Source organism: Dipteris shenzhenensis, chromosome 19, assembly GCF_047967505.1.
Source record: "Dipteris shenzhenensis isolate YYH24624 ecotype China chromosome 19, Dip_SZ_1.0, whole genome shotgun sequence".
NCBI classification, from domain to species: Eukaryota; Viridiplantae; Streptophyta; class Polypodiopsida; order Gleicheniales; family Dipteridaceae; genus Dipteris; species Dipteris shenzhenensis.
The window spans coordinates 24,590,668-24,734,846 of NC_141614.1; the positions used below are offsets into that span (position 1 = coordinate 24,590,668).

Consider the following 144,179-nt stretch of genomic DNA (forward strand, 5'->3'; position numbering starts at 1 on the left):
TCATGTGCCAGATGAGTTGAGGTCCAAGTTGGATCCAAAAGCTGCATCTTTATTGGTTATTCTCTATAGCAGAAAGGGTATAGATGCTATAACCCTTCTACTCGTAAGTTTACAGTGAGTAGAGATGTTGTTTTTGATGAGATGAGCAGCTGGTATAAACTAGTAAATGTGATTGATGATGTAGATGCACAAAATGGTAATGCTGCATAGAATTCACAACAGCAATCACAAAATATTAGTGGACCTGCACTGTCCTCTAGCAGTGGTTCACATACTTCGCCATGGACAGGCAGACTGAGATGAGGAGAATCTCTTTAAAGCAATGCAGATAGTGGTATGCAGGTATCACGAAAAGGAAAAGAGAAGGTAGATCAGCCCATGTTTGATGTGAATGCAGGTCACTCTTATGTGGATGGTGAATCGAGTGGCTCAGAATTGAGCATTGATGATGACTTGGGTATTCCTTCTGTTATTACACCTGGAGTAAGGAAGACCAGGGATGTTTTGAGAGCACCTGGAAGTGAGCCTATTTTGCGCAGGTCTACCAAAGCTAGATATCCTGTGGATAGGCTGAAATATGATGGATTTACAACCATTCACTATGCCTATATGGTCAAAGTGATACATGAACCAGAACCCACTTCTTTTGAGCAAGCCATGGGAAAAGAAAAATAAGAGAAAGCCATGGATGAAGAAATGGATGCCTTGGAAGCAAATGCTACATGGGAATTGGTGCCTTTGCCTAAAGACAAGAATGCAATTGGCTGTAAGTGGGTTTATAAGATGAAGCACAATGCAGATGGTTTTGTGAACAGATACAAGGCAAGATTAGTTGTCAAGGGGTATGCACAGACATATGGCATTGATTATGAAGAAACATTCAGTCCGGTTGCAAGGATGGCAACTGTAAGAGCAGTCATTGCTATGGCTACATCAAAGGGATGGTCTTTACATCAGATGGATGTAAAGAATGCCTTCTTGCATGGTGATTTGCAAGAAGAGGTCTTTATGGAGCAGCCACCGGGTTATGTTCATGCTGTTCATCCTGAGTTTGTTTGCAGGTTGAAGAAAGCCTTGTATGGCTTGAAGCAAGCACCTAGAGCATGGCCTGACAAGATAGGACAGTATCTTGTCACTATTGGCTTTCGGATTTTCAAGGCAGATTTCTCACTTTATGTGAGAAAAACAGAGAAAGGTATTATGTTGCTTGTCATTTATGTTGATGATTTGATCATCACAAGTGATAGTGATGAAGATATCCTTCATGTGAAAATGCTATTGAAGCAAAAGTTTGAGATGAAGAGCTGCGTTATTTCTTGGGCATTGAGATGATTAGATCACCAAGTGGGATACGGCTCTTGCAGAGGCAGTATGGATTGGACATGCTGTCCAAGTATTGGATGACAGGCTATAAGCCTATTATTTCAGTTCCTTTGGAGCAGAATTGGAGCAGAATGTGAAGTTGAGCGCAGATGCAGGTGAGCTTCTGAAAGACCCTACTATGTACAGACGCATAGTAGGAAGTTTGATCTATATGACTATTACCAGGCCAGATTTGAGCTATGCTATTGGATTGGTAAGTCAGTTTATGCAGGCTCCAAGGAAACCGCATTTGGATGCGGCTAGACGCATACTCAAGTATGTGAAGTCCACATTGCAGTATGGACTATTTTATGAGACTGGGGTTCAGGTACAGTTGCATGGATACACTGATGCTGATTGGGCTGGTAGTATTTCTGATAGACGATCTACCAGTGGATATGTGTTCTCTTTTGGGAGTGCTGCAGTCACTTGGAGCAGCAAGAAACAGCCTACAGTTGCCTTGTCGAGCACAGAGGCTGAGTACAGGGGTGCAGTAATGGCTGCATGTGAGGTAGCTTGGTTGCATAAGCTACTTTATGATATGCATCAGTCTACAGATGGGCCAGTTGTCATTTATTGTGACAACATGAGCAGTATACACTTGGCAAATAACCCAGTCTATCATGCTAGAACAAAGCACATTGAGGTGCATTATTACTATGTGCGGGAGAAGGTTTTACTAGGTCTTATTGATCTAGTTTATGTCAGCACAGAGGATCAGGTAGCTGACATATTCACGAAGGCATTGGGCGCAGAGAAGTTGCGTAAGTTCAGAGACCTGCTTGGTGTGCAGGACTTGGGATTGAGCTCGAGGGGAAGTGTTGAGATATCGAGCTCCACTCGTCATATGCCAGGGTGACCGTTGTGCATTTATGTCACAGCTGCAGATGCGGTTGGTACACTGCCCATGAATAATAGCTGGATGACAGCTATCCTTATGTACTCTAGTTTGTGGCTCAGTTAGTATGCCACCGTAGTTAGCTGAGTTTGGTTTGAGACCCACATATAGGGTTCTTCTATTTCTTTATACTAGAGTTCTTTTGGCTTACACAACTAAGAAGAGGAAAATTGTTTTCAGCCTTCACCTTTGTGTGTATTCCCCCATTGTGTATGTGAGAAAGCCGCAAGTGAGACTCCTTCCTTCTCTCCCACTATCTTCACACATTCTTACTCCATCCTTTGAGATGATGTGTCCCAGAAAATGGATCTCTGGCATAAAGAACTCACTCTTTTTAGTGTTGACCAGCAGCTTGTGTCTTCTGAGCTCTGCAAATACAACTGCCAGATGTTGCTTATGCTCCTCTTCATCCTTCGAGTGCACCTTCGAGTGCACAATAATATCATCAAAGAATGTGCCCATAAACTTTCTGTGCTCTCTGAAATCTGGTCCATCATGCGGTTGAGGGTAGCAGGAGCATTAGTCAGACCAAATGGCATGACAAGAAGCTCATAAAGCCCAAAAGTAGTCTTGAAAGCAGTCTTGTGTACATCTTTGGGCCTGATACGTATTTGATGGTAACCACTCTTCAAGTCAACTTCAAGTCAATGCGACTGAAGATGGCTGATCCCTCCAATCGGTCCAAGATATCATCAATGTGTGGGATGGGGAATCGATTCTTGATAGTGATCTTATTCAGAGCCTTGTAGTCAATACACATTCTCCAGGATCCATCCTTCTTCTGCACCAGTAGAATGGGAGAACAATATGGAGAAGAACTTGGCTGAATCAGCCCCTTCTGTAGCAATTCATTCACCTGGCCAAGCTGCATAGGGACTCCTCTAGATGATTTGATGAGGGTCTCAGCAACGGAACCACTGTAACCGGATTTAGACTGACAAACGGCAATAGATCTTACTTTACTTATAGACAACATCAAAATACAGCTATCATATTCCATTGCCATTGCCAAATACAATACTGAAAGCACACAATTCCCCTGCATAGCATCACTGAATCACAGAAACAAGGGAGGCTAGAATGCCCCTACTCAATAAGCATACACAGTGACACCTGTTGGCCCCAACACTTGGCGCCACTTGTGGTATTTCTTTATTTACTGGTTTGTTCAATTACAAGGGACTCCCTTCTTGAACTCACCCACAGGTGCAACCCAATACAATGCCAACCAGTGGTGGCTGTGCAAGTGACCAACACCCAGTGCTATCCACTTAGTTCCCTTCAGTAGCAAAGCATACCACAAACGGAATGATCAACATCATACCAAGCAATGCATCCTCACAAATGAATGCCATCACAGATCTACTGCCCTTTGTCAATCAAAGGCCAACCGGCCTTTGACTGAGGGCAGTAGATCTTACTTTACTTGCTCACAACATCAAAATACAGCCATCATATTCCATTTCCATTGCCAAATACAATACCAAAAGCATACAATTCCACAACAGAGCATCACTGAATCACAGAAACAAGGGAGGCTAGAATGCCCCTACTCAATAAGCATACACAGTGACACCTGTTGGCCCCAACACTCGGCGCCCCTTGTGGTATTTCTTTATTTACTGGTTAGTGCAATTACAAGGGACTCCCTTCCTGAACTCACCCACAGGTGCAACCTAGTACAATGCCAACCAGTGGTGGCTGTGCAAGTGACCAACACCCAGTGCTATCCACTTGGTTTCCTTCAGTAGCAATTCATTCACCTGGCTCATGATCTCCTCCTGTTGTGCCGCACTAACTCGGTATGGTGGCTGATTCGGTGGAGAGTTGCCAGGAATAATGTCAATGGTATGATCTTTTGGCCTTTCAGAAGGTAACTCCTTTGGAAGATGATTTGAAAAGTAATCTTGAAACTGAAATAAAAACTCAGTTTGCTGTTTTTCCAGCTAGGAGAGATTAGATTCATCCTCTACTGGTTCCTTTTCTTTTACAAATATCAAGTACGTTGAAAGATGCTTTTTCATTATGGAGGAAATCACCGAAGAGGATACAACTGGGACTGATTCCCCTTTCATTTTTACATCTATGACTTGGGTTTTATCCCTATATGTCAAAGTAAGATGCTTATCATGCGTATCAATGATAGCATGAACACGATACATCCAAGGCATCCCATCAAAACATCACACTCAAGTAGATGCATCACATACAAATCCTCATAATCCACATAGCCCTGAATGTGAATCCGCAACTTCCCTATGATAGGATTGACAGGGGTATTGAGCTCCGGATTAGCCATATTGGCCTCACAAAGAGGGCCAATCTCCTCTAGTCGAAGACCCAACTGAGCTGCAAGTTTAGGAGTTATGAAATTTGCTTTGGCTCTTGAGTCAAACAAGTACAAGCAATGCTGGTCCTGTATCTTTCCCCATGCTCTGCACATCTTTGTCTTATTCTCATCATGCTCACCCCCAATGATATCAGGGATGTGGCCAGCACTTGGTTTGGGCCTCTTGCCCCTGGGGTCCTCTCTTCTGTCCTAATCAGGTTCGGCCCGTGATATTGCAGCTTCTTTCCTCTTCTTTTGGGGATAGTCTGCTGCCCTGTGACCACTCTCTTTGTAGAGGAACACTTTCCTTCAGCAAACAATTCATTCCTCTGTTCAGAGGTAAATTATGCCACTGTGTCATGACATCCACTTCAAATGTAGTGGTAAGCTATGTGGCTGAGAATACTTGCTTGAAGTCAACCCATGTAGCAGGTGTTTGCCTTTGAAGAAGGAGGTTGGAACACCACTGCATGTGGCTGCCTTCCTGATTTTTGAGGACTCTGTGAAATAGCCTCCAGCATATGCCAAGTCAAACTGCTGCAAAAAGGTGAGAGCCTTCATCCTATCTGCATGTCCATTGAAGGTCTCAAATTTCACTATGGCCCCTTTCTCCTTGTAATCCTTTATCTTAACCGTGGGTTCCAGTTTATCATAACCAGGGGGCTGCAAATAACGAGGCTGCTGTCCTTGGGGTCCTTCTGGAGCTTGTGCAACACTCCCGACAACAAGATTTGCTGGAACAGGTGGTATTGCTTGATTGTGAGACACCATGGGACTGCCTCTTTGCATTCCAGGCTGTATCCCCACATTAGCATACATAGGATTAGGGGCTGGCTGTGTGGTCATGGCCTGGAATACAGATCCTCTACCAAAATGGGATGGCTGAACCACATGCTGTGGTTGGGCTTGCTGCCCTTGCTGCATATTTTGAGCATTACTGCGATGCTCATTCCCATTTGGTCCTTGCCTTTGTGGCACTGCAAGTGGCTGTACCACAGGTGTCTATGGCTCTGGTAGTGGCTGTCCCACATGCATTTGTGGATCTTGTATGGCTGTCCCACTGCTCTCTGCAATAGAGCAGGGTTATGCACAATCTCAGCAAAGCTTTGAGTGAGCTGAGTTAAAACTTTTAACACAGAAGCCATCTGTGTTTGCATGACAGCCATGGCATCTGGCTGTACACTTGCGACTGCACCCAATCCAACATCATACCAAGCAATGCATCCTCACAAATCAATGCCATCACCGAGTCCAAGGCTTGCCGCTGCTCTCCCAGGAAGAGAGTAACACAACCAGTGACCCAATCCTCTCCCAGGCTAATGGCAGGGCAACCAACGTTCCAAAAATCAGCAAAAACAGTAAATGCACACACCAGTGGAGTCAAGTAAGAGTTCAGCCAGCAAATGGAGCCTGTTTCCAGCTTGAAACAGCCCCAGAAGATGGTCGACCAGCAGTCAGCAGATTCTGAGAGGAGGAGGCTGTCCTTGACTTCCTTCCAGCACGAGAATGAATCACAGAAAGAGTCGACCAGCAATCAGCAACCAACCAGCCATGAAGTCGCCCACCCAACTGATGATTTCAGCCAATGGCAACCTTTGATTTCAGTGTGCAAAGCACCAGACAGGAGCCTTAAGTTAGGCGACCAAGATCATGGCTTCAGACAATGAAAATCAGCAATCTGTTGAGGAGAATGTCGAGAAAACCATGAAAAGAGGACCAGAATGAAGTTGCCTAGGCCCAGGGAGCAAGCTCCACAAATCCACACACCCACAAGAAGAGACTGTTTTGTAGGGATGAAGACCCAGAACAACAGGATAGGATAGGATAAGGTTCCATGATCTTCCAAGTGCTTCCAGATGAGACACACGGGTGGCACAAGTCAGCCATACAGCTCAAACACACACAGAGGACACATGGCAAAGTTTGACCCAAGGTGGACCAAGGCATTTAATGGCTCTAGGGGTCACGTTTTAAGACATGACCCTAGTGAATGGAACCTCTACGGGGTCACTTTTTAAGACACGACCCTAGTGACTGGGACCTCTTGGGGGTTACTTTTTAAGACATGACCCTAGCGAATGGAACCAAGTTAATAGCACTAGGAATTGCACTTGTTGCACATTTATTCATAGGTACCCTTTGGACATTAATTAATGCCCCTAGCCCGGCACCCCTAGGTCAAATGGCGGTTAGTTTAATCACGTCCCCATGACACTGTACAATCCTTTACTGTGTGGAGTGACTCTGCTCCCTCAAAAGTGAAATTCATAAACAGACATGCAACCAAAAGTCCCCAACAAATAATCTAGTGATCTAGTAGAAGATTCTTTAGGTTCCCACTCTTCCCCGTAGCATTTTGCATTAACAAAGATATAGTCACTTTTGCCCATCTTTCTAAGGAAGCCCATGTGGGAAGACTTGCAAAGTTGAGCTCAACTTGAGCCACATGGGTGAACTTAATGCCCATGACCTTATTGAGGCTTGATCACAAGTTCCAAAAAAGCACAATTACACTTAAAATCATATTTCATTACCCCTCTCTATTCACAACCCTCATCCCCTGTTTTTGTCTCCCTCCCCCCTCAAACTGAAATTCCTGAAGGGCAGAGGAGGGAGGAATTGCAACAGGCTTTCATTAGCCAGGCGTCCAACTGGGGATATGCTCGTAAGGTGAGGTCCTCCACAGTCTTTTACTGAAACATGGTGACCTTCTCTGTAGTCCTTCTTCACTTAAGTTTGAAGGCTGGTTTAACCCATGTGGTATTCCCTTTGTGTGGGTTTCTTGGGTTCTGCACTTCACAAACGTTAAGTGCTCAGTTCACAGACTTCCAGTGCGCAGCATGTTGTGGGAGCCGTGACCCAAGACGGCCTTTCTGCTACACATGTGACTCTTGCAGGGTATTGTGCAAGTACCTTGCTTGACAGGTCGTATCCTTCTTTATGATGGGTTAGATGTCTCAGTTCAAATCAGGGGCAACCAGTTGACAGCCTTTTGCGCTTGGGCTCATCTTTTGTCAATCTTTACAGTAGTAGTGTGCTGCGCACACGATCCATGCTACTAGACTTGAAAGCTAGTGGTAGCTTCACCATCAATAGTCCAGGTTCCATCATTGTGTACGAGCCATATACTTGAGATACTTTTCATCTGAACTCTGAATAATAGTTTGAGTTTGCATGCCAATAAAGTTGGGGTGGTTGTCCCCCAGTCTCCTGTTTTGTGTTGTAATCGGACATCTAGTATTGCAGTGTGATGCTTTATATATTTTCTATTCAATGGAAGTGAACTTTGCCATCTTGCACTTGAATTCTTTACTTTCTATGTTATTAATGAAATGTTGCCATTGGGCACTCAAAATTGCGGACCATTTCTTTAAGCGAATATTCTGTTCCTGTTTAAGCATTTGGCTATCATGTTTAAAGATGATCTCTTGAACATGACTTCAAATGGTGTGGTTAAGGTGGCGCGCACAGTTTTGTTAGCACTAAAGGGTATGGAGTCGCATGTTTGCTAACTGCCTACTGTTTTACTTTTGATGGTGTTTTTTCGCTTAAGTGCACATACAATAGCACATATCCTGTAGACTTGGGTACAACTGAGTGGAAGCTAGAGACGTTCTGTTTTGGAAGATGTAATCATTGGTACTGCAGTCAAGGCATTCCTGTGTACCATTGAGTCGTCTCATAGTTCAAAATTCTATCTTTTGTCTTCATCTCATTTAATTCTGAGCTTCTTTAATTGTGTGGACCTTCTGTTTTCAGCTCATATAATTGTGAGCAAATAAATATAAAGCAGGGCCAGTCTCTGAAACCGGAAGGTGGAATTCTGGTGGGAACAGTGAGCAGCAGTGGAGAGGACGTCGATGTGCTTAGCTTTTAATTGCTGCTGTTCATTAATCCGTCTTTTCTCTTGATCTCTCAGACCTTATGTTTTCAGCCATGTGGTTACTTTTTAATTGCTGCTGTTCATTAATGAGTTCCTTCACTGAATTTTAAAGATGAGCTCTGGTGGATGAGTTCAAATTCTGTACTTACAGGTGGCACACAAAATGGAAGAGCTGTCTTAGTACTCCTTTCAGTACAGATTTTTGTGTTTGCTACCTACCTCCTGTTTTACTTTTTGCTGGTGTACTTCTGCGTACAGATGGGTCCAGCTGAGTGGAAGTGAGGGAGGTCCTGTTTTGCAAGATGCAAGTTGCTACTGCTGACATTGAGCAGCAATTAAGTGGACAAGGATGCACTTACTCTTTTACTGCTGTTATCGACTAATCCAAAGAAACGCACAGAGGCCAATCCTCTTATAGCATTCGTTGCTCTGACAGTTGAATTGTATGTGTTGTGTCTTCACCTCTTCGTCTTGACGTTTGATCTACTGTCTCGTCTTCATTTCCTTTAAGTCTGAACTCCAGTCAATTGTTTCTAATCACAGGACCCTAAAGCCATGGAACACATTAAACAGAGCTTGAAAGGCTATGACTTTTCCAAATTGAAGGACTTCTATGATAAGGACCCTTTGAACACAAATGTCATCCGTTGCTTGCTTGAGCTTTACACAAACTTTTACATTAAAATTTATTTGCAAATGCTGTACACAGCCATGACCAATGGCGAAGGTGTAACCTACAAGCGTCATTTAGCTTGGAAGCATATGTGGTTTTCTTTACAAGGATCATATTCTTCCTGCATAGCATTGGGAGCTTAGAGCTCCTCACTTGTTTGGCACACAACCAACACAAGCATCTGTCTATGTTGGACCAGAAATTTTTTTGTCATTTGGTCTAGTTTCTCCAACTTCCCTTTGAAGTGCACTGTTCCACAGAAAACACATGTATGTCTTGGGGAGTCCTTAAAAATGGCTTCCATTATGAGTGGTGCAAGTGTGATCTTTCCCTTTTCCTCTTTCTTGACCTGTTATTAGTATGCTCGTGTGCGGTGTTGTCTTGCACATGATTATTGAAATTGTTCATTACCATGGGCAGTAATTCATTTGGTATGTTTCGAATGATGGGGCCTGCTGAACGTACTGTGTACACTTTTTGTTCAATGGCTTTGATTGTGTACGTATTCTGTGGACATTGAGATTGGTACATGGCAGCAATCTCTTTCGTCATGCTCGTGTGACCAAGTCACATAACCACGCTTCATTTTTAGATGTTGGAGTGGTGATATAGTTGGAGGTCCGCTTGACTCATCGAGCCAAAGCACATGTTGGTTTGAACCTACGTTCGCACCAACACATAGCATCTCCCAGGTTTCTGTGCCATTGCATTGGAGACTTCTCTATCATTCTCTATTTCCTCTGTTTCTCTCTTCCTCTCCACTCTTTTCCTCTCTTTCTTTCTCTCTTTCTCTCCTCTTCTTGTTCTCTTCTCTTTCTCTTTTCTCCTTCTTTCTTCCTTCGTCCTTTTCGTTCTCTCTCTCCTTTCTTTCCCTCCTCTCTTCTTTCCTCTATTTCTTTCTTTTGCTCCTCCTTCCTTTTCTTTCTCTTTTCCTCTCTCTTCTCTTTTTCTCTCTTTTCCTCCCTCTTCTCTTTTATCTCTTTCTTTCCTTGTCCTCTCTTTCTATGTTTCCATCTTTTGCTCTCTTTTCCTCCCCCTTCTCTTTTTTGTCTTTCTTTCCATGTCCTCTCTTTCTGCATTTTTTTGTCTTTCTACGTTTCTAGCTTGTCTCTCATTCCATTTTTTCTCTCTTTTCGTTCCTCATTCCAAAATTCCACCATTCCTCTCCAAAGTTTTTATTTATTCATTTTTTTCTTGCGCATGTAAGTAGTCATTGTTTTTTTTGCTTCTTATTCGATTTTGTGTTTGTGTTTGTTTTATTATTAGTGTTTTTGTTTGTGTAATCCGATTAAATAGGACATTTTGTCACGTCACACGATCGGAGAGTAGACTCCCAATGATCATGGGACTCCTCGTAGGAGGAGAGCTCTACCCTCTGAACAACTTTGATTACACTTAGCCAACTCCTCAGGGGACTACCCCTCGGGTTACTCCTTAGGGGACTACCCCTTGAGGGACTCCTTTGCTAGTAGCCCATGGCTTTGTCAGGAGTCCTTGATGAGTTTGTCGTAGCCATGAGTAACACGGAGGTAGAGAGATTTTTTTCTCTTCTATCTTGGAGGACCTCCACTGTTCTCTCCCTTGAACCCCCTTGGGGTAGATCAGGAACATTGATGGCTTTTCCTACTTGAGAGCTGTCCCCTCTTGCCCCTTCTGAGGGATCATCACGTGGGTATCACCATCATAGGTCCAGAAAGCGTAGTCAGGGTCAAGGTTGATGTGGTGGCACAGGATATGTAAACAGGTCTGCACACTCCCAGTGCTCTAGGTCTCCCCCTTTCATGAGACATAGTTTTAATCTGGTCCTTTTTCCTCCCCTCTCACAGGCCGTAGCCCTGCCAGAGCCGCACCACTCGCTTCGCTACCCCTCACTTAAGCACTCACTCCAAACCTTGCTCTACGCTACTCCCACTCCGCACTCTAGCTCTTCTACTCCATCATTAGGAAAAATTTGAGGTCATTTTGGGGACCTTTAAGAAATCCTTGATTTTTAATTTTCTTGGGTTAAAATTAAAAAGTTCTAGAGTGAGATATAAATCGCAAAACAGATAAACTCACATTTTGAAGTTTCCACTCAAGCATTCTTAATATGTTTTAAATGCTATGTCCAAGGACCCAAATGCCTGATAGGAGTGTGCTTAAGAAAGTGATTTGGGTACTTGTCCCCAGTGTGTGTGTGTGTGTGTGTGTGTGTGAGAGAGAGAGAGAGAGAGAGAGAGACTTGTGATGAAAGTGCATATAATCATATTTCAATGGCAAATAGAAAATTCTTTTAAAGTTTACTTTAATAGTTTATAATTATTAAAGTTTAAAGTTTACTTTATATAAGATTGCATAGTGTTTTACATTCCAAATTCCAATTGATGCAACCATAGCCTTCCTTAAATTAGTTATTATGAAATAACCATAGCCTTTTTTAATGCAATTAAATTATTTGTTTTCAATTAACCATATCTTTCCTTAAATTATTTATTATGAAATAATATATTGACACTATTCCAATTGATGATGTTAGGATTGCATGTGATGGATTTTTTGATTGCATAGTGCAAAATAATTATGAACATTGGATGCATTTAAATTAATCACTAAGAAGTTAAATCTATGAATCCCACCACATCATATAGCTTCAATGAACTCAAAACAAAGGCATATATTTTCATAATAAAGACATTGTATGCCTGGTCATGAACGTCATTCAATGTCATGGTCCTGGATATAGCTGTCCTAAGCCCAACACCATGTACAATGCCATTGATAGTTGGGCTTTACAAAGTGGACAAATTGACCTAGTTGGCAAGTAGTCTACTAGACAATAAAGATGAAATTTGTGGCCGCAAGGCAAAGAGTAATAGCCAGTACAATTATCAAACAAGCATTGGCATATTGGGCACAAGAAATTGTCTAGGCTATCAGAGGGAAGGGGTTTCATGGCATATGGTTGTGACGATGGATGGCGACAAATAGCTAACCGCACCTCCACGCTTGCATCTTCAATTAGTGTTGCATGTGCTTCATGGGCCTCTTGCCGCAACTGCGTGTTGAGGTCCTCCAAGCTCTTCAATTGGGCACGTAGAGCAATATTCTCATTCTGCAACTCTGGCCTGGTTTGTGGTCTTTCAGTCTCTAGGCATTGGACTTGCTCAAACCGGGCCACGTTCTCTTCGTGAAGTTGTGCCACCTGTTACTCCAGTGAGCCACGCGCACCCTCCAATGCCGTAGACAATTGGGATTGGGTGATCGTCACTTCTGTATGACCACGCGTACGCTTGTCCTTGTATGAGGAGAAGTCCACCTATATACCCTTAATGAAGTGAACATACAAGAATTTGGCGAAGTACATCGCCACTCCATTATGGTGTGGGGGCTTTCCATATACCTCGATGTAGATTTCCCTGGCATTTTGCCTAATCCGTTTGTCTCGGCAGTTGCTTATCTTCCCACCTCCTGTGTTGGTCTAAATCTTGGGTTTGGGTGCTTCCATCTCCCTCTGTTCTTCTGCATCTCCTCGTTTAACTGCCTGAGCCTGCCTCTTCATCTGCCTCTAAGGACCAAATTGCATGGAGCTCTTGTTTGGAGACTAGCTTGTGTACTTCTCTCCATTGCATGGCTACAAAACCAGGTGTTGATTGCTATTCAGAGACTTATTGGCAATATCTTTAAATAAAAATTAAATTATTAAACAAAAATCTAAGGGCCAGATTGTGCCTGGAGCTCTTGTTTGGAGACCAACTTGTGTACTTCTTTCCATTGCATGGCTGCAAAACCAACGCCCATGGTGTCAATTGCTATTCAGATACTTATTAGCAATATCTTTAAACATACAGACCTCCAAGTTGAGCGTACACAGATGTATGCGCTATAGTCTCTAGAACATGCCCGGGCGCTGCATTGGCAACCTTGCATAGTCGCTTGAATTGTAACCGTTGATGCTCGGCACATCATGCCTCCTCTTTAGCCTCCTCTTGTGTCAATGGACGCTTGCCTGCTCTTTTGGAGACTTCCTCCTCCCTGTACAGAGGAGTATCCTCTCCTTGTGACATTTTTCAAAAGTGTAGTGCGGATACTGTAGTTCAGATAGCTCAGTATAGATAAATGCCCTGAGTGTAGTATGCAAAGTCTGCATGCATCAAAATCAATATTTGTGAGTTCACCTTGTGTGAGATAGGACACAAGACGTACAATATGCTTGATGAAGGATGAAGATGTTACAAATGACATGCAAAATATACATGTTGCAATCTTGAATGAATTCTTTCAAATGTTGCAATGTTTACACGATATAAAAGGCTATACATCCACAACATAAATGACATCTTTTTTCACTTACAAATGCTTTCAACGCCAATAATTTTATTTTTGAACAATAAGTTTATTACAATAAGTTTGACAGACACATGGTGTCCCAAAAATATTACAAGACAAAAAATGTGGCTTATGTTGCAAGCCTAAGGGCAAGAGATATCTCTTCCATAGGCCTCATAGCCAATTCTCCCTCACATTCCACTCTCTTTAACAAATCACTGGTCTATGCAGGCGGATTTCTGTGATCGGCAATGTGACGCATCATTTGTTCATGCGCATGACGTTTAATGGCATTAACAACATGAGAGGGAGGCATTTTTCGATCATTCTCAAGGTAACCGCAGGCAACTTCAAAAAATTGAATCATCTCAACAATGATCCATCCCAATGCATAGGTATTTGCATGGCATGTATATCTGCCTCTTAAGGCTACTTCTTGTAGCTTGGGTGCAAGCCAATTTTTTCGCCCATGCTCTTCCTCTTTCCTGCAAAATCTCTCAGCAAAGTCGGCATGTGTCTCCAAAGACTGCTTCTTCATATGCTTGAATGCCTTTCGACTCTTCGAGAAGTCCATGGCCATCCCCCAATCTATGATGCCTACTCGGCATCTAGACTTTCCAACAAAATCCAATAAGATGTTGCCTGGGTGCAAGTCTGTGTGCATCCACCTTTCTATGTGCAGCCTTGCCAAACCATCCACAAGTGCATGGATGATATGGAGGAGATTCTCATAAAAGACATTGATCCAAGCAATATCTTCCTTCTCCAATGTAGATGGGACTTCCCCACTTGCTGTGGCCATCAGATCCACTCCTCCTCTTAGAATGGTGGAAGTAGAATGTGAACCTGCCCTGGTCCATTGGCATAATCTGAAGAAACTGCAACAAGCTACCACCATTAAAGTAAGGTGTGATGGTCCACGGTGGCTCTTCTTGGGTTGCTGTGATTGCATCAGTTGTTCTCTCCTTGCTTCTCATGTATGCGTCCCAATATTTCCCTTGTACTTCTTTCCGGCATATTCCACGTGATATGGCAACCTTGTAGCTCCTACCAACCGCACTTTAAAAATAGTGCATAGGATCCTGAGCCAATTTTCTCGCCTAGATGGATCTCCCTCTCTATGACATAGGCCAAGAATGACACTCTGTCTATGTTACTAGCCAGGTGTTGTGCCCTTTGAACCTCATCACCTCTCAATGGTTGAGAGGGTGTAGAGGCTGGCTGCTCTTCTCCTACAGCCAAGGACGTAAGCTATTGCAACCTTCTTTTCCCAGGCTCTTAGCCACTATGACACGGCAATCTGACGCAATGACCTTACTCTTGTGCTTGGCCCATACACTCGTCCATTGTGTCAATTTGAAGACATCAAACTCTTGTGCAAGAGTAGGATCTGCATTGCATGATTCGTTGAAGTGGGTCTTTGCATTCCCAATAAAGCTATCAACCCAAAGCATGGCATCTGTCTCCCACTAAACTTGGCTCGCAAGGTCATCCTCACCTTCAGACTACAAACTAGTCTTAGCATCACAAGAATCCTCCTCTTCATAGTGCTAACTCCCTCTAAACTAGATACGGTTGATTCCATCTCATTCTCCTTCATGTTGCACACCCTATTAAAAAAGACATCCCGAATGCTCCTCATCACTCTCTTCGCTTGCCCTTACTTATCTCTTCCCCTACTTTTCGCTTAGTGCCGGAAGTTGAGGCCATGCTTGCTAATAGATCTTGCTGTGTGTGTGCAGAAAGATTTCTCACATGACACTAGCAAATAGCTGCAGTTGCCACACAATAGTGAGCAGGCAAGCATCTAACAATAACCCCACCCTATGCATGCATGAAATGCAAATGCATATGATTTCAATGCACGCATGCAAATGATTTCAATGCACTCATGCAAATGATTTCAATGCAAATTTTTTAATTACATGAAATGCAGTGTGCACGCATGCAAGAAATGATTCTTTCAATGCATGCATACATGAAATGCAAGATAATTTCATAAAAAATTTGCTTTTAATGCATGCATGCAAGATAATTTCATTAAAAAATTCATTTCAATGCATGCATGCAAGAAATGCAAGATAATTTCGTAAAATTTTTGAAAAACTCCCCCCCCTTTTAAGTGGAGGGCCAAGGAAACCTAGTACCAGGTTGTGGTCCCAACTAGCCCCGAGTCCTATTCAGGACGCGAGACCAACACCAGGTCCCTTGGCCAAGAGATGGAGAGAGGAGGAGTTTTACCTCTTCTCAATCCACTGTTAGTGGACAATGACACCGGTGGTTAGCATATATCTTCGGGTAGTAGTACTACCATCGGTAGTTGAAGTACAACCGCTGGTAGAAGTTCTACCACCAGCGGTAAAAGTATGGATATCGCCAATTGTACTAATGCTCGGTTATACTTCAACTACCAGTGGTAATATAAGTACCGGCAATATGGTCATATTTACCACCAGTAATAATGTATCATTTTACTGGCGGTACTATTACCACTACCGTCGGTAGCTAGATATCACCGATAGCTAGATACCGTAGGTAGTATTATTGTTACTGCCGGTATGTATCCGGTTTCCAGGTCAAGGCCACCTAAGAGCACAAAACCATGATTGTAACCGTCAATGTGTGAAATACATCATCACGACACGTAATCACAAGAAAATTCACATGATTATGTGAATATAAAATCCTTGGAATTGACTACGAAAACTATTGAAAATACTTCCATACTTTGATGAAAATATTGGCTGTCCCACTCTTGCGAAAGCTAGGGTCTTGATGAGAAAACATTATCGCATTAGGGGAGATTTGGGGTCTCAAAAGGGCCCCCAATTAGTGTTTCCTAATTTCAAGGGATTAGAGAGCAATTTGAGATGTACCAATGAGAGTGCTCTGAGGTGTGGGGCAATGCCATGTTGAAGTTGACAAAAGCATTTAATTGTGTGGAGACCTCTAACCTAGAGTTTGGACCTATGATCTTCACTCCCAGCCCTCGATCTAATCTTCAATCCAAGGGATACATTCAAATTTGAGCTAAAGCACTCCCAGCCATTAGATTAAGGGGTAGATCTAAGGGATACCATCAAAGGATAAAAGGATGAAATCTCCACCCTTGATCAACACAAAGATCTAATGGACAAGATGAGAGGAAAATGCGCTTCAATATGAGCCATAGATTTGCTAGTAGATCCAAGGGAGGAGATGCGTGTAAATGGCGCTTCAATCCAGGCCCTAGATTTGAAAGTAGATCAAGGGATGAGATGAGGGGAAAAGGTGCTTGAATCTAGACCCTTTATTTCGAAAGTGAGCAATCTAAGCCATCCAAAATGCGCTTCAATCCTAGCCCTACAAAATGTGCTTGAATCTCCACCCTCCATTAGGTCCCTCCATCTCATCCATTGATCTTGGACTTGAATCAAGGGCCCATATTAAAACCCACCTTTCCCCTCTTAATGAGGCCTCCCCAAAGTCAAAATTTGCCTTTTGGAGCCCACCAAAGTGCATCCACCATCCACTAAAGTCATCCTAGGCCTTTGATCTATCCACCATCACCTCCATCCAAAGGCCAAGGTTGCCCAATTTCAAAATAAAGGTATGCATGTCAGTTGGGTCAATGCTACGAGTCCCTTAAAACATGGGTTACCATAGTAGGTTCATTTCCAATTAGCTGAATCCATTTCTTAATCCATTCCTTATGAGGCCCTTTTGAGACCCCAAATCTCGTCTAGTGTCATTGGTTTTCCATTGACATGGGTAAAATTTAGCAAATCAAGTGCATCTATGGGGAACAAATATAAGATCAACAATGTGATTAAGTTGGAAGGCATAGATACATTGTGCTCCCTATGCTTGCATTGTATCGACAACATCGCAGATGACCATAAAAAATGATAGCTGTTGTGCCAACGAGCCCCTCAAAAGGATCAGATGGATCAAATTCCAACAATTTTCAAAACAAGGTCCAGAATGCGATAGCCTTCTGTCTTGGGCGTTATTGTAATTGACGTAGGCATAACTGAGGGAGCGTCTACTGATGAGGTTGAGGCAAATGTAGATGGAGACGACGAGGCTGATTTGCTTAAAGATATCATGCACTATTATGTAGCCTAATTTTCTCCACAGCTCCAATGTAACCCTTACTTTGAAAAACAAAATAGGATCGTGGAGCAAACATTCAAACATGGTATGCAATTGCCTCCCCTGTATGCTCCAAAGACAACGAACAGAGCAGCAACAAACCTACCAGGATAGCGCCATCTGCAGTAGCTCCTGCAAAGTAGAAAACAATTGCTTTAAGAGAGAAGGCAACCAGCTAGGCAGTTCTCCTTTTGCAATGTGGCAAATTCTAGTAGCTGATGTTGCTTTGTGGAGGACGCACCTTCTCGACATGCGTAAACATCCCAAACGTTTGTGAAGGTGATTGTGATAAAACCAAAATTCCAACGCATGCCTGCAAGATATTAAAGAATGCATGCATGCATATTGGAACACATGGCGAAGTGTGGACCATAAAGCAGCGAACACGTGGTGCCAATCGCACTCAAAAATGACCTTTGCACAACCTCATCGGGTTTACTTAGGCCTCCACTTGTGGCAGGCCAAAAACATACCAGAAACAACATAGCCAGCAAAAACACCAACATTCCCAATAGCACAACATTCCACTCCGTCGATCTTCCGTGAGTATAATTTCACATTCTCTTAAAGAACAGTCAGATAGCTTTTTAGATTCCCAACTGATCATACGGATTAGCAATAATTGATTGAGCAATTGATTGAGCAGTAGCCACACGAAGCAAGTTACATTTGTCATATTTCCTCTAGCTCGAAATGCTCCTATGACCAGTTACAAGTTGCCCGACCTCCTCAACAACCTGACACAAGCTCAAACGAGTAATCATCGAAGATCTCACACTCTTGTTAGTCCTATTGCCAAGCAAATCAACACCAATTGTAGATAGCATCGAACGAACCAACTTATTCAACGTCTTCTCAGAAACCTGATTAGTATTGAACCAGACCTACCAAACCCTCTCCCAACACTTGTGCTCCCTCCCACCCTTCTCCCTCTCTGCTTGTGTGAAAGGAAGTTTTTCAAGAAGGTGTGTCTCTTTAAGCAATGTAAGTTCATTTTTTGTGAGATTTCATTTTATGAGTGTTGAAGCATGTTTCTCCTTGTATTGCTAAGGCTATGTGCTAATTTTCATGCTTGATTTTCAGAGGTTAAGGATAAAAAATGAGATTTGGTGAAAAAAAGAAGACTCACCTCTTCTCTTTTTTGTATTTCTCTTTCTCCTCTTTCTCCTTGTTTGTAGGCTTATGCTTTCTCCTTGTTTGTAGGCTTCTCCAAACTCATCCAATCCCTTTGAAAAGTTGCTTCTCCAAACTCCTCCTTCCTCTAACTAGTTATCTGAAAAAATTGTATGTTTTCTCTTTTTTGTAAGGCTAGTCCACGAAACACGGTTCGGGACTTTTTCAGATAAGAAAGTGCTTCCTCTTTTTCCCTTTTGTTATTTTTGTTATTTGCATTGGCCTGTAGCTAACGCCTTAAGCACTAGCTGCAATGATGGGCGTAGGAACCCTCTCTTTCCCTCTCTTCTCTTATTTCCTCTTCTTTCCCTCTTTTCCTCTTTTCCTCCCTGTTTCCCCCCCTCTTTCTCTCATATGCTCATGCATAAGCATAAGAATATGCTTTCTCTCTTTTTCTCTTATGCTCATATGCTCATGCATAAGCATAAGCATATGCTTTCTTTCTTTTTCTCTTATGCTTATGCTCTTTTTCCCTCTTCCTTCTCTTATGCTTATGCTCTTTTCCTCTCTTCTTTTTCCCCTCTTTCGATCTCTTTTTCCCTCTTTCAAACATATGCTTTCTCTCTTTTTCTCTTATGCATATGTTTTTCCTTCTCTTATGCTTATGCCCTTTTCCCCTCTTCTTTTTTCCCTCTTTTAATCTCTTATGCATATGTTTTTTTTTCTCTTATGCTTATGCTTATGCATGAGCATATGTCTCCTTCTCCTTTCCTTCTCTTCTTTTTCCCTCTCTTTTTTTCTTCTTTTCATAAGCATATCTCTATGCATGTACTTATGCTTATGCATGAGCATATGCTCATATGCTTATGCACAAGCACAAGCATATGCTTTCTCTCTTTTTCTCTTATGCTCATATGCTCATGCATAAGCATAAGCATATGCTTTCTTTCTTTTTCTCTTATGCTTATGCTCTTTTTCCCTCTTCCTTCTCTTATGCTTATGCTCTTTTCCTCTCTTCTTTTTCCCCTCTTTCGATCTCTTTTCCCCTCTTCCTTCTCTTTTCCCTCTTATGCTTCTCTTTTCCCCTCTTCCTTCTCTTATGCTTATGCTCTTTTCCCCTCTTCTTTTTCCCCTCTTTCAATCTCTTTTTCCGCTCTTTCCATCTCTTTTCCCCTCTTTCAAACATATACTTTCTCTCTTTTTCTCTTATGCATATGTTTTTTCTTCTCTTATGCTTATGCTTATGCATGAGCATATGTCTCCTTCTCCTTTCCTTCTCTTCTTTTTCCCTCTCTTTTTCTCCTCTTTTCATAAGCATATGTAAATGCCTATGCTTATGCTTATGCATGAGCATATGCTCATATGCTCATGCATAAGCACAAGCTTATGCTTTCTCTCTTTTTCTCTTATGCTCATATGCTCATGCATAAGCATAAGCATATGATTTCTTTCTTTTTCTCTTATGCTTATGCTCTTTTTCCCTCTTCCTTCTCTTATGCTTATGCTCTTTTCCTCTCTTCTTTTTCCCCTCTTTCGATCTCTTTTCCCCTCTTTCAAACATATGCTTTCTCTCTTTTTCTCTTATGCATATGTTTTTTCTTTTCTTATGCTTATGCTCTTTTCCCCTCTTCTTTTTTCCCTCTTTCAATCTCTTATGCATATGTTTTTTCTTCTCTTATGCTTATGCTTATGCATGAGCATATGTCTCCTTCTCCTTCTCCTTCTCCTTCTCCTTTCCTTCTCTTCTTTTTCCCTCTCTTTTTCTCTTCTTTTCATAAGCATATGCCTATGCCTATGCTTATGCTTATAATTTTCACAAGTGATTAATTGCCTGCCCGTAATTTTTTGAGTTTGAATTTCATAATTGTCTTAAGTAATTAATTATATTTCTGCTTCCTACCCGCTCTTGTTTTTTGTTTTTTATTTTTTGTTTTCATGTTGTACGTTTGTCCAATCCCCCCAAATTAGACATGGGATTAGGTTGCACGTCGGACGAGTACAAAAACCCTCGTAGGAGGAGACATCATGATCTCTACTCTCTAGAGGACTTTGATTCCACTCAGGCGACACGTCAGGGGCCTACTCTTGTGACTACCCCTGGCCCGACTCCTCTCGAACGTAGCACTGTGACTACCCCTCGGGGAACTCCTTTGCTAGCAGCCCATGGCTTTGTCGAGAGTCCTGACGAGTTTGTTGCATAGATGACCGATGCGGAGGCAGCGAGATTCTTCTCTCTGCTATCCTAGAGGACCTCAATAAATCCCTCTCCTACACCGATGGCTGGACCTACTGTCCAGCCGTCCCCTCTAGCCCCTTCGAATGAGGGGTCATCACCTGGGCGTGCCCATCGTAAGGGAAGGAAGAGTAGGAAGGGTCACTTATGTTGTGCTGACTCAGGAGATGTAGACGAGTCAGCACACTCACATCCCTACAGGTCTCCACTTGGTCTCGAGACCCAGTACCAGTCAAGTCCCATGCCCTCTCCTACTCCCATTGCTACTCCTCGCTCCGTAAGCGCTCGCAGTAACACCACTCGCTCTCACTCTGCCACTACCATGAGTCCACCTTACCCGATCGAGGACCTGTCCTATGAAATCACGGTTGATGGAGAGATAATAGAAAATAAAAAGGGCTCAGTAGTGATGGCCACCATGAGGCGGTTGATGAGCCACCGCTTCAAGAGTAGCATAGCTACTGATTGGCGGTACCAAGATGAGGGAAAGAAGCAGGCAGTCATTGATGAATTGAAAAGACAATATCCTAACCCTCCAAATTGGGAGTTCAATTAGGATTACATGAAAAAGTGCATGGGGGTCCTCTTGAAGCATCGTAGGTCAACCTTGCGTACTTCCATCGCAAAGGGGAAGGCTAAACTGAGCTAGGCAGACAAAGCTGACTAAAAGTTTTTCAAGAAGCAGTACAGGGACCATCCTGAACTGTTCAAGTTTCAGAGGAGGGCTGCGAGGAGACGGCTGGACTCCATAGGTACTTCACACTTTGGTGCATGCGGACGGTTGGCGTTCGAGGCAACCGTGGTAGGTCTACTTCTTCTTATTTAATGTATTGTTCTATTTGTTTTACTACATATTGCATGCACTTTATCTAACTCTCGTAAATTGGGCCCACAGCAAGTTGCGATGGGTCACCTTTCTACAGACACAGACACGAGACACGCATTTCGCATAGGAACAAAGCCGTGGTTTATTCAGTAGGAGGTGCTAGGAGCGACGGTCGATTGGGCTGAGGTGGCTGCTCGCACGGTATAAGTCTACTCCTACTTGTAATCTCACTTTTTAAACTGTTTTATTCTTTAAGCTCCAATCTAATTTCCAATTAATATGGTTTTACTCTTAGAATCAAAGGTCGAACGTCCCATCAGTGGAGGTGAGCGGTGATGATGAGGGATTAGGATTACACGGCTTCAACGAGGGCTAGGGATTAGGCTAGCGCGACGAGGACAAGGATGACGATTCGGATGAGCAGTAGTAGTAGTAGTATTAGTAGTAGTTTGCATATACTTCACCATGTATATGCTTTTGTATGTTGGCTCGTTTGAGCAATTTTGTATCACCCTTTTCGAAAGGGTAATTTTGTAACAAACCATGTTGTATATCCTCGACATGTATATGCTTCTGTCGCTCGGCTTGTTTGAGAGATTTTGTATCACTCTTTTCACAAAGGAAATTTTTTAACAAAAAACATTCTTTTGTAATTACTATAAAAAAAACATTAGTGGGGCAAAACATGGCTTGCTGTGGCCCTGTTTAGCTCGACTAATATTTTTTTAAAGCTTCTGTTAATCGTCGCTATATAGCGACGTTTACCAGTGTCGCTATATAGCAACGTTTACAAATGTCGCTATATAGTGACGTTTACCAGTGTCGCTATATAGCGACGCATATATAGTGACCGTTCTTCTTTGACACTTATAGCAACGTAAATACCGACCTTTGTGCCCATAAAAAAAAAACTTCTTAGTGTAAAAAAGGTTGGTATTTCCGTCGGAAAAGGGCCTGTGCCTTATAGTGCGGGAGCGAGTGGATAGTTGTCTTCACAACTAACCACATAGAGAAGCTCGACCTAGCATTGCTGAGGTTGGGGAGGATGGACATGCACATCCACGTCACTTGTCCTATTGCAACTATGAGGTGTCCAAGATGATGTCCAGAAAATAGAGAGGAGGAAAGCGACGTCGTCAAATATAAGCCGGTGGGAGGAGAGATTTTTGCCTTTCCTGCAATAGAGATGTGAAAGACGGCGTCACCCAAGGAAAAGGGACTGAAAGAAAGATGAGCGAAGAGCAAATGGAGAAATTTAATAAGTTTTGTATCCTCAATAGCAAGGAGATGCAGAAGTGGATTGAGAGATATGAAGCAGCCAAAGCAGAAAGAATAGTTGCAAGGAAGAGATTCAAAGTAATTTATAGGCGATCGCAACCATATCCACGGGATCTCGCACTCCCCACTCACATGTCACTTGATTGGCTACAACTGGCTCTACGTAAAGCCGAACGCGATGGAGAGACAATTAACGAGCGCAAGCGAAAGTTATCATCTGGATGTATGATGCATGTAAGTTTCTTACCTCTTGACGTAATTAAGTAATTATTTGTGGCAATATATGCTATAAAATAGATGCATCTTCATTGTTTTAATGATGCTCTTTTGCAATACAAAAAGTACAGTGCATTATTGTCATATGGATGACATTTTTGCATGGAATGCATCAATTCAAAGAGAGTCATGTATGATTGTGGAGTCATGGCTAACTTCACACAAGATAGCCGAGCAAGTGCTTCGGATACCAATCTTCTCTCCTCACAGTTGGATTATTGTGGAACCATACGGAACCATACGCGAAATCTATGAAATTGATTTCATACAATTTAGTATTGTCATTCTTGATGTAAAATGGTTTAGAACTATTTACAAAGGTCCCCATGTGACAGTGAGAAAAGACAGTAGCGGTTTCTTTGCAATAGACTCCACCAAACTTTGGACCAATGAAAGTGATACTTTTGTTTTTCCCGAGCATTGTGAGCAGGTGCATACTAATGATTTCATTAATCGAAGATTTCATTTTTAAAGATCCATTGATACATGTACTTAAGCATAATTTCATATATATAATTGATGGGATTTGGCACCCATCTTCAATATAGGTGGTTTTTCATCCGGATCGTTCTGATCCAAGATGGTGGTATGTGATCCAAGTTGCACCATGAAGTAAGCAAATTTTTTAAGATAGAGATGTGGATATGGAGATGCCACTACCAATGCCAGATCCAATTGATCCAGATGGATCTAGCGAAGAAGATGAAGATCACAATATGAGCCAAGAGGAAGGTGTGCATAATGACATCGTACGGGACGAAGGTGGAGATCACGATATTGAGGAAGAAGATGACGATCATCAAGAATCACCACACTTTATTGAAGAAAATGATTAAGTCTTAGGTGAATGTATGATGCTAGAGTACGATGATGATATAGGAGATCAATCGTCATAGAGTTAGAGATAGGCTTGTTTGGCGCGTTAGACTTGAAGCCGTTGATGTAAATGCTCTTTTTCATCTCAAACTTGGACATGAATATATGAGCTTCAAACTTGACGTACATGCTCTTATACTTTTATTCTCTTAGAGGATCAAACATGTATGAAAAGGAAAAAAATTTTGTCATTGGGAAAAACTATCTTTTAAGGTTGGTATAGGAAAAACACTCTCTATAAAACGTCGCTATAGGAAATTGTCTCAGTGTCGCTATATAATGACCATTCACAAGTCTAATAAGTGTCATTGTATGGTGACCATTCACAAGTCTAATAAGTGTCGCTATATAGCAATGCTATTTAAATGTCGCTATATAGTGACACTTGTTTAAAGTCGCAATATAGCGACACTTAACAAATCCCGCTTTGATTATCGACGATGAGCGCCCCGTGCATGCTAAACATCAGTGCTTAAGCATCGAAATAGGGCCCGTGTGTAGTAGTTCCGTAGCAAGACCACAACATCCTATTTGTGAAATTCAGTAGCCCCAAAAGTGTCACCTTACAAGGAGTTTTGAAGTACACGCTCGACCAAACTTCCAGTAGTGGGATTGCGTGAGGTGAAATCTAAGTGGTGGTTCAACCCCCGCACTGTTTATACATGCTATGCACTTTGTTTTGCTCGTATGTTGCCATTTACAATTTCATGATGTTATTTTTTTATGTATGATTCTTGCCTCTGATCGTAGCAGCTGAGCCCCCCAAGTCTAAACATTGCTCAACCAAAGCAGCTTGAGATGTGCATCCACTCCATCACCTTTTTCACAACCTCTTTTCACGTTTGGGTAGCACAAAACCCCTTCTATTCACACTACTCCAAACTCCTCCCTCCTCTCACAATTTGTTATTGCTCATTTTGCAGTACCCTTAGCCTCATGTTGCTCTTATGTGAAAGCTTGGTCGTAGTTTCTCATGCACTCAAGAGACTAATGGGCCGTACCTTTGATCAGGTGGTTGACACAATCACTCTTATAGCACCATGCAACTCTTCTCAGCACCTTTGCAATAGATTCAGTTGCATGATGGTTCTTGATCACATTTCACTCTTCCATTGCATTCTAAGTTGCTTACTTTTGTCTTGACGTCTTGAAAAGAACAGAAAATAACATAGCATCCATTTATTCCAAATGTGCTTAAAGGTTGTCATGCAAAAGGTAATTTGGGTTCGTATTCTAAGTCACATTTTAGGTTCTAAAATTCACAAGGAAATTTGGACCAATCTCTATATAACAAAAAAAAAGGATTTGCTAGATTATTTACTAGAACGAAATACACATATCTAGTAAAAGTCCAAACTAGAGAAAGTAAGAGTGTCTCTATATAGTTTACCTAGAAAATATTTCACTATACTAGGAAAAAACTTTCTCTACATAGGGATTTCTTAAGAGAATGTTGCTATTATATGGATAAAATTTCACTATATGGGGAAAACAATCACTATATAGAGTGTCCTTATGAAAATTCCTATATAGATATAGTTTCACTATATAAAGGTAAAATTTTTGAGAAAATTTTACTATATGGGGAAAACAATCACTATATAGAGAGTCCTTATGAGAATTTTACTATATAGATACAATTTCACTATATACACTATTACACACGGATCCTATTGCGACGTTTATGTACCAACGTTTAGCGTGCTCGGGGCGCTAATCATCGGTATGAAAAGCACGTCCCATAAAGCATCGCTATATAGCGACTTTAGGCAAGCATCGCTATATAGTGACTATTACAAAGGTCGCTATATAGTGACTTTTAAGTGTTGCTATATAGCGACACTGAGATACTATTTTATAGTGATGTTTTCCAGAGAGGTTTTTTACTCATATAGGCCTTAAAATTTAGTTTTTTCCAATGACAAATTTTTTTAAATTTTCATACATGTTTGATCTCATAGAGAATAAAAATATGAGAGCATGTACATCAAGCCTTTGAAGCTCATATATTCATGTCCAAGTTTGAGATGAAAAAAATCAATGAAGAGCATTTACATCAACTGTTTCATCTTGAGCCAAGTCTAAGGCGTCAAACAAGTGTATCTCCAACTCTATACCAAGTTGATCTCCTATATCATCATCGTACTCTAGCATCGTACGTTCACCTAAAAGTACTTCATCATCTTCTTCAATAAAGTGTGGTGATTCTTGATGATCATTGTCTTCTTCCTTAATATCGTGATCTCCATCTTCCTCTCGTGCGATGTCATTTATGGGCATCTTCCTCTTGGCTCATATTGTGATCTTCATCTTCTTCGCTAGATTCATCGGGATCAATTGGATCCGGCATTGGTAGTGGCATCTCCATATCCACATCTCTATCTTAAAAAATTTGCTTACTTTGTGGTGCAACTTGGATCACGTACCACCATCTTGGATTAGAACGATCCGGATGAAAAACCACCTATATTGAAGATGGGTGCCAGATGTTGTCAATTATATATATGAAACTATGCTCAAGTACATGTATCAATGGATCTTTAAAACTGAAAGCTTCGATTAATTAAATTATTAGTATGCACCTCCTGCTCACAGTGCTCGGGAAGAACAAAAGTATCACTTTCATCGGTCCAATGTTTGGTGGAGTCTATTGCAAAGAAACCGCTACTATCTTTTCTCACTGTCACATGGGGACCATTGTAAATAGTTCAAAACCATTTTACATCAAGAATGAAAATACTAGATCGTCTGAAATCAACTTCATAGATTTCGTGTATGGTTCCACAATAATCCAACTGTGAGGAGAGAAGATTGGTATCCGAAGCACTTGCTCGGCTATCTTGTGTGAAGTTAGCCATGACTCCACAATCATACGTGACTCTCTTTGAATCGATGCGTTCCACGTGAAAATGTCGTCCATATGACGATAATGCACTGTACTTTTTGTACTGTAAAAGAGCATCATTAAAACAATGAAGATGCATCAATTTTATAGTGTATATTGCCACAAATAATTACTTAATTACATCAAGAGGTAAGAAACTTACATGCATCATACATCCAAATGATAACTCTCGCTCGCGCTCGTTTATTGTCTCTCCATCGCGTTCGGCTTTACGTAGAGACAGTTGTAGCCAATCAAGTGACATGTGAGTGGGGAGTGCGAGATCCCGTAGATATGGTTGCAATCGCCTGTACATTACTCTGAATCTCGTCCTTGCATTTATTCTTTCTGCTTTGGCCACTTCATATCTCTCAATCCACTTCTGCATCTCAGGGCTATTGAGGATACAAAACTTATTGAATTTCTCCATTTGCTCTTTGCTCATCTTTCTTTCAATCCCTTTTCCTTGGGGAACCTTGCCAACGATGAGATCATCATCCTTGTTATGCCAAGCTTGCGGCATATCGGGATCCGTGGATGCAAGAAACTCCGTGATATATACTAATGACTCTTGCACAAGCCATCCCTCTGCCATGCTTGCTTCTGGTCTTGCTCTTTGTCTTACCAATCCCTTCAAAGTTTTCATAAACCGCTCGAGAAAAAACATCCACCGATTATGAACGGTACCTGCAATAGCCACCTCATCAACTATGTGCACAAGCAAGTGGACTTGAGTTGTCATAATGCTCGAGGGAAAGTGCTTCTCAAGCAAGCATATGGCTTCGATGGATTCCACCCTAGCCTTCTCGATGCTCGATATGGAGATATCTTTTTGAGATATCCACCTATTTCACATGCCCATGTAAGATATTTTCATAATCAGTCTACAGATAATTCAGCTTAAATTGAAGAAAATGCAATCAATGCGATTTGATAGTAAGCATACCTCACAATACCACAGATCTTGAATATAGCATTTCTAACATCTTCTTGTAAGCACCCTTTTATTGTAATTGGGAGGATGAACTATCAAAGCAACAAAGAAGTCATGTCAATAATATAACATAATCATAATTACGCTAACGCATCACGATTATCGGTACACTAATTCTACAGCTTAGAATACCTGTAAGACCTTGTGCCAATCATGGGACTTGAGCCCACTAAGCTTATTGTCCTTTGAAAATGCTCCTTTCAAGCAACGCATGTACCCTGTCGGTGTTTGAAAAGAGGCAATGTTTGCCTTGACCGCTGCCTCCTCCCTTGTAGAGAGGATCCACATTGCTTTCGGGAGGACAACTTTTCCCGAAGCATGCACTTGGGGCCACAAACGAGACATCCTATTCATAGCACACAAGTCTTCTCGCACTCCTCTCGAGTCTTTGGAACCAACCAAGTGTGCCCAAATAGTAGCGCCCACATTCTTGAAGATATGCATGGGATCCAAGAGATGATTGATTTGTAACTGACCCCAATAAGGAAGCTCGTGAAAGATCGATAGCCTCTTCATACCAGGAGGACGTTCCTCTCCATTCGCCCTCCAAGCTTGAATCCAGTCACTTGCCTTTAAATATGATGGTGGTGGATCAAGTTGACCTCCACGTGCGAGATGGTCGAGCGGAAGGTATCGAGCATGACCTTCATAAACATTTGTCCTCATATGTTTGGAGTATCGTGCAAGCGATTTGAAACCCGGTCTACAAACAGGACAAGCATGGTACCCACTTGTAACAAGTCCTGCACGCGTGCATGAATGTGTTAGTATAAGACATGCGTGCGAAAGAGAGTCATAAAAGCATAATCCTATATTATACTTGTAGAGACACAACCACGTACCTGCGCACTCTCCATATCCTGGATAGTCATGCATGGTCCACATCAAGATACCCCTGACCAAAATATCATTGGTATGTCTAGGAGCTCTGGAAATATCAAAGACCCGCACTCCTCTCCATAATATCTGTAACTCCTCTATCAAAGGTGCCATGTACACGTCCATATTTTTTGCCTTGTACTTCCCTGGCACAAGTAGTGCAAGCATGAGGTGTCCCTTTTTTATTGTTAGCCATGGTGAGATATTGTAATTCACCACGACTATGGGCCATGTCGACCAAGATGTCAAGCGTAACCCAAAAGGATTCACGCCGTCCATGGCGAGCCCAAGATGTAAGTTGCGTGGCTCCCTCGCAAAGTTCGACCACTGATTGTCTATGTGCGTCCAAGCTGCACAATCTGCGGGAATCCTCAATGTGTCATAAGTGGAGCGATGAGATGCATGCCATGTCATCAACTCCGCTATGGATTTGCATCGGAACATGTGTTGTATTCTTGCAATGATGGGAAAGTGTCTCAAGACCTTTACCGATATCTGCTCACCTTGCAAGTCATCTCTATATCGTTGTTCCCCACATTTCGGACAACTAGCCAAATCTCCATGCTCACGATGAAAGAGATTACAATCATTATGGCAAGCATGGATGGTATCATAATCCATACCCATCGATGTTAGCATCTTTTTCGCTTCATCTCTTGATGCGGGCATGGTATTTGGTGCAGGCAACATCTTCTGGAGCAACCTATCACAATTCAAACATACATAGGCTTCGAATAATGATGATTCGGTACACTAATCCATACATGATGATTCTCAAAACAAAAAATATCCAAATAATGAGTCAAATTAATGCAAGAGCTAACCTCATTAAGGGCGAGACACTTATATCCGACCACCCATACTTTACTTGTAGATTCAAGATTGAGAGACAAGCACGTAGTTTAGACATCCTAGCACCCTCGTACAATTGTGTTGATCGCAACTCTCGCGTTTTGACCTCAAACTCTGACATCACGTGTACATGGGATGTAGTGCCCCTAAAAATATAATCCATCATGTCGACCATACCCTCGTCATCATCCGGGAGACTATAGTCTTGCTCAAAGTGTGAAGGTATATGCGTACCCTCGTCAGCCTCCTCATCCTATTTTAAGATTTCATGTAAATATAAGATCTTGTCTCAAGGTTTCGTACCACAATGGTATCCAATATTAACCGCGAACTTAAATAGCTTTGACTTACCGATAATCCATCAACACGTGCAACACCAACGGTGGGTAGTGGTTCAAGCTCCTCCCCATACATCCACAAGTGGCGCATGATAATATGATGTTGATGTCGTACTTCTCGCTTGCAATGAGTGCAATGACAATACAACCTCTCCGTAAGCCACTTTGTGCTCCCGGGCATTGGCGCATCATCGAACGAGCTTCCACTCATCCCTTCCATCTGCACTTATAAAATTGCAACATAAGTTGCAAGGAAATATATTAACAGTAATAAAATAGCATCTATGAGCTTCTTTTTTAACTTTAAACAAAAAGTGTCCTGAAGCGTCACTATATAGTGACATTTTGCCCTATTCCGTCGCTATATAGCGACGTTTTGCTCTGTTCCGTCGCTATATAGTGACGCTTTTAAATCTTTTAAATAAAAGCGTCGCTATATAGCGACTGACCAGCATCGCTATATAGCAACGCTATGGGTTAAAACCCAAAACCTCATGACGCGACGCTCTCTTTAGCAATCTCTATTGTGAGAAAAGCAATCTCTCCTCCCACCTATATCCGACAACCTCACTTTCCTCCACTCTCTCTACCCTTCTCCCGCTTTGCTTATGTGAAAAGAAGTTTTTCAAGAAGGTGAGTCTCTTTGAGCAATGTAGGTTCATTTTTTGTGAGATTTCCTTTTGTGAGTGTTGAAGCATGTTTCTCCTTATATTGCTAAGGCTATGTGCTAGTTTTCATGCTTGATTTTCAAGGATTGAAGACAAAAAATGGGATTTTGTGAAAGAAAGAAGACTCACCGATTCTAGTCTTTTTTGTATTTCTCTTCCTGCTCTTTCTCCTTGTCTCCTCAATCCAATCCCTTTGATAAGTTGCTTCTTTAAACTCCTCCTTCCTCTAACTAGTTATTTGAAAAATGGTATGTTTCCTCTCTTTTGTAGGGCCAGTCCACAAAACACTGAGCGGGACTATTCCAGGTAAGAAAGTGCTTCCTCTTTTTTCCTTTTGTTATTTTTGTTATTTGCATTGGCCTGTAGCTAGTGCCTTAAGTGCTAGCTGTAGTGATGGGCATAGGAACCCTCTCTTCCCCTCTCTTCCCTCTTCTTTCCCTCTTTTCTTCTCTTCCTTCTCTTCTTTTTTCCCTCTTTCAATCTCTTTTCCCCTCTTTTAATCTCTTTTTCCCTCCTTTCTTTCTCTTCTTTTTTCCTTCTTTCAATCTCTTTTCCCCTCTTCTTTTTTTCCTCTCTTTCTCTTTTATGCTTAAGCTTTCTCTCACCGTCCCATCACCGGAGGCGAGCGATCACGAGGGCCAGGGATCAGATGCACCTGACGAGGGTCAGGGAGCAGGCGTAGCTCACGAGGACCAAGGATCAGGCCAGCAAGATGAGGACGAGGACGACGACGAAGATTCGAATGAGTAGTAGTAGTAGTAGTAGTAGTAGTAGTAGTAGTTTGCATATACTTCGCCATGTATATCATTTTGTATATCGGCTCGTTTGAGCAATTTTGTATCACCCTTTTCGAAAGGGTAATTTTGTAACAAACAATGTTATATATCTTCGACATGTATATGCTTTTGTCGATCATTTCATTTGAGCGATTTTGTATCACCCTATTCGCAAGGGAAATTTTGTAATAAAAAACTTTTTTTTGTAATTACAAAAAAAAAAAACAGTAGTGGGACAAAACAGGGCTTGCTATGGCCCTGTTTAGCCCCACTAATGCTTTTTTTTTTGTTCTATTAATCGTCGCTATATAGCGATGTTTACCAGTGTCGCTATATAGCGACGATTATTAGTGTCACTATATAGCGACGTTTACCAGCGTCACTATATAGCGACGCTTTATAGCGACCATTCTTTTTCGACGCTTTTAACAACGTTTATCTTATTCCTCATGTGTTCATGTGGACGGTGTTCCGTAGTCATCTTTGTCCAATGGCTTCCCTTGCAATGACCTTATATGTTCCATCCATCCTTGAATAAGGGGAGCGTTGAGTAAATCTTGTGTATGGTAATCTAAGAAGCACTATTTCTGCCCTTAACACATTAGCAAATACATTCAACAACTACCATGGATACCATATTGGCCGTCATATGATAGTTCTTGTATTTGCACAAATGCAATTCTTATAGACACTAGTAAGCTAACAAGAGGAAACTTGGTGCATCATTGACTCATCTAGAAGTTTCTCTAAAATTGTTCTACCTCACAGGCACTGATCCAAGAAACACTCACCATCCATGCAAGTTTATTCAAAAATCTCAAAAGATAGTAGTACAGGAGGATCCTTCATAACTTCTCTTGGAAAGAGTTTATCAATCACCCACTACAAGGCATAGGCATTTTTCGACGAAAATACCGATGTTTTTTACATTAATTTATTTTTATAACACTAAGGCAAAAACAGTGTTTTATGCTTGATCGACAATGCAAAGCATATCCGATGGGCACAATACTTTGCACACACCTTCAACTAGGTGGAATTGACTTACATGCAAAGTGGCACACCCATCCCATAAGTGATTGATCGGATAACATACCTAGCAGCGTGTTTTTTTACGGATGTGCATGACACTAGAGCAAAAATAGTATTTAATGCTCGATTGAACATGCAAAGGATTTTAGATGGGCACAACACTTTTCGTACGCCTCAACCTAGGTGGTATTGAAATGTTCTCAAAGAGGCACACCCATCCGATAAGTACTTGGTCACATAACACATTTAATGGCGTGTTTTTTTGCGGATGTGCATATCACTAGGGAAAAAATGGTGTATAATGCGTGATCGACCATGCAAAGCATATCCGATGGTGACAATAGTTTGCACGCACCTCAACGTAGTTGACACGGACTTGCTTGCAAAGTGGAGTCCCCATCCGATAAGTACTTGTTTGAATAACACACCTAGGACCCTGTTTTTATATGGTTGTGCATGACACTAAGGCAAAAACGGTGTTTTATGCTTGATCGACAATGCAAAGCATATCCGATGGGCACAATACTTTGCATACACCTTCAACTAGGTGGAATTGACTTACATGCAAAGTGGCATTCCCATCGCATAAGTGCTTGATCGGATAACATACCTAGCAACGTGTTTTTTTACGGATGTGCATGACACTAAGCAAAAATGGTATTTAATGCTCGATCGACCATGCAAAGCATATCCGATGGGCACAATACTTTTACTACGCCTTAACCTAGGTGGTATTGAAATGTTCTCAAAGAGGCACAGCCATCCGATAAGTACTTGGTCAGATAACATACCTAAGGGTGTGTTTTTTTGCGGATGTGCATATCACTACGGGAAAAACGTTGTATAATGCGTAATCGACCATGCAGAGCATATCCGATGGTGACAATACTTTGCATGCATCTCAAGGTAGTTTAAACGGACTTGCGTGCAAAGTGGAGCCCCCATCCGATAAGTACTTGTTTGATTAACACACTTAGGACCGTGTTTTTTCATGATTGTGCATTACACTAAGGCAAAAAGGTGTTTTATGCTTGATCGACAATGCAAAGCATATCCGATGGGCACAATACTTGATCGGATAACATACCTAGCAGCGTGTTTTTTTTACGGATGTGCACGACACTAGAGCAAAAATAGTATTTAATGCTCGATCGACCATGCAAAGGATATCCGATGGGCACAACACTTTTCCTACACCGCAAGCTAGGTGGTATTGAAATGTTCTCAAAGAGGCACACCCATCGGATGAGTACTTGGTCAGATAACACACCTAAGGGCGTGTTTTTTTGCGGATGTGCATATCACTAGGGAAAAAATGGTATATAATGCGTGATCGACCATGCAAATCATATCTGATGGTGACAATACTTTGTGCGCACCTCAACGTAGTTGAGACAAAATTGTGTGCAAACTGGAGCCCCCATACGATAAATACTTGTTTGAATAACACACCTAGGACCGTGTTTTTTCATGGTTGTGCATGACACTAAGGCAAAAACGATGTTTTATGCTTGCTCGACAATGCAAAGCATATCCGATGGGAACAATACTTTGCACACACCTTCAACTAGGTGGAATTGACTTACATGCAAAGTGGCACGCCCAGCCCATAAGTGCTTGATCGGATAACACACCCAGCAGCGTGTTTTTTTACGGATGTGCATGACACTAAGGCAAAAATGGTATTTAATGCTCGATCGACCATGCAAAGCATATCCGATGGGCACAATACTTTTCCTATACCTTAACCTAGGTGGTATTGAAATGTTCTCAAAGAGGCACACCCATCCGATAAGTACTTGGTCAGATAACATACGTAAGGACATGTTTTTTTGCGGATGTGCATCAGTACGGGAAAAACGTTGTATAATGCATAATCGACCATGCAGAGCATATCTGATGGTGACAATACTTTGCACGCATCTCAACGTAGTTGAAACGGACTTGCGTGCAAACTGGAGGCCCCATCCGATAAGTACTTGTTTGATTAACGCACTTGGGATCATGTTTTTTCATGGTTGTGCATGACACTAAGGCAAAAACGGTGTTTTATGCTTGATCGACAATGCAAAGCATATCCGATGGGCACAATACTTTGCACACACCTTCAAATAGGTGGAATTGACTTACATGCAAAGTGGCACGCCCATCCCATAAGTGCTTTATTCATGGATGTGCATGACACTAGAGCAAAAATAGAATTTATTGCTCGATCGATCATGCAAAGGATATCCGATGGGCACAATACTTTTTGTACACCTCAACCTAGGTGGTATTGGAATGTTCTCAAAGAGGCATACCCATCCGATAAGTACTTGGTCAGATAACACACCTAAGGGCATGTTTTTTTGCGGATGTGCATATCACTCGGGAAAGAATGGTGTATAATGCGTGATCGACCATGCAAAGCATATCCGATGGTGACAATACTTTGCACGCACCTAAACCTAGTTGAAACGGACTTGCGTGCAAAGTGGAGCCCCCATCCGATAAGTACTTGTTTTAATAACACACCTAGGACCGTGTTTTTTTATTGTTGTGCATGACACAAAGGCAAAAACGGTGTTTTATGCTTGATCAACAATGCAAAGCATATCCGATGGGCACAATACTTTGCACACACCTTCCACTAGGTGTAATTGACTTACATGAAAAGTGGCACGCCCATCCCATAAGTGCTTGATTCGATAACATACCTAGCAGCGTGTTTTTTTACGGATGTGCATGACACTACAACAAACATAGTATTTAATGCTCGATCGACCATGCAAAGGATTTTCGATGGGCACAACACTTTTTGTACACCTCAACCTAGGTGGTATTGAAATGTTCTCAATGAGGCACACCCATCCGATAAGTACTTGGTCAGATAACACATCTAATGGCGTGTTTTTTTGCGGATGTCCATATCACTAGGGAAAAAATGGTGTATAATGCGTGATCGACCATGCAAAGCATATCCGATGGTGACAATACTTTGCACGCACCTCAACGTAGTTGAAACCGACTTGTGTGCAAAGTGGGGCCCCCATCCGATAAGTACTTATTTGAATAACACACCTACCGCCGTGTTTTTATATGGTTGTGCATGACACAAAGGCAAAAACGGTGTTTTATGCTTGATCGACAATGCAAAGCATATCCGATGGGCACAATACTTTGCACACACCTTCAACTAGGTGGAATTGACTTACATGCAAAGTGGCATTCCCATCGCATAAGTGCTTGATCGGATAACATACCTAGCAACGTGTTTTTTTACGGATGTGCATGACACTAAGGCAAAAATGGTATTTAATGCTCGATCGACCATGCAAAGCATATCCGATGGGCACAATACTTTTCCTACACCTTAACCTAGGTGGTATTGAAATGTTCTCAAAGAGGCACACCCATCCGATAAGTACTTGGTCAGATAACATACCTAAGGGCATGTTTTTTTGCAGATGTGCATATCACTACGGGAAAAACGTTGTATAATGCGTAATCGACCATGCAGAGCATATCCGATGGTGACAATACTTTGCATGCTTCTCAAAGTAGTTGAAACGGACTTGCGTGCTAACTGGAGCCCCGATCCGATAAGTACTTGTTTGATTAACACACTTAGGACCGTGTTTTTTCATGGTTGTGCATGACACTAAGGCAAAAACGGTGTTTTATGCTTGATCGACAATGCAAAGCATATCCGATGGGCACAATACTTTGCACACACCTTCAACTAGCTGGAATTGACTTACATGCAAAGTGGCACACCCATCCCATAAGTGCTTGATCGGATAACATACCTAGCAGCGTGTTTCTTTTACGGATGTGCATGACACTAGAGCAAAAATAGTATTTAATGCTCGATCGACCATGCAAAGGATATTCGATGGGCACAAAACTTTTCCTACACCGCAACCTAGGTGGTATTGAAATGTTCTCAAAGAGGCACACCCATTTGATAAGTACTTGGTCAGATAACACATCTAATGGCGTGTTTTTTTGCGGATGTGCATATCACTAGGGAAAAAATGGTGTATAATGCTGGATCGACCATGCAAAGCATATCCGATGGTGACAATACTTTGCACGCACCTCAACGTAGTTTCAACAGACTTGCGTGCAAAGTGGAGCCCCCATCCGATAAGTACTTGTTTGAATAACACACCTAGGACCGTGTTTTTATATGGTTGTGCATGACACTAAGGAAAAAACGGTGTTTTATGCTTGATCGACAATGTAAAGCATATCCGATGGGCACAATACCTTGCACACACCTTCAAATAGGTGGAATTGACTTACATGCAACGTGGTATTCCCATCGCATAAGTACTTGATCGGATAACACACCTAGCAGCGTGCTTTTTTACGGATGTGCATGACACTAAGGCAAAAATGGTATTTAATGCTCGATCGACCATGCAAAGCATATCCGATGGGCACAATACTTTCCTACCCCTTAACCTAGGTGGTATTGAAATGTTCTTAAAGAGGCACACCCATCCGATAAGTACTTGGTCAGATAACACACCTAAGGGCGTGTTTTTTTGCGGATGTGCATACCACTAGGGAAAAAATGGGGTATAATGCGTGATCGACCATGCAAATCATATCCGATGGTGACAATACTTCGCACGCACCTCAACATAGTTAAAACGGACTTGCGTGCAAAGTGGAGCCCCCATCTAATAAGTACTTGTTTAAATAACACACCTACGGCCGTGTTTTTATATGGTTGTGCATGACACTAAGGCAAAAACGGTGTTTTATGCTTGATGGACAATGCAAAGCATATCCGATGGGCACAATACCTTGCACACATCTTCAAATAGGCGGAATCAATATACATGCAAAGTGGCATTCCCATTGCATAAGTACTTGATCGGATAACACACCTAGGAGCGTGCTTTTTTACGGATGTGCATGACACTAAGCAAAAATGGTATTTAATGCTCGATCGACCATGCAAAGCATATCCGATGGGCACAATACTTTTACTACGCCTTAACCTAGGTGGTATTGAAATGTTCTTAAAGAGGCACACCCATCCGATAAGTACTTGGTCAGATAACATACCTAAGGGTGTGTTTTTTTGTGGATGTGCATATCATTACGGGAAAAACGTTGTATAATGCGTAATCGACCATGCAGAGCATATCCGATGGTGACAATACTTTGCATGCATCTCAAGGTAGTTGAAACGGACTTGCGTGCAAAGTGGAGCCCCCATCCGATAAGTACTTGTTTGATTAACACACTTAGGACCGTGTTTTTTCATGGTTGTGCATGACACTAAGGCAAAAATGGTGTTTTATGCTTGATCGACAATGCAAAGCATATCCGATGGGCACAATACTTTTCACAGACCTTCAATTGGGTGGAATTGACTTACATGCAAAGTGGCACACCCATCCCATAAGTGCTTGATTTGATAACATACCTAGCAGCGTGTTTTTTTAACGGATGTGCATGACACTAGAGCAAAAATAGTATTAAATGCTCAATCGACCATGCAAAGGATATCCGATGGGCACAATACTTTTCCTACACCGCAACCTAGGTGGTATTGAAATGTTCTCAAAGAGGCACACCCATTTGATAAGTACTTGGTCAGATAACACACATAAGGGCATGTTTTTTTGCGGATGTGCATACGACTAGGGTAAAAACGGTGTATAATGCGTGATCGACCATGCAAATCATATCCGATGGTGACAATACTTTGCACGCACCTCAGAATAGTTGAAACAAACTTGCGTGCAAAGTGGAGCCCCCATCCAATAAGTACTTGTTTGAATAACACACCTACGGCCGTGTTTTTATATGGTTGTGCATGACACTAAGGCAAAAACGGTGTTTTATGCTTGATCGACAATGCAAAGCATATGCGATGGGCACAATACCTTGCACAAACCTTAAACTAGGTGGAATTGACTTACATGCAAAGTGGCATTCCCATCGCATTAGTACTTGATCGGATAACACACCTAGCAGCGTGCTTTTTTACGGATGTGCATGACACTAAGGCAAAAATGGTATTTAATGCTCGATCGACCATGCAAAGCATATCCGATGGGCACAATACTTTTCCTACGCCTTAACCTAGGTGGGATGGAAATGTTCTTAAAGAGGCACACCCATCCGATAAGTACTTGGTCAGCTAACATACCTAAGGGCGTGTTTTTTTGCGGATGTGCATATCACTATGGGAAAAACGTTGTATAATGCGTAATTGACAATGCAGAGCATATCCGATGGTTACAATACTTTGCACGCATCTCAACGTAGTTGAAACAGACTTGCGTGCAAACTCGATCCCCCATCTGATAAGTACTTGTTTGATTAACACACTTAGGACCGTGTTTTTTCATGGTTGTGCATGACACTAAGGCAAAAACGGTGTTTTATGCTTGATCGACAATGCAAAGCATATCCGATGGGCACAATATTTTGCACACACCTTCAACTAGGTGGAATTGACTTACATCGAAAGTGGCACACCCATCCCATAAGTGCTTGATCGGATAACATACCTAGCAGCGTGTTTTTTTTACGAATGTGCATGACACTAGAGCAAAAATAGCATTTAATGCTCGATCGACCATGCAAAGGATATCCGATGGGCACAACACTTTTCCTACACCGCAACCTAGGTGGTATTGAAATGTTCTCAAAGAGGCACACCCATCCGATAAGTACTTGGTCAGATAACACACCTAAGGGCGTGTTTTTTTGCGGATGTGCATATTACTGGGGAAAAAATGGTGTATAATGCGTGATCGACCATGCAAATCATATCCGATGGTGACAATACTTTTCGCGCACCTCAACATAGTTGAAACAGACTTGCGTGCAAAGTCGAGCCCCCATTCGATAAGTACTTGTTTAATTAACACACTTAGGACCGTGTTTTTTCATGGTTGTGCATGACACTAAGGAAAAAACGGTGTTTTATGCTTGATCGACAATGCAAAGCATATCCGATGGGCACAATACTTTGCACACACCTTCAACTAGGTGGAATCAACATACATGCAAAGTGGCACGCCCATCCCATAAGTGCTTGATCAGATAACATACCTAGCAGCGTGTTTTTTTACGGATGTGCATGACACTAGAGAAAAAATAGTATTTATTGCTCGATCGATCATGGAAAGGATATCCGATGGGCACAACACTTTTCGTACGCCTCAAACTAAGTGGTATTGGAATGTTCTCAAAGAGGCACACCCATCGGATAAGTACTTGGTCAGATAACACACCTAAGGGCGTGTTTTTTTGTGGATGTGCATATCACTCGGGAAAAAATGGTGTATAATGCGTGATCGACCATGCAAAGCATATCCGATGGTGACAATACTTTGCATGCACCTCAACCTAGTTGAAAAGGACTTGTTTGGAAAGTGGAGCCCCCATCGGATAAGTAGTTCTTTGAATAACACACGTAGGACCGTGGTTTTTCATGGTTGTGTATGACACTAAGGCAAAAACGGTGTTTTATGCTTGATCGACAATGCAAAGCATATCCGATGGGCAGAATACTTTGCACACACCTTCAACTAGGTGGAATTGACTTGCATGGAAAGTGGCACGCCCATCCCATAAGTGCTTGATCGGAAAACATACCTAGCAGCGTGTTTTTTTACGGATGTGCATGACACTACAGCAAACATAGTATTTAATGCTCGATCGACCATGCAAAGGATTTTCGATGGGCACAACACTTTTTGTACGCCTCAACCTAGGTGGTATTGAAATGTTCTCAATGAGGCACACCCATCCGATAAGTACTTGGTCAGATAACACACCTAAGGGCGTGTTTTTTTGCGGATGTGCATATCACTAGGGAAAAAATGGTGTATAATGCGTGATCGACCATGCAAATCATATCCGCCGATGGTGACAATACTTTGCACGCACCTCAACATAGTTTAAACGGACTTGCGTGCAAAGTGGTGCCCCCATCCAATAAGTACTTGTTTGAATAACACACCTACGGCCGTGTTTTTATAAGGTTGTGCATGACACAAAGGCAAAAACTGTGTTTTATGCATGATCGACAATGCGAAGCATATCCGATGGGCACAATACTTTGTACACACCTTCAACTAGGTGGAATTGACTTACATGCAAAGTGGCATTCCCATCGCATAAGTGCTTGATCGGATAACATACCTAGCAGCGTGTTTCTTTACGGATGTGCATGACACTAGAGCAAAAATAGTATTTAATGATCGATCGACCATGCAAAGGATTTTCGATGGGCACAACACTTTTTGTACACCTCAACCTAGGTGGTATTGAAATGTTCTCAATGAGGCACACCCATCCGATAAGTACTTGGTCAGATAACACACCTAATGGCGTGTTTTTTTGCGGATGTCCATATCACTAGGGAAAAAATGGTGTATAATGCGTGATCGACCATGCAAAGCATATCCGATGGTGACAATACTTTGCACGCACCTCAACGTAGTTGAAACTGACTTGTGTGCAAAGTGGGCCCCCCATCCGATAAGTACTTATTTGAAAAACACACCTACCACCGTGTTTTTATATGGTTGTGCATGACACAAAGTCAAAAACGGTGTTTTATGCTTGATCGACAATGCAAAGCATATCCGATGGGCACAATACTTTGCACACACCTTCAACTAGGTGGAATTGACTTACATGCAAAGTGGCATTCCCATCGCATAAGTGCTTGATCGGATAACATACCTAGCAACGTGTTTTTTTACGGATGTGCATGACACTAAGGCAAAAATGGTATTTAATGCTCGATCGACCATGCAAAGCATATCCGATGGGCACAATACTTTTCCTACACCTTAACCTAGGTGGTATTGAAATGTTCTCAAAGAGGCACACCCATCCGATAAGTACTTGGTCAGATAACATACCTAAGGGCATGTTTTTTTGCGGATGTGCATATCACTACGGGAAAAACGTTGTATAATGCGTAATCGACCATGCAGAGCATATCCGATGGTGACAATACTTTGCATGCTTCTCAAAGTAGTTGAAACGGACTTGCGTGCTAACTGGAGCCCCGATCCGATAAGTACTTGTTTGATTAACACACTTAGGACCGTGTTTTTTCATGGTTGTGCATGACACTAAGGCAAAAACGGTGTTTTATGCTTGATCGACAATGCAAAGCATATCCGATGGGCACAATACTTTGCACACACCTTCAACTAGCTGGAATTGACTTACATGCAAAGTGGCACACCCATCCCATAAGTGCTTGATCGGATAACATACCTAGCAGCGTGTTTCTTTTACGGATGTGCATGACACTAGAGCAAAAATAGTATTTAATGCTCGATCGACCATGCAAAGGATATCCGATGGGCACAAAACTTTTCCTACACTGCAACCTAGGTGGTATTGAAATGTTCTCAAAGAGGCACACCCATTTGATAAGTACTTGGTCAGATAACACATCTAATGGCGTGTTTTTTTGCGGATGTGCATATCACTAGGGGAAAAATGGTGTATAATGCTGGATCGACCATGCAAAGCATATCCGATGGTGACAATACTTTGCACGCACCTCAACGTAGTTTCAACAGACTTGCGTGCAAAGTGGAGCCCCCATCCGATAAGTACTTGTTTGAATAACACACCTAGCACCGTGTTTTTATATGGTTGTGCATGACACTAAGGAAAAAACGGTGTTTTATGCTTGATCGACAATGTAAAGCATATCCGATGGGCACAATACCTTGCACACACCTTCAACTAGGTGGAATTGACTTACATGCAACGTGGTATTCCCATCGCATAAGTACTTGATCGGATAACACACCTAGCAGCGTGCTTTTTTACGGATATGCATGACACTAAGGCAAAAATGGTATTTAATGCTCGATCGACCATGCAAAGCATATCCGATGGGCACAATACTTTTCCTACCCCTTAACCTAGGTGGTATTGAAATGTTCTTAAAGAGGCACACCCATCCGATAAGTACTTGGTCAGATAACACACCTAAGGGCGTGTTTTTTTGCGGATGTGCATACCGCTAGGGAAAAAACGGTGTATAATGCGTGATCGACCATGCAAATCATATCCGATGGTGACAATACTTTGCACGCATCTCAAAATAGTTGAAACGGACTTGCGTGCAAAGTGGAGCCCCCATCTAATAAGTACTTGTTTAAATAACACACCTACGGCCGTGTTTTTATATGGTTGTGCATGATACTAAGGCAAAAACGGTGTTTTATGCTTGATGGACAATGCAAAGCATATCCTATGGGCACAATACCTTGTACACATCTTCAAATAGGCGGAATCAATATACATGCAAAGTGGCATTCCCATTGCATAAGTACGTGATCGGATAACACACCTAGGAGCGTTCTTTTTTACGGATGTGCATGACACTAAGCAAAAATGGTATTTAATGCTCGATCGACCATGCAAAGCATATCCGATGGGCACAATACTTGTCCTACACCTCAAACTAGGTGGTATTGAAATGTTCTTAAAGAGGCACACCCATCCGATAAGTACTTGGTCAGATAACATATCTAAGGGCGTGTTTTTTTGTGGATGTGCATATCACTACGGGAAAAACGTTGTATAATGCGTAATCGACCATGCAGAGCATATCCGATGGTGACAATACTTTGCACGCATCTCAACGTAGTTGAAACGGACTTGCGTGAGAATTGGAGCCCCCATCCGATAAGTACTTGTTTGATTAACACACTTAGGACCGTGTTTTTTCATGGTTGTGCATGACACTAAGGCAAAAACACTGTTTTATGCTTGATCGACAATGCAAAGCATATCCGATGGGCACAATAATTTGCACAAATCTTCAACTAAGTGGAATTGACTTACATGCAAAGTGGCACAACCATCCCATAAGTGCTTTATTGGATAAAATACCTAGCAGCGTGTTTTTTTTATGGATGTGCATGACACTAGAGCAAAAATAGTATTTAATGCTCGATCGACCATGTAAAGGATATCCGATGGGCACAACACTTTTCCTACACCGCAACCTAGGTGGTATTGAAATTTTCTCAAAGAGGCACACCCATCCGATAAGTACTTGGTCAGATAACACACCTAAGGATGTGTTTTTTTGCGGATGTGCATATCAGTAGGAAAAAAACGGTGTATAATGCGTGATCGACCATGCAAATCATATCCGATGGTGACAATACCTTCCTCTCACCTCAACGTAGTTGAAAAGGACTTGTGTGCAAAGTGGATTCCCCATCCGATAAGTACTTGTTTAATTAAAACACTTAGGACCGTGTTTTTTCATGTGTATAATGCATGATCGACCATGCAAAGCATATCCGATGGTGACAATACTTTGCACGCACCTCAACCTAGTTGAAACGGACTTGTGTGCAAAGTGGAGCCCCCGTCCGATAAGTACTTGTTTGAATAACACACCTAGGACCGTGTTTTTTCATGTTTGTGCATGACACTAAGGCAAAAACGGTGTTTTATGCTTGATCGACAATGCAAAGCATATCTGATGGGCACAATACTTTGCACACACCTTCAAATAGGTTAAATTAACTTACATGCAAAGTGGCACGCCCATCCCATAAGTGCTTGATCGGATAACATACCTAGCAGCGTGTTTTTTTACGGATGTGCATGACACGAGCAAAAATAGTATTTAATGCTCGATCGACCATGCAAAGGATTTTCGATGGGCATAACAATTTTTGTACCCCTCAACCTAGGTGGTATTGATATTTTCTCAATGAGGTACACCCATCCGATAAGTACTTGGTCAGATAACACACCTAATGGCGTGTTTTTTTGCGGATGTCCATATCACTAGGGAAAAAATGGTGTATAATGTGTGATCGACCATGCAAAGCGTATCCGATGGTGACAATACTTTGCACGCTCCTCAACGTAGTTGAAACGGACTTGCGTACAAAGTGGAGCCCCCATCCGATAAGTACTTATTTGAGTAACACAGCTACGGCCGTGTTTTTATATGGTTGTGCATGACACAAAGGCAAAAACGGTGTTTTATGCTTGATCGACAATGTAAAGCATATCCGATGGGCACAATAATTTGCACACACCTTCAACTAGGTGGAATAGACTTACATGCAAAGTGGCATTCCCATCGCATAAGTACTTGATCGGATAACACACCTAGCAGCGTGTTTTTTACGGATGTGCATGACACTAAGGCAAAAATGGTATTTAATGCTCGATCGACCATGCAAAGCATATCCGATGGGCATAATACTTTTCCTACACCTTACCCTAGGTGGTATTGGAATGTTCTCAAAGAGGCACACCCATCCGATAAGTACCTGGTCAGATAACATACCTAAGGGCATGTTTTTTTGCGGATGTGCATATCACTACGGGAAAAACGTTGTATAATGTGTAATCGACCATGCAGAGCATATTCGATGGTGACAATACTTTGCACGCATCTCAACCTAGTTGAAATGGACTTGCGTGCAAACTGGAGCCCCCATCCGATAAGTACTTGTTGGATTTGCTACAATCCATGATAGTGATCCCAATTCAGTTTGCCACTTTCGAAGACTTGGCGAAGATAAGGTGACAGTTACTGTATCAAAGATTCTTAGCGCACATGTTGAGCTAAAGTATAAATGTGGAGATATGGAAACACTTGGAGATGTTATGCCCTACAATACATCCAAAAAATCATTTATAGCATGGGACAAAGATGAGACTTATGCAACAGACATTATCAAGAATACAAAAGGCACCACCTTGGATTTTACTATAGGGGACATTTTACAAATGAGATCATTTGCAAATAAGACTGTAGCAGAAGGTGAAGTATTGGGATTTGAACAAGTGGAGCAATTGTCATTTGCACAGATGAGGATTCTAAAAGTCACTGATGATGGTATGGTTGATAACATAACATCCTTATGTGATCCCTACTATGAGGTAGGCAAGAATATGAGATGGAGCATGCAATTTTTAAACATGAGAAAGAGGCACGTGGTTTTTAATGATAAAGACAAGGTATACTACAATATCAAAGGACCTAAAAATCGTGCCCATGTGCCAGGCTCTATCACTTCAAATGTGGATGATTTCAATATACTCAATTATAGAAGTGACATCTTATCTAGAGTGGATGAGTTCATTGGTTCCGAGAAACAAAATGATTTTAGAAGCGAAGCCTTATCTGGGGTGGATGAATTCTTGCACAGTGAGAAGGACAAAGGTTTCAATAGGGATGTCTTGTCAAGTGTGGATGAGTTCATGCATATTAACAAACCTGGTTCAATCAAGCTTGTGGATTTGTGAAAGCCATGCAAGATGTCCCAATGAGTGATGTTCTGTCAGGAGTGGAAGAGTTTCAAGGTTCTCAATACTCTCGTAGAATATTGAATTCATTGAATGGTTCTAAGACTATGTTAAAAACGAGGATGAGATCAACAGAGGATTATTCAATATTTAACTTTGATTGTGATATGGACAAGGATGCAATGACCAATCATGGATGCTTGGTTACAAACAAATGTGAGGAGAAGAAGTGCATAAATACAGATAACAACGTGCACGAGGAACGAAAACGGTCATACATATGCATGAAGAGAAAGCGAATCTAGGCAGATCCACAAAAGCAACCAAAGAGGAAGAGAGTAATGAAGGAGGAGAACATGTTAAATGCATTGGGATATCTATGTTGCAAGGAAAGATGTATGCGCTTCATTGATCTTGCAGACATCAGGGAATGTAGAGGACACGTGTGGCACAGAAGAGGAAGCGAAAGAAATGAATACCTTCTCACAAGTCTCTCTTGCTTTCTTCAGAATGGCAATAAAAGGCTAAGTTTAAGACAAAAGGTAAAACCTCTCGTAAATGGAAAAAGGATTTGCAATAAGGCATATCGCAATATTACTGGATTATCCCATGGTACATATTGGGATTTAGTCACCAAGGCAAAGGGCAGCAACAAATTCAGCATTCACGGTAATAGAGGAAGGTCCAAATCAAGAATCTCAACTGTCAGGGCAGCAGCAATTTTGCAAGACTTCATACATGAAAATGCTTTACCTCAACCCCATATATCTACCAAACTCCCTAACAGTGATGCAATCACTGAAATGCACCTTCCAATGGGCTTGACAAAGCTTGAAGTATTTGACCCTATTGCAGAAAAGCAAAGACAAAGAGGGGATGCCGTAGCTTCTTCTCATACTTTGTATACTCTTTGGAAGAAGAACTTTGGATATGTTAAAATCCCAAGGAGGCAAAAAATGTCAAAGTGCAATTTGTCTGTGATGATTTAAAGCGAGCGATTGAGAGTGCAACATGTCCAAATCAAAGGGAATTATACAAAAAAAACCGAAAATCTCATCATGACCTTATTCGACATTCCAGACAAAAATATGCATTTTGGAAGGAGCAAGCTATTTCGTATCCCGATGACTACATGTGCCTTATTGTAGATGGCATGGATCAGAATACAACAACATTGCCTCGTTTTGTTGCCACTCCACCTAAATTACAAGGAAAGCACTTTCTAAAGATACATCTATGTGGAGTGTTAGTGCATGGAATTAAGTTCTTTGCAGATATATGGATTGATTCCTTGCATCTACATGATAGCAATCAAGTTGTAACATCTATTATGAAGGCAATTCGCAATATACATGCAGAAAAAGGTCACCTACCACCGACTTTGAGAATACAAGCTGATAATTGCAGGCGAGAAAATAAGAATGTACTCATGTTTGCATTCTGCTCCATGCTAGTTGCTCATCGAATCTTCAATGAGGTCGAATGTGGATTTTTGTATGTTGGGCATACACATGAGGATATCGATCAGGTTTTTAGCACAGTCTCAAGGGAGCTTAAATGCAAGGATGTGGAGACAATAGATGACTTGGTAAGAAGATGTGGTAGGCAAGTTGGTGGTCGTAAGGAAAGTACAGTATGTGAGAGGCTCGAAAGAATGTATGATCGGAAGAGCTTCATTCTACCTTTCATACAAACGGGTGGTGATGCATTGACAGGTCATACCAATCCACACTACTTTCGTTTTTTTTAAAAAGATGAAAAACCTGTAATGCAATGGCAACAGTGTTCTCATGATACAAAATGGGAACTTGAAGAACCTTACAGTCTCTTAACTTCAATTCCCAGCAAGGAAAGGTATCCAACATGGGCTCCTATACAAGAATTCAATGAGAGGTCTAACTGTGAAATAGAAGGATTAAAAGCATTTATTACATACAAAGAGGAAATGCTCCGGAGATATCCTGATTCGAAGCCTACTTGGAGAGAACACACTACCACTGTAATTAACAAGACACAAAATTTAATAAAGGACCTTGAGAGAATGCGAGGCTCAAAGGATGTCAAGGAAGAATGCAATATGTTTTGGCCAAATGTTCATAATGATTTGCGCCCAGCTCCAGTCTTTGAAAATGAATTTGTATCATTACTCCCACGTCCATATTGTGGACCGAAGAAGAGAGAGTTTATGCCACAAGTAGATATAGAGGTCGATTGTTTTGTTGTGGTTCGGCCATCGGATGATGAATATGAGAATGTGAAGTTTTGGGTTGCAAAAGTAGTTGATGTGCAAAGAGATGACCAAGGGAGAGCTACAACATTTACAGCGGTATGGTATGAGCCAAAGGGTAGATAGGAGAATATGGATAACAACACATTGTATACTGATTACAAGTATAATGAAGGAGTGGGTCCCAAATGATGAAGCGGTCTCTCAAGTTTCGACAGAGACAATCATAGTGTCTTGGCATTCAAGGGCAAAGAAATCAAAGAAGCGCATGGGATATGAGGTAGAAGGAAAAATAAAAATACCACAACAAACTATTTTGCATATACACGAATTTTTAAGGATGCTTGCCATGGAGGAAGTAGAAGGAGACAGCGCAAATGAAGAATGTCCATGATTAAAGCTTTGTATTGAAGTCCATTGAAGGATTTTATTTGGGTACTAGGCAAGAAGCCAATCCAAGACAATTATAATCAGAGTCATCACCTCCTATGTAAAATGAGAGTCAAAATATGCACTGGATGTCACCCAAGGGTCAAGGCTTGCCAAGACAATAGGGAGTTAATGCAGATGGCACCTGGCAAGGGACTATCACATTGAGCAATAAGACAATGGGGAGTCAATGCACCCAAGGGGCAAGGCTTGGCAAGACAACTTGTGGGAGTTAATGCAGATGGCACCTGTATTTTGCACTGGATGTCACCGAAGGGTCAAGGCTTGGCAAGACAATGCAGATGGCACCTGACAAGGGAGTATCGCATTGAGCAATAAGACAATGGGGAGTCAATGCACCCAAGGGGCAAGGCTTGGCAAGACAAGTGGGAGTCAAATTATGCAGATGGCACCTGGCAAGGGACTATCGTGACATTGAGCAATAAGACAATGGGGAGTCAAATTATGCAGATGGCACGAATTGAGGCTCTTTAAGAGCAACAATTTAAATTGTAAACATATGTTCAATCTATATCATTTTGGATATAAAGACTCTAGCTGAGAGCAACGTCTCTCAATGTAATCATATAATAATAGCTATAATTGCTATTATACCTCTTTGGTTCAATACAAAACTTGGGTCTTATGGCATCATGTCTTTTTTCTATTTATTAAAAGTTTTAAAAATTTTGTGCATATTGTGAGTGACAATGTTATTTTCATGAAATATTTAAGTCTCCTTTCATGGATTTATAAATTTATCACATCAAGGAAAAATATTAAAAATAATTAAATTAACAAATAACTTAGATATAGCTAGAATTTCTAATATAGGATTATTTCAAATTCTTGCATGTTGGTGCAAAAGTATAGATTGAAAAACAATATTTTTATGTGAATATGATAGTGCCACAAAGTGAACTTTTGATTTGGGAAGAATATTTTCAAAAAGTAAAATTTGGATTTGGGAAGGATATTTTCACAAAGTAAAGTTTTCATTTGGGAAGGATTTTTGGGCTTCGTCCAAAAACAACACAAAAAGTCCAAAATTAATGAAATAGGTGTTCTCGGTGGTTGGAACATCATGCAATCATGATTGGGTTAGCTCAAACACTAATTAAGGCTAGAGGAGGTAGGCACTGGCCAAAGGAGGTAGGCACTGGCAATGAAATGCATTTGTGTTGGTTTAGGATACCTGCAACCCCCACAATATATAACCTGTAGTAAATTCCAAACAACCACCATGCTTGTTTCAGTAAATCCCAATCAATAAATCCCAAACAAGGGAAAATGTAAATCGCAAACAATATATTAATCCCAAACAACCACCGAGCTTGTTTTAGTGACAATGACTGTGCATGAGGGACCATCTAATTCATAGGTTCAGATTAGCATTCAGTCAAAATCAGTCTGTAATAACAATGACTGTGCATGACGCACCATCTAATTCATAGGCTCAGATTAGCATTGAGCTAGGATCAGAGGCTGTAATAATAATGACTTTGCATCTAGTTCACAATATTATATTAGCATTCGGTTGGTTTATTAGGTTGTAATAACAATAGTTTAGAATGAGAACTAGCATTAAGTTGAGATAGACTGTAAGAACATATCACACGGTTGGAATTACCATCTAATCGCCATCTAATCGCACGTCATGAGTGAAGCCGTCATAAGAAAATAGAACCTTCAAATCCAACTAAATGCAACATTTTCAAAGTTTGCCGAATTCCGTTAAGGAATGCATAAGTTATGGGTCATACAAGATACCCATATACAGAATAGTCCTTGAACCTCACCAAAAATGGCTACACCCAAGCAAACAATGACCCTCCCCAACATTGGGATCTAGATGGTCCCTCATGCACAGTCATTGTCACTAAAACAATCTCGGTGGTTTTTTGGGACTAGTATACTATTTTGGATTTACATTTTTCCTTGTTTGGGATTTATTGAAACAAGTGCGGTGGTTGTTTGGGATTTACTAAAGGTTATATTTTGTGGGGGTTGTAGGTAATCTTAAACCAACACAAATGCATTTCATTGCCAGTGCCTCTTGTGAATGACACTCTTGGGAACTCTCTCGGGGGGGTCACTATGTATAAACCCTCTATATCACGTGCGTTCAAGGCCTATATTTAAAATCCCTTATCTGTAAAATTTTTCATTAATAAAATGTACCCCTTTTCTATACAAATCTGTAATTTTTTTCCAAAACTATTTTAAATAGTCCCTTATGTATATTTATTTCTGTAAATTTTAGAAATAAAAAATATCCTTATGTTGAACTCACGTGATAGGGTTACATATGATGAGTGACCCCCCCCGAGGGAACTCTATGTTCCTCCTCCAAGTGATCAATCTCATCTATGATAATCTTGGGTTGTTGAGGGACCCCTTGCGAAATGGTTTCATCAAGCTCAGAACAAGCAGCAGGAAAAATGTCACTGCCTCTGTGGCTTTCCATCTCCATTCCTCTACCGTTGTTCCTTCACTCGAGACCTGTTGGGTTTTTTAACTAGTTTGCTCTCCTGCTATCCAAGATGTAATTGTTCACATATTCTAATCTGTCAAATCAAGGCGTCTTGACATGCTCAATGATGTAATCTAGTGAGATCTTTGTCATCTTTGAAGACCCGTGTACCGATAGATTCCCCACACATTACATTGATGAATATGATAGGTTAGTTGTATGATAGTTAAGGCTAGAGGAAGTAGGCACTGGCAACAAAATGCATTTTTGTTGGTTTAGGATTAACTACAACCCCCACAAAATATAACCTTTAGTAAATCCCAAACAACCACCGTGCTTGTTTCAATAAATCCCAAACAAGGAAAAATATAAATCCTAAACAGCCACCGAGCTTGTTTTAGTGATAATGACTGTGCATGAGGGACCGACTAATTCATAGGTTTAGATTAGCATTCAGTCGGAATCAGACTATAATAACAATGATTGTGCATGAGGGACCATCTAATTCACAGGCTCAGATTAACGGAGTCGAACTGTAATAACAATGACCTTGCATGGGGGACCATTGAGTTCACAAGCTTAGATTAGCATTGAGTTAGTTTATCAGGATGTAATAACAATAATTTAGAATGAGAACTATTGTTATTACAGCCTGATGAACCGACTCAATGCTAATTTGATGTCCTCTTTTGATGTTTCTTTTCTTCAGTTGACTGTAATAACAATGACTTTGCATGAGGGGCCATCTAGCTCACAGGCTGCCCAGATTAGCATTGAGTGAGAATTATACTGTAATAACAATGACTTTTCATGAGGGACCATCTAACTCACACGGTCAGATTAGCATTAATCTGGAGATAGAATGTAAGAACATATCATACTATTAGAATTTTTTGATGATCAAGAAATTCTCCCATAGCAACCATCTAATCACACATCATGGCTAGACAATGATGTATATGTCTACCTATGCTAGGGTGGGCTACCGGCAAAGCTAGATGTATATGCCACCGCTCCTCCCCCCTCATCCCATTAAATTATTATGATCTTGGCTCCAATGGCTGAGAGATTCTCCCATGGCAACCATCTTATCACACATCATGGCTAGACGATTATGTATATGATTGCCTATGCTAGACGATGACCACCTACACTAGGTTGAGCTACCAGCAAAGCTGGGTGTATGTGCCACTGCTCCTCCCCCCTCATCCCATTGAATTATTATGATCTTGGCTCTGATGTCTGAGAAATTATCCCATGGCAACCATCTAATTGCATGTCATGGTTAGACGATGATGTATATGACCGCCCATGCTAGGCTGGGCTACTAGCAAAGCTGGGTGTATGTGCCACCGCTCCTCCCCCCTCATCCTATTGAATTATCATGATCTTGGCTCTAATGACCAAGAAATTCTGGCATGGCAACCATCTAATCGCACGTCATGGCTAGACGATGATGTAGATGACTCCCTACGCTAGGTTAGGCTACCAACAAAATCTAGCTAGTGGATTATGTGCTCTTGGTAGCAATAGGCACCCAGAGTCACACAACTGACATAAGAAACGAAGGGGGAAAGAGTGGGAGGGCGGAAAGTCTAGCTATATAAAGGCCTTAAGAGCAGAGAAACAATTCACCGCACCCATGAAAATTTATCCTACCCCCTTCCACGCTCTCTCCAAGCCCCCTTCTACCCCTATGATGAATCTTCTGCTCCAACCTAGATGCCCCTTCATAATGCTACCCAAGTCATGGGATCCATTCTTTTCCTTGTCTCTCCTTCCTGCAACACTCTACCAGCCATAGCCATGACCAAGGGAGTTGCAGGATGGGGAGCCAAGGGAAATGGGTCATTGTTGTTCCATCAGGAACTGGCAGAGAACTCACCTTGGTGATGTGACTCTCGTAATTGAGCACAACCTTAGGCACTGGGGAAGGAGAACTCAACTTGGTGATAAGCTGTAACACACTGAGACTCCACTGAGAGCATGCGTCAGTGTGCTGGAGCTCACCACCAGATTGAATTCCCTGACCACTATCGAATGCTCTACTCGATTGAGCTCACCGCCAAGTTGAGTTCTCTCTACTAATGCCTTGAAAGAAGCAATTCTTTGATAACCCTGCTAGTTCCTTGAAAGAAGTTGCTATGACGAAGGCAATTCCTTGAATGACTTGAAAGAAAAACCTCATGACCAACCATGTTGCAGGATGGGGGGCCAAGGGAAACAGGTCTTCGTTGTTCCGTGAGGCACTAGGAGAGAACTCAACTTGGTGTTGAGCCTCTCATCATAATTGCGCACAACCTTACTCACTAGGGAAGGAACTCAACTTGGTGATCAGCTCTAACACACTGAGAGCATGTGTCAGTGTGTTGGAGCTCACCACCATATTGAGTTCCCTATCTGCTATGGAATGTTGTGCTCAATTGAGCTCACCTCCAAGTTGAGTTCCCTCTTCCAGGGCCTTGCCTTCTAAAGTTGCTATGAAAAAGCTAATTTCAATTACGAGGTGCTCATATTGTCCCCTGCATACGAGGAGTTCCAGGTCAAAATTGTAATAAAGTCCTACCTACGATAGCACTACGAGGTGCTCGTATTGTCCCCTGCATACAAGGCACCAAGTCCAAAGTGTAAGAAAGTGCTAACAAGGGCAAAAAGTGACACCCAGTCCTACCACAGTGGTGGTGTTGACAAGTGCTTAAAGAAGTGTCACAAAAACAAAGTGCTAGAATCTTTTTATGTAATCTGTTTTGTTAAATGTTTGCTTCAGATGTAATTTAATTTGTTTCAATTTCGATGTAATAGGATGTGCACAGTTTTCGAGCAAAAACCTATGAGCAGAAAAGTCCGAGCGATAATTTTTGACACCAACCATGCTTGTATATTTCTCAAAGGAATATACAATTCTTTCTTAATTTCTCATTTATGGAACCATATACTTACTTATTTTTCATTATAACCCTCATTTTAGAGAACATCATCTATATATGAACAAACAGTGAACACTTTAGAAGCTCCTATAAATATCTCCCTACCATACTCTCTTTTGAGGATTATGGTAATTCAATCAATTTAAAAGAGTTTCCCTAATCTTCAGCAATCCCATATTTGAAGCTCTCATATAACAATGTATACCATATTCCTTGGATGAGTAGGAAAAAGATATTGGAAACCTCATATTTGAAGCCATTATAATTGATCATAAATTAATCTCTAATACATTATCAAATATGGGAAGGCAAGGGAGGGATTTTCAAAATATTCCCAATTCTCCAAACCTAAGTACTTTTAAGGAAATGTGGTCTCTATTGAACTCCTTCTTACCATAATATGAATTAGGGAGAAGTTGTAACTCTCATATACATCTTGAAATTTTTAAATTTTCTCTTTTATAACTATAAAAAGTGTAATTTTAAGCCTACCATTGCATAGATCATGAGATTTTGAACATTTTTTCCCTTTTACAGCTCCTCAATCTAAGCTAAGGAGCAAAAGTTATGACCCCTTCTGCGTAGGCTCTCCAAGGGTATTCTGCCGGCGGAATAGGGTTGGGGCAAGCTCTTCAAACCATATTCCTCTGGCAAAATACACTTAGAGGGTCTATTAAAAAAGTATTATATATTTTTCTTAGGTCATCCTGAGGAACTGTAAAGAGGATATTTGCTCAAAATTTCATGATCCAACCAATGGTGAAAGGAAAAGAAAGGATTTTTGAAAGTCGTAAATAAGTCACCACTTAGACATTATATATGTATATTATATAAAGGTATATTTATATCTATATCTATTTATCAATATTTCATATTACTTACATATTCCTTGAAATAATTTGGACTTTTTTGCTCCCCAAAAATGACTTGAGCCTATATATTTGGACCCTCCCACCTTTTGTCCGCTTGTCGCTCGGGGGTTTTTTCTCGGAAAATGGAAACCCCCGATGTAATACTATTATCGCAAAAACTATTGGATGTATACATTTTCCTTATCTTGGAACTAAAATAGCTTCAAGAACGTGTGTGGTGGTTGAGAAATTATTGCACAAGGAGTAATACTATTAAAATATCTCTAAAATAACTATTTTCCTTGGTTTAGAACTAAAATGGCTCCAACATCCAGTGCGGTGGTTGCGGATATGGACCTTGAGGGGTCCCGTTAGAGATTGACATGCCACGGTGGTCTTCATGCCAACGTGGGGGTCTCTCCATGCCAACATCATTGCTTGAACCAGCACGGTGGTTAGCGCAACAAAAGATTGTGTTGCACACCAATAGATGGTGAAGTTGCGTAATGACAGGTGGCAAGGCAAAAGTTTTGTGCTATAGTCAGGCCAACGTGGTTGTGCTCGAACCAGCATCATAGTCAGTGCAACAAAATATTGTGTTGCATAATGACAGATGGCGAAGCTACGCAAGCAAACATGGCAAGGCAAAGGCTGTGTGATGTAGTTAGGCTAGAGGTAGAGAAATAGTCTCTATGCTCATGAGTAAATGCATATAGTGCCATGTGTCGATCTCTGTGCTATTGACCATGATAAGATTGCATCTCATTATTATGCCAGTGAGCGTTCATGACATTGGGAAAATTTTTTACGAGGGCGCAGGTCCGCACAAAATTCAAATATTCACCCAGAAGCGCATCGCGTCGCGGCCCCAAAATGGGCCCAAAAATAGTTCTATGATTGGCTACACCCAAGCAAACATTGACCCTGAAGCAAAAGAAATCCATTATTGTCTTAAAACCTAATAAGAGACTTGATTTTTAGGTATCAAAATGTTTTCTTTCACTCATTAGCAAAAGAGTAGCAAAACCAGGATCGACTATAGATTGCAATGAGATGCTGATAAAGGACATTATGTGTGAAGAGCTCAACACAATACATATGGACCTTTTTATCATGTAAGATATACATTACCTTTTAGCTAATATTTTTTATTATTGGTGACAAATCTTTTGGTGTGATACTAATGTGTCCAACTTATTTGACACTAGGTTCTTGGAGTATAGACTTCCTCCAAATATCTTTCAATAGTACTTCTTTGAGAAGCCTCTTTGGTATTCACTTGCAAGTAGGAAAACCAGAAATGGATAATATTTAATGGCCGATGATAAACTAGAAAGACACTTATAGCCACAAGATCTTTTGATTTATAAAATGGCATTTTCCCTCTTTGTGATAAGTAAGTATATGCATCCGAATATAGGTGAAGTAAGAGATTTGTGTTTCTATCACATTTGTGTTTGTGCGAAGATCATGATATGTTAAATTTTGTCAAATGTATGAAACTACAGTGCACATTGGAGTTTGTTTGTTTTGCATAATCATGAGGGTGGGAAGGATCAAATAGGGAGCTTCCCAAGTTCCCCATCCATATTTTACCTAGATTCACTTAGTAGGACAATTCCAAAACTGTCTTTAGAGGTCTTCCGCAGCTGGGTTGACTATCTTCTGTTTTCTTGTTTTGTCATTTATGAATTACTATTAAAAAAGCAAAATCATGAAGTTTCCTTACAAAGCATCTTCTGCTATTAAAGGGTTTGGCAAGTCTGTGGAGAATGCTACAGATCCCAAAATTATCACATGCATGACAAGTATATGTACTCAGATGCCTACATTTATAAAGGCATGTTCTTTTATATTTTGATTATCAATAGTAGTCTACTTTTCACTAACTTTGAGTTAGGTTTTTTTAGGTTGGTAACATCTACTTTATGTGATTACAAAAAGGTTCCATAGTAGTCCAATGTCATTGATTGTGGAGCCTATGTTATGAAGTTCATTGAGGAGCTTGTGTATCGAGAAGAAAATGCAAGGCTCTATAAAAAAACTCACAAAGATTGTTCTTAGAGATTTGTAAGTACAAAATAAAATGATTTATTTCATTTGTTTTTCATTGATTTACGTTTGTATTCTAGCCTTTTGATTTTATGCATTTAGATGACTCCAAACGGGTTCTTGTCGGATCATGTAATGGATTTGAGGGTTCGCTTACATACATGGGCTACTCGTCGGTTCTTCAAAAAATGACAGAAGGCAATAAGAAGTACAATCGAATTGATTGTCATCTTTTTTTGCCTTTTACAAACTTGTCTTTTAATTGTTAATGCATGGACCTCATCCTACTTTTTCCCATCTTGTCCACAGAGCTTCAATGAAGAGAAGAGACATCACTCCTTATGGCCTACGCAGTTGGACAACCGTAAGACTAGTATGTTCATGATAGCTTGGTCACCAATTTATTGGCAATGAATTGGAGTTTTGTTTGGTCACCTATGTGAAGTTCTTTGCATTACAATTATTGCAGTTATGTGTACTCTTATCATCACATGCTTGCACATATTTTGAGTGCTCGAACTTTCATGGTCCACATAAAGATTATGCATGATATGCTCTATATAGGCTTCTGTGGACAAAGTTTGCAAATGGGTTCTTGCTTACAAAACTCTAGCCAACCAAAATGCAAGAAATTTTGCATTTAAATACTGTGTGGATTTTATTAAAAATGAGTCCATATGGTTATCTCATTCAAGTACATATAATGTATACCCAAAATCCATGCTTATTATGAGTTTACCCATGTGTAGGGACCAAAGTTGCTATCTTATGGGAAGCAACAAGGTTGCCACTTTTATGACGTATGTGACTATAATGTGGCTAGCATTAAGGCTGATACATAGGAAACATATTTAGTTGCTATGCACACATTTTGAGCAAGAAGTTTCATGGCCCACATAAAGATTATGCATGATATCCTCTGTACAAGATCCTGTGGTGGAAAGAGTTTGCAAATGGATTATTTCTTACAAAACTCTGACCAACAAAATTGCAAGAAACTCTGCATGTAGAGAGTGTGTTTATTTTATCAAAAATGAGTTCAGATGGTTATCTCAATCAAATACATATAATAGATACCCAAAATCCATGCTTATTTATCATGTTACCCATGTGTAGGGACATGAGTTGCTATCTTATGGGAAGCAATAATGTTGCCACTTTCGCGATATATGTGACTATCATGTGGCTAGAATTAGGGCTGATATGTAAGCGACATATTTAGTTGCTATGCAACCTACATAGGGTTGCAATTATGGGCCAAGGTGATACCTTATATAGGCATACTTGTGGCAACAATATGGGATGAATTATGGGCTTAAGTGCTGCCTTAGATGACCATATTTGTGGCTAAATTTTTTACTCCTTTGGTTGCATATGTGAAGTTATTTGCATCATACTTTTTGTATCTATATATGCTCCTATCATTAGTGGTGGTTACGTAGGCAGCAACATATTTAGCTAATAGATGGGTAGCACATAGGCTGGCCCATACTGTGTTGGAATAATGGGCCAAAGTGCTACCTTATGAAGGCAAGGACAGAGCTAAAGTATGGGCTCTATTGATTGCTTGTACAGAGTCTTTTCTTGTAAACACAAAACTCTCGCCAACACAAATTCTGAAGGTGTAATCGTTTGTTAAAATGTGAGTCTAGATGGTCATTTGAGAAAAATACATGTCATAGGGACTAATAAACGCTTGCTCACTACATTGTTGCCCATGTGTGGGTGCCATGGAATGTTTGTATGGTAGGGAACAATAGTGAGACTTTCATGGTTTACATAAAGATTATGCATGATATGCTTTGTATAAGCTTCTATACATAGAGTTTGCAAATGGGCTATTGCTTACAAAACTCTGGCCAACCAAAATGCAATAAATTTCGCATTTAGAGACTGTGTGGATTTTATCAAAAATAATTTCAAATGGTTATCTCATTCAAATACATATAATGTATACCTAAAATCCATGCTTATTATCAGGTTACCCGTGTGTAGGGACCAAAGTTGCTATCTTATAAGAAGCAATAAGGTTGCCACTTTGACGACATATGTGACTATCATGTGACCAACATTAGGGCTGAGACATAGGAATTATAGTTAGTTGCTATGCACATATTTTGAGTGAGAACTATCATGGTCCACATAAAGATTATGCATGATATGATCTATACAAGCTCCTATGGACAGAGTTTGCAAGTGGGCTATTCCTTACAAAACTCTAGCCAACTAAAATGCAAGAAATTTTGCATTTAGAGAGTGTGTGGATTTTATTAAAAATGAGTTCATATGGTCATCTCGTTCAAGTACATATAATGTATACCCAAAATCCATGCTTATTATGAGGTTACCCATGTATAGGGACCAGAGTTCCTATCGTATGGGAAGCAATAAGGTTGCCAGTTTGATGACATATGTGACTATAGTGTGGCCAGCTTTAGGGCTGATACATAGGCAACATATTTAGTTGCTATGCATATATTTGGAGTAAGAACTTTCATGACCCACATAAAGATTATACATGACATGCTCTATACAAGATCCTATGGATAGAGTTTGCAAATAGATTATTTCTTACAAAACTCTAGCCAACCAAAATGCAAGAAATTTTGCATTTAGAGAGTGTGTTGATTTTATTAATAATGAGTTCAGATGGTTATCTTAGGCCAATATATATAATAGATACCCAAAATCCATGCTTATCTATCATGTTACCCATGTGTAGGGACATGCATTGCTATCTTATGGGAAGCAATAATGTTGCCACTTTCACGATATATGTGACTATCGTGTGTGACTATCATGTGGCTAGCAATTGGGCTGATATGTAGGCGACATATTTAGTTTGTAACAATAGTGAGAGCTTTCATGGTTTACATAAAGATTATGCATGATATTCTTTGTATAAGCTCCTATACATAGAGTTTGCAAATGGGCTATTGCTTACAAAACTCTGGCGAACCAAAATGCAAGAAATTTTGCATTTAGAGACTGTGGATTTTATTAAAAATGAGTTCAGATGGTTATCTCGTTCAAATACATATAATGTATACCCAAAATCCATGCTTATTATCAGGTTACCCATGTGTAGGGACCAGAGTTGTTATCTTATAAGAAGCAATAAGGTTGCCACTTTGATGACATATGTGACTATCATGTGGCCAGCATTAAGGCCGGTACATAGGCAACATATTTAGTTGCTATGCACATATTTTGAATGAGAACTTTTATGGTCCACATAAAGATTATGCATGATATGCTCTGTACAAGCTCTGATGGACTGAGTTTGCAAATGGACTATCGCTTACAAAACTCTGGCCAACCAAAACAGAATAAATTTTGCATTTAGAGAGTTTGTTTATTTTATTAAAAATGAGTCCAGATGGTTATCTCAGTCAAATACATATAATGGATACCCAAAATGATTTTATTAAAAATGAGTCCATATGGTTATCTCAGTCAAATACCTATAATGGATACCCAAAATCCATACTTATAATCATGTTTCCCACATGGGGGATTCACTAGTAGTAATAAGGAGATGTCACCTGCGTGCAATAAATATATGAAAATTCCCCTTATCTACCCCCTATTTACGGGACCTTACCTTATAAAATGTACCTTCCTTCCCTTATATAACCCCCCTCCCTTACACTCATGTGGTACCATACAATAAACCTAGTGGACCCCCCGGGGTTTCCCATGTGTAGGGACATCAACTGTTGTCTTATGAGAAGCAATGCGGTTTCTTTTTTTGGTGATATATGTGATGCTCGTGTGTCGAGCATTAAGGCTGATACATAGGCAACATATTTAGCTACTATGCACATATTTTGAGTGCGAACTTTCATGGTCCACATAAAGATTATGCATGATATGGTATGTACAAGCTCTTATGGACACAATTTGCAAATGGGTTCTTCCTTACAAAACTCTAGCCAACCAAAATGCAAGAAATTATGCATTTAGAGAATGCATTGATTCTATTAAAAATGAGTCCATACGATTATCTCAGTCAAATACATATAATAGATACCCTAAATCCATGCTTATTATCATGTTGCCCATTAGGCAGTGAAATGAGGGCAAAAGTGTAAAGGGAACAATGTTTGTATCTTAATGTAATCTTTGTTTTGGTGCACCTTACCAATTTGAAGGCTATAATATTTTCCATTCTTTTATAATAAAATTGTTACTTGTGAAGGTGGGAGAATAGATAGTTTCTATGGTGATCTAAGCATACTTGAAATCCCTTGTCTCTCCAATTTGTATGATTCAAGCGGCTCCTTTGAGAGGGATATCCTGGAATATTTTGCAAATGTAAATTCAAGTCGGAATTTTTCTACTTATTGTAAAGGACATTCTTGTACTATATGATATAATGGAATGCAAAACCTAATGACGATGGCATCTTTATTTGCAATCCTTTCCACTTCTGGGTGCCATGGAATGTTTGTATCATAGGGAACAATAGTGAGAACTTTCATGGTCCACATAAAGATTATGCATGATATTCTTTGTACAGGCTCCTATGGATTAGCTGCTATGCACATATATTGAGTGCGAACTTTCACGGTCCACATAAAGATTATGCATGATATGGTTTATACAAGCTCCTATGGACAGAGTTTGCAAATGGTTTCTTGCTTACAAAACTCTGGCCAACCAAAATGCAAGAAATTTTGCCTTTTTAGAGTGTTTTTATTTTATTAAACATGAGTCTAGATGATTATCTTTGACAAATACATATAATAAATATCCAAAAGCCATGCTTATTATCATGTTACTCAGGAGGCAGCAAAATGAGGGCAAAAGTGTGCAGGGAACAATGTTTGTATCTTCATGGAGTCTTTGTTTTTGTGCACTTTACCAATTTGAAGGCTAGAGTATTTTCCATTATTAATAGATAGTTTCTATGGTGATCTAAGGTTCTACTTGCAATCCCTTGTCTCTCCAATTTATATGATTCTTGGCGGCTCCTCTGAGAAGGATATCCTAGAACATTTTGAAAGAGAAGATTCTGCAAATTTAAAGTCAAGTTGACATTTTGTTGCTTATTGTAAAGGATGTTCTTGTACTATATGATATAATGGAATGGAGATCCTAATGATGATGGCATTTTTATTTGTAATCCTTTCCACTTTGTTGTGTTGAGTAAATTGTTGATATTAGACAATATTATTGAATTTCATTGTTGAGTATTTGAAGTAAGATATGGTTTCTAGATTTGATCTGTATATTTGAGCGTACAATGTTTGTGTTTGAGAGTATTTGCATATAATTGAGCGTACAATGTCAACTCCAAATAAGAAATGCAAACCCATAAAATATAATTACAAAGTGATAGAGTAGATAAGTCATGCATACAGTCTAGATAGCGCATGGGCAACAACAATTGTTTGCACAGGTATACAGAACATGTCTCTACTTTAAACTGCACAACAAATTGAATTTATATGCAACCTACATAGGCTGCAATTATGGGCCAAGGTGATACCTTATATAGACATACTTGTGGCAACATTATGGGATGAATTATGGGCTTAAATGCTGCCTTAGATGACTATATTTGTGGCTACATTTTTTACTCCTGTGGTTGCATATGTGAATTTCTTCGCATCATACGTTTTGTATCTATGTATGCTCTTATCATTAGTGGTGGTTACGTAGGCAACATATTTAGCTAATAGATGGGTAGCACATAGGCTGGCCCATAGTGTGTTGGAATAATGGGCCAAAGTGTTGCCTTATGAAGGCAATCACTGAGCTAAAGTATGGGCTCTATTGATTGCTTGTGCAGAGTCTTTTCTTGCAACACAAAACTCTAGCCAACACAAATTCTGAAGGTGTAATCGTTTGTTAAAACGTTATTATCAGACATGACTTCCATTTATGTGGCGAGCTTTGTGATTATGAAACTTGAATCAATTTACAGCTTATTATTGAGCACGACTTCCATTTATGTGGCAAGCTTTGTGATTATGAACTTGAATCCATTTATATCTTAACACCATATTAGAGAATTTGGAAAAATCCTGATAATTTGGGAATTTTTGAGGGGTTGTAATTATGTAACATTCAATATTTTTCATTGATTTTTCCCCTAGATTTGGCAGTCCATCCAAATCTCGCAAATGTGCATGGTTTGCATCGAAATAAATAAAATTTCAAATGTTGAGGTTTCAATCAATGCATGGTATTTTTTGAGGGGTTGCAATTACAATGCATTGAGTGCACTGCATTGACTTTCTCCCTAGATTTGGCCGTGTATATGAAACTCACAATTTGGAGTGTGCATGTTTTGCATTAGTCGGGAAAAAAACATCATATGTTCGAGTTCAACCAAGCATTTTTTGCCTCTTCTCAAAAAGAGGTGGTGTTCGAAAACACCATTTTAGTTTAGTTGCAGAAAAAGTAAGAATGCAACACTAGTCCTTGATATTTTGCCAAGTGTGCAAAACTTGCAACCACAAACCAATGGTTTGCAAAAAAAAGATAAAGAAAAAAGATCAATGCCATACCTTCCAAAATATTTGCCAGTATTCAATTAAATTATCGTTGTATAAGAAAAAAAATGTCATACTTTTAAAGTACCTTCACTTCGTTGTGGAGTCAGCATTGGAGTCGAAATCTGTTCTATGAGACAAACTGGATAAAGCTCACTTGCGTGCAATGGTTGGTATCTTCACCTTGATGGGGAGGTTGTTGCTCTTCGAGGATACCTTCTTTGAGAGGTTACCTTTTGGAACCCATGACCATACAATAGCATCAACAGATTCCCAATGTGGAGGATCACCTTTATTGCACATCCAAATCTTGTTCTAACAATTTGCATACACCTCCTCAATTTGTGCATTGTGTGTTTTGCATATAGGTTCCCAATATTGTATGAAAACCTTCTTGAATTTTAGATTTATTATCCTTTTGTACATCAGTTTGAGCAATGCCTAGCCAAATTGGGTAAATTTTTTCTATTGGTTGGACCAAAAGAAAGTGTCCTTTTTGTACATCAACCATTGGGTCAAATGATTGTTTTGGATTTTTCCTTTGAGGTCCACAATAGTGATCATTAAACTCTTCAATTCCTTGAAACTCATTATTTTCATTATCAACTACTTGCACACAATTGATATGTTGTGTCTTTGGCCAAAATCTCTCGTACATGCCCTCTACATTATTGTTTGGTTTATCAAGCTCATCAATCATGCTCTTCCAGTACTTCACTACCGGCTTGTAAAACTTTGTGAAAGATGCTCCCGGACCTTGCATGTGTGCCCAAGCAAGGAAAATCATTTCAACGATATTGAGCGCTATACCAATGCACAATGTAAGCCATCAATATATGTTGCAGATGAAAAATATGGAAAATCAAGTGGTGCAGACGAATCAGGTGATTAGGATGATGGTGACGAGGAGGATGATGATGAATTTGACATTGAATTGTCCTTGAAAACAAAACGTTCAAGTATCATGAAAGACATCATCATGGGTTTCTGTCGAGAAGATAGTATGTATTGGACTTGTTTTCTGAGGGGCTTCCTGCAATAGAGTCTCTTTCTTGTAAGAGGCGTGTTGTTTCAGCTGTTGAGACTTATGAGCAGTTGGCAAACGTGGAAAGTATCTGTTGCACGTATGCTTACACTAATCATGAAATTCAACAATGTGCTAGCTTGCAAGAACCAATGTTGGCAATAGAGGGGGTACCAAAAGAAGATGATACAACTGAAGGTGGAGGGGATAAAGAAACTGATACCGTACAAGGACAAAAAGAGCTTAAACCCTTCAATGAAGAGCAGCATGAGCATTTATAAAAACACGCTTCAAAGTTTTGGGAAATAGAAGAGGAAGCAACAGGTCCTTGAAATTGTCTTTTTATATGGTGTTCATGTTTTCCATATGTTATCTTGCTATATTCTCCATATGATTTATTAATTTCATTCCAAAGATCTTTTAATATTACTTGGAAATTTCTTCTATCTCATTGCCATAATTCAAGAATTCATATGTATTCTTGAATATGTTTAATTTTGTATATTTCATGAAAAGATGTGTTTGCCTATTGTAATTGTATGGAGTGTGATACACATCCAAATTTATTTATGAGTTCATAAATGTTAAAAAGTGTGTTGAGTCTTGATTGTGATGAATAAATTAGTGTGAATTGGAGTTTCTATCCTTATTCACTTCATATGAATTCTCAAATATGTTTTGGCCACTTGGCCAAATCTTTCCTTAGTGGGAACACTCGGGCAATGCTAGATAAATGTTTGGACTCGACTCTATCCACTTTAGGGGGTATACTAAGCATATGAACATGAATGTTCTCTTTTTTTTAATCTTCCATTTTTTATAGTAATCCAATTTTGTTTTGAAAAAGAAAAACATGAATTCTTTCACACAAACAAATTGCATTGAGAGCACACAATCAAAATTTATTCTTGCATCATTATAAAGTTTTTCCATGTCAATCTCTTGTTAGTTTGTTTCTACTTATGAATTTCATTTCCTTGTTTATCAATAGATCTTGGCCATCTCAATTTCACATTGCTAGAAGCATTTCCCGTCACACCTGATCCAATGATTCGTTATGTGCCTAATTTGAACATTAGCATGCAAGTTTCAAGCTCAACATGGTTGATTGAAAATATTGCGGATGCAATGTTTGGAGTTAATGTTCCATTGACAAATGTGGATGCAAGATTAGAAGGTAAAGGAGAAGATGCCATGTCATTGTATGAAGTCAAGGTGCAGGAAGAAATCTTAGAAGGTAAAGGAGAAGACATAATGTCACCCTCAGAAATAATCTCGGGGGGGTCACTATGTATAAACCCTCTATATCACGTGCATTCAAGGCCTATATTTAAAGTCCCTTATTTGTAAAAAATTTCATGAATAAAATGTACCCCTTTTCTATACAAATCTGTAAATTTTTTCCAAAACTATTTTAAATAGTCCCTTATGTATATTTATTTCTGTATATTTTAGAAATAAAAAAGATCCTTCTGTTGAACTCACGTGATAGGGTTACATATGATGAGTGACCCCCCCGAGCACTGAGAGCATGCGTCAGTGTGCTGGAGCTCACCACCAGATTGAATTCCCTGACCACTATCGAATGCTCTACTCGATTGAGCTCACCACCAAGTTGAGTTCTCTCTACTAATGCCTTGAAAGAAGCAATTCTTTGATAACCCTGCTAGTTCCTTGAAAGAAGTTGCTATGACGAAGGCAATTCCTTGAATGACTTGAAAGAAAAACCTCATGACCAACCATGTTGCAGGATGGGGGGCCAAGGGAAACAGGTCTTCATTGTTCCGTGAGGCACTAGGAGAGAACTCAACTTGGTGTTGAGCCTCTCATCATAATTGCGCACAACCTTACTCACTAGGGAAGGAACTCAACTTGGTGATCAGCTCTAACACACTGAGAGCATGTGTCAGTGTGTTGGAGCTCACCACCATATTGAGTTCCCTATCTGCTGTGGAATGTTGTGCTCGATTGAGCTCACCTCCAAGTTGAGTTCCCTCTTCCAGGGCCTTGCCTTCTAAAGTTGCTATGAAAAAGCTAATTTCAATTACGAGGTGCTCATATTGTCCCTTGCATACGAGGAGTTCCAGGTCAAAATTGTAATAAAGTCCTACCTACGATAGCACTACGAGGTGCTCGTATTGTCCCCTGCATACAAGGCACCAAGTCCAAAGTGTAAGAAAGTGCTAACAAGGGCAAAAAGTGACACCCAGTCCTACCACAGTGGTGGTGTTGACAAGTGCTTAAAGAAGTGTCACAAAAACAAAGTGCTAGAATCTTTTTATGTAATCTGTTTTGTTAAATGTTTGCTTCAGATGTAATTTAATTTGTTTCAATTTCGATGTAATAGGATGTGCACAGTTTTCGAGCAAAAACCTATGAGCAGAAAAGTCCGAGCGATAATTTTTGACACCAACCATGCTTGTATATTTCTCAAAGGAATATACAATTCTTTCTTAATTTCTCATTTATGGAACCATATACTTACTTATTTTTCATTATAACCCTCATTTTAGAGAACATCATCTATATATGAACAAACAGTGAACACTTTAGAAGCTCCTATAAATATCTCCCTACCATACTCTCTTTTGAGGATTATGGTAATTCAATCAATTTAAAAGAGTTTCCCTAATCTTCAGCAATCCCATATTTGAAGCTCTCATATAACAATGTATACCATATTCCTTGGATGAGTAGGAAAAAGATATTGGAAACCTCATATTTGAAGCCATTATAATTGATCATAAATTAATCTCTAATACATTATCAAATATGGGAAGGCAAGGGAGGGATTTTCAAAATATTCCCAATTCTCCAAACCTAAGTACTTTTAAGGAAATGTGGTCTCTATTGAACTCCTTCTTACCATAATATGAATTAGGGAGAAGTTGTAACTCTCATATACATCTTTTTTTCTCTTTTATAACTATAAAAAGTGTAATTTTAAGCCTACCATTGCATAGATCATGAGATTTTGAACATTTTTTCCCTTTTACAGCTCCTCAATCTAAGCTAAGGAGCAAAAGTTATGACCCCTTCTGCGTAGGCTCTCCAAGGGTATTCCGCCGGCGGAATAGGGTTGGGGCAAGCTCTGTTGAGAGTTGTGGTGCCATGAGCACATGTAGAGCAAAGGTATGAGTAAAGGGAAAGCTGCCACATGGCATGGAGGAGATATCCCACATGTGAGCAAGCAAATGGATGTAAGTACCCTCACCTATAAAAGGGAGGTTCATTTGAAGTAATATAAAAACCAAGCACTTTGCACTATCTCAAGATTCTCTTTATGAGTCCAAGCTAATCTATCTTGGAACCTAATTGACTTGAGATACATGTCATGAGCACTCTCTTCATCATGTTTCCACATAGGTTCCATCCACCTTAGAGTGCTCCATAAATCCTGAGGCATGCATGTTTTGTCATGGTATCAGAGCTTAGGTCTCTAGTCTCCTAGATTAGTTGTAGGCATGTCTTAGGAGCTCATGTTTTTTCTCCTAGGTTAGTTTTAGTTTTTAGATTGAGAGAATTCCGGCCATTGAATGAAAATTCTGTTCTTTTTAGAGAGTTTCAAAGAGCCCTTGAGAGTTCTTCTTATAAAAAAAAAAAAAAGAGTTCTTCATTCTCTTGAGAGATTGTTAAGACATCTTGTTGAAGGGGATTGTGATTCTCAGGTGTCCATTCTTTTTCGCTATTTGTTGCTCGTCTGTCTTTGGGAGGAGCGGCTTAATATTCCATTCCATCCTCCACAAACAGCTTGGCCGTGGCCTTACCTATTCCCCCATGATGATAGCCACCTTCCCTGCAGGCCTCTGACGATGCGATGGAGAAACTGAGGTGGAGAACTCCCTTATAGAGGCGACTACACACCAATGGGTTGCGAGGGAATGGGAGATGAGCCTCAAGTTGTGCGAAAGGAGACGCCAACTACAAAGCTCCGAACAGCACACTCCTTGAGCAGCGAAGGCACCTCAAACAGCTTCTCGCCGAGGTCCATCTCTGCAACCAACATTGGCCCTTCAGCTACATCAAGCAACACAAGCCAGCCCACTACCTCGACTGAATGAAAGATTTGCCAGCAATGACGCCCGTGGCTTGTAGCCCCTCAACGAGCCTGCATGAATGCCACTCCAACGAGCTGATGCCTCCAACGCAACCCAAGCCTTCTACAAACAAAACAGCTCTAGCCCCAAGACGACCGACAGCCTACAGAGCCAACGCCAGATAGCTCCTTCAAACAACGGATCTTCAACAACAGTGGTTGCAACGATTAAGACGAAGAAGATATATAGTTTGTGATGCTCAATCCACCAGCGACTCACGGTAGCTCCGCCTCGGCCGACCAGCTTTGCAGCATCTTCATTGTCGCACGCCGTCGTCGTCTCTGCAGCAGAGAAGCTTCAAAGCTTCCATTTCTTTGCTAAAGTTCCCACAAAATGACACGTGGCAAGATAGAAACTAACCATGGTTAGGTGTATTTGACCTTGGGTCAACAAATGGATAAGGTTGGTCAAGCTAACCCCGATCAAGTCAACCCAATATGCCATGGTTAAGTTAGAATTAGGGTTAAGTTAATGCCACATAAGCATGCATAGTCAGCAGTGCCACCTAAGCACATTGCCCCTACTAAGCACAGTATGAAATTCAGCATGTGAATCCCTGTGCCACATCATCAAAGGCCCTCTTCTTCACAAAAAGCTTCAACAAGCCATAACTTGCAATCCAAGAAAAATTTGGACACACTCCAAAAAGGAAAAGTGATCGTCTTTTCGAGCTCTACGTGCCTGTCAAGTCAGAATCATTGTATGCAATTAGATATGCAATTAGACACTGCCAATATTGAAAGTAATCAATTGGTAAGACCTTTGCAACCATTGGAAAAGCAAAGCATGAATGTAAACATCAATGTAAAAAGCAAGCCGAAAGCACAAGTGCATGAGATGACCATAGCCCGAAACATGGCATCCACACATAAAGCATCAAGGCACATGGAAGAACAAAGCATCATGCATGAAGCCACGTCAAGCCAAGAAGCAAACAGCATCGTCATCAAGCCATGAGCAAAAAGGTGACATCAATGGAATGTATTGAGAAACAAAAACCTTGCCAACCTTGCCTATATTTTTGTAATCAAACCTGACCACCTGAGAGTAGCTATGCAAGCACCCAGGGGAGGTATTGACATGTAAAAACCACACTTGACCACCTTAAGTAGCAATGTATGCACTAAGGGGAGGTGATGGATTTGTAACTCACATCTGACCACCTTGCAGTAGCCAAAGGATTATGGCACCAAGGGGAGGTGTTGAGAGTTGTGGTGCCATGAGCACATGTAGAGCAAAGGTATGAGTAAAGGGAAAGCTGCCACATGGCATGGAGGAGATATCCCACATGTGAGCAAGCAAATGGATGTAAGTACCCTCACCTATAAAAGGGAGGTTCATTTGAAGTAATATAAAAACCAAGCACTTTGCACTATCTCAAGATTCTCTTTATGAGTCCAAGCTAATCTATCTTGGAACCTAATTGACTTGAGATACATGTCATGAGCACTCTCTTCATCATGTTTCCACATAGGTTCCATCCACCTTAGAGTGCTCCATAGATCCTGAGGCACGCATGTTTTGTCAAGCTCTTCAAACCATATTCCTCTGGCAAAATACACTTAGAGGGTCTATTAAAAAGGTATTATATATTTTTCTTAGGTCATCCTGAGGAACTGTAAAGAGGATATTTGCTCAAAATTTCATGATCCAACCAATGGTGAAAGGAAAAGAAAGGATTTTTGAAAGTCGTAAATAAGTCACCACTTAGACATTATATATGTATATTATATAAAGGTATATTTATATCTATATCTATTTATCAATATTTCATATTACTTACATATTCCTTGAAATAATTTGGATTTTTTTGCTCCCCAAAAATGACTTGAGCCTATATATTTGGACCCTCCCACCTTTTGTCCGCTTGTTGCTCGGGGGTTTTTGCTCGGAAAATGGAAACCCCCGATGTAATACTATTATCGCAAAAACTATTGGATGTATACATTTTCCTTATCTTGGAACTAAAATAGCTTCAAAAACGTGTGTGGTGGTTGAGAAATTATTGCACAAGGAGTAATACTATTAAAATATCTCTAAAATAACTATTTTCCTTGGTTTAGAACTAAAATGGCTCCAACATCCAGTGCGGTGGTTGCGGATATGGACCTTGAGGGGTCCCGTTAGAGATTGACATGCCACGGTGGTCTTCATGCCAACGTGGGGGTCTCTCCATGCCAACATCATTGCTTGAACCAGCACGGTGGTTAGCGCAACAAAAGATTGTGTTGCACACCAATAGATGGTGAAGTTGCGTAATGACAGGTGGCAAGGCAAAAGTTTTGTGCTATAGTTAGGCCAACGTGGTTGTGCTCGAACCAGCATCATAGTCAGCGCAACAAAATATTGTGTTGCATAATGACAGATGGCGAAGCTGCGCAAGCAAACATGGCAAGGCAAAGGCTGTGTGATGTAGTTAGGCTAGAGGTAGAGAAATAGTCTCTATGCTCATGAGTAAATGCATATAGTGCCATGTGTCGATCTCTGTGCTATTGACCATGATAAGATTGCATCTCATTATTATGCCAGTGAGCGTTCATGACATTGGGAAAATTTTTTACGAGGGCGTAGGTCCGCACAAAATTCAAATATTCACTTTTATGACGTATGTGACTATAATGTGGCTAGCATTAAGGCTGATACATAGGCAACATATTTAGTTGCTATGCACACATTTTGAGCAAGAAGTTTCATGGCCCACATAAAGATTATGCATGATATCCTCTGTACAAGATCCTGTGGTGGAAAGAGTTTGCAAATGGATTATTTCTTACAAAACTCTCACCAACAAAATTGCAAGAAACTCTGCATGTAGAGAGTGTGTTTATTTTATAAAAAATGAGTTCAGATGGTTATCTCAATCAAATACATATAATAGATACCCAAAATCCATGCTTATTTATCATGTTACCCATGTGTAGGGACATGAGTTGCTATCTTATGGGAAGCAATAATGTTGCCACTTTCGCGATATATGTGACTATCATGTGGCTAGAATTAGGGCTGATATGTAAGCGACATATTTAGTTGCTATGCAACCTACATAGGGTTGCAATTATGGGCCAAGGTGATACCTTATATAGGCATACTTGTGGCAACAATATGGGATGAATTATGGTCTTAAGTGCTACCTTAGATGACCATATTTGTGGCTAAATTTTTTACTCCTTTGGTTGCATATGTGAAGTTATTTGCATCATACTTTTTGTATCTATATATGCTCCTATCATTAGTGGTGGTTACGTAGGCAACATATTTAGCTAATAGATGGGTAGCACATAGGCTGGCCCATACTGTGTTGGAATAATGGGCCAAAGTGCTACCTTATGAAGGCAAGGACAGAGCTAAAGTATGGGCTCTATTGATTACTTGTACAGAGTCTTTTCTTGTAAACACAAAACTCTCGCCAACACAAATTCTGAAGGTGTAATCGTTTGTTAAAATGTGAGTCTAGATGGTCATTTGAGAAAAATACATGTCATAGGGACTAATAAACGCTTGCTCACTACATTGTTGCCCATGTGTGGGTGCCATGGAATGTTTGTATGGTAGGGAAAAATAGTGAGACTTTCATGGTTTACATAAAGATTATGCATGATATGCTTTGTATAAGCTTCTATACATAGAGTTTGCAAATGGGCTATTGCTTACAAAACTCTGGCCAACCAAAATGCAATAAATTTCGCATTTAGAGACTGTGTGGATTTTATCAAAAATAATTTCAAATGGTTATCTCATTCAAATACATATAATGTTGTATACCTAAAATCCATGCTTATTATCAGGTTACCCGTGTGTAGGGACCAAAGTTGCTATCTTATAAGAAGCAATAAGGTTGCCACTTTGACGACATATGTGACTATCATGTGACCAACATTAGGGCTGAGACATAGGAATTATAGTTAGTTGCTATGCACATATTTTGAGTGAGAACTATCATGGTCCACATAAAGATTATGCATGATATGATCTATACAAGCTCCTATGGACAGAGTTTGCAAGTGGGCTATTCCTTACAAAACTCTAGCCAACTAAAATGCAAGAAATTTTGCATTTAGAGAGTGTGTGGATTTTATTAAAAATGAGTTCATATGGTCATCTTGTTCAAGTACATATAATGTGTACCCAAAATCCATGCTTATTATGAGGTTACCCATGTATAGGGACCAGAGTTCCTATCGTATGAGAAGCAATAAGGTTGCCAGTTTGATGACATATGTGACTATAATGTGGCCAGCTTTAGGGCTGATACATAGGCAACATATTTAGTTGCTATGCATATATTTGGAGCAAGAACTTTCATGGCCCACATAAAGATTATACATGACATGCTCTATACAAGATCCTATGGATAGAGTTTGCAAATAGATTATTTCTTACAAAACTCTAGCCAACCAAAATGCAAGAAATTTTGCATTTAGAGAGTGTGTTGATTTTATTAATAATGAGTTCAGATGGTTATCTTAGGCCAATATATATAATAGATACCCAAAATCCATGCTTATCTATCATGTTACCCATGTGTAGGGACATGCATTGCTATCTTATGGGAAGCAATAATGTTGCCACTTTCACGATATATGTGACTATCGTGTGTGACTATCATGTGGCTAGCAATTGGGCTGATATGTAGGCGACATATTTAGTTTGTAACAATAGTGAGAGCTTTCATGGTTTACATAAAGATTATGCATGATATTCTTTGTATAAGCTCCTATACATAGAGTTTGCAAATGGGCTATTGCTTACAAAACTCTGGCGAACCAAAATGCAAGAAATTTTGCATTTAGAGACTGTGGATTTTATTAAAAATGAGTTCAGATGGTTATCTCGTTCAAATACATATAATGTATACCCAAAATCCATGCTTATTATCAGGTTACCCATGTGTAGGGACCAGAGTTGTTATCTTATAAGAAGCAATAAGGTTGCCACTTTGATGACATATGTGACTATCATGTGGCCAGCATTAAGGCCGGTACATAGGCAACATATTTAGTTGCTATGCACATATTTTGAATGAGAACTTTTATGGTCCACATAAAGATTATGCATGATATGCTCTGTACAAGCTCTGATGGACTGAGTTTGCAAATGGACTATCGCTTACAAAACTCTGGCCAACCAAAACAGAATAAATTTTGCATTTAGAGAGTTTGTTTATTTTATTAAAAATGAGTCCAGATGGTTATCTCAGTCAAATACATATAATGGATACCCATAATGATTTTATTAAAAATGAGTCCATATGGTTATCTCAGTCAAATACCTATAATGGATACCCAAAATCCATACTTATAATCATGTTTCCCACATGGGGGATTCACTAGTAGTAATAAGGAGATGTCACCTGCGTGCAATAAATATATGAAAATTCCCCTTATCTACCCCCTATTTACGGGACCTTACCTTATAAAATGTACCTTCCTTCCCTTATATAACCCCCCTCCCTTACACTCATGTGGTACCATACAATAAACCTAGTGGACCCCCCGGGGTTTCCCATGTGTAGGGACATCAACTGTTGTCTTATGGAAAGCAATGCGGTTTCTTTTTTTGGTGATATATGTGATGCTCGTGTGTCGAGCATTAAGGCTGATACATAGGCAACATATTTAGCTACTATGCATATATTTGGAGTGCGAACTTTCATGGTCCACATAAAGATTATGCATGATATGGTATGTACAAGCTCTTATGGACACAGTTTGCAAATGGGTTCTTCCTTACAAAACTCTAGCCAACCAAAATGCAAGAAATTATGCATTTAGAGAATGCATTGATTCTATTAAAAATGAGTCCATACGATTATCTCAGTCAAATACATATAATAGATACCCTAAATCCATGCTTATTATCATGTTGCCCATTAGGCAGTGAAATGAGGGGAAAAGTGTAAAGGGAACAATGTTTGTATCTTAATGTAACCTTGTTTTGGTGCACTTTACCAATTTGAAGGCTATAATATTTTCCATTATTTTATAATAAAATTGTTACTTGTGAAGGTGGAAGAATAGATAGTTTCTATGGTGATCTAAGCATACTTGCAATCCCTTGTCTCTCCAATTTGTATGATTCAAGCGGCTCCTTTGAGAGGGATATCTTGGAATATTTTGCAAATGTAAATTCAAGTCGGAATTTTTCTACTTATTGTAAAGGACATTCTTGTACTATATGATATAATGGAATGCAAAACCTAATGACGATGGCATCTTTATTTGCAATCCTTTCCACTTCTGGGTGCCATGGAATGTTTGTATCATAGGGAACAATAGTGAGAACTTTCATGGTCCACATAAAGATTATGCATGATATTCTTTGTACAGGCTCCTATGGATTAGCTGCTATGCACATATATTGAGTGCGAACTTTCACGGTCCACATAAAGATTATGCATGATATGGTTTATACAAGCTCCTATGGACAGAGTTTGCAAATGGTTTCTTGCTTACAAAACTCTGGCCAACCAAAATGCAAGAAAATTTGCCTTTTTAGAGTGTTTTTATTTTATTAAACATGAGTCTAGATGATTATCTTTGACAAATACATATAATAAATATCCAAAAGCCATGCTTATTATCATGTTACTCAGGAGGCAGCAAAATGAGGGCAAAAGTGTGCAGGGAACAATGTTTGTATCTTCATGGAGTCTTTGTTTTTGTGCAGTTTACCAATTTGAAGGCTAGAGTATTTTCCATTATTAATAGATAGTTTCTATGGTGATCTAAGGTTCTACTTGCAATCCCTTGTCTCTCCAATTTATATGATTCTTGGCGGCTCCTCTGAGAAGGATATCCTAGAACATTTTGAAAGAGAAGATTCTGCAAATTTAAAGTCAAGTTGACATTTTGTTGCTTATTGTAAAGGATGTTCTTGTACTATATGATATAATGGAATGGAGATCCTAATGATGATGGCATTTTTATTTGTAATCCTTTCCACTTTGTTGTGTTGAGTAAATTGTTGATATTAGACAATATTATTGAATTTCATTGTTGAGTATTTGAAGTAAGATATGATTTCTGGATTTGATCAGTATATTTGAGCGTACAATGTCTGTGTTTGAGAGTATTTGCATATAATTGAGCGTACAATGTCAACTCCAAATAAGAAATGCAAACCCATAAAATATAATTACAAAGTGATAGAGTAGATAAGTCATGCATACAGTCTAGATAGCACATGGGCAACAACAATTGTTTGCATAGGTATACAGAACATGTCTCTACTTTAAACTGCACAACAAATTGAATTTATATGCAACCTACATAGGCTGCAATTATGGGCCAAGGTGATACCTTATATAGACATACTTGTGGCAACATTATGGGATGAATTATGGGCTTAAATGCTGCCTTAGATGACTATATTTGTGGCTACATTTTTTACTCCTGTGGTTGCATATGTGAATTTCTTCGCATCATACGTTTTGTATCTATGTATGCTCTTATCATTAGTGGTGGTTTTAGCCGGAAAAGTTATCGAGATCAGAGGCTAGAGGCTAAGTATGGTGACGTTCAAAGGCCATAGAGAAAAGGAGATCATGAGGGCGAAGGGATGTCATAGGGGTGAGCAAGGAATTAGAAGTGGAGGGAAGGAAAAGGGAGACTATGACACTAGGGGAAAGGGAGAGGGGGAAGAGAAGCATGTACATGATAGGAGGAGGAATGTTGAGATGTAGACATCAAGGGAAGAGAACCATACTTTATTTGAAAGAAGGGATGAGAGGGAAATATCAAAATACTAGCTAGGTGGCTTTACAAGAATGAGCGTGTCTCATCAAGGAATAGCCCCTTCCTTTTATAGCCAAAAGAGGGGGTCTCTCCACATTAATGTATCCTCCCACATGCATGGTGTGTGTGGAAAAGTCTCCCATGTGGGCTAGGTGGTTACGCACTCTCAATTGTGTGCGACAACCCTTTGCCTCAATTTTCCACATAAATCAAGCCCCATATCTCAAGTCTATGATACTCCCTTGGTCTCTTTCCAATTTTATAATATGTTCAAACCTCTAGGAGGACAAGTGGAGGGTTGGCACAAGGAATCTTGCCACCTCATCCTACTTTCCCCATTATTTAACTAGCTCTCTTTGTCCTTCTATACCTCCCCCACATGGGCCTAACCCAAATGGAGGGAATAACTCAATATAATAGCCATTTCCACTTATTTTATATTGCTTCTCCCATGGACTTTGAGCCATATCTCACTAAATGCAGCCTAGGTGTGGAGGGGTGGCACATGGAGGAGTCATGCCACCTTGCATTTTATAATATTACTATTATGGATTATGTACAACACACCTTATGGGTCCTCTTACATGGAAGGGTGGCACATGGTCATGCCCTGCCACCTCAACCTTGGGCCCTATGCACACCATATTTTATTATACTATTGCCACATATACAAACACACACACATATTAATGCCTTTTTCCTTAGACAATTTTATCCATAACAGTTCCCCCCCCCAGGCAGGGAATGCACAGCATTTCCATGCCTGGGCCCATCACGCACAAAGAAAGGCTTGAGGTAACGTTTGTTGATCACCTTCTTGCCATATGGTTCATGCAGCTCCTGGACTTGTACAGACCCATTGCTACGTTCTTTGATGACCTTGTATGGACCAGCCCACAGTGGCAGAAACTTCTTATCCATTTGGTGGTCCAATCTGTTATCAAAGCATAGCACAACATCCCCCTCAGCAAAGTGTCTTTCCCATCCCTTGCGAATCTTAGCATCCAAACGGGCCTTTTGTCGATTCTTTTGGATCTCTGTTTGGTGTAGTGCAAGGCGTCGGGTCTCATCTAACTTCTCAAGTTGTATCAATCTGGCCTCAACATGTTCATCTTCTGTCATCCTCTGTTCCTGTGCCAAACAATCTCAAGGCCGGAATCTCTATCTCTAGTGGTAAAACTGCCTCAGTACCATACACCAACTCAAAAGGAGTGTGACCCGTAGAAGTTTTATGAGTGATGTTGTAAGCCCACACGGCTTCTGTGACCTTTTGATCCCATTGGCTCCTGTTCCCTGCGGCCATTTTTCCCACGGTTTTACAAAGGAGGCCATTGGTCCACTCTGTTTGACCCATGGATGCTGGATAATAGATGCTAGAAGTGTGATGATTAATACCCATGCGATCCATGAGTAACTCCACTGCTTCATTTAAGAATGGACTCCCATGGTCAGAGACTCTATCTCCATGGGTGTCCCAAACCTTGTGCAGATACGTTCAAATATGAAATTTGAAACTGCCTTGCCATTTGCAGCAGAGAGGGCGATAGCTTCAGCCCACTTAGTGACATACTGAGTGGCTACCAAAAGATACTTCTTTTTGCGGGCAGTCATGGGCAAGGGTCCGACAAAATCTATTCCCCACTTCTGAAACGGATGGATGGACATCACTGGGTGATGTTGCCCAGGACGTAAATCCTTCCTACCAAAGAATTGACATGGTTCACAGGTTTTGCAATACAAAGTGACATCCTTGAATAAGGTCGGCCAATAGTACCCAGCATGTAAAATCTTCTTAGCTGTATAGTCACTGGCATAGTGGCCTCCACAAAATCCATCATGATAATGCTTCAATACCTTAGGCACTTCATCTGCATCAATGGCCCGTTTGAGTACCCCATCCATGCCTTGACGGTACAACACCCCATCAAGGAGGGTGTAGCGCCTACTATCTCTGCGGATCTTCTTTCTCTCATAGCTTGTACTTTCTGAAGGAAAGGAGAAAGCAGTCAAAAACTTGTAGATACCACCATACCATGGATCCCCAACTTCTATGGCTGCTACAAGGGTTACATCAAGGCACTCCTCTAAATCAATCAAAGAATTCTTCAAGTTGGAACAACCCCCTTTTACAATTTTGAAAGAGAAATCATATTCTTGTAGAACTGCCAACCATTTGGCCAACCGGCCCATGGGATTTGGTGATTGAAGAACCTGCTTTGCAAGACCAGTGTCAGTGAGTATAAAGAAGGACCTTCCAGCCACATAATGCTTAAATTTCTCAATGCAAAACACCAAAGACAAGGCATGCTTGTCGGCCTCTGAATAGCGTCGCTCAGTGTCGAGCAATTGTTGAGAAGCAAATCGAACGGGATACATGAAACGATCCTCCCCTTGCTAGAGAAGAATACCTGCCAGAGTGTGCTCACCAAACCCAGGATTGATATAGAAGGTATTTGACCAGTCTGGATTGCGTAGAATGGGTTCTGATGCCAGAGCATTCTTGATTTTTGCGCAAACCCACGATCACAATCCACATCCCAAGAAAAATCAACCCCATCTTTTAATAGCATAGTCATGGGCCGTGTCAAAGTAGCATACTGATCAATGAAGCGGCGATAGTATCCTGCTAGATTGACAAATGAGCGTACCTAACATTTGGTTGTAGGTGGGGAGAGTTTGAGGATGGCTTCTACCTTCTCGGGGTCAGGCTTGATGCCCTCGGATGAGACATGTCCCAATAACCTCCCTTGAGTGGCTCCAATGGTGCATTTCTCAGGGTTGAGACTGCCATTTGCATCATTGACCCTTTGGAAGGCCAATCTAACCTTCATGATGTGCTCCTTACGTGACGAGAATATACAAAAATCATCTAAAAACACCTCCAAGAAATCCCCCAAATAAGGGGCAAACACCATCTGCATAAATATTTGAAAGGTAGCAGGAGCATTGGTGAGGCCAAATGGCATTACTTTGAATGCAAATGTCCCCCAGGGTGTGGCAAATGTGGTTTTAAGCACATCTTCCTCGGCAATTCTGATTTGATAAAACCCCGAGTAACCATCACAGAAAGTATACATCTCATGACCACTTACCTTCTCAAGAATGAGGTCTTGAAAGGGCAGAGGATGATGATCCCTCTTGGTGGCAGCATTGAGCTTCTTATAGTCGATGCAGACCCGCCACTTGTTGTTTTTCTTTGGGATGACTACCACTGGTGAAACCCATTCAGTATTGTGAACCGGAACAATAAACCCAGCCTCTACAAGCTTCTGCAACTCTGAGCGCAAAGCATTGGTCTGCAGGGGCCCTAACCTCCGATACTTCTGAGCCACAGGCTTTGCATCAGGCTTCAGCTCCATCTTGTGCTCTATGGCCGTCACATGGCGAAGGTGGTGGTAGCTAGTTGCAAAGAGGTCAGGGAAATCTTTGAACATTTCAAGAAACTCATCTTTCTCACCTGGAGTGAGGTCTAGAGAAAGCATTGATTCGAGCTGTTGAGGACTAGCTGTTATCTTTTCTGCAGGTGGCAGGGTCGGAGACAGCCCCATCATGTAAACTTCCTCCTCTGAGAATTCCTCCCCCCGTCTGATTCTTCCATGGACTCAGACACTGAGGATGAGAGAGTACCCAGGGGATTCACAGGGGGAAACTTATGATATCACGTGAGTGTACAATAGGGGGTTTTTTTGAAATGAGGCATAAGCTTATACATTAGGGGTGGGGGCCCTTTTTTTTCCCCCAATATTGAATTTAAGCTAGGGGGACCATGTCATATTTAAGAAGGGGGGACATAATATAGGTTACCTTGGGTAACTAGTCCAAACAAGTTTGATTTTGTGTATGGTTTTAAATAGTCACAGGGAAAGTAACCTAAATTTGCTTATTGTGTAATCTAAATGCTTGAGAGAGAATGTGGATTTAAGGAAAGGGAGGGACATAATGGAATTTTGGTGGTATCTTATAAGCTTAAATAGGGGTGTTTTATCATCCTACGTGGATCTTAAATAGGGGGTTTTCTTGAAGTTCATGCACGCAGGTGACGTCCCCCTTTAATGAAGAGTGAATCCCCCGGGAGAGAGTATCACTGTCATGCTCTTCTTCTTCTTCCGGTTCCATGGCACTAGGTTGCACAGGGATCTTCTCCTTGGAAGCACCAAAAGACATGTGTCCTGTCTTCCAATAGCTGACTGCATCACTTTTTCTCAACCATGGTCTCCCGAGTATGGCTGGGTAACTTTTGCCTGTATCTTCAATGTCCACTACATAGAAATTGACAGTGGTGGTCAACCCGTTGACAGTGATGGGCAGATCCTCAATGACTCCCATGGTGGCGAGTCGTCGACCATCTGCTACCTTGATTCGAGTGGAGGAACGCCTTGTACATTTCAAATTCAATTTCTTCATGATTCGGGGCACCATGATATTACATGCAGCTCCCCCATCAACACACACATTTTTGACACGGCAATTATCTATGATGACATCTACTGTATGTGGGTGCCGATCAATGAGCGATCAATTTCTTCAGAGATAGAAGATACCTCTCGTACCTTTCCCTTTTTCTTGCTCTTCCTTGTTGAGAGACCTTGCTGCATCTCACGTCTCACCTTAGGGCTTAATGCTATTAGTTGAGGGAGTGTGATGCTCAAAGACCGATGAGCAAGGTCCTGAACGACTGAATAGTCCTCTTGTCCTGAGCCGATGGGAAAATCCGAGGGTGACCACTTACTCCTGGAGATCTTTTAGTCTTCTCTGTTGGTGGGTCTGCCATCTCAGCATCTGAGGGCTCTGAGAAGGACACCTTCTTCCTGGGGCGGCCCGGTCCACGGTTTGGAGAGGGGTCCGAGGTGGCACGACTTCTTTTCCCAAGGTCAAGGATCTCTACATCAGAATCCTCAGTGCCTGACTCACTTAGAAGATTCACCCTTGGAATATTGGGGCATTCTGTGCGATAATGACCCTTCTGGTGGCACTCGTAGCATACAACATTAGCACGATCTCGTGGAGGGCGGTTGGCTTGATTTCTGATGCCCACCATCTCAAGCCGAGTGGCACTCTCGGGGGGGTCACTATGTATAAACCCTCTATATCACGTGCGTTCAAGGCCTATATTTAAAGTCCCTTATCTGTAAAAAATTTCATTAATAAAATGTACCCCTTTTCTATACAAATCTGTAAATTTTTTCCAAAACTATTTTAAATAGTCCCTTATGTATATTTATTTCTGTAAATTTTAGAAATTAAAAAAATCCTTCTGTTGAACTCACGTGATAGGGTTACATATGATGAGTGACCCCCCCGAGGTGGCACTCGTAGCATACAACATTAGCACGATCTCGTGGAGGGCGGTTGGCTTGATTTCTGATGCCCACCATCTCAAGCCGAAGATCATTCAAGGCCTTGGCTAGGTCATTGACTCCAGGTTCTATTGCAGGGGGGGGCTCTTTAGTTGGAGGGGCCACGGGAGTAGAGAGGAGGGGGGCTCGTGGGCGAGGCTGGGGAAATCTTCGAGGCGGAGGATGAGGATATGCACCTTGTTGAGGGTAAGCATCTAAGGGAGGACCATACATTTGAAGAGGAGGCGGTGGATACATCCCTGATGAGGGGTGGGGGTATGCCCCTGCGTTAGACCCCCCAGGTTGTTGTTGCAGGAATTGAGGGGGATGCGGAGGGACAATCGTCTTCTTTGAAGCGGGGTCAGACTGAACTTTATCAAACTTTTGAGCAATCTCATGCACTAGCACCATAGTTTCTGGATTCTCCCATTTAAGCTTGAGGCGGAATTCATCACTCGCTCCTGCTACAAGGTAGCCTAGCACATGCTGAGTCATTCCAGCTCGAAATCCGGCATTGTCCTCCTGTGTGGCAATCAAACGGTCCAAGAGCACGGCCGCTCGATCCACATATCGACGCGCCGTCTCACCTTCTGACTACTTCAAGTTTGCCACCTGCAGGTACACATTCTCCGGCTCCTCTTCTTTGCCGAAATACTCAATCATCGCTGCTGTCAACCTTGGCCAGCTTTGGCGAACATCTTCGGCTTGCTTCTCATACCACACTTGAGCCAAACCCTCTAGAAATGTGGGAAGAACCAATAGCCATCTGTCTTCAGTAAGAAATTTGAGAGAAACACAACGGCGCTTGAAGGCCACAAGATACCTCGGGGGGGTCACTCGTCATATGTAACCCTATCACGTGAGTTCAACAGATGGGTTTTTATTAATTAAATTACTTACAGATTTATATATACATAAGGAAGTAATTTAATACCCAAAGGTTAATATACAGAAGGGTGTTTTATATTAAAAATTGTCTAGAAGCTTGCATCATGTGACATGGATATTTGCGTAGAGTGGCTTATGTCATGGGACATTTTGAAATGCTATTACTAGCATTTTCCTTTTGAAATGAGTAAGCACTCCTCTTGCATTTTCTTGAATTCTAGAGAATTCTAAAAACCTTTTCTCTCTTTATTGCTCTTTTTGTCCTTTGCATTAGGATGGGATTAGGATACCATGCTTTCTTGAATTCTAGAGAATTCTAAAAACCTTTTCTCTCTTTATTGCTCTTTTTGGCCTTTGCATTAGGATGAGATTATGATGCTATGATTTTCTCTTTTTATTGCTCTTTTTCGGCCTTTTCATTAGGATGAGATTAGGATGCTATGCTTTCTTGCATACATTGATCTCTAATCTTGATGAACACCATCAATTTTGAATTTATTTTTTGAAGTTTTTTAATCTCGTTACTCTCTCTTTTTTTCTTTCTATCCACAGAGGGATTGCATTGAATCAATGGTGGAGGAGTATTTTTGAAGTTGATGCCTCTTATACTTGATTTTCTTTAGTTCTACTCAGTCTATTTAGCACTGCCTTTGTAAAGATCCTTCAGGATCTCAAACAATTGATCTATTATTTAAAAAAGGATAGATAGTGGAGAGCCACTTCTATAATTAAATCCAACACAATGTTCCGACATAAGATATTCCGATTAACACAATGTACAGTGATAATGAAACTAGCATAATTTAACAAGTAGCTAACCTAATGTACACAGGGTCGAGGGGCACGAGGAAACTTTTTTGAGCCACCTCCCTTTCACCATAGCTAGGAATCTTAGTGGATAGCAGGGCAGCCACATGGCTAGGCAAGTTGAAGCAATGGATGAGGAGAGGTCGGTGTAGGGCAGAGAGCAAATGCTCGCCCGGAGGGCTACTATTTCCATGAGGCAAGGGGAGGCACGAGGCGTTGCTAGGAGGACTCGGAGAGAGTGGGGAAAAGGAGGCCAAGGGGCATCCACCATGGTTATATGCCTATGAAAGGGGAAAATAATTTTCATAAATATTTGGTGTGCGTGGAAACTATGGAAAATATGCATTGGTCCACTGTACTTTTGGCCATCAATTTGCTATTGCCTTGTCAAGATTTTTAATTCTTGACATTGATTCCACCCATTACAAGCTATGGATCTTATGGGGTGGAATCTACATTTGCTAAATGCCCACATCTCCATCCTCTTCCCTCTATTGTCTCTACACCAATGACAATGCGACTCTTGTGTTCAGAATCTATCTGCCATCATCGGTCACGAAGTTTCATTTCTTTGGCTAGTCCCTAGCACCCATTGCTCTACAAGAGACCTTTGTCTCACCCTGTCCTACTCCTCCCCCTCCTCCTCTTTTGTAGTGTGCCTCGCCTGGCATAGAGCAATGAGAGGGAGCTTGATCTGCTCTTGGCTAGAGAGCTCGGGGGGGTCACTCATCATATGTAACCCTATCACGTGAGTTCAACAGAAGGATATTTTTTATTTCTAAAATTTACAGAAATAAATATACATAAGGGACTATTTAAAATAGTTTTGGAAAAAATTTACAGATTTGTATAGAAAAGGGGTACATTTTATTAATGAAAAAATTACAAATAAGGGATTTTAAATATAGGTCTTGAATGCACATGATATAGAGGGTTTATACATAGTGACCCCCCTGAGCTAGAGAGGTAGCCACTGCTGCAAGGCTCAATGTTGCCTCATTTGGAGTCTTGATGCTTCCCTGATGGGCATCACAGCAATATCTACTAACTCAAATCATTAGTCATGCCTTCTAATAGAACACCATTGTAACACATAAAATTAAGCATACTAACCAAAACATCCTAAATGACATGCCAAAATCCCTTATAAAATTCAACAATGACGCCATCTTGTTTTAGAATGTTCTCACAAGTCCTCTCCCATTCACTATCAACCATAGGGGAAGAATTTTCAAGGATGCAATCGCAAAATCAATCCAACCATGATGTTTAGCTTGTGCAAGCTCTCTATAGGTTGTGAAGGTGATAGCTCATGCAATCTTATCTTAATCTTGCTAAATCTTAGGAAGATGGAAGAGGATTAGGAGGGGATCTCAAAAGCGGCAGCCCATTAAAGGCGCCAGCTCCTTCTCCCCCATCCTCCACGATCCCCTCTTGCTAAATCAACACCCTCTCAGTTCTTCATCTTCCTCGCCATCTCCTTCACCTCTTGTAGCCCCCATCGGCAGCCCAGAAGCGGAAGAGCTTCAAGATTGGCATGGCAGTCGGGAGCAGAAAACCAAGTCTGTAAATTCTGGTAAAAATTTTTGACGGTTCGCTCACCGAGTTATTTGTCCACCTGGTAAATCACGAACGCTCTTCACTTCGCCTTAATCTTGCACTTAGGTATTAAAATAACATGCGGTCTTACTTTCTCATCCGTTTGAAGGACCTGTGTAGATTATTTGACTACGTGATTGACATGCTCGGAAGCGGCGTGCAATGGTCACAGTATACAGCACAATTTGCCAGAAAACATAGTAGGCTTGTTTGATGCAGATTTCTGTTTTCACTGGTTCGAATGGTGCACTCGAAGGCCACCTCATGATTTCTTCTTATCCGAATTTGCGCTTGGTACGTCATTGTCCTTTACAGTCTTTTATGCCCAGCGTCCCCATTTTTCTTCAAAATGAGGCTAGCTGCTACCTCCCAGTTACTGTTCCAGTTTTGTGTATTGAGAACCATTGCTTCATTTTCCAAACTTCAGACCGCCGGGCTCTCTCTGGAGCTAGCTGGCGGCTCCTTAAGCCGTTTGATGCAATCTGGGTCTGTTGATTTTGGAAGAACTGTTGGTCGGCGAGATTTTGATGCATTGGTAAAAGGGAAGATATTCTTTGCTGGAATTTGTCAGTTCGAGCAGAAGATTTCCTAACACGTTCAGGCAGCAGCTCAGACAAGGCCATGTCTGTCGTCTGCTCAAATCGTCTGCTCGAATCGTGGGCCAAGGTGCAATGGATAGAAGTGCCCAGATAATGGATCGACGGAATACGGAGGCAGTACCAAGAAGGCCTCCCAATGTGGAAGGGACCAGGCGTCTCAGCGCATACAGAAGGGATAGCAGCATGCAAAGGCGCGCTGAAGCAGAAGAAGAGGTAGCTAACATTGATCTCGACCCAGTGAAGATGCTCGAGAAGGGTTCGCCAGGGACTTTCCAAGCTATTATCAAGGACGTAATTCCTGTGGGTTATTTTCTAACTATGCCTAATGGCAGAGAAGCTTACCTTCCAGCTACAAACTTAGGTTTTACGGGTGGTGTGGTCATTCTAGAGAGGTTGTACAAGGTAGGGCAGGAACTAACTGTTCGAATCACAAAGGTGACACCGAAACGTGATATATTGAGAAGACTTCTCCTCTATGTGTGTGAGAGAGAACTAGTATTTGTATATTGACTGCAAGCATAAAACAAGGAGAGAGCTTTGACTAAAGACAATGAAGCTGAGGCCAACTAAAAAGCCAAAGCAACAAAGGTCAACTAGCTAGCCAAACCATCTCCAACACATTGGCAGCTTCCAGACCTATCTTTGACGACTAGCATAGTAGCAATGACCTCTCCAACTACTCTTAGTAGCGCCTATGACCTACAATGAGCCTAGGCTCTCGACAACTTCTGTGACCTACCTAGTCTTCAAGCTGCAACAACTACAAGTGACTCTATCCAATGTGCAAGGCTTCAGCATCAAACACGACTCCTGAGACCGATGACCAACACACATGCCCAACGTGCTTCAATGCATCACACCTCCATGACTAACTTCACCGCCAGCCTCCACGGACTCCAACGACTAGCAGATGATGGTGCTCCACCCTAGCTCACAATAGCTCCATCTACAAAGCAAGCTCTAGCCCATGAGTCTTGTTTTCTTCTTGACATCTCTAGTTTCTGCAGGAAGGAGCCGCTCTTCTGCTTTGTTTCGTTGTAGATTCACCCTTTGGAGTCGCTGCGAGGGGTTAGCTCTCCTTCACCTTCATCCTGAGACTTATTCTTTTCTTTCCCTATTTTCAGCAAGCCTTGGTAGGCAGTGGTTAGCAGGTGAGGTTTGACTGGTCGGTCTTCATGCCCGATTAGTTTGTTTTCTTAGTGCAACCTAACTAGGAATGGCAAAATTGCATGATCTGTCCTTGAAACTCTACAATTAGAAAGCCCCAAAGTCTTAACTGCTCGTGTTGAATCCTATTGTGAGCAAGACTAAAACTAAAAGGACACAAGAGGTGCAGCCGTGCTTAAGATGTCTCCCATCTCAGGTTTTCAAAAGAGAGAGATTAAATGTTCATTACGGTGTCGCATCCTTCGTTGTGGCGAACGCTGTTTCATCTAGTCCTTACTTACTGCTGGTATCGATGCTTCAAGGAGCCATAGCCTACTTCTTGGTTGGTCTCCACCATGGAGTGGAACCTTTCATCTACTTTGTACTCACACTGTACGCTTGCATGCTTGTGGTGGAGAGTCTCATGATGACGGTTGCGAGTGTAGTTCCATATTTTCTCTTCGGTATAATTATAGGAGCCGGTATTCAAGTGGGTTGGGAATATATATAGAAGTCGTATTACGTTAGAATCGATATACAAGTATAAAGAAATGCTCTTGATATCCCAGACTAACGAACATAAGTGATGACATCGCGGCCCATAAGCTCGTTTGAAATGTGCTTACAGGGCATATTCATTCTCGATAATGGATTCTTCCGTCTACCTCATGATACTCCGAAACCCTTTTAGAGATACCCACTTTCATTCATGGCTTTTCACATGTATGCAAATCAGTTTCATGGGATCCTCATCACTCCGTGGATGTTGGTTCAATTTTGTTCAGTCGCTGGTTGACTGTAAGATTTTGGAGTCTAATATGCACAATTCGAAGTTGGGTTGCTCATCCATAGCTTAGGATTCCTCATTTACCTTACTCCTTCCCCTTTACCTTACATAAGCTCTCTAATAAGTTTGTTCATAAGGCACTGCATCTTTCTACCAAGTTTCCATCCTCAATAAAGACCTGACATTAATTGTGAAGGCCCAAATTGTGAGCAAATTGTAAGGATTCTTATCGCTAGCAAGTCACCCCTACATTCTACACAAATTATTTCATGTGGAAGAAACTGTATACTACACTTCTAGTGTAGAATCTAGTGTCTAACACACACTTCTCCACACACTCAAATGGTAGGCCCATGTAAGCATGATGCAAATTTCATAAGAATGGAGTTCGTTGTGTTCTTTATTGTAATTAACTTTGTGTTCATTGATTATTCAAAATATGAATATATTTTAGATTCTCTCTCAATACTTGGTTTTTTCATGCATGTTTTGCCAGAAATCCTTTTGTGAAAAGATGCAAGCAAAGCAAAGGAAAAATTGGCTCAAAGTCATTAGGTGGCATCTTTGTATAGGGGTAAGGAAGATGAGCAAGGAGCAAATAACAGACATAACTAGCAATGCAATACGGATAGAGTGTTTCTACAATGAGGTCATAGCCAACACAATGGGAGAGATGCTGCCCAAGAGTGAAATGAATGAAGGTGGAGTACGTCACATGATCAATAGCATCATAGGAAATATGAAGAAATGTGCAAAAGACTTGCGAGATGACTTGCCTCCTAATATTGACATGGAGAAATTAGGTTTTTGGGATTTGAAGTGGAAAGAGGAGAAGGGTAGAAGCAAGAGGGCAAAAGACATAGATTCACATTTCACTATTTCAAACAGAGTGCGATATGAGCAATTAAAACATTCATGTGATCCATCTTCTGAGGCATGGTTAGCTATTGAGGGTAGTCGCGGGGATGCTTCTCACAAAGCACATTCATTTAGGAATGGTGATTGTTCAATTGTGTTAGGTATCCCCCATGAGGCTATAGAGGAGGGTGAGAATCTTGGTGCTGGCTCATTTGGAGTATGCTTTAAAGTCACTTTTAATGGCATCTCTTTCTTTCCTCGAAGTATTACTTATGCAGCGAAGCGCTACAAAGGAAACATATCTCACACCTTAAAGTCATTTGACAAAGAGTATGGAATGCAAATATTACATCCAGGGATTGTCAGATGCATAGGATTTACTAGAAGCTTACCTTGGATCAACATTTTTCCATACTTCAATGGAGGGAGTATTGGAGACATGATGATGCAGCTACCCTTTGAGAAAGGGACTTTCAGAAAGCAAGTGTTATGCTTGAAAGGGAGGCAGTCGATAGAGCGAGCGAGGAAAAGCGAGCGGGTCCAAAAAAGCGAGCGAGCTTTTCCACAATTTCCTTATTGAGGTACTCAACATAGCTTTGTGGAAACCACTATTTGGGAAGATTCTTGAAAATAAAACTTATGTTACTATGTGTAACTATACCAACATTGCGAATTATAGTCTATCTTAACTTCCAATTGGAGCCATACTCACATTATGCAACAATAGTATGTGGGTTTGAAAGAAACCAAATTTCCACTCCAAAGCGGATTCCATTACTGATACAACAATTCTTTTGCATTTGAAATGGGTCTTATTATCAAACTCCTTCAATAATCAAAACAAATGCGTTGCTTGATATGTTGAACTTAGTAACGTAAACATCACTTCACCCATATGCGGGGAAAAAAAACTGTCTGTAGACTTCATAGCATGGGATTGCATCAACACTTATGACATTCAAAATGGTTCTTCTTATTAAAAGTATTATCAACCATGAAAGAAGTGAATGTTTAAAAATAGTTCACCCGTATGTTGAAAAACCCAAGTGTCATTTATGACATTCAAAATTGTTCTTGCAACCATCCTGTAGTTCCTAGAGATTTTGCCCATACTTCCAACCCCTTCCCTTCAATGAGGCAGTTTATGGCCCAAGCGATGTAAACCGAGCTAGCCTCATGAAGCGATCAATGAAAACCGAGCAAGAAAAATCAATATATGACATTTGACTTAACCCATCACATGCATCCAACAATTAGAAAGAAGAAATAACCACAATTTGGCATAATGATTCAAGTAGTAGAATATCATGTGTAAGATGTCATAGTACTACCCATAGTCTTGCTTAATATCAATGTGATTTAAAGTAATCAAAGACCAAGTTAAAATATTACATTGACCAATATGACAAACTAATTTTCAATTCAAAGTCTCTAAGTATTCATCATCAACAAATCAGGGATCATTTTCGTTTTGTTTGGTCATTTGATCACGCTTCTCACCACTACCCTTTCCATTGCTACTGCTTAGCCTAGTAGATCACTACAAACACAATCTACATTGTAAATAGATCTAAACAACCAAAAAAGTCAAAGGCATGATCAATGTATGGACATTGAATGTTCTTTAATAAGAATATATTTTTATCAAATGAATTTATGTCTATTATGCCAAAGTAGATGAAACAAATAACAAGAAGTCTATTCATTTTGTAATGCAAGAAATCTCTTGCTAGACTATATATATTGAGTGCAATGTTTTATGCATATCCTATCAAAGATATATGCAAAACAAAAATCACTACAAACTATCAACCACATTTAAAAATGCAAGGAGTGTCCTCGAATCATATTAGATCATATTATTAAGAACACCATGATCTATACCTATCTTCTTAAACAATGTGTATCATAATTGAATTTCACATAAGAAGCTACTGAATGCTATTCATCCTAAAGCATGGCAAGTGACTTCTACATAAATAATAGTAGAATTTGTACTTCATACTATAATAGATATCGCTTTAATTTGGGAAATATCACATGGGTGCATATATACATGAATCATATGGGTGTTTGAAAGGCTCAATCGTAAACTAGCAATCCAATCGAGCTCTCTTGGCACTAGCAACCTACACAAGGGGCTCCCAACACTACCCTCAATCAAAGTATTATTATCAAAAGGAAAGCATGCATCCCATTTGTCAAGCATTCTCTGATGAGAGGTACAATACCAAATCCCATCTCCATTCATAGTATTATTATCAAAAGAGAAGCATGCATGCCCATTTGTCAAGAATTCTATGATGAGAGGTGCAATAACACATCCCATCTCCACCACCTAGAGGATACAAAAGGATCAAATCACATTCAATGAAACTAGTGAGTGGATCCCTTACTTTTTATTAAAAATACATGGTGGATGATGCTCCAGGTTCCTTCTATACCTCAAGCTTGATAATGAGTCCACTAGTTACTCATTTGTTGTATATTTAGCTTCTCAAAGATAAGTTCAATATATACAGTAAATATTGGAGGTGTATGGCCTAAATGCATCATAAAACCAAGTATATTTGATCTCTTGCATCACACAATGATTCAAAGGAGCTTTGTAAACAACATATCTTCTCCTTATTTAGGTAACCATGTAGAATTTTATCTAGAACAACACACAATGATCCACTCCAATAATTGCATGCAAACGGAGATTCCATGTATTTTTGGACCATTTTGCACTGCATACTAATACTTGGCCTCTACCACCCCTCAATATTTATGATGAGATATGGATATGACCTTGGAATAGTGTAGATGAGCTTGAGTACTACAATTTTGGTTCTTACATCATCTCGATCAGAGGTCTGTAGAAAAAGTTATGGCCTCTACAAGAGAGATTTTGGGCCTTCTAGGACCATTCTGCACCGCGTATTAATACGCGGTCTCTACCAACCCTCAAGCTTAATGTTAAAATATGAACTTCTAGTGGCATAGATGAGCTTGATTACTACAATTTTGGTTTTTAAATCATCTCGATCGGAGGTCTGTAGCAAGAGTTATGGCCTCTGTAAGCAGAGATTCCGAGCCTTCTAGGACCATCTTTGCACAACAGATTAATATGCTATCTCTACCACCCATCAAGTTCCATGTTGAAATTTGACCTTGAAGTGGTGTAGAGGATAAGATGTATATGACTATGGATTCTAAGTAAATTTTAAAAAAATTAAATATCCTTAAAATAATACAAAATAATTCCCTCTAGTTTTTAATTTTATTTATGATGCAAAAGGCAAAGGAAAAATGTATTTTCAGAGTCATGCAAAGTGGGGTAAAAAGAGAAGAGGTTATGAGAAAAACATAAAGAATTGAGGTCTTTTGGTGCCGCTACCATTTGTTCTAAATGAGGAATAGGTGTAAAGAAATAGAGATTCCACTCCTAGAGGCAAGAGGTAATAAAGAAAGGTAGCTACAATAGGCAATAGGAGGCCAGGAGGCAAGAGAGGCGCCAACAACTTTCAATAAAGATTTTATATGTTTGAGCAAAGGAGGAGGAAAGTTAGCCTTTGGTTATATTGATTGAGCTTCAATTAAATTTATGAATTGAAAATGTCTCATATAATGGATGGTTTGCTCATTTTTCATCGCTCGGTTCAATTACTTTGCTTGGTTATTTCCGCTCGCTTTTTGGTAATCCTCCTTGAAAGGCAATGGAGTCACTAGGAGAGAACCAGAGATGTACAGCTTATGAGATTAAAGGCATTTGTGGAAGCTACCCCAGACATCATACACACATTGGTTGATGCATTAGCAGCTGTACACCAAGAAGGCATTATACATTGTGATCTACACCCTTTCAATGTCATGCTAGATTTCACCAAGAATCATAGTCCACGGGTTGGCATCATTGATTGGGGATTGCTACTTCGATACAGTGAATCAAGAGAAGCTGTTAATTTTGTGAAGCGTACTTTAGATATGGATGATGTGACTTATAAGATCAAGAAGACTACAGCAATAAGACAAAATCGACTCCGGCCTTGGCAAGCTCCAGAAATAATCAACCCTGATAACACCAATGCTTACAGTAAAGAATCAGATGTGTTTGCCATGGGATACATGATTAAAGAGGTTATTAATTTTTATAAGGAGTGTAAGGAATACTACTTCAAAGAGGATTACACAAAACAGTTTCAGCATGGAGTGGCAAGTTGCGGCAGATTTATTTCAATGCAACTAACTATATGTTTGTGGAGAAACAAAATAGAATGACATTGGCCGAGATGAATAATCGACTAGCAAGATTTAACACTCAACCCCATGCCTGTTTGCGGCCTGCAGTTGAGATGATGCCTCAGTTTTATTAATCCAATTTTATTATAAAGCTACTCTTGGACAATTATGTTTATAAACTATAATGTTACTCTTTCAATGCATTTTGAATACTAGTATATGCATCTATACTATTTGAATTTAATAAAGTATTATAAAATATATTTTTTTAAAATTCTCAAATTTTTATCTTCGTGCTGTAACTTCTTGCATTTTGAATACTAGTATATGTGTTTATAGTATTTGAATTTAATAAAGTGTAAAGTGTCTTAGAATGTATTTTTATTTTTTTTCAAAATTTTATATTTGTGTATTAGAATTGTGTATTAATTTGGGAAGAGTTTGTGTTTATTATGGTTAAACTCAAACCCATGAGTCATGCATACAAATTTTTATTATAATGATTAAATTTAAACTCACCAGTCATGCACAAATTGGCAATCTAAATTTTGCAGGTCATGCACACACAGGTGGAGGGGGGGGTTATAATTAAGGTTCTCATTTTATTTTGAAGCACATCGGTCTCCTATCATGGCATATTTTTTCAGGATTCAAGTGATTGACTATGATAATAAGGAGGAATTAGGTGTTGTTAGGGTGACAAGAGACACAGGTCATCCCACATTCTCTCATGTTCGTGAACAATTTGAAGGTGATGAGCTTCTATTGGAACCCTTTGAGTTTGTTGAGGATGAATATACAATAACCAAATGGCAAGAGGAATGATGGACAATCAATGATCAACTCTTAGTGCACATCAAGAGAAGTCTATGCCGCATAGAGGAAACTCCTTATCCATGTAAAAGACATTGCACTCAACTAGCTGATGACATAAATCTTGATGCCCAAGTGCACATGTCTTCAAAGCTTTCTAGTAGATTACTGAGCCCAACTATTCTTGAACTTTGGCAACGTGAATCTGATAGAGTTAGATCAAAGCTAAAGGAAATGGTAGTGTCAAGGGATGATAAGTTTGAGTTGCATTCTGAGGACTTCAATGGGGTGCCCCATGTGCGAATTTGGTGTCATGAGTGTAATGAACTTTATGGTAAAGGATTGATAGAAGGCAAGCATGCAGCATACAATTGCTTCTCTAACTTCATGAGATTTCACATATTAGAAAGTAAAAAGCATGAGATCAAGTATATGGTTGCTCGAGGACTACGAAAAGAAGATATGCCCAAAGTAGTGCATCGACCGACAAAGGATGACAAAAGACAGATAGAAGATGTGATAGAGAAGATGAAATCTTTTATGTCCACAAATGAAGGTATTATTCGTTCCTTTATTCCTCAATTAGTATTTGCCATCTTCTTACATTAAGTCTCTTACTCATCTCCTATCATTTCAATAGATTGGGATTTTGAGGTTGTTGAAGCTACAATACATGATTTTAAGGACAAAAGCTTGGTGAAGGTGCGATGCAAATATGATGATGCATGGTTGCGTTTATGTCCTCCAAGATCAAATTTGTACACGGTTATCAATGAACACACAAAGTCAAACTCTCATATCAAGTCACTCATGAGAAAAGATGAAAATCCAAAGGTAGCACTCACTGGCTTGCGAGGGCGTCCTCGAAAGGATAAGGAGCATGATCCAAAGCAAAGATCTCTTAGTAACTTTTTGGTTTCAACAAAAACTAGAAGCCCAAGTACGAGTGCTTTCTCTGTTGATTCAAGTTTTAATAGAGAAAATGAATCTTCTTTTGTAAATTTTGACTTGCTATGTTGGGGCCTTTGGAGCCATGAGGTCAAAGTAGGTACCAAGTATGTCAAGATAAAGCCTTTCTTAGATGATCAATGTGGCGGGAAGTATTGGTTTATAGAGCGTCATGTTAAGGCGATGTTAAATAATGGATGTACGGATATTCATGTGGATGGATGCTTTCGTCACATGAGTTGCATACGCATTTAACAAGATGGGCAACCATTTAAAGGATTTACATGCCACCATTGCAAGGGGATAGTTAAACTTGCTGACTTTAGAATGAGATTGTACAGAGAAGAGAAGGTTGAGAACAAGAGAGGAGATAGGAGTACCGGTTGTGGAAGAAGGCTAGATTATCTTACAAAGAGTGAGCTTTGAAATGCAACTCTTTTTGCTAAAAGTCGAGTAAGAGACCTTTCTAAGCAACTATGGTGGACAAAGTCTCAGGTTGCCATTCTTTCAGTAAGAGTCCGCACTTTAAGAGAAGCTAGCATAGAGTCTCTCAATCGAAAGGATGTAAAATGATTTTGCAACAATATAATCGAAGCCCATAGATTGGAAAAGTTTGGTGGTAAAGTTGCCTTATGGGACTTTCTACAAGATGTTGCCACAAACATAATCAAGTCAAGTGCTAGACAAAGATATAGTGAGAACACAAAGGCAATATTTGAGGTTGCAAGGGTGTGGGGAGGTCCAAGGTTACATGACTTCTTGAGTTCCAACCTCAATGGGCCTTCTTTATCAACGACAAAGCGAGGGCAAAGACTTGCTACTCAGTTTGTACCTGGTATACATGGATATCTTTTTGATGCAATCACTGAAATTTATGAAAAAGAAAAAGAAAAGCATGGAATCATGTCAAGGATTCCCTTCATCATAGTGGAAGATGAAACTGCAATAAAGAAGCGGATAAGGTAACCTCCTTTTTCTCTAAATTATTTTCATAATCTAAATCTTGTTTTTGAATGAATGCAAGAGGATTGCATATGATCTTACAGACTTGTGCTTATTATTGCTTGTAGGTGGAATCCAAAGGATGACATGCTTGTAGGTTTTGATGGATATAAAGTAGATGATCATGAGTGCATGACCACATGCATGATCAAAGTGGGAGAAGGACAAAAAGGATATGATCAGATTATTGATGCATTTCAAAATTGTGTCATTGGTGGACGTGCAAGATGCAAGTTTTGTCCGCAAGCAATGGGATGCTATTTTAAACTTATGGAATGAGAAGCTAAAGACCATGGTTGGTCCAATTATTGGACATGCATCTGATGGTGATAGTCGGTGAAGAACATTGATGATCTCCAATTATCTAGATAAAAGAGGTAGTAGATTTGGGATAAAATGGGATGGATGGCCTCTCTCAGCAAAAGTTTTAGAAAAGCAAGTTTTTGGGCTGCATGATCAAGATTTTGTACATAATGGAAAAAAGTTAGTCAATGTTCTTGACAAGCCTAAGCGTCAATTGGCTATTGGCAATGTTTGGATCACCTTAAATCATGTCATTATTGTGTATGATGCTTTTTCTATCGACAAGCATATGCTAAGGGAGGGAGACATTAGTCGAGATGACCGCCAAAATTGGGCTGCAGCTCAAAGAATATGCAATAGACAAGTGCAATGGTGCTTGGGAGAATTGGCAAACAATGGAATTCATAGAAAAGAGAGGAGCATGCCAGGAACACAAGCTTATCTTGAAATTGCTGGAGACTACATCGACATCTTCTTATCTCCACATTTGAATCTTGTGGATCGAGTCTATCTAGCGGGCAAAGTCTCTTTTTTCTTTCAAATTTGGAGGTCTTGGATTGTTCATCATGCCAACTATACGTTGAATAGAAACTTCATAACTAAGGAAGCTTTCTTAGATGTGCAACTCTCATGCCATTTTGTGGTCCTACTGATCAAGTACTTTAGAGAATTTTGTCCAGGCCTAAGGTGTCCTTTACATCTTACAGGTTCAGATGCAGTTGAAATCTTCTTCAGCAAGATTGGAAGCATGGTGGGACAAGAATGCGCTTATGACTTGATGGATATGCTACATAGTGCAAGTAGTATGAATAGGCTTGCACACTTTGAATGCAAAGAGGATAGTCCTCTATTTACAAGGGCACATAAGAAGCAAGAACATGTCTGGAGAGAATTGAATCTCAAAGAGAACATGCGAGAAGCTAATCTAGGGGACTATGAGTGTGTGTCAACTGATGATAAAATCATCGAAGCATTGAAGAAGGGACTAAAAAGTGCTCAAGAAAGGTGTGAAAGTTTGCATATGAAGCCAAAGGGTGAGAATATGAAGTGGTGGATGGAACCTTGGTCAAATGGATTTGCAGATGCATATTCACAAGAATCTGATTCTGAAGAAGAAGACCAATGTCAAGCAGATCATGTGTCAGAAATAGATGATAATGACAACGATGCCTCCATAAGTGAAATCAGACATGTGGTGGATTCTCTCCTAGATGAACAAGAAGCAGTGAGCCCAGTTGTTACCATTGATGGTAAAACTCTCTTCAAGTCCACATTGGTAAGCCAACTTAATGGAAATCCCACACTCTCTAAAGATAGACTCACAAGGGTTCGCCAAGGAGTATACTACTCTAAGGAAGATATACCTCTTGCTACATCAAATGAGAACCTATTTGGAATAGGTTCCGATTGTGCTGTATTCTTTCATGAAGAACACAAAACAAGGAAAAGCAAAAGGAAATGCAATCCAAGATCTTTGCAAAAAAAGAAAACACAAGCTATATGGTACCTTGGACGAGTTCAAAAAATGAGAAGAAAGGTTGGTGGGGGGTATGTGGAATATAAAAGAGGGTTCAACCTTTCAGATAGACCTTTTGGAGTAGAAGTCCAGCTTGGGTGGTATCAAAAGGCAAAAGGCTCAAGATGCTTCACATATGACCTTACAGACCTTGACATGATAAATATTGAGAGCGTAATTGCATTGGCAAACCTCACCTATGAGGGTAATAGCAATAAGTATACTTTAGATGAGAATGATTGGAATGTATTCAATGACTTTGTAAAGGGGCATTAAACACACTTGGTAGGGGCTTCTTTGTAATCTTTCTAATATGATAAAAGCTTTATTACGATTATTACTATGCGCTGAGTTTAGTTTGATTTGTCTTGATGGATTTTTTAAATTATTTTTTTGCAGGTTCTTGAATCACAGAAGTGGATGATTTGCAACCGCCTGGGTACTTTTGTTTATATGAATGCCATTAAGCAAGTTTGAAAATGCTATTTTGGCATCGGGTACAACAAGATGTTGTATGAATGTAGCCTCTATGGTTTTAATACCATGGTTTGATATGACTTAGTAGATGTTTGTATTTGGCAAGAAATAAATATTAAATATCGTCATTGAATGCTTTGTAAAATTGGCTAATCTATCATCCCTTCTCCTAGCTAAAACACCCATACATATGGTTTTGTAAAAGATGGAAAGATATAAAGCATTTATAAAAGCTCCCAATCTTTCATGTAGTATTTTTATAAAGGTTGTTTCTTGAGATCTTTACGTGTTTCAAGTGACTTTGCACAATTCTTTGCTCTTGGTGTATGGCACACATGATTTGTCTTGTTTGATATTTGTTCCTCTTAATTTTTGCACAATAGTCTTTATTCTTTGTTTCTCTTGCCTTATGGCATCATCAAGACACAAACCCATCTTAAACTTATGCATTGCCCATTATTCCAGTCGGTACCTCAATTTTTTGTGTGTAGATTCAAATAATGCAGGTGATGTAGAGATCTTGCATTCTAAATATCTCATCCTACCTAAAGGGACTCCAAAAGTAGTAGTGTATGACTCACATAAGGACTTTTAAAATTCCTCTAGGAAAATAAATATACTTACAGAAGGGGATTTATAAAATTTCCCAAAATTTACAGAGGGGATACTAGGAAATACTACAAATAGGTTACATAGGGATTTAGAAAAGAACCCTTGAACGCACGTGATATAGACATATATTACACTAAGTGACCCCCCCGAGCAAGATACTCATTTGGATTTTCTTCCACCCGTCCACAAAACACGGGAATATCAGCCATGCTTGGAAGATGGAAAAGAGGGGCTTATCTATGGACGAACAATAGTAAGAGGAAGCTTGAACTGAAAATCGGGTGAAGATACATCCAAAAAGCACACATAGGCAGGGTAGGGTGTGACTGGTGTAGTGTGAAATATTACACGAGAAGAATCTTCAGCATAGAATAGCACATAAACAATCTTAAAAGGACCAACCCTCATGATATCACATCGATCATTACAAGCGAGGGTTAGAGGCACGGCGTTGCATGAGGTTGTTCATCAAGGCAAACAAGAATGCCATGACAAATGTCAACAGTTGGAGAGCTTGCACATCACCTTCAGCTTCTTCCAGTTCTTGTAGTCGCCATGCTATTTCTTCAAGGGGTGTGCGGTCTGGCATCCTTCTTTTGAGCAATGTCCTTGAGAACCCTCCTGATGATCTTCTGAAGTCGGTGAACTCGTATCAAGTATGCCCAACACGTTTCATGATGACCACAACATTTGCATTCCTTACAAATGATCACCCTCCTTCGTGGCTTGCAGCTTTGTTGCGGTGGCACTTCCACTCGCGTCATGCGTGATTGAAGTACAAGCTTCACGTGCCAAGAAATCAGCAACAAGATTTTGAGCTCGAGGGATATGCTGAATTTTTACCTCTTCAAATTGGTTGCAAAGCTCTAAGGCTTGTTGATGTCGTGGAACTAAGCCTTTGCTGCACCTTCCACCTTCCACTAACTTGTTCACACACTAGTTGAGAATCTCCTTGCACCTCCAATTGCTTGGCATGATGTTCTTGTGCCTTTTGTAGCCCAAAAATGAGCGCCGAGTACTCAGCTTGATTGCAAGTATTTGCGGATGAAGACTTGCTGTAACAATACTCATCACCCCCTGGTGAAGTGAGCTTCACACCTACGCCAGCCGCCTTGGTCGAAGGTTTGTAAGCTCCATCAAATTGAAGAATCCAAGATTTCATCACACCAAGACTAAAATTCGGACATCCCAAGTTTCTCGGTAGTCCAAGATAGGTAGGAGGAGAGGGTGGGGAGAATTCAACACTTGAGCCAAACGTTCAGCACCAAATAAACTTGCAATCCTTTGTTGATAGTTTATCTTAAGACCAAAAAGAATTACAATTTGAAGCTCAAAATGAGGCACAAAAGGCTGATTAGGTACAAATGGATTCCTTGGTCGAAACATTACCAGGCCTAGAAACCTTTGTAATGAGATTGTGAATAAACCATTCAGGACGAGCTTTTCCACAGGAATCAACAGGCAGATGTGCCAAATCTCCCCCCAAGCTTGGGGAGCATCCCACCCTTCGATGAAGGACACCGTTTTAATCACCTCTGAGGCAGCAAGTAATTCGATCACCGCACAATGAGTAGAAGCAAAGTCAAAATCCTCCCAGCGTATCAGTAGTTCTTCACCATGAATCATCCACGGTGTATCATTCCACCCGTCATCTCCATCAATGATGCACTGGACAATCAGCCGTTGAAGGTCGACATGAAGATCAAGGAAGACATCTCGTGCATTGGTAGCCGTAAGGTGCGGAGGAACAGGCACCAATTCCTTAAACGCATCGAGAAGTGACATAAATGTCTACCCTTTTCGTGTGGCGTGCATCCGTGAAGTGAGCTTGGAGAAGTTCTGAATCGGTGATCTAGCAAGAGATGTGGATAGAGCACATAAAATGAAGTATTTTTGCTTTTTACAGCAAGAGCAAACTCCCTACGGTTAGAGAGTTACAGTTCCCGCGATTTCAATATATGAACAAAATCCATTACATTTGTACCACTTCTAACTTGTTGGCCCAATGATAAGACTTTCTTTTGTGAAGGGGGAGGTCTTGGGTTCCAATCCTACTCTTTAATAAAAAGAGAGGAGAGGAGAGGAGAAGGAGAAGAGAAAGAGAAAGAGAAGAAGAAGAAGAGAAGAGAGAGGGGGGGCGCGGGATCTGCTGTTACTCTTTTGCAGAGGCTCAGAAGACAGTCCGCGATAGAAATCGCAGCAGTCCAGAGAACTGTCGTGCAGAAAATAGTCCGCCACCAGAAATCGCAGCAGTCCAGTGAACTGTCGCGCAGAAAACAGTCTGCCACCAGAAATCGCAGCAGTCCAGAGAACTATCGGCGCAGGTGAGCGCAGAAAACAGTCCGCCACCAAAAATCGCAGCAGTCCAGTGAACTGTCGCGCAAAAAACAGTCTGCCACCAGAAATCGCAGCAGTCCAGAGAACTATCGCGCAGGTGAGCGCAGAAAACAGTCCGCCACCAGAAATCGCAGCAGTCCAGTGAACTGTCGCGCAGGTGAGCGCAGAAAACTGTGAGTAGAAGATTCGCCACTAGCCGTGGAGATTCGTATCCCAGCAGCCACACCAAAACTTTTAGCCGGAAAAGTTATCGAGATCAGAGGCTAGAGGCTAAGTATGGCGACGCTCAAAGGCCATAGAGAAAAGGAGATCATGAGGGCGAAGGGATGTCATAGGGGTGAGCAAGGAATTAGAAGTGGAGGGAAGGAAAAGGGAGACTATGACACTAGGGGAAAGGGAGAGGGGGAAGAGAAGCATGTACATGATAGGAGGAGGAATGTTGAGATGTAGACATCAAGGGAAGAGAACCATACTTTATTTGAAAGAAGGGATGAGAGGGAAATATCAAAATACTAGCTAGGTGGCTTTACAAGAATGAGCGTGTCTCATCAAGGAATAGCCCCTTCCTTTTATAGCCAAAAGAGGGGGTCTCTCCACATTAATGTATCCTCCCACATGCATGGTGTGTGTGGAAAAGTCTCCCATGTGGGCTAGGTGGTTACGCACTCTCCATTGTGTGCGACAACCCTTTGCCTCAATTTTCCACATAAATCAAGCCCCATATCTCAAGTCTATGATACTCCCTTGGTCTCTTTCCAATTTTATAATATGTTCAAACCTCTAGGAGGACAAGTGGAGGGTTGGCACAAGGAATCTTGCCACCTCATCCTACTTTCCCCATTATTTAACTAGCTCTCTTTGTCCTTCTATACCTCCCCCACATGGGCCTAACCCAAATGGAGGGAATAACTCAATATAATAGCCATTTCCACTTATTTTATATTGCTTCTCCCATGGACTTTGAGCCATATCTCACTAAATGCAGCCTAGGTGGAGGGGTGGCACATGGAGGAGTCATGCCACCTTGCATTTTATAATATTACTATTATGGATTATGTACAACACACCTTATGGGTCCTCTTACATGGAAGGGTGGCACATGGTCATGCCCTGCCACCTCAACCTTGGGCCCTATGCACACCATATTTTATTATACTATTGCCACATATACAAACACACACACATATTAATGCCTTTTTCCTTAGACAATTTTATCCATAACAGTGGTTACGTAGGCAACATATTTAGCTAATAGATGGGTAGCACATAGGCTGGCCCATAGTGTGTTGGAATAATGGGCCAAAGTGTTGCCTTATGAAGGCAATCACTGAGCTAAAGTATGGGCTCTATTGATTGCTTGTGCAGAGTCTTTTCTTGCAACAAAAAACTCTAGCCAACACAAATTTTGAAGGTGTAATCGTTTGTTAAAACGTTATTATCAAACATGACTTCCATTTATGTGGCGAGCTTTGTGATTATGAAACTTGAATCAATTTACAGCTTATTATTGAGCACGACTTCCATTTATGTGGCAAGCTTTGTGATTATGAACTTGAATCCATTTATATCTTAACACCATATTAGAGAATTTGGAAAAATCCTGATAATTTGGGAATTTTTGAGGGGTTGTAATTATGTAACATTCAATATTTTTCATTGATTTTTCCCCTAGATTTGGCAGTCCATCCAAATCTCGCAAATGTGCATGGTTTGCATCGAAATAAATAAAATTTCAAATGTTGAGGTTTCAATCAATGCATGGTATTTTTTGAGGGGTTGCAATTACAATGCATTGAGTGCACTGCATTGACTTTCTCCCTAGATTTGGCCGTGTATATGAAACTCACAATTTGGAGTGTGCATGTTTTGCATTAGTCGGGAAAAAAACATCATATGTTCGAGTTCAACCAAGCATTTTTTGCCTCTTCTCAAAAAGAGGTGGTGTTCAAAAACACCATTTTAGTTTAGTTGTAGAAAAAGTAAGAATGCAACACTAGTCCTTGATATTTTGCCAAGTGTGCAAAACTTGCAACCACAAACCAATGGTTTGCAAAAAAAAGATAAAGAAAAAAGATCAATGCCATACCTTCCAAAATATTTGCCAGTATTCAATTAAATTATCGTTGTATAAGAAAAAAAATGTCATACTTTTAAAGTACCTTCACTTCGTTGTGGAGTCAGCATTGGAGTCGAAATCTATTCTATGAGACAAACTGGATAAAGCTCACTTGCGTGCAATGGTTGGTATCTTCACCTTGATGGGGAGGTTGTTGCTCTTCGAGGATACCTTCTTTGAGAGGTTACCTTTTGGAACCCATGACCATACAATAGCATCAACAGATTCCCAATGTGGAGGATCACCTTTATTGCACATCCAAATCTTGTTCTAACAATTTGCATACACCTCCTCAATTTGTGCATTGTGTGTTTTGCATATAGGTTCCCAATATTGTATGAAAACCTTCTTGAATTTTAGATTTATTATCCTTTTGTACATCAGTTTGAGCAATGCCTAGCCAAATTGGGTAAATTTTTTCTATTGGTTGGACCAAAAGAAAGTGTCCTTTTTGTACATCAACCATTGGGTCAAATGATTGTTTTGGATTTTTCCTTTGAGGTCCACAATAGTGATCATTAAACTCTTCAATTCCTTGAAACTCATTATTTTCATTATCAACTACTTGCACACAATTGATATGTTGTGTCTTTGGCCAAAATCTCTCGTACATGCCCTCTACATTATTGTTTGGTTTATCAAGCTCATCAATCATGCTCTTCCAGTACTTCACTACCGGCTTGTAAAACTTTGTGAAAGATGCTCCCGGACCTTGCATGTGTGCCCAAGCAAGGAAAATCATTTCAACGATATTGAGCGCTATACCAATGCACAATGTAAGCCATCAATATATGTTGCAGATGAAAAATATGGAAAATCAAGTGGTGCAGAAGAATCAGGTGATTAGGATGATGGTGACGAGGAGGATGATGATGAATTTGACATTGAATTGTCCTTGAAAAGAAAACGTTCAAGTATCATGAAAGACATCATCATGGGTTTCTGTCGAGAAGATGAGTATGTATTGGACTTGTTTTCTGAGGGGCTTCCTGCAATAGAGTCTCTTTCTTGTAAGAGGCGTGCTGTTTCAGCTGTTGAGACTTATGAGCAGTTGGCAAACGTGGAAAGTATCTGTTGCACGTATGCTTACACTAATCATGAAATTCAACAATGTGCTAGCTTGCAAGAACCAATGTTGGCAATAGAGGGGGTACCAAAAGAAGATGATACAACTGAAGGTGGAGGGGATAAAGAAACTGATACCGTACAAGGACAAAAAGAGCTTCAACCCTTCAATGAAGAGCAGCATGAGCATTCACAAAAACACGCTTCAAAGTTTTGGGAAATAGAAGAGGAAGCAACAGGTCCTTGAAATTGTCTTTTTATATGGTGTTCATGTTTTCCATATGTTATCTTGCTATATTCTCCATATGATGTATTAATTTCATTCCAAAGATCTTTTAATATTACTTGGAAATTTCTTCTATCTCATTGCCATAATTCAAGAATTCATATGTATTCTTGAATATGTTTAATTTTGTATATTTCATGAAAAGATGTGTTTGCCTATTGTAATTGTATGGAGTGTGATACACATCCAAATTTATTTATGAGTTCATAAATGTTAAAAAGTGTGTTGAGTCTTGATTGTGATGAATAAATTAGTGTGAATTGGAGTTTCTATCCTTATTCACTTCATATGAATTCTCAAATATGTTTTGGCCACTTGGCCAAATCTTTCCTTAGTGGGAACACTCGGGCAATGCTAGATAATGTTTGGACTCGACTCTATCCACTTTAGGGGGTATACTAAGCATATGAACATGAATGTTTTCTTTTTTTTAATCTTCCATTTTTTATAGTAATCCAATTTTGTTTTGAAAAAGAAAAACATGAATTCTTTCACACAAACAAATTGCATTGAGAGCACACAATCAAAATTTATTCTTGCATCATTATAAAGTTTTTCCATGTCAATCTCTTGTTAGTTTGTTTCTACTTATGAATTTCATTTCCTTGTTTATCAATAGATCTTGGCCATCTCAATTTCACATTGCTAGAAGCATTTCCCGTCACACCTGATCCAATGATTCGTTATGTGCCTAATTTGAACATTAGCATGCAAGTTTCAAGCTCAACATGGTTGATTGAAAATATTGCGGATGCAATGTTTGGAGTTAATGTTCCATTGACAAATGTGGATGCAAGATTAGAAGGTAAAGGAGAAGATGCCATGTCATTGTATGAAGTCAAGGTGCAGGAAGAAATCTTAGAAGGTAAAGGAGAAGACATAATGTCACCCTCAAAAATAATCTCGGGGGGGTCACTATGTATAAACCCTCTATATCACGTGCATTCAAGGCCTATATTTAAAGTCCCTTATTTGTAAAAAATTTCATGAATAAAATGTACCCCTTTTCTATACAAATCTGTAAATTTTTTCCAAAACTATTTTAAATAGTCCCTTATGTATATTTATTTCTGTATATTTTAGAAATAAAAAAGATCCTTCTGTTGAACTCACGTGATATGGTTACATATGATGAGTCACCCCCCCGAGGAAATAATGTCAAAAGAGGTGATAACCAAAATAAGACTAGCAGTGATAATACATTTGAAAGGGTTATTGCTCGAGTGTTGTTTTTCCAAGTCAAACAAACATATGAGCTTGCACAGTGGGAAGCATTGGCTTGTTCTCTGTCCTGGGTGTTTAGAGTTTCTACAACGGTTGCTCGATCACTACCATGTTGGCATTTGGTCCTATGGAGGAGAAAAGGGAACGTGCAACACATACTGGACCCTTTGGAGCATCATGTTAACAGAAAGCTACATTTCTTCATTGTTTGGGGTGCGATGGCATGCCACAAGCATACAAAGAGTAGAATCATTCGACCATATAGGATGAATGTGGAAGAGGACTTTAAACCATTAATGAGAGTGTGGTGTTGTTTTAAAGAGGAATGTTCATTGACGTTTTGCCTTACACGGGTTGTGTTAATCCAGCAAAAAATTGCATTTTCCCTACAAAATTTGATATAGATTGTGGTGATTCTATTTTGCTTGATGAGTTATTGCCGTACCTATAGATGCTAGATAATGCAGTAGATGTGTGCAGTGCCATCTCTTCTAACAGATATGGTCAAGCTCCAATTGTCAAAGGGCATGATATGTTCTATTATTTTTAACCAGTGATCCTTCAATTCAAAGCAAAAAACAAAGAAGTGCTCGAAAGGATGCATGTAGGATCTCATATGTCTACTCGTAGTTCAAAAAAAGACACAGAGAAAGGTATTGCTTCACCTATAACCAAAACTAGAGTGAGAGGGACTTTTCCTACTACAATAAGTATGGTGCATGCTCAACATGTTACATTAAATGAAGAGGAAGAATGCATGCTAGGGAAAATTGCCAAAATGGGGCCGTTGAAAGATAGTGAGGCAAAATGCTTTGCTATGGTTCTTGGATGCAAGGAAAGGGGAATCACTGCCGAGGCATTCTTAGCCAACTTGATTCGATTTTATTGCATAGACAACCCTTAGTGAATCTGAGTGATCTTGTTAATTAGAGTTGTAAACACAAATGCTCAACTAACACATTTGTACCTACATTTTGATTTATATTTGGACACTATTTGGTTAGATTCGATTTGCAAAACATTATGTTTCAATTTGGTTTGTGAAAGAATTTATAGACATTGAGTTAGTACCTTGTGCAAAAAATGCTCTATGCTTACTGATGTGAGTTTGTATTCCTCCACTAAAAGAATGATTCTTTGATTTTAAACATATGGTAGGTGTTGCAGATTGTCCTGAAAAGTTGATGAGTTGTCTTATTACAAATTTTGGTCTTGCATCCAATGGTTTATGGAAACATGAATTGCCCATACCCGTCGATCACGTGCTCGAAATGAATGGCATCCATTATGAAGTAAAGAAATCAACAATACCTGGGGCAGGATATGGTCTTTTTGTACATACGAGCATCAAGAAGAAACAAGATTTGATGGTATATAATGGTCCAAAGTATGATTATGATACTTGGAGATCTCTCCTCAAGTTTTTCCCAAGGATGAAGACTTATGGAATGTTTGAAGATCCATTCATTGAGCCATTGACAGATGTGAAATGTATTGTGGGAGATGTATTTTATGGAAACATTGCTGGATATATAAATAGCTCAATGCATTGTAAAGAAAGAACAAATGTTATATTTGTATACATCCCTAAGTTACCACCTTGGGCTCAAAAGTCACAAGGAGATCTGAGTGCCCATGGCTACATTACTGTGCAAACCATAAAGGATGCATCCTTTGGAGATGAGCTACTTTGTGAGTATGAATACTAGTATGGAATTGTTAATGATTGTGTTAAACGATGTGGTGCGAAATTGGCTATGTGTTGTTATGGATAAATTTGACCAAAGTAAAAAGGCATAAATATGAGTGTGTGCTTGTATGTGTGGCAATAGTATAATAAAATATGGAGTGCATAGGGCCCAGGGTTGAGGTGGCAGGGCATGAACATGTGCCACCCTTCCACGTAAGAGGACCCATAAGGTGTGTTGTACATAATCCATGGTAGTAATATTATAAAATGTTAAGGTGTCATGGCTCCTTCATGTGCCACCCCTCCACCTAGGTGGTCCCATGCCTGCATTTAGTGAGATATGGCCCAAAGTCCATGGGAGAAGTAATATAAAATAGGTGGAGATGGATATTATATTGGATTATTCCCTCCCCCTTCCCGGATGCGTCAATTTTATGAGCAAAAACCTATGAGCAGGTTTATCCGAGCGTGTTTTTCAAGAGACTTAAAAAATTGTATTTCTTTAGGAAACATTGTTTTTACACTTTTATTTTCACTAGAACTAGATCCCTTTATCATAAAAATATACAGACTAGTCACTCATTCATTTTTACACAATATAATTTTCTTATTTAGAGACATCCCTTTGTACCCCTGTTATTACCTTAAAAAAGTGTTGATTCCTTTAAGAAACATCCCTCACAATCACTCTCAATGTAATAATACTATGCATATATAATTACTTATTAACACATTTGTCATATGGCAATATCTTTTTAGTGTTTTTATAGCATAAATAACAAGATATTTATGGACATGTTTCTAAAGAAGTTTAAATTACTATAAATAAGTATTAACTTGGGCTTATATATCACTCTCATAAAATACATGTAATATTTAATACTATATATGCAAGATTTTCCAAAATATAACTGCACATATGTGCTTAAATGGGGTGTTCCGATCAATTTGAGTGGTTGAATGACTATATTTGGACATTGGATATGAAAGTTATGTCACTTTTAAAAGTGATGTCCAAGGTAGTTTCGCCAGCGAAACTACCTTGGGAGACCTGCTTCAAAGGGGTTTCGCTGGCGAAACTACTTGGATGGCTTGCTTCAATGAGTTTTCTTTGAAGAAACCCTATCATGAAGATAGGTTGAGAGAGGGTTTTCAATGTCACCCCCTATTAAGTAAAAGTTGTAAGAAGGATCATAAGGGAATTTTCACAGAGAAGTCTACTCTACATGTGGGTTTCTTCAAAAGCCATCCCATTATGCTCTCACCATTCTTAAAGATTCACCTAAAGATTTTTGTATAAAATAGGCATTGCTATAATACTTTGCATATTTCTAAGTGAAACTATGTTTTCTTCTTATCGATTTTTGCCATACTTATGCATAGTTGGAAGCTTTTTTTTTCCTTTGCTCGAATGCTCGGAAGATTTCGCTCAGAAAATGCTCGTCCCCTTCCCTCCATATAGGATAGGCCCATGTGGGGGAGGTATAGAAGGTCCAAGAATGCAAGTTAAATAATGGGGAAAGTAGGATGAGGTGGCAAGATTCCTTGTGCCAACCCTCCACTTGTCCTCCTAGATGTTTGAACGTATTATAAAATTGGGAAGAGACCAAGGAAGTATCATAGACTTGGGATATGGGAGTTGATATATGTGGAAAATGTGGCCAAGCGTTATCGCACAAAATTGAGAGTGCGTAACCGCCTAGCCCACATGGGAGACTCTTCCACACACACCATGCATGTGGAAGGATGCATTTATTGGGAGACACCCCCTCTCTTGGCTATAAAAGGAGGGGGCTATCCCTTGAGGGGACGCTCATTCTTGTAAAGCCACCTAGCTAGTACTTTGATTTCCCTCTTCCCTTTCTTTCAAATAAAGCATGACCCTCTTGCCTTGATGTCTCCATCTCTACATTCCTCTTCCCATCATGTACATGCTTCTCTTCCCCCTCTCCTTTTTCCCTTGTGCCATAGTCTCCCTCTTCATTCCCTCCCCTTCTAATCCCTTTTGCCATCCCATGATAACATTTTGCCCTCACGTTCTCCTTTCCTCTATGGCCCTTGAGCGTCGCCATACCTATCCTCTAGCCTCTTGGCTTGATTTCTTTTTCGGCTAACAGAAATGGTGTGGCTGTTGGGATCGAAATCTCCACGGCTAGTGGTGTAAACTCTGTTACTCCTACGACTGGGTGCAGCTCTGCGGCCTCTTCCGTGCACAGTTCTCTACTTTTGCACCTCCAAACTATGTGCCTTCCCTATCTGTATGGCTACAAAACCTCCCTGCTTCTGTACTTCCAGTCTGCCTGCTTTTCTGCTCATGGTTCCTACGTGTATTATGGCTGGCAAATCTTCTGCTCGTACCGGTCGCATCTACAAAACTGTAACATTCGTGCTCCCTCTGAGTTCTTGCGCACGCGAATCGCGCGTCTACCATGTACACCCACGCGCATCATGGACAGATCGCATCGCAATGGTTTTCTGGGCTCCTGCGTCTTCTGGTCGCAGACATTTTTTTTTGCAAAACGGTAACAGATTCCGCGCCCCCCTCTGTTCTCTTTCTCTTTCTCTTCTCCTTCTCCTCTCCTCTCCTCTCTTTTTATTAAAGAGTGGGATTTGAACCCAAGACCTCCCCCTTCACAAAAGGGAGACTTATCATTGGGCCAGCAGATAAGAAGTGATGAAAATGTAATGATTTTTGCTTATATATTGAAATCTCGGGAACTGTAACTCTCTAACCGTAGGGAGTTTTCACATGATGTAAAAAGCAAAAGTACTTCACTTCATGTGATCTACTCATATCTCCTACTAGATTGTAGATTCTAAACTTTTTCAAGTTCACTTCACGGACGCACGCCACACGAGGAGGGTGGATATTTATGTCACTTCTCGACGAGTTTAAAGATTTGGTGCCTGGTCCTCTGTGCCTTACAGCTACCAATGGGCGAGATCTCTTTCTTGTTCTTCACGTCGATCTGCAACAACTGATTGTACAGTGCATTGCTCAAGGAGACGATGGGTGGGATGATACACCATGGATGATTCAAGGTGAAGAACTAGTGATATGCTGGGAAGACTTTGATTTCAATTCTACTCATTGTACGGTGATCGAGCTACTTGCTTCTTCGGAGGTAATTAAAAGGGTGTCCTTCTTCGAAGGGTGGGATGCTCCGCAAGCTTGGGGGGAGATTTGGTGCATCTGCTTATTAATTCCTGTGGATAAGCTCGTCTTGAATGGTTTATTCTCAATCTCACTACAAAGGTTTCTAGGGCTCGGCTATGGTTGGTAATGTTTCGACCAAGGAATTTCTTTGTACCTAATCAACCCTTTGTGCCTCATTTTGAGCTTTAAGTTGTAATTCTTTTTGGTCTAAAGATAAACTATCAACAAAGGATTGCAAGTTTATTTGGTGCTAAACGTCTTGCTCAAGTATTGAATTCTCCCCACCCTCTCCTTCTACCTATCTTGGACTACCGAGAAACTTGGGATGTCTGGATTTTAGTCTTGGTGTGATGACATCTTGGATCCTTCAATTTGATGGAGCTTACAAACCTTCGACCAAGGCTGCTGGCGTGGGTGTGAAGCTCACTTCACCGAGTGGTGAGGAGTATTGTTATAGCAAGTCTGCACCTGCAAGTACTTGCAACCAAGCTGAGTACTCGGCACTCAGTTTTGGGCTACAAAAGGCACAAGAACATCACGTCAAGCAACTTGAGGTGCAAGGAGATTCTCAACTAGTGTGTGAACAAGTTAGTGGAAGGTGGAAGGTGCGGAGCAAAGGCTTGGTTCCACGACATCAACAAGCATTGGAACTTTGCAACCAATTTGAAGAGGTAAAAATTCAGCATATCCCTCGAGCTCAAAATCTAGTTGTTGATTTCTTAGCACATGAAGCTTGTACTTCAATCATGCATGAAACGAGTGGAAGCACCGCCCCAACAAAGCTGCAAGCCACGAATGAGGGTGATCATTTGTAAGGAATGCAAAGGTTGTGGTCATCATGAAACTAAGTGCTGGGCATATTTGATACGAGTTTACCGACTTCGGAAGATCATCAGAAAGGTCCTCAAGGACATTGCTCAAAAGAAGGATGCCAGACCGCACGCCCCTTGAAGAAATAGCATGGCGATTACAAGAATTGGAAGAAGCTGAAGGTGATGTGCAAGCTCTCCAACTATTGACTTTTGTCATGGCATTCTTGTTTGCCTTGATGAACAACCTCATGCAGCGCCGTGTCTCTAACCCTTGCTTGTAAAGATGGATGTGATATCATGAGGGTTGATCCTTTTAAGATTGTCTATGAGCTATTCTATGCTGAAGATTCTTCCCATGTAGTATTTAACAATACACCAGTCACACCCTACCCAGCCTATGTGTGCTTTGTGGATGTATCTTCACCTGATTTTCAGTTCAAGCTACCTCTTGAGAGTGCTCTCAACGGAAGCAAGAATGGAAGAAGGAGAGAGAGAGACAGAGAGCCACACAAGTTTTGGTGGGTGCAGAACCACCCTAATCTTCTTTTTCATTCATTTATATATGTGTTTGAGTATTGTACATAACCAGGATAAAGGCACAGTGACCTTTAACCCCCACAACCTCCCACTTAAAGGACAATGTGCCTTTAAGGGAGAACAACCAGTGAGCATACTATCCAATGCCCATCAATACACGACAATACTCAAACCGCTGACTAGGTAGACTCTTTGTCAGCATATCTGCAAGTTTATCATCTGTATGAACCTTGAAAAGCTCTATGCGCTTGTCCTCAAGTACCTCCCTGATGAAATGGTACCTGACCTCAATGTGTTTGGTCTTTGCATGAAAGACCAGATTCCGTGCTAGCTGAATAGCACTCATGGAATCAATATGCAATGTCGGTACACCTATATGAATCCCCAAATCTCCCACTAGCCGATCAAGCCATATAGCCTCCTTGCAACCCTCTGTGGCTGCAACATACTCAGCCTCTGTGGTAGACAAAGAAACGCACTTCTGTGCGCGAGACATCCACGACACTGCACCACCTGCAAAGGTGAACACATAACCAGAAGTGGATCTCCTACTATCCACATGCCTTGCATAGTTTGAATCTGTGTACCCAAGTACACGCATGTCTCCTTTACCAAAGCAGATGCACATCTCCTTGGTACCCTTCATGTACCTCATAATGCACTTAAATGCCTCCCAATGCCTCTTTCCTGGATTAGCCATATACCAGCTAACAACTCCCACTACTGCAAATGCAATGTCTGGTCTAGTAGCTATCATAGCATACATAAGACTCCCAACCGCTGATGCATAAGGAACCTTGGCCATCATGGCCCTTTCCTCATCTGATTTGGGACTATCTGTATGACTCAGTTTCACATATGGAGGCAATGGAGTACTCACTGCCTTCCCCCCCTCCATATTGAAACGCTGCAATACTTTTGTAACATACTCTTTTTGTGAGAGCCAAGTTTCCTACTCTGATCACGCGTGATGCGCATACCAAGAATATGACCTGCAAGTCCCAAATCCTTCATATCAAAGGCCTCATGCAACTTGGCCTTTAATGCATCTAGCTCATAAGTATTCTTGCTAGCCAATAGCATATCATCCACATATAGTGCCAAGATTATTAGGCTATTATCCTTAGCCCTTTTAGTGTAGAGGCAGTGATCAATTTCACTCCTTCTAAAACCCTGGGACCGAATGAAAGCATCAAGCTTCTGATACCATTCTCTAGGCGCTTGCTTAAGACCATAGAGACTCTTCTTCAACTTGCAAACTAAATGCTCTTTGCCCTTTTCTTCAAAGCCTTCCGGCTGCACCATGTAAATTTCCTCATGCAAATACCCATGCAAGAAAGCTGTCTTGACATCCATCTGCATAAGCTCCATATCCTCTACTGCCACTAGTCCAAGCATGCATCTAAGTGTGGTCATCTTCACAACCGGAGAGAATATCTCATCAAAGTCCACACCCTTCTCTTGCTTGAACCCTTTAGCAACCAAATGGGCCTTGTACCTAGGCACATCATCACTTGTGACCTTCATTTTGTAGACCCATTTACATGGCAATGCTTTATTTCCATGTGGCAAAGAAACCAAGTCCCAAGTCTTATTCTTCATAAGTGAACTCATCTCTGATTGCATATAGCATACTCCCACTTGCGTTGATCCTCGTGCATCATAGCCTCTTTGTAGCAAGAAGGCTCCCCGCAATCAGTAAGCATCACATAGTCTACCCCTAGAACAAACTTATCAGGCGGTCTAGACACTCTAGAAGATCTTCTCAAGGGCATTTCAGCTTGCTGTCCCACCTGCATATCAGCCACATTTGGCTCATCATTTCCACCAATAGATGATCCATCATCTACCCTTGATTGTATACCTGTGGGAGTACTTGGTGGTACCATTTCTTGCACATTTGGTGCATGGACAGCTTGCTATCTATCAACATATGCAGGTGGATTCACATTCTGGAAAGTGATTCTCCTCATTTCCACATCCCTCATGGGTGCCTTATGCATCTTCTTCTCATTGAAGACTACATCATGGCTGCGTATGATCTTCTTTGCTTCTGGATCCCAGAGACGATAGCCCATCTCTCCACTTTCACCATAACCCAGAAAGATGCATTTCCTAGACTTAGGATCTAGCTTCTTTTGAAGCTCTTTTGGCACATGTGCATATGCCTCACACCCAAATATACGCAAATGAGAGTAAGAGGGCTTCTTGCCACTCCATGCCTCTTCAGGAATACAACCATCCAAACTCTTACTAGGTGATCTATTGATCACATGCACTGCAGTCTTCATTGCCTCAGCCCAAAAACCACCAGAAAGACTTGCATTGGAAAGCATGCATTGCAACCTTTCTTGAATGGTGCGGTTCATCTTTTCTGCAACTGGATTTTGCTCTGGAGTACGAGGGGATGTGAGCTCCCTCTTAATCCCATGTGTATCACAGAAATGCTGAAAGTCATGAGAGAGATACTCTCCACCATTGTCAGTCCGTAGGCATTTAAGCGTTCTACCTGACTGATTCTCAACCAAGGCCAGTCATTTTTGAAATACTTGGAACACATCACTCTTCTGAGCTATAGCATAAGCCCACACTTTCCTAGTTGCATCATCAATGAATGTCACATAGTATTCAGCCCCGCCTAATGATCGTGTAGGCATGGGACCACATACGTCTGAATGCACCAAATCAAGCTTTTCAAACTCTTTATTTCCCCTTCTTTTATGGGCTGATTTAGTCTGCTTCCCGTAGAGACAGTGCTCACAAAATTCAAAATTAGAGAAACTCAAATGCGGTACATAACCCAAACGGCATAAGAGTTTCATTCCATTCTGGCTCATGTGCCCCAACCTACAATTCCACAAAGAAGTGCTTGGCTGCTCGGTTATTGCAACAACATGATCAAATACCCCTGATACATGTAAGGGATACAAAGTCCCACACTTGGCACCCCTAGCCAAAAGCATAGAGCCCTTCTAAATTTTCCAACTTTGAAAGCCAAAAGTGGTGTGAAAACTAGCATCATCTAGCTGACCCACTGAAATAAGACTCTTGGTCAGCTTAGGCACATGTCTCACATGTTTCAAAACAAATGCAGACCCATTTGCAAAAGAAAACTTTATGTCACCTACTCCCACTATGTCACATGCATAGTCATTTCCAAGATGCACACAACCTGTCTTTCCACTGTCATAAGTGGAGAACCTTTACCTATGGGGAGTAACATGGAATGAAGCACCAGAATCCAAAATCCAATCCTGGGAATATGCATCATCTGAAGTGGTAAGCAACTCTGCAGATAAACTAGACATGAAGAGAACGTCATTGTCACTATCATGTGTGACTGCATTGATCTCCTCGATCTTCACTTTTCCTTTGTCCTCCCTTGGACTCTCTTCCTTTTGATTTGCACCCCAATTTGCATTCTTTTTCTTATCCTTTTGCTCTCTTTTCAGCTTGTAGCAATCCTTTTTCATATGGCCCTTCTTGCCACAGTGGTATTACTCAATGTTCCGTGCCCTGGATTTGCTACGAGACTTCCCTCTTTCTTGGGACTTCCCCCTGAACTGTGATATGCCCCTTTGCACATTTAAGGCTGCATCCTACTTGTTGCCATCCATAGACTTCCGTCTAATCTCCTCGGCCAACAAGCTACCCTCAACATCATCAAATTTCAGTACTCCACCAGGTGCAGAGTTACTGACAGCTGTACGGAAGGTATCCCATGAGGATGGCAATGAACATAAGAGAAATATTGCCTTAGTCTCCACATCAAAATTCATCTTCTGAGCCTGAAGCTGGCTGAAAATAATATTGAATTCATTCAAGTGAGAAGCAATGGAGACCCCTTCCTTCATCTGCAGCTCAAACAACCTCTTCATGAGGTAAACTTTATTAGAGGCAATTTCCTTCTCATAAGTGGCACAGTTTCTTCCCCAAATCTTCCGTAGTCTGCTCATTTACTACTGTGAAATAAACTGACTCTGCAAGATGAAGTCTAATAGTAGACTTTGCTAATGCATCCAACTCATTCCAATCGTCCTCAGACATATTTGCAGGCTTAGCTTCAATCCCTACCAAGGGTTTAATCTGCTTCTTTTGAATAAGCACATCCCTTATTTGTTCTTTCCACAAAGAAAAGTTTGTCCCATCAAACTTTTTAATGCTGAAAAACTCCTTTTCAGACATGGAAGAGGATGCCATGATGCAAATGAAACAAAATCCCAAATGCTAGTGCCTGCAAGAGAGAATCACACCAAATACCACGTGCACCCAAATGTGTATGCCACAATAGACTGAAATATCACCAAAACTCAAAGCTCAAAGCATCAAAAGATGCATCTGATTCATGTGCATATACTATGCATCCATATCAGCAAATCTGGCCCAAAAGAAAATGCCAATAAGTGCCAAATGACTCAAGCATAAACACCGTCCACTGGCATATGCATCAATAATATCTCATCCAAGAGAGCATAGCACTATCAGTGCATCACCTGCAATGTGTCAAAGCTGTCCCTCAGCATAAAATAGCATCCATGTGCAAAGCGTCCATAAAAAATAGCATCCCACAAGGCAATTTGGGCCTATCAGCGCATCCAATAAGGACCGCAATGCATCCAAATGGCCTATAAATCATCCACTGCAACCCAATGCACACCACGAATGAGCGCACACTGCTCAAACAGAGTGATCTGCATAAGGTATGCTCAAGAAATCATAGTCCCACGGTAATGACCGCTACTGAAAATAGAACCTGAGATGCCTCAAAACATGGGCGTCATTGCATAATCAGACTCAGCAAGAAAATCTGCAAATATCTCTCTTCTACCAGAACTCCAAAATCCCAACCGATGAGTGAGAAATGGGAGTCAACACTTATCCACTGCCATGTGGCATAAATCTAAGGTTTCAAAACCTTAGAATGAAAAATGCATAACAGAGAGACGAAATCGAATACACAGAGATCTATAACTCTGAAAATCCTCCACAGAATCGTGCAAGAACGGACAAGTAGGGGTTTTTGGGCATCCGGAACGCAATGGGATAGACGGTTTTGGAAACCGTGGTCTCAATCACTAGGTCCAACACACGGACTGAAAAACGTTTTTGGAAACAGAGCTGTTTGTAAACTCCACCGGAGTGCGAATGATGAGCAACATAGAAGTTTTAGACCTCCTGAGTCCACCGGAACTGACAGATCTGCAAATGGTTGCTCCAAACTTGAGTTCCAACACCCGGGCAAAAGACACAGAAACTGACACAATGAGTCAAAAATCCAATGAAATGATCCCAGATTCAAGAATGAAGGTGTTTCCAAGCTTCTGAAGTGAAGTGGACACCAAAAGCAAGCAATAGTTGCCTCTACAAGTCAATACACAGTCTCTGTCATCGAACGGAACAGGGAAAAGCTCAAAAAACGACTTTTTCTTTGAAAACACTTATCAGGCTCTCAAAACCACTTCGCAAAACCAAAGTGACTTTTCCAAAGGTTCCTCCAAGGTCTCTACACACTCGGATGCAAGTAAAGTCACCCACAAAGCTTCCCACAGAGCTTCTCCTTCCTTCCACAGAGCTGCTGAGCTTCAAGCATTCACGCACGCTCAGCTAGATCACTCGGGCTCTGATACCAGTTGAGAGTGCTCTCAACGGAAGCAAGAACGGCAGAAGAAGGAGAGAGAGAGATAGAGAGCCACACAAGTTTTGGTGGGTGCAGAACCACCCTAATCTTCTTTTTCATTCATTTATATATGTGTTTGAGTATTGTACATAACCGGGGTAAAGGCACAGTGACCTTTAACCCCCACACCTCTTTCCATTGTTTGTCCATAGATAAGCCTCATTTCGTTTCTCTCTTTTCCATTTTCCAAGCATGGCTGACATTCTTGTGTTCTATGGACGGGGTTGAAGAAAATCCAAATGAGTACCTTGTGGCCTTCAAGCGCCGTTGTGTTTCTCTCAACTTTCTTACTGAAGATAGATGGCTGTTGGTTCTTCCCACATTTCTGGAGGGTTTGGCTCAAGTGTGGTATGAGAAGCAGGCCGACGACGTTCGCCAAAGCTGGCCAAGGTTGACAGCAGTGATGATTGAGTTCGGCAAAGAAGAGGAGCATGAGAATGTGTACCTGAAGGTGGCAAACTTGAAGCAGTCAGAAGGTGAGACGGTGTGTCGATATGTGGATCGAGCGCTCGGGGGGGTTACTCATCATATGTAACCCTATCACGTGAGTTCAACAGAAGGATATTTTCTATTTCTAAAACTTACAGAAATAAATATACATAAGGGACTATTTAAATTAGTTTTGGAAAATTTTTACAGATTTGTACAGAAAAGGGGTACATCTTATTAATGAAAAAATTTACAGATAAGGGATTTTAAATATAGGCCTTGCACGCACGTGATATAGAGGGTTTATACATAGTGACCCCCCCGAGATCGAGCGGTCGTGCTCGTGGACCGTTTAATTGCCACACAGGAGGACAATGCCGGATTTCAAGCTGGAATGACTCAGCATGTGCTGGGCTACCTTGTAGCAGGAGCAAGTGACGAATTCCGCCTCAAGCTTAAATGGGAGAATCCAGAAACTATGGTGCTAGCACATGAGATTGCTCAAAATTTTGATAAAGTTCAGTCTGACCTCCCTTCAAAGAAGACGATTGTCCATCTGCAACCCCCTCAATTCTTGCAACAACAACCTGGGGGGTCTAACTCAGGGGGATACCCCCACCCCTCATCAGGGATGTATCCACCGCCTCCACCTCAAATGTATGGCCCTCCCTTACATTCTTACCCTCAACAAGGAGTATATCCTCAACCTCCGCCTTGAAGATCTCCCCAGCCTCGCCCACGAGCCCCCCTCTTTTCTACTCCCTCGGCCCCTCCAGCTAAAGAGGCCCCTCTTGCAAAAGAACCCGGAGTCAATGACCTATCCAAGGCCTTGAATGATCTTCGTCGGCTTGAGATGGTGGGCATCAGAAATCAATCCAATTGCCCTCCAAGAGAACGTGCCAATGTTGTGTGCTACGAGTGCCACCAGAAGGTCATTATCACACGGAATGTCCCAATATTCCAAGGGTGAATCTTCTAAGTGAATTAGGCTATGAGGATTCTGATGTAGAGATCCTTGACCTTGGGAAAAGAAGTCATACCACCTCAGACCCCTCTCTAAACCGTAGACCGGGCCGCCCTAGGAAGAAGGTGTCCTTCTCAGAGCCCTCAGATGCTGAGATGGCAGACCCACCAACAGAGAAAGACTAAAAGATCTCGCAAGAGTAAGTGGTTGTCGCCCTCTGATTTTCCCATCGGCTCGGGGCAAGAGGACTATTCGGTCGTCGGTCGTTCAGGACCTTGCTCATCGGTCTTTGAGCATCACGCTCCCTCAACTAATAGCATTAAGCCCTAAGGTGAGACGTGAGATGTAGCAAGGGCTCTCAACAAGGAGGAGCAAGAAAAAGGGAAAGGTACGAGAGGTCTCTTCTATCTCTAAAGAAATTGGTCGGCACCCACATATAGTAGATGTCACCATAAATAATTGCCGTGTCAAAAGTGTGTGTATCGATGGGGGAGCTACATGTAATATCATGGTGCCCCGAATCATGAAGAAATTGAATTTGAAATGTACAAGGCGTTCCTCCCTCGTTCGTCCACTCGAATCAAGGTAGCAGATGATCGACGACTCGCCACCCTGGGAGTCATTGAGGATTTGCCCATCACTGTCAATGGGTTGACCACCACCATCAATTTCTATGTAGTGGACATTGAAGATACATGTAGGAGTTACCCAGCCATACTCGGGAGACCATGGTTGAGAAAGAGTGATGCAGTCAGCTATTGGAAGATAGGACATATGTCTTTTTGTGCTTCTAAAGAGAAGATCCCGGTGCAACCATCTGCCACGGAACCAGAAGAAGAAGAGGAGCAAGACACTGATAGTCTCTTGTCCTCAGTGTTTGAATCAATGGAAGAATCAGACGGGGGGAGGAGTTCTTAGAGGAGGAAGTTTACATGCCAAACAGAGAGCCAAAAGAATCGACAAAAGGCCCGCTTGGATGCTAAGATTCGCAAGGGATGGGAAAGACACTTTGCTGAGGGGGATGTTGTGCTATGCTTTGATAATAGATTGGACCACCAAATGGATAAGAAGTTTCTGCCACTGTGGACCGCCGGTCCATACAAAGTCATCAAGGAACGTAGCAATGGGTCTGTACAAGCTCAGGAGCTGCATGAGCCATATGGCAAGAAGGTGATCAACAAGCGTTATCTCAAGCCCTTCTTTGTGCGTGATGGTCCCAGGCATGGAAATGCTGTGCATTCCTTGCCTGGGGGGGGGAGCTGTTATGGATAAATTTGACCAAAGTAAAAAGGCATAAATATGAGTGTGTGCTTGTATGTGTGGCAATAGTATAATAAAATATGGAGTGCATAGGGCCCAGGGTTGAGGTGGCAGGGCATGACCATGTGCCACCCTTCGATGTAAGAGGACCCATAAGGTGTGTTGTACATAATCCATGGTAGTAATATTATAAAATGTTAAGGTGGCATGGCTCCTCCATGTGCCACCCCTCCACCTAGGCGGTCCCATGCCTGCATTTAGTGAGATATGGCCCAAAGTCCATGGGAGAAGTAATATAAAATAGGTGGAGATGGATATTATATTGGGTTATTCCCTCCATATAGGATAGGCCCATGTGGGGGAGGTATAGAAGGTCCAAGAATGCAAGTTAAATAATTGGGAAAGTAGGATGAGGTGGCAAGATTCCTTGTGCCAACCCTCCACTTGTCCTCCTAGATGTTTGAACGTATTATAAAATTGGGAAGAGACCAAGGAAGTATCATAGACTTGGGATATGGGAGTTGATATATGTGGAAAAATGTGGCCAAGCGTTATCGCACACAATTGAGAGTGTGTAACCGCCTAGCCTACATGGGAGACTCTTCCACACACACCATGCATGTGGAAGGATGCATTTATTGGGAGAGACCCCCTCTCTTGGCTATAAAAGAAGGGGGCTATTCCTTGAGAGGACGCTCATTCTTGTAAAGCCACCTAGCTAGTACTTTTATTTCCCCCTTCCCTTCCTTTCAAATAAAGCATGACCCTCTTCCCTTGATGTCTCCATCTCTGCATTCCTCTTCCCATCATGTACATGCTTCTCTTCCCCCTCTCCTTTTCCCCTTGTGCCATAGTCTCCCTCTTCATTCCCTCCCCTTCTAATCCCTTTTTCCCTCCCATGATAACGTTTTTCCCTCACGTTCTCCTTTCCTCTATGGCCCTTGAGCGTCGCCATACCTATCCTCTAGCCTCTTGTCTTGATTTCTTTTCCAGCTAATAGTGTTAATGGTTTTGATTATATTTAGCACAAGAAAGAAATTAAACAAAATGTTTTTATCAAGACTATGTCTCTGAGTTTCACGAGCTCTATTGTGATGGAAAGGTGTTTTTGAACACCACATTTATATGATGGATGTCAAAGCTCTACAACAATCCTATTGCATATTTCGATACTACAATTTATCAACATAGAAACATATGAATTTGGCATTAGTTTGATACATCTAATATACCAAATAAAAACTGACAGTTGTTGCAAGTTTAATTTTGTTTTTGAACACCACATTTATATAATGGATGTCAAAGCTCTATAACAATCCTATTGTATATATTGAAACTGCAATTTAATTTACTCCAATGAATCCTCCTAACGCGACATCTATAAATTGGCTTTTGTTTGTGGTTTGGACGCATAGGAAATAACAAACTTCTCTTTTCACTAGCAAATCAACAAATGTTTTTGCTAGCAAATCAATAATTTTTTTGTCCATGGGGCCATGTTCACATCTATTAAGTCCTTTTGCTATAGCAACATAAGGAAGCTTATTGCTTCGGTTCTAGGAATTGGGAAAATATTGTTCATGGTCTAGTCTCCCCCAACATAATTGAAACTTGGGCCTCAAAGGAGCTAATGTTTCAATCAAGAACATCAAAAATTTACTTTTGAAGTGACTATATTTTATTTCGTGGGAATTGGAATTTTCCCAAATTCTCTAATATAGTGTTTCTTGTTATTGTGCATGACTTCTAATGACACTTTGAATGATAAACAATATCATGATACACAAGCTTCCAATCTTACACACACACTGCTATGCCATAGCTTCCCACTTGGCAACCTATTTGATACTACCCAATCAATAGCCCTTATGGCCCTATCGTAAAGATTATGCATGATATGCTCTATAGAGGCTCCTGTGGTGGACAAAGTTTGCAAATGGGTTCTGGCTTACAAAACTCTGGCCAACCAAAATGCAATAAATTTTGCTTTTAGAGAGTGTGTTGATTTTATTCAAAATGAGTCCAAATGGTTATCTCAGTCAAATAAATATAATAGATACCCAAAATCCATGCTTATTATCATGCATATTATCATGTGTAGGGACATGAGTTGCTATCGTATGATTAGCAACAATAAGGTTGCTACTTTGGTGATATATGTGACTATCATGTGGTCAACATTAGGGCTGATATGTAGGCAACATATTTAGCTGCTATGCAACCTACATAGGGTTGCAACTATGGGCCTAGGTGCTACCTTATATATGCATACTTGTGGCTACATTGTGGACTTAAGTGTTGCCTTATATGCACATGTTTGTGGCTACCCATTTGGATCCTTTGTTTGCATATGTGAAGTTTTTTGCATCATACCTTTTGTATCTATGTACGCTTGTAGGCAACATATTTAGCTAATAGATAGGTAGCACATAGGCTAGCCCGCAGTGTCGGCCCACGGCATGCTAGGAAAGTGCTGCTTTATGAAGGCATCCTCAAAGCTAAGTATGGGCTCTATTGATTACTTGTGTGGAGTATTTTCTTGTAAACACAAAACTCCAGCCAACACAAATTTAAAAGATGTATTTTTGTTAAAAAGTGAGTCTAGATGGTCATTTGAGACAAATACATGTCATAGGGATTGAAAGGGCTTGCTCACTACATTGTTGCACATGTGTGGGTGCCATGGAATGTTTGTATTGTACAGGATTTTTTTTTTTCATGGTCCACATAAAGATTATGCATGCTATGCTTTGTACAGGCTCCTGTGGATAGAGTTTGCAAATGGGTTATTACTTACAAAAAACTGGCAAACCGAAATGCAAGAAATTTTGCATTTAGAGAGTGTGTTAATTTAGTAAAAATGTGTCCAGATGGTTATCTCATTCCAATAAATTAAATAGATACCCAAAATCCATGCTTATTATCATGTTATGGGAAGCAATAAGGTTGCCATTTTTGGTGATATATGTGACTATCATGTGGCCAGCATTAGGGCTCATACATAGGCAATATATTTAGCTATTATGCACATATTTTGAGTGAGAAATTTCATGGTCCACATAAAGATTATGCATGATATGCTCTGTACAGGCTCTTGTGGACAGAATTTGCAAATGGGTTCTTGCTTACAAAACTTTGGCCAACCAAAATGCAAGAAATTCTGCATTTAGAGAGTGTGTTTATTTTATTAAATATGAGTCCAAATGATTATCTCAGTCAAATACATATAATAGGTACCCGAAAGCCATGCTTATTATCATGTTACCTAGGAGGCAGCAAAATGAGGGCAAAAATGGAAAGGAAACATTGTTTGTATCTTCATGTAATATTTGTTTTTGTGCATTTTTCCCTCACTTTATCAGTTTGAAGTCCAAAATATTTTCCATTAGTTTAGAATAAAATTGTTACTTGTGCAAGTGGCATAATAGAGTGCTGAGATAATGGTCCATTGCACAAAAGAGTGATCTGCATAGGATATCCATGATAGTAGATGCTCGGGGGGGTCACTCATCATATGTAACCCTATCACGTGAGTTCAACAAAAGGATATTTTTTATTTCTAAAATTTACAGAAATAAATATACATAAGGGACTATTTAAAATAGTTTTGGAAAAATTTTACAGATTTGTATAGAAAAGGGGTACATTTTATTAATGAAAAATTTACACAGATAAGGGATTTTAGAAATATGCCTTGAACGCACGTGGTATAGAGGGTTTATACATAGTGACCCCCCCCAGAGTAGATGATGACATGATCAAAATTGTTGCATCTACATCAGTTTCCTATTATAGCAATAAAATGGTTTGATGTCAAATCTATATTATTGCAAAAAAAAGTTGTCATTACACACTCAAATCCATACCATATTTACATTAAAAATGACAATAATTTAGGAAGCAATATGAAGACTTCTATGATGTTGGGCTTTGTACACTTCAACTTATATGAAATTGAAACTAACACCGCCAAAAGCTCCAATGGAAGTTGTCACTGCCAAAAGGTCATCTACAGTTACAATTTGTAGCTAGAAATTTTTTACAGTAGCAATGAAATGCTCACTTGATGCTTTTAGAGTCATAGTTATTGCTATGCTTTTAGGGTGACACAAATATTGTACTAGCACCATACTCACTGTTGATGCTTTAAGACCTTGTAATACTTCCCCTGCATCCGTTTGCACATCAAACTCTCTCTCATCATCTTTTCTAGCAGTGTCACCCACCAGGGCATGTATCACACCATCATATTGACATTTTGACATATATATAGTGACTCTCTTTCCTATTAAAAGAGAAATAGTGCTCTTGTCCACAATGCGATGAGGTAAAGTAAGAATCGTATCACACATACGACATGTTATATCCTCTCTTGCATCAATAACAAGAGTCTTGACACAACAAAAAATGCACATGTACCGTAATTTATCGTCAAGTTTGATACGACTTCTCTTCTTGGTGTGTTTTTGAGATTTGGATGATGCAATCAAAGGAGAAACATTAATTCCATCCCAACTTGCATTTGCCATTAACACACTCCCTTGATGAGGCTGTCATGCACGTTTAACACCATGACCAAGCCTAGTTGCCATTACATGTTCCTGTACTTGCCGTATGGACCCTCTACTTGGTAGAGCTATTTCCTTTGGAACATGATGATGAGATGTGGCTTCAATCGCATAGAGGAGTCCACTACGCATAGAAGAACTAAATTCACCACCATTTAGAATAATGTCCTCAATTGCTGAGAGGTTACTCCTGAGTTGCCCATGCATATGTAATACCTCCTCCTTTAATGACGTGTTTGTGATATCTACATTCACTTCATGAATCAAGTCTTCAGAGAAGTTATCATGTATGCGATTATCATGCTGCATGTGATACTCATCTTTAACCAACATGTGAATATTGTCAATGATTGGTAATAAACGATGTAGATGTGAAAAACTTTCTTGGACAACCATCCTCACCCCACGTATGTGTTTGCAAGTTTTGTCTACATCTAAACAATCACAATACATGGTTTGCAAGCACACGTGATACCAATTCTCTTCAAGCCGCTGACTTCTTACTTTGAATAGTAGGCTACCTTCGCTCAAGAGAGCAATAGATCCACGATCATATTTGTATCTTTGTGCAATACGAAATTCTTCTTATGGTTGCATATAGTTCATCCTTAATTCCATTAGGCACTTTGGGTAGTAAGTGCTCCACCCATGACTTCTTCACATGAAACCAACATAGTAAAATATGGCAATGGGATTTCCTTGTATGGTTTGTATCCCAACAAAATGGATCATTCTTGACAACCTTATATATTGCATTGAACTCCACCTTAGACTTATCTATAACTATGGCTCGTGGCTTGATAGAGCCAAGTCATCATGGCAAAGTTGTTGTATTCTGGTCCTTGCCATCAATGGTGATGCACATGGACCATTGCATTTTGAATGACACCTACACTAGTCAACTTAATTATCTCCACTATACAGAGAAAACTCTGAGCATAGCCCTTAAAGATGCCAATTGCTAAAACTTCTCCGGAGCAAGATAACATCTCTACTTTTTCCCCCTCAAAATAAGTTTTTTTGATATCTTGAAAGTATGTCTTTGGAACAATTTCGTGTTGGTCCCAGAGTGTTCGGTGTGCTTGCATATCAAATATGTCACATTGTAAGATATCTCCCAATGTTTCAAAGTCTCCATGTGGATATTTTAAATGTACTTCAGGATTTACAACGTTGGTGATTATCACTACACATCTTCTCTCACCACAAGGTTGGAAATGACACACATTCATAGGATCAAGACTATGAATTCGTCCAAAAGCCACCACTTCATTCTTCTTATATAACACCACATCCCTACCCTTTGTTAGGGTGAATATTGTTTTATGTACAAAAATAGATTAGCAACTCAAAAAAATACAAAAAAATAATCATTGATCTTATTATTACTTAATAACTTTTATATCAAAACTAGCACAGAAGGCATTAAACCTAAACCCTAGATCCTAAACTTTAAACAATTAATACCAAAACATCTTAACCACCGTAGAACCTAAACTTTAAACATTTAATCCCTAAACCCTAAACCCTAAATCCTAAACTCCTAAACACTAAATCCTAAATCCTAAACCCAAAACCCTAAATCCTAAACTCTAAATCTTAAACCCTAAATCCTAAATCTTTATCCCTAAATACTAAACCCTAAACCCTAAACCCTAAACCTAAAATACAACCAAAATTTAATGAATTTTTTTATTTGTGCAATATGTTTGATATATCCCCCAACCTGTTGCATGTGCAACAGGTTAAGGATACACCCAACCTTTTGCAAAAATCAAGGAATTTTCTTGATTTGTGCAACAGGATGGATATATCCCCCAACCTATTGCACAAATCAAGAAAATTCCTTGATTTTTGCAAAAGGTTGGGTGCACCATTAACCTGTTCCACTTGCAACAGGTTGGGGATATATCAAACCTATTGCACAAATTGAAAAAAATCATTAAATTTTGGTTGTATTTTGTTAGGGTTTAGGGTTTAGGGTTTAGTATCTAGGGTTAAGGATTTAGGGCTTAGGGTTTAAGATTTAGTATTTAGGGTTTCAAATTTATGATTATGATTTTAGGGTTTAGGGTTTAGGATTTAGGGTTAAGGGTTTAGAATCTAGGGTTTAAGGTTTAGGGTTAAGGATTTAAGATTTAGCATTTAGGGTTTAGGGTTTATGATTATTGTTTTAGGGTTTAGGATTTAGGGTTTAGTATATAAGGTCATGAGCTTAGAGTTTAGAATCTAGGGTTTAGGATCTAGAAATTAGGTTTTAGAATTTAAGGTATAAGGGTTAGGGTTTAAGGTTTAGGGTTTAGGGTTTAGGGATTAGAACTGTTATATAAGTTTAAGAGCTTATATTGTATAACCTAAGATTTAGGGAACTTTAGGATTTAAGATTTAGGGTGTAAGTTTTTTAATTTTGGACACCCATTAGAAAGGTTACATATTGTAGAGATTTTTCATATTTACAACTAGCTTACAAATACATTCACTAATTCTTCATTGTTTGAAGAATAAGTATTATATAAAACACATATGCTAGAAGACCTCCCTTTCAAAAATATTTTCATTGTTATATTTTTTTAATTAATATATTTTTTAACTAACTTAATTTTTGAATATTTAAGGTTATTAGTATGTAAAGTATATAATTTTAAATGTTATTAACATATAATATTAATAATATATATTTATACAATAATTATATAATATTTATATTAATTTATAGATTAATAATATATATTTTTAGCAAAATTATATTTTAACATTAGTTATTATATTATGGAGTAAAAATAATATAAATGGATTTCTCATATTAATAAAGTGTCGTGAGAAGAGTTTTTGGAGAGATTTATGGTTAAATTTTGTTTTGAAGTTGTTGCGTTTGAGTGGTTTTGAGGTTGAGAGAGAAATTTGTAATAGATTGTTTTCTTTTTTTTTTTTGGAAAAATTATTGCATGCCTAATAGGCTGGGAGAGTTTGAGTTTGAGAGAAATTTGTGACAATAGGTTGTGAGAGTTTGAGGTAGAGAGGGAAATTTGTGGGAAAAAAGATTTAATGCAGAAGATGATTTTTTGAATTTGTTGCATACGCAACAGGTTTTTGAGAAAAGATTCGGATTTGAAAAAAAAAATCAAAATTTCAAAAACTTGATTCTTAGAAGTTCTTCCGTACGCAATAGGTTGGAAATGAACTCACCTCTTGCAACATTTTGAAAATTTTGAGAATTTCGCAATAGGTTGATGAGAGGAGACAAGCGTGGATTATGAAAGAATGAACTTTGAATGAAAGAGAGAATGAAGAACGTTCTACTTATAGTGAACCTAAAAGAACTAAAAAAACCTAAAAAATTAAAAAAACCTGACTTGACTCCTATAAAACTCTACTTCTCCTAATTCTCTCTCACAACTTTCCTCAAGCTCCTCCACCACCTCCCCACCCGTTATGCTTGGGGGCATGGGTGCACTGATGGAAGGGGGGACGAGGCAGCTCCTTTACCTTTGAAACCTCGCCACACATTCTTAATGTGCGTGACCCTAGCTTCTACAGCAGGACCCACCCACTTCATGTCACAGGAGGTGATGTCTCGACTATTTGACTAAGGCATCATCAACTCTTTGGCAAGGTGAAGTGGTGCATGAATTGATCTATAGACTCTATTGGCAATACATTTGGATATCGTTCACGCAAGATCCTCACTCCACACTCTACTGTTGTCCGAGCCAAATTTTGTACACCGCTTTCACCATTGTCCTGATCAACATTCATTAAGAAGTGTACATTCTCATTTTTTAGCACCTTTCTCTGAGCCTTACTGAGATAGATGCTGAAACTTCCTCTTCTCACCGGCATGAGCCATCTAATATGCAATAAGCTGCAACACAATATTCAAAAAAGAATTATGTGCTAGGTGCGATAAAAATTTAATCAAGCCATAACAATTAACAATGCAAGAAATTTTAAAAATGACATAGGTATAACCTCTCAACTCAAGCTCAACTCATGTAACAGACTACAGAAAATCAAATCACAAAAAATAAGTGTGTAACACACATTAGAGGAGATTTGGGGTCTCAAAAGGGCCTCCAATTAGTGTTTCCTAATTTCAAGGGATTAGAGAGGGTTTGAGGTGTACCAATGAGAGTGCTTCTTTGTGTGGGGCAATGGTACATTGAGGTGTACAAAAGGACATGTTGAGCATTTATGGGTGGGGAGACCTCTCACCCATGGTTTAGACCCATGATCTTCACTCCCAGCCATTGATCTCATCTACAATCCAAGGGATACATTCAAATTTGTGGTAGAATGCTCCAAGCCATTAGATCAAGGTGTAGATCCAATGGGATACCCTCAGAGGATAGAAGGATCAAATCTAAACCCTTGAAAATGGCAAGGATCTAATGGATGAGATCAAAAGAGGAGGGGGATCATTTTAAGCCATCCATCTGGAAATAGATCTAAGGGTGGAGATGCAAGGAAAAGGCACTGGAATCTGGGCCACTGATCTCAAGGAGATTCGCAAGAAAAAGGCGCTCAAATCTGCACTGTCCATCATGCACCTAAATCTCAACCATTGATCTCAATGGCTCCGTCTACACCCTTCAAAATGTGCCTCAATCTAGGCCCTTCATTTGATTCTTTGATCTCCATGATTAGATCTATCCAAGATCTAATGGTCTACAACAAATGGCGACCTCTCCCCCTTTATTATACCTCTATTTTGTCAACCTTTGCTAGTTTGGAGGCCACCAATTTGAGCGTCCTAGGCCTTTGATCCATCCACCATCCACCTCCATCCAAGGGCCAAGGTTGATCAATTTCAAAATAAAGGTACCCATGCTAGTTGAGTAAATGCTAGGGGACCTTAGCCCATGGGTTACCTTAGTGGGTTCACTTTTTCTGAGCTTTATCCACTCCTTATGAGGCCCTTTTGAGACCCCAATTCTCTCCTAATGAGAGTTCCTACAAACAAACATGTCTATACAAACTGAGACTGCAACACACAACTCTCTTAAGAGAAATGAGTGCCAACCTCCTCAGATAAAAAGCAATTATTTATATAAAAATTAAAACTGCAACACACAACTCTCTTAGGAGAGATGAGTCCCAGTCTGAAACATAAATCAAATCAAACATTAAAAAGACTACAATACAAAAAAAGAATTAACTAACAAAAATAGACTGTAGCACACAACTCTCGCAAGAGAGATGAGTGCTAGTCTAGACACTAAAATACAATACCAAACAAACATTAATTAATATAAAAAGACTGCAGCACACAACTCTCACGAGAGATGAGTGCCAATCCAAAACACAAAACAAACATTAAGACTGCAACACAAATCTCTCACAAGAGAGATGAGTGTCAGTCGCAAACAAGGACGAAGAAGGTACCTATGAAAGATGGGTGAGATGGTAGGTACCATAAGCAAGCAGGAGGTAGCAGGGCTAGCAAGCAAGTAGCGAAGATGGCATGGCTATATTTGTACAAATATGAAAAAAGAGAGTGGTAGTTTTTTTATACTATGTTTATTTGTACAAATAAACTACAAATAAACTGTGTTATTCGATGAATAAAATGGAAAAAATGTTTGAATCGCTTTCAATCATAAAAAATGTGAATTTAAGTGTTAAAAAAACATGCGAATCAATGCATCTTAGTGACTAAAACCACATTTGTGTGGAGTATTAGTGCATGGATTTTGACTCTTTTGTGATGTATGGATTGATTGCTTGCATGAACACGATAGTAACATCCATCATGAAAGAAATACGGAAGGTCAGAGATGCACGTGGATGTTTACATCACACCTTGTGTATACATGCCGATAATTGCTGGACAAAAAACAAGAATAGATATATATTTGGTTTATGTTCTATGTTGGTTAGTTTGAAAATATTTAAAGAAATGGAAGTTGGTTTTCTTCTTGTCAGTCATACACATGAAAACATAGATCAAATATTTAGTATTATCTTTGGCAAGTTAAAGTCAAGGGTTGTTGAAAGGAATCAAAAGTCGCTATCTTGTAAAGAATGGTAGATTGGAGGGCATTCATATAGCCACATTTACAAGGGGGATATGAAGCATTAATAGGGCACACAAATCCACACTATTTTTTATTTAGCATGCATAACGATATTCCAGTGATGCAATGGAAGCACTACTCAGTGGATGGAGATCATTTATGGAGTGAGCCATATGCTTTATTATAGAGAATAACTCCATTGGATGAGACTAGATTTGTTCTTGCAAAGAACAAAGCGCTTGATGTAGATGAAATGAAGGCTTGGATGCCTTTATTAAACATCTTCAAAATATGATGCAAAAATATCCTGAGCAAGCAATAGAGAATGGGGAGATAATCAAGTCAGTTGAGACACTCATCAAATCTTTACAAAAATAAGAAAATTTAATGAGCATTGAATACTCTAAATCTTTTTGGCTAGAAGAAGCTATGGCATCGAGATCCACATTGGATACAAATATGGCAATAGATGAGGAAGAAGCTGAGAAATTCCTTTTACCTCGAAAATATTGTGCTAGGAAGGGGGATAAACCCTTACCAGAGTTTGTACCCTCTGATGAGATTGAAGAGGGTATGTTTGTTGCAGTTTGGGCATCTAGTTTGGGCATCTAATACAGATTTAGAGTTGGATGAACAAGGTGGCCCAATTTGGGTGTCAAAGGTTGCTCATATAGCAAGGGATCAGAAGGGAATGCCTATAACATTCATAGCTTTATGATATGAACCAAAGCCTTTGAAAAATCTCCCCAAAAAATACACAGTGAAACAACTGTATGTGGGTTTCTTGCAAAAGAAACGTGAATGGATTCCAAATAAAGAGGGCTTGACAGAGGTGGAAGTGAGTAGCATTATTCATTGCTGGAAATCAAGGACTCAAAGTTACAAAAAGAGCATGTCTATGATGTTGAAAAATGTATCACAATTGCTGATCCTAGCCTTGCACATATTATACATCATTTGGCTAGGCTTAACCCATCAAGTGAAAATGCAATACCAAAATCTGATGACTCTGAATGAGATTCAAAAGCATAGGATAATATATTATATGCCTTCTTCCTAAAAAATAGTATATCTTTTCACAGTGACCTTTAAACATATTATTCAATCAAATGGTGTATCTATACACCCCCTATATATTTAATTGCACCAACTCTTTTCATATATTGCATATTGAGGGGAGGTGCATAACATTTTAAGCTTTATTAGACCATATTTGTGTGGGGATAATCCAGTTTTTTGCAAATTTACCCATGATGTATTGAGTAGAGGTCACCCATTACAACCTTGGGAAATTTTTAGATTTATTATGTGGAACTTACACATCTAGTATTCCCAAAATACCCAATTTGTGAGTCTAGTAAGTGATATTGAGTAGACGTGACCAGTTCAAAAAAAAAGTCCAAACGAAGTGAGAAAGTCCAAAATTTTTGAATACAGTGTTACATTAATTACTTATGGGAATTACTAATTTTTTGCCAGCTGTGTAAATTGGTGCATTATTGTTGTGTGTGAATAATATGCAAACATGTTCATAACTAAATTCATAATGGATTTTGAAGGAGTGTCACATGTGCCATCCTAAAGTATAATTGTTTCCTTTGCAATGAGGAATCAACATGACATGTAAAGCTATCCTTTTACAATAATGCTAGTCAGTCTGAACATTGAAAGTGCATGATAAATTATTGTGATTGCCACCTAATTTTACATCAAATGCTTGTCATTTCCACTTGACTTTACATGAACTACATATCTTGCATTCTTTTTCCTTCAAAAACACTTGGTTGAGTTAAAGAGCCTGTACGTTGTCATTGCAAATTACACTCTTGCATTTTTTAAACGGTGTTTTGGAGATTTTCAAATGAGAATGCTCGCAACACAAAGCAAATATCAATATCAATGGAAAGTCTAGAGAGCTATTATGAAGGTACACCACTATGGCTCACAAGATATTCTATTTATTATTTCAGAATGTAGTTGATATTTCATACTCCATGTCTATTTTCACATAGTTGTCTTGTTTTTTCATGGAGAAAGGCTACAATTTTTTCCAAAACTACCATTCTGGGAATTGTATTGTTTCTGAATTATCTTTAAATACAGTCTTCAAAGCAACAAATTTACTCTAAGATCATAGACACAAACAAAGAACAAAATCACATTTCTCACAAAAGATCTAAGAAACTCAACAAAGAGAACCTAGAACTCCGACATACAAATTCCATACACACCAACAAAGACTAAAAGTACATTTCTCACAAGAGATATAAGGAACTCAACAAAGAGACCTAGAGCTCCCACAAACAAATTCCATCTTAGTTCAGACCTTCTAGATTTCTTTTGCAACCTTGGAGGGTCTTCCTTCTTTATTTTCCTTGTTTGATCTGTTTTGCTCAACTAGAGAACCAAGCGTGAGATAAGGTAAACTGGAAAATTGTGAGCTTAAATACAAGAAAAGAAGCCCATAATCGTCCTAATACATACTCATTGGTACGAATAATTTATTTGTATGAATAAACTCCATTCGTACAAATATATATGATTGGATAACGTGTCAATTTAAGAAAACAGAGTGACATCAGTATTTTTTTGCACAATTTTCTTCCCCCTTGGAGTCATTCATTCAGATTTCCCACATTTTTTGAATCATGAATTTGAATTTTTCTATTGAGGTGCCAAAGCATTCACAAACAGTGCCAAAGCATTGAAAAATCATTGACAAAGCAATGCCAAAGCACATGCAAAGAATAAACAAGTCAGTCATAAATAAAAAGAAGTACCAAGCATTGAAAAAGAAGTGCCAAACTACAAATAAAGCAGTGCCAAAGCATTGACAAAGCAGTCACATTCCACACACTAGGGAATCACAGAGCACATACAAAGCAGACACAATCTAGTGGCATGTCACAAAGCAGGTAGAAAGCAGTGCTATTTAAGTCTCATGCAAAATCAAAGCATTCATTGGTTAGGCATTGATAAAGAAGTGACAAAGCACATGCAAAGTACAAACAAAGCAGTCACAAATTAAAGCGGTGCTAAAGCTTTGAAAAAGTAGTGGTGCCAAAGCATTGACAAAGTAGTCACATTCCACACACTAGGGAGTCACACAACACATACAAAGCAGGCACAATGCAGTGTATTGTCACAAAGTAGGTGGAAAGCAGTGCTATAGCAAACTCATGCAGAGTCAATGCAACCATTGATCATAAAGTGGTCATGCAGTGATCCCAAAGAATACATGCAAAGCCAGCTGTGAAAGCTTGTTGTATAATTCTTAACGTACAGTAAAACAAGGAGTGAGGCATACATACCATTTCACAACCCCAATATCATAGATTTGACTACAGCAGGGATTTTTTCTGAGTAGCCAACAGTGTGATTCTTCTAAACACAATTTTGCAAAACAGAACTAGTGGTATGCACACAGCAAAACAAATTCTTCCGTGTCAATACCAAAGCCATAGCCAGCACAACCCTACACAATAATTAGACTACTGGATTCTTTGTCATCTGTAGTCAAAAGTGTAGGTGGGGCTGGGAAAATGGACAATGCCTGATTGGACTGCCTGATTGTGCCTGATTGGACTGGACTCTTGCCGGCATCCTATTCACAAAAGCATATTGCTGCTGCATCCTCATGAATACAGGAGATGTTTGAAGTAGCTCTGTCTGCAAGTGATAATAGTTCAAAAGGTTAACATATATAACTTCAAGGATCAAGATGAAGTGAAAATCATGAAAATATTGAAAATAACGTATCAAACTATTTTTTAAATGAAAAAAAACTATTTTAAAGTTTCCAAGTTTGCAACCTTAAGGCATACATTTCGACCTTGCTCACCTCTAGTTTAGGTATGTTTTCCTCAAAATTTGGAGCTTTGGGACTAAAGCCAAGGATTTCAAGTGTAGAGGTGAATGCCACAATATCCGCTTGCAACTTTCTATACATCTATGAGTCAGTTGTAGAATCCAGAAGGGACAATTCGACCGCTTGCAACTTTCTCCACAATGTCTCGACAGCTGTTGACATGTTTCCTAGCACAACTTGTCCTTATTAGCCTTTTCTATTACATTGATGGCCATTTCAACATCAAGACTGGCCTTGTCGAGTCTCAACATCATAGCATATATTATGAGAGTTTTCCACCTCGACCATTGTGTACATTACTGACGATGTGCGACAGGTACTTGAGAACTGGGTTGATGATGGAAACTTCCTGATCTTGGGGGCACTCCACATATCTTCAACCACTACTGTGGCTTTAGAGGGGTCACTAGAAAGACTTGGACTTTTTTGAAATCGATTGATTTTACGCTTAAGCTTGCCCTATTGCTCAATGGTGCAGACCACACTTTCTGCAAATTCATCCCAATTGACAATGTAAGCATCCTTTTGGGGTCATTCCTTGTAGCCTTGCAATGTTCAAGGGCAAACCCCCTCACAAATGCAACCCCGAATAGACTATTGGGGGGAGACTCTTGGTATACCCAAAAATAGAAAAAATTAACTTCTTGTAGAAGGTCAGGGTCACGATTGCTGTTGGACTTTATTGTATAGGCCTTCCTTGGCTCATTGAACATAATGATGCACTCCAATTCAAGAAGGTCCACATATGTTGACCTTCGTGGGTTTTTACCAGTAATGTTGAGGCCATAAACCTCATGAAAGTCTTGAGCAACACAACCCCCCTAGATGACTCCATGATTGTGAGAGACGAGACCTACAAGAGTTGTTAGAGACGAGACTTGTTAGAACTGTGAGGGATGAGACCTACTGGTGGGAAATGAAAGCGAGAGGGAGGGAGGAGGGAGCAAGGTGATAGGGTAGTTTCTTGTGTGAGGTTGAGTGTAGGAGTGTGGATTCTGAGTAGGGAAAGACATTGACAATGAAGAAAGGAGAGACAGTGATGATGATGTTGACAAGGAAGTAGGTGATGATGCTCAAGAAGAAGGTGATGATTATCAAGAAGAAGGTTATGATGCTCAAGATGAAGGCTGAGCTAGAAAGAATGCAGTAGAATTATGGCTCCGCCATAGTCTATTGATGATCTAAGGTGATGAAAAACTATGTTGATGTTTTGGATGATGCTTGATTCTTCTACAAATGGGATGCTGCCTCATGCAAAGTTAGCTGCTCTTTCTACCACATCTCCTACTCGATCCTATCCATCTTTAATTTCTTGTGTTTCCTTCTCTCCATCCCTATCCTTTTCTGTGGTGTGACTCTGTGAGATACAAGACCTTTAGAAATGAGAGCTGCGGTGTTTCAATGAGACATGAGTAGGCAATTACAATTGAAGGCTTGGTTTCATTATGTTTTGAAAGTGTCAGTACAACTAGACATTTGAAACATACAAGTTGTCCAATCCATTACGTTATATAAATCCCACCACCAAGCACTCTTGAAAATTTGCTAAAAGAGTTCTTATTTAGCACATGCTTTTAAGCACAAAAAGTGTACCAACCAAACATGCATACACCCCCTAACCACTTCTTTAATCAATAAAATTTTGAGTTTATCAATAAAATCTTGAATGCCTATTGTTTACCACAATTCAATCCATCCTGACTGGGTGCTACCTTTGCTTTTGCGCAGCGTGATACGTTAGGTGAAGGTGAACAAATTACGAAAGATCCACAGGATGGTTTTCATTAGCTAGAAGATCAAATTGTAGCAACCATACTCCACTATAATAGGAGATTACGTCCCTCTATTTTAATGGAGGGCCATCAAATTATGGCCTCCATTAAAGAAGGCCCCTTTTTTAATACAAACTTACAAGGCTTTTATCAAAATTTAATTAAGAAACCCCATATGTAAATACATTTATGTAAATTTACCTTCAATTTTTAAATTAAAAACCCCTCCATTTGGACCCGCATGGTATACTTACATATTTCTAGGTGAACCATACAGGGCTGCTACATAGTACCAGATATAGAAATCGGCTATTAGATAAACTTTGTAAACTTAGAATGTCTAGTTGCGGGATATAAGATCAAGCTACTTACACACCGCAAGAAATTTATAATCACAGGTGGTATTCTACTCACTCTTCCTTAAAGACTACTTGCAGTGGCGAAAGAGGGGCGAAAGTTAGTGTGCTGGAAGGCAGAGCTCATGGGCGACATCCTAAAGATCTTCAAAGTGCTTCAAGAAATCAATCCTTGTATCTCTCACTCACTTGCTTCCTTGACCTTGGAATGCTTCAGAACTTGCTCAGTTGATGAATCAAAGTTTGACCTCCCTCCTTTCTTCGTTTCTTATCCCTTAGAATTACACTCGGAGTTGCAATAAAAGACTCATGTCAATGAAAGTATATATGCTCTCTATTGGCCACTGATAAATTTGATCATCTAAGATGCTCCTCCTCCTCCTCCTCCTCGTTTCATGATGATGATGATGATGATGATAAATGGACTCCTTTGGCTTTCCTTGCACTAAGCTTGAGAATTTGCAGCGATCATATGAGTTGCTTGAACGATCAATCTAAGCTCTCATCCTAGTCCTACAATGTAAGAAACTCCCCACTAGTTTATTAAAACTACATGAAGCATCTAGAAAACATGAACAATACAGCAACCACAAATTTTTGAAGAAGGCTACCAAAAATATACCCTATGGCTTGCCATGGGATGAAAAGCTAAAAATCCAAAAGCTATAAGAAATCTCTCCTTCAAATAGAAACATATACAAAATAAAGCACAATTCATACCCTTAGACCTGTATGATATCAACGTCCATGATTGTGACATGTGCTCAAGGAGAGCTCAAAAAAGGGAAACCTCCCCCAGGTTGTCTACCGTAAATACACAATTTAAGTTAAAGTCCACTCTAGCCTAATACCAAGTGAGCATAGGCTTGATATAGACTTGGAAATCCAAATTTGGTGGATTATCAAGAAAGTGGTGGCCTCTTAGGTGGGGTAGGTGTTCATGTGGAAGCATTTTATAGCCTACCACAAGTGCCATATCAATAAAGCATGGCACATCACATCATTATGTTGTAGGTCATCACAAGAGCTTCATGTCATAAGCCTCTACAAGCTCATTGATGACTCTGTTATGAGATTGGCCTATCTCATAGTTCATGAGATCCCTTTGGAAAAGGAGGATACCTATTATCATTAATAGAGATCATATGCTTATCATAACGAGAGGAAGAGCGAAGGATTATTGTCCTATCTCATAGCTCACGAGATCTAAACTTGTTAGCATTTTCAAAGTAGGATGCTTATAATCATTTACATAGATCATACTAATGTAAAACCCGTGGCAAGCCACACAGGATATTTCTATAAGCAAGCATGAAGATCAACGGATAAAGAAAAGTGTGCACTCTTTGTATCCTCCTTGCAATCTGATATTTCAAATGTAGTCGTCACAGGATCATTTGCTACTCTCAAGGATTTGCACTCAGACGATCTTATACGTGGACCTTCTTATCGCAGATGCTTGGACACACAAGTTATAATGCAGTAGCAAGGTGAGTAGATCAACATGAAGCTTGAGCAAACATGGTGTCAACTAATATAAATGGATCTATCTCAAATAGGATTCAACGCAAAAGCTACCAAGCGAGGAAAAGGATAATGAGGGCGTAGGATGCGGGATCCAAACATATTCTAGCTTGAAATCAAGGCTACGATCTCAATTGGAGCACGGGATGGAAGATTGCAGTAGGAATCGGGATGCTTCACATTATCTGCCTCTTCCCAATTTTATAATACGTTCAAACATCTAGGAGGACAAGTGGAGGGTTGGCACAAGGAATCTTGCCACCTCATCCTACTTTCCCCATTATTTAATTTGCACTCTTGGACCTTCTATACCTTCCCCACATGGGCCTATCCTACATGGAGGGAATAACCCAATATAATATCCATCTCCACCTATTTTATATTACTTCTCCCATGGACTTTGGGCCATATCTCACTAAATGCAGGCATGGGACCGCTTAGGTGGAGGGGTGGCACATGGAGGAGCCATGCCACCTTAACATTTTATAATATTACTACCATGGATTATGTACAACACACCTTATGGGTCCTCTAACGTGGAAGGGTGGCACATGGTCATGCCCTGCCACCTCAACCCTGGGCCCTATGCACTCCATATTTTATTATACTATTGCCACACATACAAATACACACACATATTAATGCCTTTTTTCTTAGACAAATTTATCCATAACAGCTCCCCCCCCCCAGGTAGGGAATGTACAGCATCTCATGAGTTCTCGGAAGCTATCATTCACTATGATCTGAAGCCGTACGTGTAGGTCGCATTTCCATTTGTAGAAGCTTTTGGACTCATGGTGTAGGGAGGGAAAGGGACAAGCGGGCGAGGATGGAGGGTGGCATCAACATAGAGAGAGAGAGCAAGTTGTAGGGAAGGACGGAGGGTGAGGAGTGGTTGGTGGGTGAATAGAAAGAGATGTTAGTTGAAACTCACGCTTTAGCAATGAGCGTCGACTCTGTGGACACGCAGAGGAGCACAGAGGGCCAAAAACACCAAAGGACCAAAGGATGGCTGTGGAGATCAAATGATTTGCATGGAAACTACATGCTCCATGCAAACTATGCTAACTACCATTTCTACAACGTTTCCCAATACGTTTTTCCAAAAAAGCATTAAATTTTCAGCAGATTTTCTTAAAAAAACTTCCAATTTGCATCCAATGGCCCACAATGTTCAATTCAACCCATTCTAATCTAACGATAGAGAATTCTCCAATCGTCCTCCCCCCAAACCTCTCTCCTTCAGAGAGAAAAAGATTCTTATCATATTTGATTACAAGAGGAAGATCCAAAGATTAGTGTCCTAATACTTCCACTAGCTCATTGATGACTCTGTTATGAGATTGGCCTATCTCATAGTTCATGAGATCCCAACTTGTAACTATTTGGAAAAGGAGGATACCTATTATCATTAATAGAGATCATTTGCTTATCATAACGAGAGGAAGAGCCAAGGATTACTGTCCTATCTCATAGCTTGCGAGATCCGAACTTGTTAGCATTTTCAAAGTAGGATGCTTATAATCATTTACATAGATCATACGAATGTAAAACCCATGGCAAGCCACGCAGGATATTTCTATAAGCAAGCATGAAGATCAACGAATAAAGAAAAGTGCGCACTCTTTGTATCCTCCTTGCAATTTTATATTTCAAACGTTGTCGTCACAGGATCATTTGCTAATCTTGAGGATTTGCACTCTGACAATCTTATACGTGGACCTTATCGTAGATGCTTGGACACACAAGTTACAACGCAGCAGCAAGGTGAGTAGATAAACATGAAGTTTGAAAAAACATGGTCTCAACTAATACAAATGGATCTATCTCAAATAGGAATCAACCCAAAAGTTGCCAAGCAAGGAAAAGGATAATGAGGGCATAGGATGCGGGATCTTGACATATTCTAGCTTGAAATCAAGGCTACGATCTCAATTGGAGCACGAGATGGAAGATTGCAGTAGGAATCAGGCATGCTTCACATAACTATCTACATCATGAGTGCTCGGAAGCTATCATTCACTATGATCTGAAGCTGTACATGTAGGTCACATTTCCATTTGTAGAAGCTTTTGGACTCATGGTGTAGGGAGGGAAAGGGACAAGCGGGCGAGGATGGAGGGTGGCATCAACATAGAGAGAGAGCAGGTTGTAGGGAAGGACGGAGGGTGAGGAGTGGCTAGTGGGTGAATAGAAAGAGATGTTAGTTGAAACTCACGCTTTAGCAATGAGCATCGACTCTGTGGAGATGCAGAGGAGCACAGAGGGCCAAAAACACCAAAGGACCAAAGGATGGCTGTGGAGATCAAATGATTTGCATGGAAACTACATGCTCCATGCAAACTATGCTAACTACCATTTCTGCAACGTTTCCCAATACGTTTTTCCAAAAAAGCATTAAATTTTCAACAAATTTTCTTTAAAAAACTTCCAATTTGCATCCAATGGCCCACAATGTTCAATTCAACCCATTCTAATCTAACGATGGAGAATTTTCCAATCGTCCTCCCCCCAAACCTCTCTCCTTAAGAGAGAAAAAGATTCTTATCATATTTGATTACAAGAGGAAGATCCAAAGATTAGTGTCCTAATACTTCCACTATCTCATTGATGACCCTGTTATGAGATTGGCCTATCTCATAGTTCATGAGATCCAACTTGTAACTATTTGGAAAAGGAGGATACCTATTATCATTAATAGAGATCATATGCTTATCATCACGAGAGGAAGAGCCAAGGATTATTGTCCTATCTAATAGCTCGCGAGACCCGAACTTGTTAGCATTTTCAAAGTAGGATGCTTATAATCATTTACATAGATCATACTAATGTAAAACCCGTGGCAAGCCACGCAGGATATTTCTATAAGCAAGCATGAAGATCAACGGATAAAGAAAAGTGTGCACTCTTTGTATCCTCCTTGCAATGTGATACTTCAAATGTAGTCGTCACAAGATCATTCGCTAATCTTGAGGATTTGCACTCTGACGATCTTATACGTGGAGCTTCTTATCGCAGATGCTTGTACACACAAGTTACAATGCAGTAGCAAGGTGAGTAGATCAACATGAAGCTTGAACAAACATGGTCTCAACTAATACAAATGGATCTATCTCAAATAGGATTCAACCCAAAAGCTTCAACCCAAAAGCTGCCTAGCGAGGAAAAGGATAATGAGGGCGTAGGATGCGGGATCCAGACATATTCTAGCTTGAAATCAAGGCTACGATCTCAATTGGAGCACGAGATGGAAGATTGCAGTAGGAATTGAGCATGCTTCACATTATCTGCATCATGAGTGCTTGGAAGCTATCATTCACTGTGATCTGAAGCCGTACGTGTAGGTTGCATTTCCATTTGTAGAAGCTTTTGGACTCATGGCGTAGGGAGGGAAAGGGACAGGCGGGCGAGGATGGAGGGTGGCGTCAACATAGAGAGAGAGCAGGTTGTAGGGAGGGACGGATCTGTGGAGATGCAGAGGAGCACAGAGGATCAAACGCACAAGAGGATCAAAGGATGGCTCTGGAGATCAAATGATTTGCATAGAAACTACATGCTCCATGCAAATTATGCTAACTACCATTTCTGCAACATTTCCCAATACGTTTTTCCAAAAAAGCATTAAATTTTCAGCAAATTTTCTTTAAAAAACTTCCAATTTGAATCCAATGGCCCACAATGTTCAATTCAACCCATTCTAATCTAGCGATGGAGAATTCTCCAATCGTCCTCCCCCCAAACCACTCTCCTTAAGAGAGAAAAAGATTCTTATCATATTAAATTACAAGAGGAAGATCCAAAGATTAGTGTCCTAATACTTCCACTATTTGGGCCCTTGTGTCTTTTAATTCTTGTAAACTCTATTATACACCCCAAATTCTTTAGTAGAAATAAGAAAGCTGCTTGTGAGAATATCCAAACGGAAATTATTATTGAGCGTCGCTCTTGCTCCTCTGAATTTCAAGGACGATCTCTCCTAAGCTCGAGCTGCAAAAGTGCTCTTGAAGCCTTCAAGGAATCCCCAATCTCGGCTGCCCATTTACCGCAGGGCCTCTGCCTTACTCCTCGGAATTTCTTCGGGGTGCTCTGTTCATAGGCCATCGAGTTTTAGTACCAATAACGTCGCTTCATCTAGGCCTATCCCAATGCCTAAAAATTCATGTCAAGGAAACAGCGGTATTGCACAACAAATTGCAAAACGGAAGGCGTTGTCCACATCGAAATGCTCCACCACAAAAAGCTCCTCCTCATAGCACCAATCCGCACCGAAACGCCTCACCGCTTTTGATAACTCACTATCTCCGACGCTCAGAGAATACATGACTGGTGGACTTACGACTAAATCCTTGGCAATCTTGAACCAGTCACGAATTTCTTGGAAAGAAGGTCGCAGTCCGGGTTCTCCGTGCCAGCAATTCTGCAAAACTACTCCCAAGTTTCCAGGATAGCTTCCACTCGGAAAGCAAGGCCTCACTACTCGTTTCGCCTGCTTTGGATGTAAATTCGGAGACTTTCCTGTGAGAATTGTAAAGCATAGCATGCCGAAGCTATACACATCGGCCTTTTTAGAGTATACTCCACTCTCCTCTTCGTCATCACCCCACACCTCTGGTGCCATCTAATCTCTTGAACCCTGTCGAAAAGTTGCTCCAGACAATTTTGGCGGTCACGTATGTCGTCCTTGCTATTCCAAAGTCACTGATTTTAGCGACGACGTATTGCTGGCTACTATCTGGCAAGGCATCTCTATGTCCATACTTAAGGAGGATGTTAGCAGGTTTTAGATCGCGATGAAAAACCAGCTGATAATGTAAGTATTCCATGCCCTTAGCAATTTGAAGCATTATGTCCAATGAGACCAGGAATGGAATTAGATTGTCCTTTTGTCTACAAATGAATTGATCTAGGTCAGCGTCCATGCACTCCATCAACACACACGGCTTGCTCTTCTTGTTGTAGAAGTATCCTAGTGGGGGCATTATATTCGGATGCCTCAAGTTCAGCACTGCATGAACTTCTTTTTCAAAAGTTGTATCGTTTGGTTGAAATGTTTTTACTGCCAATTCTTGGGAAAGCCAAGTTGCTTTTCTCACTTTACCATAGGCTCCTTGGCCCAACTTTTCTTTTAGCTCCATCCGTGTGAGATCGATATGCAAGGAAACTGGCAGCTCCTTAGCACTGGACGGTGCATGAGGCTTTAAACGTTGCAACAACATACGTGCAATGTATAGCTTCTCTTAGTCTTTCAAGTCCCCAGTTTTTTCTCCCTCAGAATGCAAGTACTGAGTTGTCTCACGAATCAGCTCTTCACGATCTTTTACTACAGCTTAAGGGAATGTCTCACGGTAGAGCCTCTTTAGGGTCCTTCTAACTTCCCACACAGTGCGACGTTCTTTCTTTGTCAGGGACAGGTCGGGAGCACTAACATTTATCGAGCTGACGTACCGGTGAAGAGTCTCCACAATATCAAGGAAATCCTCCTTGCTCTCTTCCTTCACCATGGCTCTTCCCAACCAGTTAGCTCCGACGCAAGCTTCTAGCAAATCCTTGCCCCTCCATACGACTCGCAAGATGTCCTGCATCAACAACTCCGGGGCCCCTGCCCGAATATCCGTTTCCAGGATTGCGAGACATTTATTAGCGTGTTGTATGGCCTGGGAAAGGGTTGAGCACTGCTGGGCACTGCTGACCAGTGATCTGTCTTTGTCTTGGTCTCTCCTCACGTTGCTTTGCATTTTCTTCATGACTTCAGCTACCAGGAAACTGGTACTTGACACACAGCCTCGAAATTATCCGTAGAGAATTGAACGCCTTCTAGAGGAACTCACAGATCCTTCTTAGTTGTGTTCTGTCAACGCACCAAAAGAAGCAGACAATCAGAATCCTAACTTCTTCTCAGCACATCTCAACAATTGAGAACGAAGTGACGCAAGCCAAAATCTTCGAAAGTAAGAACATCCCGCGCTGACCTGAACGAGATGGACGATCGAGTACAACGGCCCTCCTTTCGATTTGAAGGAGGGGAGCAAGTTTTGACGAGCAGATGCGAGGGCAAAGTTTAGATCTGTCTTTGGCTCAACTTCTTACCATGAGAACCTCTAACCCACTCGACGCCAACGACGATACAAGTTCCCGTTGAAGGGCAGAAGTTAGCAAAGGGTGGATCTACATCACGTGAGAAGCAGCAGCTGCACGGGGCACCTACTTGACAAAACTTCCTCGCAGCTTCAATTAGATAGTGAAGGAAAGCAGAGGGAAGGAGTTGAGGAAGAACGCACCTTCCCCTGCGAGAACGAAAGCAGAGGGAAAGAGTTAGGATCGTCAAGAGACACGGAGACGCGTGAGAAAGTGCATATTTGACTGAATTGTTTAGATCATTGCTGTCCACAAGAAAATTTGACG

The 144,179-nt window shown here is 40.3% G+C and overlaps 1 protein-coding gene and 1 pseudogene across 3 annotated transcripts; both read right to left on the reverse strand.

Moving 5' to 3' along the window:
* Window positions 1-141,456: 141,456 nt before the first annotated feature.
* LOC147890264 (serine/threonine-protein kinase STY8-like) lies at window positions 141,457-142,993 on the reverse strand (annotated as a pseudogene). Its single transcript, XR_015542706.1, has 2 exons — window positions 141,978-142,993; window positions 141,457-141,863 (listed from the first exon to the last, which is right to left on the reverse strand). The product of XR_015542706.1 is annotated as a serine/threonine-protein kinase STY8-like (transcript).
* LOC147890265 (uncharacterized) lies at window positions 142,762-144,089 on the reverse strand. 2 transcript variants are annotated; one of them, XM_087391081.1, is made up of 2 exons: window positions 143,865-144,089; window positions 142,762-143,625 (listed from the first exon to the last, which is right to left on the reverse strand). In XM_087391081.1, exon 2 carries the CDS (start codon window positions 143,519-143,521, stop codon window positions 143,105-143,107), a length of 417 nt encoding a protein of 138 aa, XP_087247207.1. In that variant the 5' UTR covers window positions 143,522-143,625; window positions 143,865-144,089; the 3' UTR covers window positions 142,762-143,104. The 2 variants fall into 2 exon arrangements, with proteins under 2 accessions (XP_087247207.1, XP_087247206.1); XM_087391080.1 differs by having other exon boundaries at window positions 143,747-144,089.
* Window positions 144,090-144,179: the final 90 nt, after the last annotated feature.

Excerpts from the sequence above, each read along its gene's own strand:
- LOC147890265 (XM_087391081.1), bottom strand. The coding sequence starts at position 143,521 with ATGAAGAAAATGCAAAGCAACGTGAGGAGAGACCAAGACAAAGACAGA.